At 41.4% G+C, this 144,179-nt stretch overlaps 2 protein-coding genes across 3 annotated transcripts; both read right to left on the bottom strand.

The window, feature by feature from the left end:
* Positions 1-50,625: 50,625 nt before the first annotated feature.
* EFNB2 (ephrin B2) lies at positions 50,626-96,590 on the bottom strand. The gene is made up of 5 exons (XM_033177302.1): positions 95,752-96,590; positions 73,422-73,705; positions 56,638-56,730; positions 55,759-55,872; positions 50,626-54,307 (listed from the first exon to the last, which is right to left on the bottom strand). Exons 1-5 carry the CDS (start codon positions 95,871-95,873, stop codon positions 53,919-53,921), a joined length of 1,002 nt encoding a protein of 333 aa, XP_033033193.1. The 5' UTR covers positions 95,874-96,590; the 3' UTR covers positions 50,626-53,918.
* A 6,889-nt stretch (positions 96,591-103,479) lies between these two features.
* On the bottom strand, positions 103,480-129,684 carry ARGLU1 (arginine and glutamate rich 1). 2 transcript variants are annotated; one of them, XM_033177300.1, is made up of 4 exons: positions 129,095-129,684; positions 121,151-121,376; positions 118,769-118,852; positions 103,480-105,252 (listed from the first exon to the last, which is right to left on the bottom strand). In XM_033177300.1, exons 1-4 carry the CDS (start codon positions 129,439-129,441, stop codon positions 105,088-105,090), a joined length of 822 nt encoding a protein of 273 aa, XP_033033191.1. In that variant the 5' UTR covers positions 129,442-129,684; the 3' UTR covers positions 103,480-105,087. The 2 variants fall into 2 exon arrangements, 1 of the variants encoding a protein (XP_033033191.1); XR_004428970.1 differs by having other exon boundaries at positions 104,415-105,252; positions 119,280-121,376.
* Between the last annotated feature and the right edge of the window lie 14,495 nt (positions 129,685-144,179).

Raw genomic sequence — 144,179 nt, 5'->3', positions numbered from 1 at the left:
GATGAGATTTCTGAGCTCACAGAAAAGCTGATTGCTTCATACCAAGTAACAGAGTTTCACTCAGTTGAAGAGTCTAAAGTGATTGCACTATTAACAGTCTTAAAAATAGAATTGCAAGGATATTCTGAGGTAGACAGTGCTTCTGTGATGTACTAATAACATTATATGTGTCCCAATAAATATAAACTTAAGGAGAGGGAACTATTATAATTGTGGAAGGGACAGTTGAAGAAAAGAGAATATGGAGTTTTGCTCAAAACATTTTAACTGAATACATTTGTTTGTTTGTTTTCATAAAATGTTCATTTCCACTAAAAGTTTGTGGCCTGCCTATCAAAGTTTGTTTCATAAGGGATGGTACAAATTCACTTATCAGGTTTTTTTCAACTTTAAAAACCAATATTTCAAGCAACCCACCAGAGATTTCCACTCTCAATTAAAAAAAAAAAAAAAGTCTTCTCTGAATTACAATAACTTTAATGTTTGCAACGCCTTGATTTAAGATTTTTCAAACTGGCTCATTCACAATATGAAAGTGGCATCCCTATGAGATCATTGACTTTTGCTTGCAATTATCTTAGCAGTTTAAAGAAGTGTAACTGATGCTAGCATAACTGCTTCTTAATGTTTTCAAGGTACTGAAAAGACTAGCTGGAAGTGAAGAGTTGACCCTTTCTGAAAACCTGAATAACCAGAGGTTGCCTAGTCATCAGTCACAGCAACAGCTAGCTCTTCTTTGAAAACGGGTCCATTTTTCAAGCTGTGGTTGGCATTGCTATAGATCCTGGAGGCATGACTGAAAACAAGATCATAATTGAGCCTTAGGAGGTCTGCTTATCTCTCACAGCAATGAGCTGGCAGAGGATGGGGACTCAGGCTGTGTGAGTGCAGGGGAACAATGCCCCTGCTTGGAGACCTAACTGATTGTAAACCTTGTTGGTAAAAAGGTGTGAAGAAATGAGTCTCAGTGTTTTGCTTGCTGCCTCAGGATTCGTGTGGGGGTAGAGGCTGGAAGGTTATACGGAGGAGCAGAAAAGACATAATTAAAACTATTCATTTCACGAAGCAAAAAAAATGTACTCTGGCTTCCCAGCAGGCCTTGATCTCTTTGTTATGCCGTTTACTTGGAAAGCCCTCTTGAAATGTCATTCAGGAAGTGCCACTCCAGCGGCCTCGCAGAAAAAGAAAAAGGATAGTTAGGGAAGAAGGGTGAAAAGATAAAAAGCATCCAATTTTCAAAGAATAATATTGAGTTAGAAGCATCTTAATCTGTGCTTGCTCAATCCTATGAACTTTTACCTAGATTACAATCAAATTATCTCCTATAAGTAAAGAAAGATTTTAAGGAATTGCTCATCTTTTATTTTAAAAATAGTGCTTAATCTTTCTCCTTCTTCACTAACATGTTAAAAACGTGATTTCACCGTATGGAAAGCTAGTCCGTGCCTAAAAGGGAAAAAGGGCAACAATCATAAAATAATAATATCCATAATTAAAATAAGCGCAAACATACATTTGGTAAATATGTCAGCGTAATGAATAAATAGTTGGTGCACTCTGTGATTTGGTTCTCAACTAATTGATGTAAACCTTCAATTTGATTTTCTGATTCCTTTTTATGCCTCTCAATAACCTCCTCCTGCCCCTCAAGATCTCCTGTTGACATCAAAGGGAGTGTAGGGTACATGAGAGGAGACACCAGCAGGAGCACCAAGCAGAAGGAGGGTGACCACTGCAAAGACCGCATTTGTTGGAGCTAATTTTTAAAGAATGAACTCACAGTATGGGTCTATGTTTAATGTAAATACATAATTATCAAGAAGAAACACTGCAACCCTTCTCTCCTTCATCTGTGAAAGCTAGATCTAGAAAAGCTAAGCATTTCAGAGTGTCAGGAGTAATATTAGCATACGCTTATTTAAATTGTGGATTATTTTCATTCTCTGAAACCAGACGAATGTGGAGCAAAAGCAATTTTGGCAATTCAAAAGAACGAGCCAGGTCTTTGGGTTGTTAATTAGAATATGGACAATCTGTTTGTCTTCATTGAAACTTGTTGAGGAGGGACAGGGAGAGATGGGGAAGGGGTGAATAATGAAGAGATCATCGTTTATAATGAATTTCAGATTTATTTTCCAAAGTTTATCTGTGTTCTGCACTCTTGCTGCAAAATGGATTCAAACTCAAAAGTTGGATAAATAACAGCACTTGTAACATTTTCAATTATAACTATAATTAGACACTCCAGTAAATCAAATATCTTGCCTAGAGTTTCTGTATTCCATAAAAAGTATTAAAAATTTCTTTCTCTCAAAGAAAATAATATTCTGTCATATAATCAATGTATTTAATAACTGAGCAAATTGGAATCATTTCCATTCCTAACATCAATAATGTTGTCTGACTCTTAATGAATGTGGCAATGCATAAAAGTTTATTGATTGTTAGAACCAAAAATCGTAAGAAAAATCACTTTTATCCTTTAAAATAATAAACATATGGAGAATTTAAAGACAGTCTTTTTTTTTGAGACGAAGTCTTGCTCTATTACTCAGGCTAGAGTACAGTGGCGCTATCTCGGCTCACTGCAACCTCCACCTCCCGGGTTCAAGCGATTCTCCTGCCTCAGCCTCCTGAGTATCTGGGATTACAGGCACTCACCATCACGTCCAGCTAATTTTTGTAATTTTTAATAGAGATGGAGTTTTAACATTTTGGCCAGGGTAATCTCGAATTCCTGACCTTGTGATCCAGCTGCCCCAGCCTCCCAAAGTGCTGGGATTACAGGCATGAGCCACCATGCCCAGCCGAACACAGACTATTAAAACTTTTGTTAAACATTTTGTGACTAGGAAAGAGCTAGATTCTTATATTTCAAATATTTTAAATATGTTTTTACATTTTTATAATTAATTCACTTTTTAATCTGACAACTAAAGTTTCAAATATGTAAAAATAATTCTACTTGAATTTATATATATGAATGAAATATATATGTATATTCCAACTTTGTCTTATTATAAGAAATAACTATTTAACATTATTTGACCACTTCGAGAGATAATGTTTTCAAATAACATGAAATCTTGTGAACCATCTACTCTTTGTGTTGAAAGACAGTAATATTTTATATGTTTCTTGCATGGGTGCCAAAATTTCACTCTACTGGTGTTAAAAAGTTTAAGCAACTAAAGCATGTTCTGTACTACAGTGTATAAAGCACTACAGTACTTTAAAATGATTTAGTGAGGAAAAAAGAGTGAGAAGTGTTAGGAAAAGAATGGCATTTATGTGCCTCAGAGATGGTCTTAATTTATAACCCGAAGGGTTTTATTATAACAAAATCCAGTTACATAGTCTTCACATTAAAATTAAAACTGGTCTTCAGGATACATATTGTAAACTCATGACATCAAAGACTATGATTTTGAGAAAAAATTATTCTTTACAAAGGAAATACCTTATACTTGTCTAAAAATAAATTTTGCAGAAAGCCACCAAGACAGTGTTCCATTGTAGGCTGTGAATCGTTTCAAAGGGATAGTGTTCTGAATATTAACATCATCTCACATCTCCCCAAGATGCATGCAATTACCCTGGAGAGAAGCGCGGGAATTGGAAGGTCTCAAGGGCTTACTTAGATAATGACATAAAATAAATTGCAACGATTACCCGTGTGCTTTTCCAGGAGACATATTATTTAAAAGCTATCTAGGACTTCAAGAATGAAAGACAGAGGAATGTCCACTTTATGAAATTGCTATTAAAGTGTGACATAGAGTTGAAGACAAGGTTAATTATTGGTTTTTAACCGAAGTATCATTCTCGTTTAATATCAGTGCCCTGTTCTTAAATATTGAAGCAAGTCACATTTTTCAGGGACAATTGCCTTTGAATGAAGAATGACAGAGCTCTGGTCTTCGCTGACCCTTGCAACTCCTGCAGCGTAATCCATGGCAACTCGTTACTATGGCAACCAAGGAACATGCACCAGACCAGGATAAAACCGTGAAATCTGATGTCATATTTTCATAAGACATAATTGCAAATGATATTCTAAAGTAGATTTGTGAAACGTGTGATCTAATTATAAATTAGTTGGAAGTGGTTATGAAACCTTCATTGGGTCTAAGAATTAAGGGTCCGTGTTCATGCACTCAGCGATTTTATTGAACACCTACTATGTGTGGCACACAGAGATAAATAAGACATGGTTTCTCATATCTATTCTTCCCCTCAGCCTCACTCACTTCAGCTAGAAGTTCCAAGTTAGTCCACTGCTCTTTTACAGGCTTCCCGCTCCCCACCCCCACCAAATGAAGTCGGTATTTTGAAGTATTTCCACTGGTTTGATCAATATAAAATCCATAACCAGATCTCACTGGGGGTAGAAATGATACAACTATTTGCCAAATTTCCAAGTTCCTTTCTGTAATAGAGGTTCGCTCTCAGTTTTCCTTTCCCATCTTAGAAAATCGACCTGTATTTTTGGCTCTGGGTCCCACAGCAGAAAAGAAAGCTTCTAATTCATTCTGTTGGTGTTTTGAGTTCCCGAACTATTTGCAGTGACTTTCATCCAAGTATCTCAGGTATTTCTTCGTCACACTTTTCAATGAAGAAGTGAGAAAGGAAACTGTTATTGGTCTTAGTCTATCAGAGTTTTGTAATTACACTATAAAAAGTCAGTTTTATATGTTATGCTTATGACAAAACATGGTACCTAGTATTGAGTTTTGTATTTGGGCTCTGTTAAGGATTCCTTGGTAGACCTGAGGTGAACATGGCAATTGCCATCGTGATGTGTCTTGGCCCTAACCCTGCCACTGGCTATGATCCAATTTGTTTCTAGGTCAAAACCCATAACCAATCTGAAAACAAATGTTATTATCACTCTTTACATTTGCAAACTCTACAGAGGGGAATATCAAGCCACTTGGGAAATAGGAGAGAGCAAAATGACTGCACAGAAACCACCGTTTCTCCATCCTCATTCACAAATTAAAGGTAGATTGTTCTAACCGTTGCATTTCCCAGCAACCCCTGAACCCCAAGTTGTGTGATTAAGACATACCTCCCAGTGCAACCACTCTCTGATAGATATCTACAGACCAAACTGGTCTGCTCCAGCCTGTTTCTAGGTCAGGTAACTGAGCTGCTCTTTCTGTTTCAGATCTGTTTATATTGCAAGGACAACCCTCATGTCACTTTTTTTTTTTTTTTTTTTTTTTGAGACGGAGTCTCGCTCTGTCACCCAGGCTGGAGTGCAGTGGCGCGATCTCAGCTCACTGCAAGCTCCGCCTCCCGGGTTCACGCCATTCTCCTGCCTCAGCCTCCCGAGTAGCTGGGACTACAGGCGCCTGCCACCTCGCCCGGCTAGTTTTTTGCATTTTTTAGTAGAGACGGGGTTTCACCGTGTTAGCCAGGATAGTCTCGATCTCCTGACCTCGTGATCCGCCCGTCTCGGCCTCCCAAAGTGCTGGGATTACAGGCTTGAGCCACCGCGCCCGGCCCATGTCACATATTAAAAGAATATAAAGAAAAGCATATTTGCACTTCGTAAGAGGTTGGATGCAGAAAACAATTCTGCTGTGTGAGAGCTGCAGTCATTCCATTATTCACTGAAAAAAACATTTCTGCAGGACCCGTTGGCCAAGTGCTTTCCATGGCTTGAGGAAATACAGTCCTTGAATAAACTCACAGTTAGTGGAGAGAACCAAATACCAGACATGCTAAATAAGCAACAGTTATCAGACCTGTCATGAAAAGATGTACAGCCTGCCATGGGAAGGAGACACAGGTCTGAGGGGAAGCTCACGTAAGGCTTGCTAGAGGGGAGGCCTTTGTTTCCCTACAGGGAAGGTGTATGAGCGCTCCATACAGAGGGAATGGTACGTGCACTGGTGCAAAACAATGGCACAGCATTGCAAGGAGAGTCAAGAAATTCAGTGTGGTTGGCATTTTTGTTTACCTATAGCAAAGTAAGGCACGGGTGACAGTATGAAGGGCTATGCTTAGGAGTTTGCTCTTCATCTCTCTCAAAAAAAACACAAAACAGGGAACATTTTATAGGATTATTTTCTTCTATCTCCATGCCTGGCCAGCAACCATGAGATCCGAGACAGCTTCAGCTACAGCTGTATATCAGTCATCTATTGTTGCATAACACATTACCCAAAAACGTAGCACCCTATACAGCACAGTTTTTATTTCACAGTTTGTGTAGGTCAGTTGGTTGCCTCTGGCCCAGCTGAAGGGAACACTAGACAGATGGAAGGATGTGCTTTCCTGCTCATCCATGCAGTTGACCTCCCCCAGGATGAGTAATTCAAGGGAGAGCAAGAGGCATGCGCTCAGGATGAAAGACACCCAACACAGAAGTTGCACATTTTTGTAACTCAATCTCAGAAGTGAATTACCATCACTTTGCTGTCTTCTCTTTGTGGGAAGTAGGTCCCTTGGTCCAGCCTACAGTTAAGGGAAGAGTATTACCCAGGCTGTACATCCACAGAAGGCAAGGCACAGGAGTAGTCTGAAGTTCTTGCATGTGGCTGGCAACATGATACCATACCACCAGAGCAGAGAGGGCAGTGATAACACCTTTTAATTACATCAGTAATTTCAGGCAGCATTTATCGTGCATTTACTAGAATCTAGGTACCCTGTTTATTTATTTATTTTCTGTTCTGGTTTGATTTGTGGGTTGAGCTACAGAAGTACAGTATTTAGTTCCTATAACAACCACATGAGATAGAAAGTATTGTCTTCATTTTACAGTTGAGGAAAGTGTAATCAATTTGCCCGAGGAACAACAGCCAGCGAATCTTAAGGTGGTGGTTGGAACTGGGTTTCAGACCTGACTCCACTATGTCTCTCTCTAAAACCTGCTCATTTAACCACTGTGCACACAACCTCCAATATCCCATCTGCTTCTGAGAACCTATTGTCAACTAGAGTCCTCTTTGGACTTTGGAACAAGGAATAACTTTAATGATGCTCAAAAGGGAGAAACATAATATTTCAAAGAAAAATGTCAAACAAGACCTTATGACAGTGATTCCATGCCCTGAAGACCAGAGCTCCTAGCACTAATTGTGTTACTGTTCCTAAATGGTACAGAAAATTGCCCGTGCACAAACGGAATCACAGGCTTGCAGTTCTGAGCCTGCAGTACATGATCTCACCCTGGTTCACAACACCACCCTATTGACTTTCGATGTTCCAAGTGGCATTGTGAAGCCAACCAAACATGCAACTCTAGACAAAACTAGTCTTGTATTAAGGCCAATGCTCTGAAAGGAGGACACATAATACACAGAATTTTCATTCAAAATTCAATACAAAAATCAAAATTTGACACCACAGCAAATAAACATCAAAATATGTAGAATTCCCAAAAAGTGGTCATTGGTGATGAGCTGTAAAAGAAAATCTATTTTTACCAAATGGTTGAGAAGCTAAGAATGCATGGGGTAAGAGAGCAAGGAGACACAGGCTCCACTTGATGCTGTGGTTCAAAGAGGAAACATGTTCAAATGTGTTCTGTAACAGTAGCTCTTGTTTTTATTCATTCCAAGGAACTTAAAGTACATCGTGGAATTACTTTATGACTAAGAGGTAGAAGGGGATGGGTTTTGTTTGTTTGTTTGTTTGTTTGTTTGTTGTTTTCAAGACAAAGTCTCACTCTGTCGCCCAGCCTGGAGTGCAGTGGTGCAATCTTGGCTCACTGCAACCTCTGCCTCCCCGGTTCAAACAATTCTCCCGTCAGCCTCCTGAGTAGCTGGGATTACAAATGTGTGCCACCATGGCTAATTTTTGTATTTTTAGTAGAGACAGGGTTTCACCATGTTGGCCAGGCTGGTATCAAACTCCTGACCTCAAGTGATCCGCCTGCCTCAGCCTCCCTGCATGCTGGGATTACAGGCATGCACCACCGCGTCCAGCCAAGATAGGTATTATTATTACTCTTTTGGGTAGAGAAGCTGACTCTTCCTTCCTATTGGTCCCCACCAGTCATCCAATCTCTGAGCATAGCACAACCACTCCATCCCAGGAGCTTGTTTGGACAGCTGGGGTGAGCTCATGAGGAAGACACGTCTGTGAGACACTCACCCTCTGTGGAGGAGATGAGTCATGATGTGGAAGGGCAGGTGTCGCAAAAAAAACGCTGCAAGAACACAGACACGAGAGGGAAGGATCTTTCCAGGGAGTACTAGAAAAGGTTGACAGGGGAGATGAAATCTAAGCTGGACTCCGAAGGATGGATAGAGGAAAAGGGAAACCAGGAAAAGGGAACAGCATGTGTGAAGCTGTGGGGGAGTAAAGAAGTCTGTGGTCTCTGAGGAGCACTCGGTAAAGACGCGGTCAAACCTCCATCCACACGCTGGTCCCTCTCAAGCCACCATGTCTCACTTCCGTTCAGCACAGCATACACCTTGCTGCATTTGGCCTTTTGTGTTTAGACAATGTTTGTGATCCCCTGAAATGTGTACACTGAAGACTATTCCCCAGTGTGGTGGAGTTAGGAGGTGAGACCTGTGGGAGGTGATGAGGGCACGAAGGTGAATCCCTCTTGAATGGGGTTAGCGCCGTTATACTAGAGACCTCAGAGAGCTCTCTTGCCCTTTCCACCACATGAGAACATAAAAAGGATGAACGGTCTATAAACCAGGAAATGACCCTCCACAGTCCCTGAATTTGTGGGTGCCTTGATCTAGGACTTCCCAACCTCCAAACTGTGAGAAATAAATTTCTATTGTTTCTAAGGCACCCCATTTATGTTATTTTTGTTCCAGCAGCTGATCCGGTTTGGCTGTGTCCCCCCCACCCAAATCTCATCTTGAACGCTGGGTCCCATAACCCCCCTGTGTCATGAGAGGGACTCAGGGGAAAGTGACTGGATCATGTGGGCGATTTCCTCCATGCTGTTCTCGTGAGTGAGTTCTCATGAGATCTGATGGCTTTATAAGCATCTAGTGTTTGCCCTGCTTGCACTCATTCTCTTTCCTGCCGTCCTGTGAAGAGGCGCCTTCCACCATGATGGTAAGTTTGCTGAGGCCTCCCCAGCCATGCAGAACTTTGAGTCAATTAAACCTCTTTGCTTTATAAATTATCCAGTCTCAAGTATTTCTTCACAGTAGCATGAGAACAGACTAATACAGCAGCCCAAACAAAATGAAGACAGTTTGATCACCACCATTGTCTTTTAGTTTAGTTTTTGTTTTGATAAAACTCTTGCCTATTAGAATTACATATTGAGGTCCCATGGGTGGTGTATGCAGGCCTTAAGCCACAGAGAAAACTTTAATTTTTCTCAGAAAAGACATTTTGCAGGGTTGTAATATGTTATTTATTTTGCTTACAGATATCAGCGGTGCTCCATGGCCTTCCCACTACTCCTTTATTAAAATCCCATCCCTAAGAATTTCACTCCTGCTGGGTGAGTGCCAACACATGCACTTACCTGGGGTGCCCATTTCGGGTCAGCCTCCTAGGAACTTCTATAATGACAAACGCATAACACAGAGCAGGTGTCTCTTTAGATTACCCAGTACCAGCAAATGCTTTTTTTCTTTTTAACTTTAATTTCAGTAAATAAGAGAAGGAAAAAGAACAAATCTATGAAATATAAAAATAATTTATCAACAGAAAGTATATTTTCCCTGGAAAATAAACACCAATGGTTTTATTACCAGCCATCCTTCAATTTTGGGTCATTTTGCCACATAAAACATTAAATGATTCCTCCTTTTGAAAACTATTCTTACCATTAACTTAATGTAAAAAAAAAAAAAAACCTGGAGGATAAAATTAGATTTAGTGATATATAATATGTTTTTTTCCCAGTTACTGATCGTCTGCATTTAAAAAAAATCAAATAAAACTGAAAGTACCCAAACAAGATAATAATGCTCTTAACAGAAAACTAGACTTATGTACAGACATGAAAAGTGATGCAAGGAAGTTGGTAAAGAAGGGGAGAAAGAAGGCAGTTGAAAGTTTCCATTCTGGTTTAAAATTATTTATAATATTTATGTGTTCATAAATTAATTATCTTAAATCTGAGGAAAATTATTTAACAGTGGTTATTTCTGGGTGATATGAGAGAATTTCACCTTTTTATATTACAGACTTCTATATTTAAATCTTTGTATATATATTTTAATCTTTTTATAATAAGCACATGCTTCTTTTATAGTCGGAAAAAATCGATCAATAAATAAACAAACACTTTTATCGTCTACCCCTCATAAGTATTGTATGCCTGTCTTATAGTCTGAGACTAGATAAGGTTTCTCCAGCACTTTTAAAAGTCATTTCCTAGGCCAGGTGTGGTGGCTCATGCCTGTAATCCCAGCACTTTGGGAGACTGAGGTAGGTGGATCACTTGAGGCCAGGAATTTGAGACCAGCCTGGCTAACATGGTGAAACGCCAACTCTACAAAAAATACAAAAAATAGCCAGATGTGGTGGTGCACACCTGTAGTCCCAGCCACTGGGGAGGTTAAGGCAGAGAATTACTTGAACCCAGGAAGCAGAGATTGCAGTGAGCCAAGATCATGACACTGCACTCCAGCCTTGGTGACAGAGTGAGACTCTGTCTCAAAAAATAAAAATAAAACAAAAATAAAGTCATTTTCTCACTAGAAAGGGGCACTTTCCTCTGTCTTGTTCCGATGCTTCCTCCTTCTTAGGTGAAATCTTAATAATTCCCTTATCCAGCAGTCCTAGTGCTGCTAGACTGAGAGGGGCAGGCGTTCCCACAGATGTCCGTCAGCTTTAAAAGTAGCAGAAGCACACCCAAACCCAAACCCAAACCCAAACCTAAGGGATCCTACTAAGTCAGAGCCCGATGGAGGAACTCCACCTCCTGAAATCAGCCAGTGCCCAGCCTCTGCCTGGAGCAGGTCTCTCACTATAGACACTAACCGGCCAGGTTGCAGGTTTGGCTGCTAAACTTCAATCATTTTTTCCTTAGCTGGGAAAACAAAATAAAATATGTTTCAAGCTTTTCCCTGATAAATAGTTCCTAAACCTTCAGTACCTACTACTATTTGTCTTTCTCAGATTTTTTTTTAAATAAAAATGGTATCTGCTTTATACTGAATTCTGTATTTATTACGAATTTAACATATAGAATACTCAATGCAGTTTTATAGAACACAGCAGGGCTCTCCTCTGCCTCTCCTGTGCCTCTCCTGTGCTTTGCATCTGAGTGTGTCTGAGAATCACCAGAGCAACGTCCCTGGTCAAGGACTCGGTGTCCGTCTTCTGAACTCTGCTCCGGTCACAAGGGACACCAGAGCTCTGCGAACAAGCCACGCTCACCACCTCCTGCTGTTATGCGTGTGGTTCCCTCACCTGGGTTCCTGCTCTTTCTTCCTTCCTCCTCCCTCCAAGGCACCTGAGACCTCACTGAAGGCTCAGTTCAGGCTTCACCTTCTTCGGGACACTCTTCCTGGTCTTCTCCCCAAAAATTCACCACTTTCCCACCATGCTCCCATAGCATCCTACACAGGTTTCTTTTCTTTTTTTCAACCATTCATACCACAAACACTTTTCCTTATGTCTCTCCCTAAATTACAGGTACTATATTCACTTTTCCTTTTCCCAACACAGTGCCAGCCACAGTGTTCAATGTGTTCAACAAATGATTACTTGAGTAATTAAGAAACAGGAAAGGGTTTGCTGTGGTTTGAATATTTCTGCCCCCTCCAAGTTTCATGTTGGGACTTGAACCTCAGTGAGAGAGAGCGAACAGGTGAGGCCTTTAGGAGGTGATGAAGTTAAGAGGGCAAAGCCCTAACGAATGGGCTTAGCAGCCTGGTGAAAGAGTAGGAGAGAGCTGGCTAGACTTGGCCTTTCTGCCATGGGAGGAACCAGCACAAAGAACCTCACCAGACACCAATGCTGGTGCCTTGATCTGCGACTTCCCAGACCCCAGAACTGTAAACAATAATGGCTATTGTTCATAAATTACCCTCTTTCAGATATTCTGTTAAAGCAGCATAAATGAACTAAGACAATGTTTCACTCTACCCCATCTCTAACCCTAACTCCAGTCCAAAGTCAACCCATCCTGTGTGTCTCTTAACATGAGTACAGAAGGAAAAGAGCAGTGAGGAAGGAAGGAAGGGAAGAAATGAGGAGAGAGGGAGGGAAAAAGAAAAGGAAGTAAAGTGATCTGCCTGCTTCAGCCTCCCGAAGGTCCAGGATTACAGGCATAAGTCACCACGCCCAGTCCTCTCTGTGCTTTTTTATGTGACCTATATTAAATGATCACTAGAATTTAGTTAGTAGCTTGTACAATGATGCTCCTCACCCCTAACATATTAGAGTCTCATTTTGCAAATATTTGTTGAATAGCCATCATTTGCCAAGCAAAATAAGCCAGATAATTTGCTCACTGAATATTTTCTATCTTACTTCTTGTGGTTTTTATGTATGTCCATTTTTCCTGACTGGAATATAAATTTCTTCAGAGCAGAAGCCTTATTTTTAAAACAATGAGCAAAATATCTGGTAGGCCTTAGCCTCATAGATCCCACAGTTTGATGGGGTTAACTGACATTGATTAGCAGTCACACATATATATTTATAAGCCATGGTCATTGCCATGAATATATATATATGAATGTGTGTGTGTGTGTAGAGAGAGAGAGAGGCAGAGAGAGACAGAGAGAGAGAGACACGGAGCTTCACTCTTGTTGCCCAGGCTGGAGTGCAATGGCAAAATTTCAGCTCACTGCAACCTCTGCCTCCTGGGTTCAAATGATTCTCCTGTCTCAGCCTCCCAAGTAGCTGGGATTACAGGTACCCACCACCACACCTGGCTAATTTTTTTGTATTTTTAGTAGAGACAGGGTTTCACCATGTTGGCCAGGCTGGTTCCAAACGCCTGACCTCAGGTGATCCCCCTACCTCAGCCTCCCAAAGTGCTGAGATTACAGGTGTGAGCTACTGCGCCCGGCCAAATAAATTTTAAAATACACGTAAGAGGAGGTATTGACCTGGTCTTGGAGGATTAAGAAGGTTTCCCTATTGATCAAAAAACATGACAAACATGTTGAACAATCTAACCTGAAGGATGAAACGGAGTTAGCCAGGCCAGGGGGCTGGGGTGAGAGTTGGGGTTCTGAGCATCTGGAGCAGGAGGAACGCCAGGCTACAAAGCTTTGGGACAGTGGGTTCCCAGACGTGGTCCATTGGGTCAGTGTGCCTGAGGAGCAAAAACAAAGCGGGGGAGGCAAGGCCAGAGAAGAAGACAGAGGCAGGTGACTGGGAGCCCATCTGGCCATACGTAGGAGATACGGAAACCACAGAGGGCTCTTGGTATGAGAGTGGCTTGATCAGATGGACTCTCTGGTCACAGAGTAAGGATACAAAGAAGGCAAAGTATGTGCAAGGACACCAGGTAGGAGTCCACAGCACCTGTGTAGGCGGCAGAGAATGACGGCATGGAACATCGCAGTGGCAATGGGGAAGGGAGAACGAAACTGCTGAGGGACTTGTTTAGAAGCTAAAATCATGAGGATTTGGTGATAAATTGGATATGGGGAAATGGGGAGAAGAGCACGAGGGTGGCTGAGACTTCTGGAGACTTCTGGATTGTAGGATGAACAATTCACTATTCACTTGTCTAATCCACTGAGATAATAAGCTGTTTTTTAGACGTATTGAATTTGAGGAGTCTTCAAGACAGCCAAGCAGAATGTAAGTGTCCCTCATATTAACATCAGGAATGCAGAAGAGGCAAGTCTTCCATTCCAGCTTTGGAAAACAGACTCTTAGACCAGGAAGGATTTGAGAAGAGAAAAATGCCCTTTTTTTTTTTTAATGCTTCCCGCTTGAGCTATGAAAAGGAATAGTAATTAAAAGTATTTAATAACATTAAAAGCAATGGCAAAACCAAAATTACTTTTGCACCAACCTGATGAAGCTCACTTTAGCCTCGTCTTTGTAAAACTTTTCTTTATGGGATATGCTACAGATACCACGAGTGTCAACTGCCAGAGCACGTTGCCGTGAAGATCCACGATGCTGAAAGCGGCAGAGCTGGTTAAGGCCCCACTAATCAATCCTATGTTTTTCATTTAATAGCTCATTTATTTGTATACATGTAAGTACTCTCTTGTTATACTACATTTTTCAGTTTTGCTTCTTATGGTTTTTATGTATGTCCACTTTTCCTGATTGGGATCTAAGTTTCTTAAGGGCAGGAGGCTTCTTTTTCATCCGCTTATTTCCCCACAAGACCTAGGAAAATGACCCACCTGACAGGCTTTCAGTGAAGATCACTTGAGCCGGTGGAGGTATCATTAGCTAAATGGACTGAACATCCTGGAGAGAGACATGAGAACCGTTTCTGGATGTTGTTCATATGCTGAAATCAGCAGGTCTGCATGTGTCCTTTCTAACTCTGCAGACGGAAATGTTTATGCACTGGGTCACCCATTAATTCAACCAACGAGCATTACACACCATCAGGAGCAAGACAGCAAAGGGGACGCAAAGGTGCCTTCTCTCCTGGGCGTGGCCTGCGAGCACCAGGGGCCAACTGGCAGTCACTGGGGCCCCTCTGGGGTGCTGGGTTGGCCTGGTGATTCTCTCTCTCCAAACCAGACATAAGCCGCTGACTTAGTCTGTCTAGGCTGCTATAACAAAATGCTATAGACTGGGTGACTCGTAAACAACAGGAGCTATTTCTCACCATTCTGGAGGCTGGGATGTCTGAGCTCACCGCACTAGCAGACTCAGTGCCTGCTGAAAACCTCTTCCTCAGGGATAGCTGTCTTCTCGCTCTAAGCGCACAGGGTGGAAGGGGTGAGAGGTCTCTGTTGTGTCACTTTTACAAAGGCACTAATCTCCTTCATGATGACTCCACCCCCAAGACCCGATCCCCTTTCAAAGGCCTCGCCTCCTGATACTGTCACCTTGGGGATGAGGATGGCAACATGTGAATTTGGGGGAACACAAACACACCTGCCACATCCTCTGCTCAGCTAGATGGCTTGTGGAAAGGCATGCATCTCCCCCCAAATCACCCATGGTTGGATGATCCGATGTGTTTTCCAAAGCCAGAATGGCTTGGCTCGGCTGAACTCCCAAGTGTGAGCAACAGAGATATTTCCACTATTTAGAGTAACCACTTTAGAGGAGAGAGCTGGCGGAAAAGTTGAGACAGACGGGAGGTTTCTTGTCCAACATTGCTGGCGAAACAAAGAGAAGCACGCACCCCTCCCTGTTCCCCAGGGCTCTGAGACACGCCACATCCATTTCATCATTTCTCCGCGACGGCCTCCAGAGCACCCTCACTGCCATCAGGGCGGTAGGAAGATCCAGATCCCCTGTGGGGCAGGAGGGGTTCTGGGGATAGGGGCTCCGTGGGAGGCCATCCTGGGCCCTACTGCCAACTGCCTGGGAGAAATCCCTCCCCAATAGCTGGGTAGCGCCCTCCAGGTCTACCAGATGCCCAACTGTAGGGCACACTTCCACCCTGAAATCGGGGCCTGATCCTGCAGAGCCTCTGCTTCCACCAGGACCCTTCCCTGACCGCAGACCCTGAGCACAGGGATGAGTTCCTTTGGGCTCCATTGTCTCAACCCTGCCACAGAGAAGGAGGTTCTGCCCAATGCCAGGAGGCTACTGGGGAAATAACACGAGGCTCTCCAATTCCTTCCAAGTGTAGGAGCGTTTTGTAGTCTCTAATCATTTTAATGGTCATTAAGAGTTTTTAAAAGTCACTTAGGAAGTAGTGGTTTACCAGAATCTCTGAACTTGGGATAATTATGGATTAATTAAGCTATCCTGGCCTAGACACAGGGGCATCAAGGTCAGACACAACTGAAGTACCAGCTTACTCTGTCAGCTTGCTTTTCAAGGTGTAAGAATTGTGTTGCAATAGACTACAGGACTTAACTTCGCGGTGATGAAACAGCCATGCCTCTCTTTCATCAGCTTAACAATTTTTCTTTCATGCTGGATAGTTGTTAAAATCAAAGTCTGTGCTGGCCCAGGAATGTATAATTCTTCTCATATGTGTATTGTTATTTTTATACTTTTGATTATTTTCTTAATCTACTTTCCAGGCTTACTTATTTTATCAGCTGAAAAGCTGGAAAATGTCCTTATGACTAAATACTTTGCTGTTTATTATTTTACTTATTTTTTTAGCCAAACCCTATGATAACATTCTAATTTGATAATGTTCCATTAAACACATTAATAGGAGATGGAAAAGTATAACAATTAAGGAATGTTTTAGCAATTTTTAGTAAAATACACCCTCTAACATAGAAACATTATATTTAGCATTTTGGAGTTTCAGTTAACCTGTAACAAATGATTTGCATTAATAAGCTGTAGGTATATTTACGTGCACATGTTGAGAAGTATAAACTAGAGGCAATATCATATGAATAATGTCCTGGATTAGTAGTACGAAAATAAAAACTCATGTGTCTAATTCTAACACTCTCGTTACAATTAGCAAATCATTTAGCTTGCCTTCATTTCTCCATAAGATGCATAGTGGAAATTATGTTAATACACTATAATAATGCTACCACGAAGAACTAAGAACAGCAGAAGGTACTCCATAAATCCTGCAAAAAGAAGTGCTCAGTTAGAGCTTAGGACTTAAATACATTTTACCTACAAATAAAACCAATTTACATGCCATTTCTAACTCTTAAGATATAGCTAATAATCAAATTTGATCTCATTGTAAGTATATGATGTAATAAATTTCCCCCCAAGAATGAAGACACAAATGTTAGAACTTAGGCTATTATCTTTTTTTTTTTTTCGTTTGTTTTGAGAAGGAGTCTCACTCTGCTGCCCAGGCTGGAGTGCAGTGGCACGATCTCGGCACACTTGCAACCTCTGCCTGCCAGGTTCAAGCAATTCTCCTGCCTCAGCCTCCTGAGTAGCTGTGACTATAGGTGTGTGCCACCAAACACGGTTAATTTTTGTATTTTTAGTAGAGATGGGGTTTCACTACGTTGTCCAGACTGGTCTCCGACTCCTGACCCCAAGTGATCTGCCCACCTTGGCCTCTCAAAGTGCTGGGATTACAGGCGCGAGCCACCACGCCCAGCCTGTTATATTTTTTTATGGCCAAAACTACAACAAAAAAGAGGAATTCAGAATAATTACTTGCAAGTGATATTTATCTGTTTAAAGAAATCTTAGTATGAAAACAACCATGCTAAGCCCTCTTTAATATTTTGACCCCACTGAAGTCAGAATTCCTTTTGTAAATTCGTACTTCCTTCCCATTTTTGTTAGCAGCTAAAACTTCCATGGTACTCAAGTTTTACATTAATTTTTAAAAAGTAGCTATGGAAGCAATGAACATCTGCCCTGGCATCTGAAAATAAATGTTGAGAAAAATGGGGAAAACAGTAAGGTTAATATTTGCATAATCAGTCTAAATTAACCACAGGTACAAATGTCTAAATTAAAGTAGCAAAAATTTGAAACTAGGTGTGTGGATGCTTTAGAAAGCTGAACATTTCTGTGTTTCAGGCGTAGTTTTTCTAAAGTTTTTTCAAAATAATTAGAAAAGGAAACAAATCCTTATTAACTATACATAAACATATATTTAAATTTAGTCACCATCTATTTCTCAGGTGGTATTGTGAAACTGTTACCTTCCACTACAAAAATGTATTTATTGTGAGCAGAGCTTAAAGAAATATTATTGTTTAATATAATACCAACTGTTACAATAATTTCACTTTGCTTTTGGGGTTGGCCTTGCTTCTCTTACTACTTTGCTCAGCGTATTAAAATATACTGAGGCCGGGCGCGGTGGCTCAAGCCTGTAATTCCAGCACTTTGGGAGGCCGAGACGGGCGGATCACGAGGTCAGGAGATCGAGACCATCCTGGCTAACACAGTGAAACCCCGTCTCTACTAAAAAAATGCAAAAAACTAGCCGGGCGAGGTGGCGGGCGCCTGTAGTCCCAGCTACTCGGGAGGTTGAGGCAGGAGAATGGCGTGAACCCGGGAGGCGGAGCTTGCAGTGAGCTGAGATCCGGCCACTGCACTCCAGCCTGGGCGGCAGAGCAAGACTCCATCTCAAAAAGAAATAAAATAAAATATACCGAAAAGGGCAAAGCTATGGAAGCAGTAAAAAAGGTCAGTGGTTGCCAGGGGTTAGTGGAGAGGGTGGGCTGAATCAGCAGAGCACAGAGGATTCTTGGGGCAGTGAAATTACTCTGTGTGACACTGCAGGTATAATGGTGGATATGTGTTACTATGCACTGTCCACGCCCATATGAAATACACCAAGAGTGAACCCTAATGGAAGCTACGGACTCTGAGTGATGCTGATGTGCCAGTGCAGATTTATCCACTGTAGTAAACGGACCACTGTGTCGGAGAGGTTGTTAGTAGGGGCTGTGCATGTGTGGGGGGAGAGGAAATATGGAAAATCTCCGTGCCTCCTGCTCAATTTTACTGTGAACCGACAACTACTCTCTAAGAAGTCTAATTTAAAAAACTTTTTAGAATATTATGTGCATTATATAAGTTAAAATCTTCACAGATAAGCCTTTTAATCTATATTTCTATTTTATGAAGGACTTGAATGCACCTAAAAGTCTGAGAACAGCTGGAAATCTGCTTTTCCTCATGTCTTTCTCTGCTGAACATTTCCAAAAAGTTCTCTTTTGTGAATCCAGACATCTTGAAATACTGAATTTTCCAAGTCCCGTTGTTCCTGCTGACCACACTCTCCTTCTCCGTGGACTTGTTTTGCCATGTTCTGCTATGGAAGGGGTTTGCCCTATCCGTACCTGATGTGCAGGTTTCTCCTTAACCTATTTTTTTCTTTTACTTCCTTCTCACTGTTTCTACTCACCACCATCTTACATTCACAGGAGAAGGTCAAGCAAAGAGAAACAGGATGCACAAAATGCCTGGAGTGTGCTTAACATCCACTGAGAGTATATTTGTTGAATGAATGAATGAATGAATGAATAAATGAAAAAACAAAGTAATATTTTATTTAATTTACACTCAGGCTTCAACTTCACAGTTATTCCTGTATGCAGCTTGTAGGTAAGATTATGAATGAAGGAAAAGCAGGCTTCCTGTCTCCAGCCCTCCCGGGTGCTTTTTGGCGTGTAGACACTCACGCCAGTCTCTGCCTCTCTTGCCCCATGGCCTTCCCCCGGCGTTTTCGTCTCCTCCTCTGACTTTGCAGACCAGTCACATTGGATGAGGATCACCCTAATAACCTCACCCTGACTTGATCATCTCTGCAAAGACCCTATTTCCAAATGAGGTCACATTCCCAGGTAGTGGGAGTTAGGACTTGAACATATCTATTTGAAGGACGTGACTCAACCCATAATACAGACCTTCCCAGACTGGAAGTGCCCCGTGCCTCCAAACTACACCTGAACAAGGGTGACAGCAAAAATGGCAGTGGCAGCAGTAGCAATAAAGGACACTTAAACAAAAAAATGCCCAGTGATGATTGGGAACAGCTTAATGTTTCTTTATTCTAGAAGTGCTCATTCTGAGCAAGCTGACAATAAATACTGAGAAAGGAAAAGAAATCTCTATATGTCGACCTTATGAAAGTCAACAAATTGCTTTTGTGTAAGTTTTCAATGCCTAACTTCAGCTGGTCATTGCAGAGGAGATAATGTAATATGATTTCATATAAAAATTTTGGAAAATTCTTGGTTTTGCCCAATCATGTGAAACCTTTTGGTGAACTAACAGGGTTTTGCAGGAGCAAGACAGGAGGTGTTTAGGGTGTATACCTGTCATTCTGCACGGTGAGCTGCATGGGCCAGCCTCTAACCTACTTGTGATGGGGGTCAGCTTGGTAAGTTCTTGCTGGTTACCGGAATGCATGCAGAGCAATGCTCTAATTCCTTACCACTGGACTCACAAGTCCAAGGTTAAGGAGCAAGTTTAGGAAGGTAGGTAAGATGGCTTTAAGTGTGTCATCCTGCAGGCTTGGAGTAAATGTCATTACCTAGGCTCTCATTCAAAACACAGGCATTCATATTTTATAGCTTTCGATGGCGTCGTCATTTATTTATGGGGTTTGGGGGTGGTTTTTGAGACAAGGTCTTACCCTGTCACCTGGGCTGGAGTGCAGTGGCATGTCACGATCATGGCTTACTGGAGCCTCGAACTCCTGGGCTCAAGCAATTCTCCCACTCAGCCACTTGAGTAGCAGGGATTACAGGCACACGCCATCATGCCCATCTAATTTTTAATTTTTTGTAGAGATGGGGTCATCCTATAGTTGCCCAGGCTGGTCTCGAACTCTTGGGCTCAAATGATTCTCCCGCTCAGATTCCCAAAGTGTTGGGATTACAGGCATAAGCCACTGTTCCCAGCTGGGATATTTATAAGTTGAGAACATAGATAGAAAAAAACAGCATATGAAAAGGAAGATCTCACCTGCCCTCTCTGCTCCGCCCGACAGTCATGGCACACCTCGTAGATGCCGTTCTCAACACCTCTACTGGCCCTCCAGCAGTATACTGAAGGTGAAATCTGTCCAACACCAGTTGGCTTTTTAGCCACACAAAAATTTAGGGAGAAAACATTTTCTGTCCTTTCAAAAAAGTATAAACAAAATTTGGCAGGTTTTTTTTTTTTTAAAGGTGTGAGTCTTAAAGACTGAGAGCATCATAATTCTAATTTCTGATGAGGCAGTTCAGTCCTGCATCTCTGAGGCCCTCAAGCCCACTCTGAGCCTGGGAGAGGCCATTGCCTGACTGGTGTTCCATGTGATTAAGGTGGCATGAGTGAGGAATGCTGGCCTAGGTTCAATTTTAAAGTTCTAGGATTCTGTGCTGTTGCATGGAGCTTAGGTGATAAATGGAGCCCCAAAATTGTGTGATAATCAAAGACAGATAAAGGATGCACATATGTAAGGTGAAGTGTGGGGGGTGGGGGGTTTTGGGGGGTAGTAAATACCAGATAACTACTTCAAAGTTGAAATATCTTATTGTCCCCATGAGCTAACCATAAATGCCAGTAGATTTTAAAGTTTTTTTATTTTGTTTTTATTCATTTTCTCTGCTTAAGGAAAGCACAGGCCAATTACTTTGTGAGAGAACAGTAGTTCTCCATCCATTTAATTCATTCATTTATTGATGCATATTTATGGATCGACTGATTAGAACAGACTGCCAAAGCTCAAGGCAGAGAGGAAGAGACAGGAGCAGTGTCGTGGTGTGCACGTCCTGCAGGCTTCTACACCTGTAATCCCGGCACTTTGGTAGGCCAAGGCAGGCGGATCACTTGAGTCTAGGAGTTCAAGACTAGCCTGGGCAACACGGCGAGATTCCATTTCGACAAAAAATACAATACTTAGTCATGTGTGGTGGCATGTGTCTGTAGTCCCAGCTACTCGGGAGGCTAAGGCAAGAGGAGGATCACTTGAGCCCTGGAGGTCAAAGCTGCAGTGAGCTGAGATCCAGCCACTACATCGCAGCCTAGGCAACAGAACACTTAATTTTTTTTTTTATAAAAGGAAGGAGAAATGTCACTAACCATTGGATTTAGCAACACAAAGGATAGAAAATGTTTGAGAAGTTTTAGTGTGAAGGGACACAAAGACAGTTGAGTCTTATTACAGGAGGACAAAGGAAGAGCCAGGCACCCATGCCCAACCCAGGAGTTTGGTGGGATGTTCTGAAGAAGGTTAGGTCTAAAATCACTGGAAACCTGGAGGGATTTTCATGACCTGTTAAGGACCACACTCTTTAGCCTCTAAACAATGGAGACTCTAGCAAGAATGCTTGCTGTGGACAGATGTTGTCATTAAATTCTATGGTTACCAGAGGTGTATGGAATGGAGCAGCAGTCAAGACAAGAGATGGTGACGCCTGGCCGGGCACGGTAGCTCACACCTGTAATCCCAGCATGCTAGGAGGCCGAGGTGAGTGGATCACTTAAGGCCAGGAGTTCGATATCAGCCTGGCCAACATGGCAAAACCCCATCTCTACTAAAAACACAAAAGTTAGCCGGGCGCAGTGGCACGCAGGACGTGGACACCATGACACTGCTTCTGTCTCTTCCTCTCTGCCTCGAGCCTTGGCCACCTGTTCTAATTAGCCAATCCATAGCTGTAGTCCCAGCTACTTGGGAGGCTGAGGCAGGAGAATCGCTTGCACTCAGGAGGTAGAGGTTGCAGTGAGCTGAGATCGTGCCACTACACTCCAGCCTGGGCAGCAGAGTGAGACTCCGTCTCCAGAAAAAAAACAAGGAAAAACAAAAGGTGATGAGAGCCTGAAGGACACAGAGCTGGAAACATATTTTAGGAAGTAAGATCATCCTGTATTTGCTCTAAGGTAGGAATAAGAGAGAACAAGTCACCAGTTTGAGAGACTGACCAGAAGGAGAGAATACAAAACACAGAGCTAGTTTTGTTCATTTCGCTTTGCTCTTTGTTGGTTGGGTTGGAAAAATGATAAAGTGAATTTTTTGCCTTCTTGAATCTGAGGTGTCTGTGCAACGGTTAGATGAAGATGCTTTGCGAGGTGAGATATGGACATCTGAAGTTGTGGAGAGACAGCTTGGCTCAAGTCATCGGCTTGCACGCTGTGCGTGGTGCCATGGGATCAATGGCATCATTGAGAAGAGCAATGCAGCAAGGACACAGCCCCGGAGACTTCCAGAGTCTCAGATATTCACAGGGAGGTTTTGGATGCTCGAGATGCACACTGTGTGGATTGAAAGTTTGCTCAATGCAGACAGCCCGTGCTGGTTGATAGCAAAGGTAAAGATGGGGAAAATTATTTTGAATGTGCCAACAGCTCACATTTTGAACTCTTTTTTTCCCTCCATACGTGAGCCAACATGTGAAGGAAGCGTCTTTATTATAGTCTTTTTCCCTCTTGTTTTCTTGCTGTGAGTCTTAAGTTACTACCTGCAGGAGTTCCAACTGTAAAGTCAAAGCCAAAAGGCTCAGAAGCCAGCTCTAATGGGTTGATGGGCTGCTAAGAACCATCTATGAGGCTTAGGAAAGTGGATCATCAGGTGACACTCAGTGTGCGTTGTAGAACTAAGAGCAGGCAATGGATTGAAAGCACAAACAGATTTATCAGAGACAGAGTGTTGCTGACTAACCTCAATATAGGGGGAAAATGTGGATTTTTATTAAAGTGGTGAGTAGCACATAAGCCTTCATGCTTATCCTGCTGCATCCCTTAGGCTACCTATAAAACCATATTGAGAAACTGTATTTTTCTAAATCATGAGGTGATTTCTTGGCATGACTCCCAGAATCTTCCTGACCCATGTGCTTGGTGAGGGGGCTGGGAAAGGGGCAAAATTTACATGTTTGGAAGTGTGACGGGCATAAAAGGATTGAAATCGTTTCCTCCCTTGGACCATGGACAAATATATCTGACAACTCTGGATGTTTTTCCCTTCAGTCCCTAAGAGCAGCTTTGAATTTTGGGGTAAACTCCGTGCAAAGTGAGGATGAAATCCGGGTGACTCTGAGCAATGACACGAGGGAATGTTGCTTCCCAGCCCTGACCAGGGGTTGACACTAAAGTTTCAGGCAGTGGGGAAAAAGGGAGGGGTTACGTCCTAGACAATGAATATCAGTGAGTTCACTGATGACACCCAGGTGAAAGACTGAAATCTGTGGCAAAAAATGAGGCTGACCACTTTAAAAACTTCAGGTGGAGGAGGCAGCACAAAAAAACACGATTACTAAAACAAGTGAAACATCTGCAAATCTGATTCTTTGCTTTGTGTGTTTAAGAAAAACTACAGAAAAGAACAGAAAATAACAAAACAAACACCTGTGCAGCTACTACCCAGAATCTACAAATGCCAACATTCTGTTGTATTTAATTCTTTTTAAAGAAAAATGAGAAAACATTTTTAAGAAAGTGAACTATCCTTTCCTTTTCCTGTCTCCAGCCTGGCGCTCATAAACCACTATCATGTATTTCCCAACCACGTTACACACACACACACACAAATTATCTACTGTGGCTTTTCAAAAGGGACTTATATATAATATTGGACTGCACTATATAATTCTGCATCCTGCTGTTTGGGGTTCACAGTACCTTTCTGATGTCTATTCATGGTAATACATGTGTATCCTATTCATTTCAATTATCATGTTCCCATCTCAGCTTTACTGTATGAAGGTACAATATATAGTTATCTCATTTAAACTGTTGTACGTCACTTAAATTCCATGATATCAATATATTACAGCTTTTTATTCATTCACAGCACTGCGATGAATACCCTTGCTCACATGTCTTGCTGCTCACCCCCCATGAATGTGTCTAGGATACATGCCTCGAAGTAGAAATGCATATCCGAAATTTTCACATTCACCAGTTTTCTCCCTAAAGATGTTGAACCAATCTATTTTCCCGACATAATACATCAGTGTTTTTTGGAGGTCCCTAACAAAAAGAGAGTTGGCTATTCAGTTGGCCAAGGCTTATGGATACCTGACAATTTAGACCAGCATTTTAATGAATGATGGGAAAGCCTTACAAAGAACAGAAGACTTTGTGGCTGACTGGATTACTGTTGGCCAATATTCCGGTGGCCCTGCAGGGCCCTTCTTGTGGTAACCCTCACTGTGGGAGAATTGCACATTTCTGACCCTGCATGCTTTTGCCAGCAACATAGCAATAGAAAGTGATATGTGTCATTTCCGAACAGAGGTTTTAGGAACCAGCCTGTGGCTCACCCTATCTGTCTATTTCCTCTACCCACCATTTTTCCAGAAAAAGGTAACTTCTGTGATGGAGATCCCAGAGTGAAGGCCACAGGGAGCAGGGATTCAGTCAATCCAGAAGGAACATATAGTAGGAATGAAACAGAAACTTTTGTCTAGGCACGGCGGCTCATGGCTATAAACCCAGCACTTTGGGAGGCCAAGGTGGGTGGATCCCTTGAGGTCAGGAGTTCAAGACCAGCCAGGGCAACATAGCGAGACCCCCTAGCTCTACTAAAAATACAAAAATTAGCTGGGCATGGTGGTGCGCACCGGTAGTTTCAGCTACTTGGGGGGCTGACGTGGGAGGATCACTTGAGCCCAGGAGGCAGAAGTTGCAGTGAGGCAAGATGGAGCCACTGCACTCTAGCCTGGGCGGCAGAGCAAGACTCTGTCTCAAAAATTTTAAAAAAAGAGAAAAACCTTCGTAGTGGAATCCACATAAATGGTGTGGCCATTTGTTGTTGGACAATTACCTAACCTATCCTGATATAGACACCTCCATACTGAAGAGAGCCAGGAATGGTAGCAGCTGCAGAGAAATTAAAGGAATGACTGAGTACATGCTGTGCGCTAAGGAACATGTTTTTAGGGCTGCACTAATACTGTTTGAGGGTGAGATTGAAATGCTGTGTTTTATTAATTTAGAGCTATGTTATCAGAAATTTAGATGTTTCATAATTCCCCATAATTGCTGTATGTAACAGAGGAAAGCAGGAAAAACCCAGCCTTTTACATCGAGGGAAATAAAAATAAGTAGTCTGCATACTTGAAAAACTTTTTTAAAAAAAATTTTTTGTCTTAACACCTGGGATTTCAGAGACGTTGAACAGTGCTATCATCCCTGAATCTCACAACATATTTTGTTGTGTTCAATTTTGGTGGGTGGGGAGCAATTAAAAAAAAAGATTTTATAATTTAGTATTTTACTTACTATCATTTTTAAAAGGTCAAAATACGTGAGGAGCTTTTTAAATATAGAGATCCTCCATCCTGAATGAGCACCTTTAGGGACGAGGTCTAGAAGCTGTATGAATTTGTGCATACTGTGATGTGTGGTCAGATTTAGGCATTACTGAATGTTCACATCTATGGGTATGATATTTTCAATTGTGTGTTTTTTGGAAAAGAATTGTTTTCTAACTCTGTCATTCTTAATTTTTAGTTTTAAAATATCTTTCATTGATGAAATAGTAATAGTAAGGATATTTTAAATCATTTCTTTTAATGCTGTACTTGGCAAAATAAAGAACTGGAAATCCTAAAAAATATAAATATAATAAAATAAAAAATGATCAAGATGTACATCTTGGAAAGTCATGTAATTTTTACTAAGACATTCAAAATGTGAAAAAATTACAAAGTCTATTTTTTCAGAATTATGAGTTCTGGTACTATAGAGTGGAAAAAGATAAGCTACAAAGGATATGAGAACGAATGCACAATGTTTTCTGGAACTCCAATCAGGTATCATTAAGCAATAGATACTGTTCAGCCTTTATAATATGCTAGTTATAGTGTTGTGTAAAGGGGAGAGACTCAAAGAAATATAAACCACAATTTCTGTCTTCCCAGACCTCAAAGCACATGAGCCAATTGTATATAAACATACAGAAAAACATCCAGTGGTACCGATAAAAACCACAGGACTGGGGCAGATGAAGAGAGTTCAAAAGAAGGAGGAGGCCCCAGGCTTCCAGAGACTTCCATTGCCCTTGCCCAAGGTCAAACGACCAGCAAATGGCAGAGCTCAGATTGGACCTTGTATTCTGTGGACTCAAAAGCACAGCTCTGTAATTTAGAGATTGCGAACTGGTGGTCCAGGAGTTGGATCCAGCCCACAGACAGGTCTTTGCTGTCATTGTTTAGGTCTGCACAGTTTCATAAACTTGAGGCAACATTTAATAACTTGGAACATTCATGTGAAAACTCACATGTCTGGCAACTCTAAGCAACCCCTTCCCGCAGGCCAGAGTTCACTGGTGGTTCGCATAGACGGCGTATGGACTCCCCATCCACCCATTCCTACTGCTCCCATGAGGAATGCATGGGCAGCCACTACAACCCCCCTCTGATCCCCCCTGTCTGCCCCAGTGTCCCCACTCTCTGATCATTCATCATAAAGGTGTTATGCAGATGTGATCTGGCCTAGTCTGGCTCCTGTAAGAAGCTCCCCATCCCCTCCACCTTTTTTTACCCCCCACCAGGAGACAAACTACGGTTTACATAAAAAAGATACCTCTGGGTGCCTAGCATTGAAAGATTTAGTTCCCAAACTGTCAAATGTCACCTACATCGCACCTGGTTCCAGGTTCCATTTCCTCAACCTCCTCTGCTACTGCTGTCTCCGTCTAATCTCTGTTTATACCTTTCCTTGTCATTCCAATTTGATGCATGATCTACCTTCTCTTAGTCTGTGACCTCAGCTCTCCTCCTGCCTCTGGCTTTCATCTCTATCTTCTCTTTGATAAAACAAACCATCTTCCTGTCCACACCTAGCCTGGTCCACTGGCGCCCTGGACCCATCCTCCCATCGGCCACCCCACAGCCAGAAGCCTCACGGGCAGGAGCTAGCATAGCCCAGTTTGTTGCCAAGTTTATTGCTATTTAAGTATTTTATTTATGTATTGGTTTAGTTTGTCTCTTTTTAATTATTTCTTGAAACAAATATTGAGAAGAAATGCCCAGGTATAATAAAATGGTTAAAATAGGAAAACAGGAAAAGCAAGGTAAGAATCATGAATAATTGTACTAAAAACTAAGGTTAGACCGTAGTTGTTGTTACAATGGCCCTTTCAACAGCTCTGAGCTTCAAGCAACCATGGCAAAAACCACTATGGAAAGGGTGGAGTGACTACGAGTTAATAGAGGTTATATGACCTAATTCTCATAGAAAAGAAGCGTATCTGTCCATTTGAAGAAGAGAGAATTCCGCTATTAAACTCTACAAAAAAAAAAGGACTTACTGAGGAAATCATTTTTTGCAACAATGAACTATTTCTCTGAGTATCAAAGATAAACAAAGCCGACTCTTCCCTCAAAGGAGAATCTTAAACCAGTAAGAACGGAACATTTTATGAAAGAAAAAGATGCATTCCGCCTTTCAGTTTAAGAGTGCTCTCCAGTACTGTCAACATCGGCTTGGCTGGAATGTCCCCTTCATGGGAATGAACAGGAATCTTGACCCTTTCTGTTGTCTTTGACATGATCTAATTTCACTGAATGCTACTATAACTTGCTAGCTTTAATTACCACTTAGCACCTGAAAATTGATACTTTGAAGGCCACTAAGAAGAGCTTTCTAAGGGTGCTCTAAAGCAACACTATCTTTCTTGACAGGTCCATTGTGTGAAATAGACTCATCATTTCATTACTCCTGGACATCAAATTGTTGGGAGCCGAAGCTCATTCCGCTCTCAGCGTGTCCCAGCCTGACAGCTCCTTTACAATGTTTTTGAAATTCCATTATCTCCAGTAACCTCTCTGACCTGCCCTCTGCATGGATGGCATCTTCCCTCAGGGGCGGGGGATGGTGGCTACCTTCAACCTTTCCCTTTTAGGGGCTGCTGAAAGCTATTCTTTTAGAAGTCAGATGAGAGTTGGAAGCCAACAAGTCATGTATGGAGAACTTCTTTTAACTTTCCCCTAAATTATATCACTAGATAAACCCAGCTGCCTCAGTAAATGATTCTTTGAAAAGGTAGAGATTACAACCAAAGTGTTTTCCTTGACCCGGGAAGTGATCAGAATAGGATCGTAAGTGAAAATGCCAGATTTGCAGTGGACCCAGGCACATGCCAACCTCCTGGCATTGCAACAAATGCCAGGCCTCTCTTGCCAAAGTGAAGCTGGGGGTTCGCATGTCCCTGGTTCACCAATGTGGGCCACAGCCCTTGTTTGATAACATCGTCAAAAGCACCAGCCATTCCAAGGAGACGACTGAGAGCCTTGGGTGATGAGGGCGCCTTTCAATTAGCACTTTGCTCTGCCGAGCCAGCCGGCCAGCCCGCCAGCTGGCACAGAGCGGATCGTCGGCAACCTCAGCCCGAGCAGCACAGCCAACTCTGTGAAAAAGACACTGCAGTTAACACTGGCAAGTAACAAAAACAAATCAGAGACGGGAACTGGGAGACAGGTGGTGTGGGGGGCCCTGGTGGGGCCAGCCATCCCTAAAACTCCTGCCTCCAAAGACAGGGGAATGTGGCAGGAGCATATGAGAAGTTCAGGAGTTCAGACCTGACCCTTCTATACCAGTTGGAAACTCACCGTCCTGTGTCTCCATCTTCGATACGGTTGTCTCAACTTTTCCTGTAAATCTATGTCTGAAATAATCATGTTGACTCTTTTGTAGTTTGGGATAGAAGACAAAATATGTTTTAGACTAAAAAGTGTAGGTGAGTTGTTTTTAAAAAAGAAAAAAACTCTAACAACTATTGACATGATTCTTAGCAATCTTCCTTTCATGTGTTGCCTGGGAGACACCACCTTGCGCTTCAAAAGCTCCCCCTTTCTTTAGAAAACTGCCGCCTGTGTGAATGGCACTTTTGTGGCTTTTTATTAACGCACAATGGAGGAGGCAGGTCATCCTCACAATTCCATAGAGAGAAACACCAGCTTCTTGCAGGTGTGTGGGCAAGAATCACAGGTGTTTCTGGAAATCTAATCTGGGCACAGGGATTTGTCCTCGTCAGCACATGAAAGACGTCGACGCCTTCCTTGAAATCTGCCTGCAAGGAACAGTTCGGCCCTTGCTTGGCACCAGCCATGGTGAGGGCAGGGCCACAACATGAGATTCCCTTGCTGTCGAGAAATTACGTTGATAGCAACTGCTGCTGTTCATAACAGCATGGTAGCCGGCCCTGGCGTTGCACACACAGAGCTGGTGAAAGCCTCCATTACCTCTCCCAGTGACTCCTGCAGACACACGGCACCCGGGGAGAGGGGAGGTGATGGGGTAATAATTGGGAGTGATAAGGAGCTGCTAGGAGGCACAGCGAGGGCTTGTCCTGTGTCGACTCTGACTGCAATCAAAGCCAGGCCTTGGCTCCTCAGCCCTCCATTTTACTAACAGTCTGAAGAATACAAAGCGAAAAGCAAAAGATGGCAAGAGCAGCATTGCTTTTGAAGGCGAAGGCGTGCTCTCCAACCTGTTTCTCTCGGTGAGTGAAGAGAGGAGCAGCAGCGTCTACGAACGAATAGGGATTTCTCTTCTCTTTTGGAAACCCTGAGCACGCCAAAAATAAATTTCAGTGTGTTGATTGGTTTGACTTCTAGTTTTGTTTTGATCATTTGAAGGGAAGAGCAGGGAGATCGTAGCTGGGCCTTGGGAGATACAGGGAAATTCCAAGAAGGTTCCAGGGGGAAAATGAAGTTCAATTTTGAAAAGTGCCTTTTATACCAGGCCTCCAGAATGACTAGGTGCTTTATTCGGGTTTAAATGAAATATTTTCGACTACAACAGCAGCAATAAAAAGAAACAGAAAATCCCCACGCTGTGTTACCCCCGTTAATGTTATTTATGTTTTTAGATTATTTAATCTCACAAGCATGAGAAAGAAAAAGCGCTAAAATGCAGGGGGCACCGATTTGGTTTCTTCCTTACTCCGTTTTTTCTTTGTTTGTTTGTTTGTTTGTGTTTGTTTTTGTTCTGAGTCAGGGTCTGACTCTCACCCAGGCTGGCGTGCAGTGGCACAATCTCGGCTCACTGCAACTTCCGCTTCCCAGGTTTGAGCAATTCTCCTACCTCAGCCTACCTAGTAGCTGGGACCACAGGCGCATGCCACAATGCCTGGCTAATTTTTGTGTTTGTAGTAGAGACAAGGTTTCACCATGTTGGTCAGGCTAGTCTCGAACTCCTGACCTCAGGCGATCCTCCCGCCTCAGCCTCCCAGAGTGTGGGGATGATTTATTCTCTACGCTTTATGCCCAATTTTTTTTATTTAAAGAAACTCAAAAACACTTTTTGCTTTGAATATATCAAAACGAAAAAGAAAAGAAATAATCAATGCATTATCTTTACCAGCATCCTAATTCTGTTTCCTAATTCTAGAGAAAATATTTTTATGGAAAAGTAAAACTTCTATTCCAGTTATGGCAGTGCTGGCTGCAGTGTCTCCTCCGTTTCGCCGTGTGCTCTGGCCCCAAATGTTTCACCTCTCCTGGGATTCACAGCCAAGCCAGCCCCTACAAGGTCTCTAATATTTAGTGAGGTTCCTTTCCTGCTTTCCATTCCTTCTTGACCTGTATCTCCTGTTTCCTAAGGCCTGTGCTCACCCTAACTGATGCCCCTGGTTAGGGACAGTAACATAGAGTGTGGTTAGGTCCATTTGTGGAAACACCCACACAAAAGTTTTTGAACAGATTAGGATCCCATTGGATTTCTGTTGCTCATTCAAGCCTGTGTATGTTGCATCTAAATAACACAAAATAAAACCGTTGAGACATATTGAGTACTCAGCATGTGCCAAGCACCTCGGAGCATGGTCTCATGTGTGCCTCACGACAGCTCTGTGAGTGGTACTCTTATGATCGAAGAGAAAACTGAGGCTCATAGAAGTAAAGGAACTCAGCTCTGGTTACAGAGCGGTCAGAGGGCAGAGCTAGGATGACAGCAGTCGGCCTGACTCCAGAGCCTCTTCTCTGAACCAAAACAATGCCTCCAAGCCATTTTTAATATCACAGCTCTTTTTTTGTTTTTTGTTTTGGTTTGTTTGTTTGTTTGGTGGAGTCTTGCTCTGTCACCCAAGCTGGAGTGCAATCGTGCAGCGGCATAATCTTGGCTCACTGCAACCTCCGTCTCCTGGGTTCAAGCAATTCTCCTGCCTCAGCCTCCTGAGTAGCTAGGATTACAGGCGCCCGCCACCATGCCTGGCTAATTTTGTATTTTTAGTAGAGATGGGGTTTCACCATGTTGACCAGTCTGGTCTTGAACTCCTGACCTCAAGTGATTCGCCCACCTTGGCCTCCCAAAATGCTGGGATTACAGGCGTGAGCCGCCAGGTCCAGCCAGTATCACAGCTCTGAATTTCAAAAATGGAATGTTTGACTCCCGTAAGTCAACATCAATGAATGCTGCTTTCTAGCGAAACTCCCCCTGTAATCGTCACACTATTGCACAAGATGCAGGAGCCACACTGTTCTTTCTATAAAGGTATAACATGAATGCCCCTTGGTCACCAATAGAAAATGCAAATGTCCCCACAACACATTGCAGTTGTCACAAATGCCTTAAAATGTCATTGCCGTGAGTACTATGGACTTCTGAATTGTACTAGATCTTGTTACTTAAAGAGTTAATCAAGAGGCACACGTAGGACTAGATCACAATTCCTTCAGTATTTTGATAACTGTATTTCAAGATATTTGGTTTCCTTTGATAGCTATTTCAATATAACTGGTTTCCTTGGTGCCCGATGTATTTATGTTATGGATTTTAAAATATTATTGTTAGAAGGGGCCCACAGGCTTCACCAGATTGCCGAAGAGGTTCTGGGCACAGAGGTTGTTTAGAACTCCTTTTATGCTGCCTCTGTGGCATGCCTCCTCAACCATGAAGCCATTTCCTTTAAAACGGGCATTTCTCCTTCACGAAGGAGAGTTGGTTTCACACATGAGGCATACCCTTCACGCTGGGAGGGTGCGGCCCGCAGGATCTGGAGGCCCCGGCCGCCTTTCTCATCGGTTTGGTTTCACCTAGGAGGGCAGCCCCACCCAGTCTCTGAGTCAGCTGTGCACAAAGCAGTCGGAATTGATAAGGTAAAGAACGCCTGACTCCTCTTTACAAACCCCAGGCTCCATTTAAACTCTGGGTTCCGAGTGCGTTTCTCCCTATCTAACTCCGCCCAGTGGGTTCTCAGGCGCTGACTCCCTCATCCTGCAGTTTCAATCCCTGCCTTGACTCACCTTCCTGGGCCTGCCTCTCCCCTCCAGAGTGCCTGTTCCTGCCTGCTCCGTGACTAAGCTCATCTCTCTAGGAATGACCTGTGTGCTGATCAAGCCGACACATCTCTTTGCTTCCCGACGTCCTGATATGGCAGCAAAGGGTGGGAGAATGAAGTCATTGCTGCAGAAGAAGCTGCGAGATGAAATAAAGATGCAGTGGCTGATAGGAAAGTGCTTATGTTCCCAGTGGAGGAAAATGCTAAATCTCAGTTAGAGATTGGAAGAAATAACGATGTGGTCTTTTTACTTTTGTTCTTGCTTTTGTGTGTAGTTTTGCTTCTTTTTTTTTCTTTTTTTTTAATCTGTCTGGGTTTGCAAATCTCTGAATTATATCCACAGAGCCATCAGGGGTTCCAGGTTCCAAACCCTGCCATGTGTGAAGGTAAAAGTGGCTCACATTTCCCAGGTCCTCCTAAACTGCGGGTAAAACTAGCTACACTCATGACTGGAATTTCCCTAACCGGTCTACCTCCCTTTTAAGCACCTTTAAATTCCCCTTAATCAGTGTAAAAGTTCTCCAGGAAGGTCTTACATGTGTTCAACAAATTCCTCTTGACTACAAGGAGGTGGCCACCACTTTCCTCCTCTGCTGCTCCAGCTAACTGGGTATTGTCCAGCTTCCGGTCCGCAGGAGTGACCCAGTGTCCTCTGAGGTCCCCACCCTAGGGACATGCCTACCAAGGGCCAAGCCACTGTGGCTGTGGCCTGAAGTTAGCCCCCAGCATGGAAAGCTGGGCCGAGCCATGCTTTTTGAAGGACACAGGCCCGGCTTGTGGTAGCATGCTGAAATGTTTTCTGAATTGAAATCGTGTGCTCGCTCCGCACAACAGAGACTGCAGTGAGACTGCTCTTCAATGTGTACGTTTCCTCCATTTCAGTACCTTGCTCAGGCCTCTGATGGCTGCATGTGAGGGCTGAGGGCCAGGCCAGAGGGCGGAGTAGCCAGCAGCATATGTGCCCTCATTCGTCAGGTCTGCCTGCTGATCCTGGCATCTGGCTGATAAGCCTTGTCTCCGTCTGGTTTTCCCACAATCCTTTCCCAGGAAGCCTCTTAGGAAAGTCTGCATTCACAGCCTCAGGCACTGGGACACTGGTTTGGGGCGGGCTGACCACCTGGTCCTCCAGCAGCCCTGGGCGGTCATGAATCCTGCGGGGCTGGAGTTGAGGCCCACGCCCAGACCCCATCTCCCCCTCAGGGCTGAGAGAAGCTGCCCCATCCTGGAGTGAGTTTCCCGTGCCTTCTGCTAGAAGACCAGTCCAACAGAACGGAGCCGGCCAGAGCCTGTGTGAAGGTCTTCACGGCAGAAATGGAACTTGCAGTTTCTCTAAAATAAGTGTTTGCCAATATTATTTTTATTGGCATTTTGTACCCATAATAAATTATTTGGAACTGTTGTCAGTTGTAACTCAGTAAAGATTATTAAGACAAACCCCATGGGAGCTGCTAATTTGCTCTTACACATTGGAATGGCAATTTTTTATTTTATTTTCTTTGAGATGGAGTCTGGCTCTTGTGGCCCAGGCTGGAGTGCAGTGGTGTGATCTCGGCTCACTGCAACCTCCACCTCCTGGGGACAAGCAACTCTCCTGTCTTAGTCTCCTGAGTAGCTGGGATTACAGGCACCTGCCACCGCACCCAGGTAATTTTTGTATTTTTAGTAGAGACAGGGTTTCACCATGTTGGCCAGGCTGATCTCCAACTGGTGGCCTCAGGAGATCTGTCTGCCTCAGCCTCCCAAAGTGCTGGGATTACGGTGGCTCACGCCTGGCCTGGAATTGCAATTTTGATTCGTTACCCTGAATAGAGAAGTGAGAGGAAGCAAATGGTATCATCCTTGGTTATGACTTTTTTACAATTAAATAATTGTTAAAAAAGCAAAACTATGTTTACCAATCAGTGAATCTGCTGTATGTAAATGCATCAACAATAACAAATGTAACAAAAGCAAACAATCTTATTTCAGACAGTGCTGTTTTAAGCACTTGACTTATATACAACCATATAACTGTCATGCTGGCACGAGGAGATTGATACTGTTAGTTTCTCCATTTTGCAGATGAGGAAATTGAGGCACAGACTTAGAAACTTGAACTCCTTCTGAGGCAAGATTTTGAGAACTATAATCCTATGGATACAAGAATGTCTTCTCGCTTGTTAACTGCGTCAATGGCCTTAACACCCATAGTACACTGAACTCCTTTTGAGGATCTTAAAATTCCGCTGCCAGTGTTATTCATTCACATTCCGGATTTTGACCTATGGGAACTTGAGGAAAGTGGTGAAATAAATATAATGAGGCAGGTTGTTTTTAAAACTGGACGAGAACAAAAAAGTATACAAGACATCAGATTGCATCAGGTATGATAATAGTGCATTTTTCATGAGACTTTTGCTTTAGTTGGTGTGTGGTGTGTGTGTGTGGGCACGTAGGTGCATGCTAGGTAACCGTGTAACGTAGCTGGGTTGCAGTCTAAAGGATTTGGCAAACACTGTCCCCAGCCTGTGCATGGTCCAGGGCAGGGCTGTGAGGGTTTGAGCACTTGCTGAGTTCACTGAGCCTCTCTGCGAATGTGGAACTGGTTCCTTATCCTTATCTGAGCTAAGGTATCCTACCACTTTGCCTCGGCGGCACAACAACAGCTGTGATTTTCTTTCATGGTGAGAGGGAAAAAATGCATATTATCTTCATGGCATGAGTTAAGCACAGACCCCGAGAAGTGGAGCCCCCTCCCTCAGCATGACTCACTGTGATGCTAATCGCAGAGGAGCCATGGCAAGGATTCCTTGTCCTCCCTCCCTCCCTCTGACTGCCCCTCCTGAGGGCACCTGCAGTGGCATTTCTTCTAGGGTAGCGACTTTCACCAACCTGGCAACTTGCTAGAAGCTGGTGGATGTTATCCCAGGAGTGTCAGCCCTAGTGGAGGCCCCCTCACCCGCCCTGGGTTCTAATTATGGCTATCCTTGCCTACCTCCTCTGAGACGTGAAAAGCACTTCGTGATTGACTAAACCATCTTCATTCTTGTATTTTTCATGCTTCTGGCTTAGTAGCCAGCATAGTCACAGCTCATTGCATATTTGTTGAATTTGTGGGGTTTTGCTTTCGATGTGTGCAAGCATTTTGAGACATAATCTGAATGAACCATTAAAAAAGCAAAATTATTAGCTGAACATGGTGGCATGCTCCTGTAATCCCAGCTACTCGGGAGGCTGAAGCAGGAGTATCCTTGAGTCCAGGAGTTTGAGGCTAGCCTGGGCAACATAGTGAGACCCCCATCTCTAAAACCAATGCATAAATAAATAAAAGTATTTAACAACTTCTTCAGAGAAACGTACAAAAAGTAAGTACTGGACATATAACATGTTTTGAGATTCGCTGCATGTATAGATCTATGCTAGGAAAGATAAAGCAATCCTGAAGAAGACAGAACTCCTGGCCTGTTAGGCTGTTTTTTTTCAGCCTGGTGTTGTCATCTGACCCTTGTACTCAGAAACTTCTCAGGCTGTCTGGACCCAGCAGCAGCACTGTCTCCAATCCTAAACCTTTGTGGGAATAGCTTCATGACTGTGAGTCTTTGTTACTTATTTATCATAAAATTCGGAAATCTGAATCATTGGCAGAAAATGTTCAAGGAAATTGCTGGCTGTTGTTAGGTTGAGAGATATGAAAGAGTTAGAGAGTTATACTCTCAGTCATGGTTCCACTTACTGTTTACCGTTCTCTCTAAGAATGTAATGCTGCCACAGGACAAACTTAAGGATGGAGTGACATTTTTTTCTTTGCCATTTCACATATCCTCTCAGACTTTCTACATGTCATTATTATTGCCTTCATCATAATAACTGCTTACGTTTAATTAGTCAACACATTACCGTGCTCTGAGAATGGGCTGTGGACTGTAAAAATCTTTCGGGTTTATGGTCTCCTTTGATTCCTAGGAGCCCTTGTGATGTATGTACTCCTCTCTCCATTTTGCAGCAGGAACATTTAGGACTGCAAAGTTTATGAGATATGCTCAAGGTCACGAACAATTAAATTACAGGTCTGAAATGCAAATCAAGTATCCTCTGCTATTCTAGGTGACCGCCCAAGTCCTGGGGAGGCACCCATCAGCCCAGGACACAGAAACGGCCTCGCCATTCTAGTTTGCATTCTCAGCCTCAGGCACTGGAACTTCTGCATTTTTGTACCACAATATAGCTAATGTTTTGTTGTTTTGTTTGTTTGTTTCTTTGTTTTTTGAGATGGAGTCTTGCTCTGTTGCCCATGCTGGAATGCAGTGGTATGACATTGGTTCACTGCAACCTCCACCTCCCAGGTTCAAGCAATTCTTCTCTCTCCACCTCCTGAGTAGCTGGGATTACAAGTGTGCACAACCGTGCCCATCTAATTTTTTGTATTTTTAGCAGAGATGGGATTTCACTATGTTGGCCAGGCTGGTCTCAAACTCCTGGCCTCAAGTGATCTGCCTGCCTTGGTCTCCCAAAGTGCTGGAATTACAGGCATGAGCCACCGCACCTGGCCACAATACAGCTAATGTTTTAATCTGCCCAGATAACATAATCCCTTGATCCAGTGTGAGAGGAAAATGTTCCAAAAATAGATAGAATCGTGACTCTTGTACAGATATAACAATGAACACATAGTAAAGATTTTGCTTAACCCATTAACGAGAAAATGGTAAGATGCAACAACCAGTTTCAAGAAGAATACAAAGGACAGACGCAATTTTGCATCAGGAATAAAAAACGAATGTGCAGAGGAAGGAAACCAAATTCCTCCCTGGTTGGGGAGACTAGTCCATTGAATGCTTGCGTCTACCGGGCAGAGTTTATTTTTCATGTCTTCAGACAACATTTTGCATTGCTGTTGGTTATCTATAAATTATAGAGTCATAGAATAGTTCAAAGGCATGGAAAGCTGGGAGCCAGATAACCCAGAATGGCGTGTTCTCCACCAGGTGTCTGCAAATCTGGCCCCCACCTGTTTCTGTGAGTAAAATTTTATTGGAACACTCCCATCTGTTTACTTATGGTCCATGGCTGCCTCTTGTCACCACAACAGAACCAAGTAGTCACAGCAGGGGACCACATGGCACACACGCCTAATATCTTTACTATCTGGCCCTTTTCAGGTGAAGTTTGCCAACTCCTGCTTTATATAATGAATGGTTTTCCGCTGAAGCACACAGTTTTCCTTATATCACCTAAAACACATGGCTTTGTATGCTATGCAAAGCAGGTGGCAAGGATTCTAAGAATTTCTTTAAGAGCAATAATTGATTAAGGGAGATATTTAGTGTGTTTTGTTTTGCTGGGGCTGCCATAACAGCATCATCAACTGCGTGGTTTAAACAGTGGAAATGTATTTTTTCACAGTACATGAGGCTAGAAGTCTAAGATCAAGGTGTCAGCAGGGTTGGGTTCATCCGAAGACTGTGAGGGAAGAAGCTGTTCCAGGCCTCTCTCGTTGGCCTGTAGATGGCCGCTCTCTCCCTGTGCCTTCACACCATCTTTCCTCTATACGTGCCTATGCCCTGACCTCCCGTTCTCATAAGAACATCAGTCATATTGGATTAGGATCCTCTCCAGTGACTTCATTTTCACTGATTACCTCGGTAAAGTCCCTCTCTCCAAATAGTCATTAGAGGTCCTGGGGATCGGGACTTGAACACATGAACTTTGGGTGGCAGGTGCAGCCCCTCACATTTGGTGAGAGGGTAATCTGTGTGTCCACTAAAGACACGGTGAAGATGGTCAGATTCTCTTCCACCCCTGAGAACGACGCTACTGAGGCTCTGCCAGAAGCAGACTCAGCAACACCCCATTTTAATTCTGGAACTTCCCAATGGCTACGTGTGAATGCCTCCGCTCTTGCCCTCCTCTGCATTTGGAAAGTCCTGCTCTCCAGCAGCAACTGGCACGTGTAGAATCCTGACACAGGGACGGGAGCCTTCGCAGGGATACATTCTGTGTATGCTTTTAATATAGCTACCATATAGTTTGTCTTATTGTATAAACCAGGTATAAACCAGGAAAAACTTGATCTCCTTTTAGGTCTGAGTCAGTAGCATTTTAGTATGAAGTATATATTGGTGCTGACTGAAATAATAAAGGCAGGAAAGTCAGGTGCAGAGAATGTTCTGTTCTTACTCTGGGAAAAAAAATGCAGATAGATTTCCTCTTCCCTTAGAGACATCCGAAGATGCTGTACAGTGTGGCTTCCTCTTACCCATGGGAATATGTTCCAAGGCTCCCTGTGGATGCCTGAAACCACAGATAACGCTAGACCCTGTATACACTATGTGTTTTTTTTTTTTTTTTTTGAGACGGAGTCTCGCTCTGTCGCCCGGCCTGGAGTGCAGTGGCCGGATCTCAGCTCACTGCAAGCTCCGCCTCCCGGGTTTACGCCATTCTCCTGCCTCAGCCTCCCAAGTAGCTGGGACTACAGGCGCCCGCCACCTCGCCCGGCTAGTTTTTTGTATTTTTTAGTAGAGACGGGGTTTCACCGTGTTAGCCAGGATGGTCTCGAACTCCTGACCTCGTGATTCGCCCATCTCGGCCTCCCAAAGTGCTGGGATTACAGGCTTGAGCCACCGCCCCCGGCCTACACTATGTTTTTTCTATATGTTCACACCTATGACAAAGTTTAATGTATAAATTAGGCACAGTAAGAGATTAACAAAATAATAAAATAGAATAATTATAACGATATACTGCCGTTAAAGTTAAGTGAATGTGGTCTCTCTCTCTGAACATATCTTGTTGTATGTTACTCACCCTTCTCCTTGTGATGGTGTGAGAATGATATGATGCCCGTGTGATTAGATGAAATGAGGTGAATGATGCAGGCATTGTGACATGAATAAACAATTCCAGAAATAAACATGCATATGTTCTAAATGGCGCTGATCTCAGCAGCAGGATGGAGGCTGGTGCTGTCTGCATTCAGCCTGGATTGCCATTAGCCACTCAGTAGCTGCCTTGGTTCTCAGATCAAGCATTGAGGTGTCACGGTGCTGTGTTCAAGTAACCTTTATTTTAGGTCATAATGGCCCCAGAGCACAAGAGTTAGTGAGGTAACAGTTTCGGAACTTGGTTGACTGAGGGTGACTGAAACTGAGGAAAACAATATACACTGTATACATAATGTATACATAACGTAATGTTGTATACATTACCACTGTATACATAATGTACCACTGTACCTTGTATACATAATGTAATGTTGTATACATAATGTAATGTGTACAACACTGTATACATAATGTAATGTTGACATTAATGTTTGCATGCCTATTAAAAGAGGTGTATTCAAAAAAAAAAAATCAGCACCGTGGGATTATTTGTGGTCAAGAATAAAATCCAGGGCCGGGCGCAGCGGCTCACCCCTGTAATCCCAGCAGCGGCTCACCCCTGTAATCCCAGCAGCGGCTCACCCCTGTAATCCCAGCACTTTGGGAGGCCGAGGTAGGTGGATCACCCCAGATCAGGAGTTCAAGACCAGCCTAACCAATATGATGAAACCACGTCTCCACTAAAAATACAAAAATTAGCCCGGTGTGGTGATGCGCGACTGTAGTCTCAGGTACTAGGGAGGCTGAGGCAGGAGAATCGCTTGAACCCAGGAGGTGGAGGTTGCAGTGAGCTGAGATCCAGCCATTGCACTCCAACCTGGGTGACAGAGCAAGACTCCATCTCAAAACAAACAAACAAACAAACAAACAAACAAACAATAAAACCTATCACAAAACCAAGTCTTGAGGTCAGCTATTTGAAATACAGAGAACTATTCACAGATCGTTACCGAGTGCCTATTATCTTCTAGCTCCTTTTGCGCATGTTGTTCTCACTAATCTCAGGGCGGCTTTCAAGGTGAGTGTTAGTAGACCTCTTTTCACTGATGAAAAAACTGAGGTTCCAGGAGGTCAAGTATCTTCCTCAAGAACTCGTAGCTAACAAGCAGCAGCCTGGGGTTCCCATGGAGCCCATCCGCAGTGGAAATGCACCGCAGCTATCTTTTGGGAACGTGCGAGGATGGCGCTGCATGTTTGAAAGAACCCCCTTCTATATCAGATAGGCCATGACTTGGACTCAGCAGGAAGGCCTCCGCTGGCCGATTTTGCGTGGTGCAGGATGAAGGAGGAGGGGCAGATGAGCATCATTGCCCTGAGTGGCATGCCACTGGATTCCTAGCACAGGGGGAGAGATCTCTGGCGGGCCCAGCCTTCTCCTCCTTGCAATGTGATCTTTTACTAATGTGTTTTTATAATGCTCTGTGGGGCCTCCTGTAGCTCAGATCCACGGAGCGCAAGCCCTGTGAGCTATTTCCTTGTATGTGGAAATTGGCAAAAAGAAAGGGAAAGAGCCCGAAAGAAAACAAACGGACTCCATTTTCTCTCTTCTTGGTTGTGACCGCTCGCTATTGATTGCCTGTGTTTGCTGAAGTAATTAGAAACCTCACCCAGTTTCTCAATTCCTGTAAGAAAAAAATGAGAATGTTCATGATGTGGAAAAAGAGGAAGGAAGAAAAGAATAACAAATTATGCTTATCCTTACTGTTCTAGGGAACCACAGCCAAAGCCAGGCCTGCATCTGGACAGCAAAGGCATAGTTTGAACGTTGCAGAGAAGCTTTCATTGCCAAGAAAAGATTTCTGTATTGACTTGCTCTGAGCTGACGTTTTATTGGGAAAAACAAGAAAAACAGGGGCATTATCTTCAGAAGGCCTGAGTTAAATAAACCATATGTTTCCTGAGCAAGGCCTTCTAACCTTTAGAAACTGTTCATCAGATTAGACAGTTGAAATTTGGGGGTGGAGAAGCTGGGATACTAAGCAGGGAGACCAGTGGATGTGGTTCATGCCAACACAAACTCTGTAGCTGGGTGATGAGATGAGGGAGGAGGAGCCAGGAGGAACCCAAGGATCTCAGAAGGCCCTAGGACACACGGCCTGGGCAGTTGGGGAGGAAGAATGAAGCAGAGGCGCGTTCAACTCATTCAGAAAGAGCCCCGCCATTTCTCTAAGGGCTGATTCTTTTGCCTGTCTTTCTGTTCAAAGTCTCTGATTGTTGGCTTGATCTCTATTTTTGAACCATCTGTATTACGTGCAGACAAGCAAGACCCAGACAGGCACTGACCAGGCGTAGAGGGAGTAAGTGCTGTTTCGTAAGAGGATTCGCTGGAGGCTCAGTCAAGTCTTACCCTAGACAGAGTGGGCATACTTACCCTATGTAGTATGACCGATGGGGTTTGAGATTTCAGCTCGAGTTCTAGATCTAAGTTATTGTCCAAGAAAAAATAAAGTAGGTATGTACAAACACACACATCTCCTTATCCTCATGCTGTCTTCATATCTGATCACTAAAATTATGTGAGACGGTTTAAATCCTCTAATTGAAGAGATTGAGCCTTGTTTATTAAAAAGAAAAGAAAAGGAAGTAAAAAGAAAAGAAACTCCATGACAGGGAACACCTGGAGCTGTTTTCCATCGTTCATACACCAGCAATCTTCTATGCTTGCCGGGAAAAAGATTCTTAGGACTCACCAGCCCTTTAGAATCTGAATCTCTGGCTTCGGGTACGGGAAGTTCTATTTTAAAACGAGGCATCAAAGTTTACAGAACTTCTTTAGTAGGCTGTCATAACTCTCAAAACAATCACTTATTTCCCTAAAATTGTAATTTTAAAAATAAACAATATTTATTATTTTGAAAAGATTATGTTTCTCTTAGAAAACTAAGATTACTACAGTGGGCTGTGATTGCTATTTTCATAGCAGCTCTATCTTAGTTGCTCTTTATGTTTCCTGCAAAGCTTCTGGCACAATTTTAGATAAATGGGGAGACACTTGGGGAGATAGTGAATATTTGGCAAAATAAATGAAGCACATGCCTTTCCATTTCTCTGTATAACTCTTAACATAGCCTCTTACTGGCTCAAAAAGGAGAAAGAAGTAACAAAGTATATCAAATTCATGAGAGAATTACTGCCTAAATCTCATTAGGTGAAACTTCTATTTGATCCGGAATACTCGGTTTTGTTTGTGCTAGCGAGATAGCTGACTGCAATTACATGGCTTACACTTAGGCGTCTTCTCTATTAGAAGCAAAAATACAAGTCTCTCTGCATCATGTTTCCAGGTCCACAGCTCAAGATCACATGCTCTGGTCACACTAGCAGATATCAAGTCCTGTTTTAGTAGCAAATACACAGATGAAAGAACTCTTATGTATCCACAGCTATGAAACAAAAGAAATCTAAGCTCTTACAAGGGGATCTTCAGATTATTTGACATAAATGTATGTATTAGATTTATTTCTAATTTCCACAGCTGGCATATGTAATGTTTCAACAGTTGTTACTTAAAACAGAGATAGTACTTTAAATACAGTAATACACAAACAAATTAAAGGCTCCTTTTAGTATTAATCTGTTTCATCCTATTAGCCTCTTCTAGGTTATAAAGCATATCACAGAGTAAAAATGTAAACAAACCAGAGAAGAGAAGAAATGGAGTGGAACACAAATTATGTCTTTAAACCAGAAGTGAAAGAGGAAGGAAATTGGAAGGCGATCTGGCAGCATCTATCAAAATTTCAAAAGGGTATTTCCTTTCATACAGCCATCTCGCCACCAGGAATTTAGGTGAAGGATGTATTTGGAAAAGTACCTTGAGATGTCAGGTGTGCGTGAGAATAGCCGGGCTTATGCTGTGGTAACAAACGGTTCCCCAAATCTTCCGGTTTAGCGTGTTCGTTTTATTTATTATGCAAACAGCATAGTACCCCAGGTCAGCAGGAGGCTCTACTCCACAAAGTCACTCAGGGACCTAGGCTGACCAAGCTTCTCTCATGTTTGAGCTGTGCTCCTAGAACTTGTGGTATCTATAGTTACCATAGCAGGAAAGGAGGAACACATGAAGATCCAGCACCTGTTCTTTTATGTCACCACATCATTTTAGCTACAGCCTATTGCCCTCGACCTATGTGCAAGTGAGGCTGGGAGAAATAGTGCAGCACCCCAATTATCTGATGAGCCCTTCTGTCTCTCCACAAACCAAAATATGTTCATGAAGCAGTATGCAGAAGAGCTTAAAAACCACATTTTGCCTGTAGATGATGGACAAAATACACAGGCATATTATGTGGCTTTTTTAGTTTTTTAAAGCAGATCTGAATGTGCTGATAAGGAATGGTCTCCCAGACTTATTACTTACCAAAAATACATGGCATAAACCAGTATTTGTGATGCGATCTCTACACTGATCCTTTAGAAACAGTATTTATATGCAAGTGTGTGCATATATCATTTTTCTGAACAGAAAGGCAAGACTGATTATGTCAGTGCTTACTTTGAGGGATGGAGGAGGGGATGGGAAAGGAAACATAATTTTTAATCAGATAAAGTCATAGTGTTATTTTTATCCACTTTTTTTTTTTTTTTTTGAGGCAGAGTCTCTCTCTGTCGCCCAGGCTGGAGTGCGGTGGCGCGATCTCGGCTCACTACAAGCTCCGCCTCCCGGGTTCCCGCCATTCTCCTGCCTCAGCCTCCGAGTAGCTGGGACTACAGGTGCCGCCACCACGCCCGGCTAATTTTTGTATTTTTAGTAGGGGCGGAGTTTCACCATGTTAGCCAGGATGGTCTCGATCTCCTGACCTCGTGATCCGCCCGTCTCGGCCTCCCAAAGTGCTGGGATTACAGGCTTGAGCCACTGCACCCAGCCTTTTATCAATATTTTTTAAAAAAGCTAAAAAGATAAATTTAATAGATTAGATAGTAGATTACATTATGAAATGCTTGTACATTTTCTCAGGAATGATAATGGCATTGTGGTTATACAAGAGGGTTTCATCTTCCGAGATGCTGAAATGTGGGAAGAAAGTATTGTGAGATCTGAAAATTCTTCAGTCAAAGAATGTGTGTACACAATGTGTCCACATCCATATACACACACACACACATACTGATGTACATAGAAACACACACACACACAGCACACGCGTAGATACCAAGTGCTGATTATTGACTCTATATAGAAGATAGCTGGGAGCTCATTGTTCTTTCAACTTTTCTGTGTATCTGAAAATTTCCAAAGTAAAATACTAGGAAAAATAAAAAGAACCAAAGGCAGAAAAAGCACATCACCTGCAAACAGAAAGTGCCCCGGGTCTCCAGTCTCCCTACCTTAGGGCTCTGCAGAGTTCGTAGGTAGACATATTTGAATGTCAGATATCAGATACTGATATCCGAAACCAAGAAACGTGACAGAACACACGGGTGCCGATAGTCTGCAGTAGAAAAGTTTTCCAAAAGGATTTCTGTTTGCTGCTATAAAAAGCTGGGGTGACCTTATAAAGCATTGCCAGACTCTTTAAACTGCCTAACCACTGTCGTAACCGTGGTACCTGCTTGGCTGGCCGTGCTGGTTGAAAAATTCTATTGCCATATTTCAAACACTTTTCTGGAATCTGTTCTTAAAGTTAGCGTAATTGAGAACCAAAAACAAGGCACGGGATGAAAAGCCATGTGGCTTTAATCCATGTTCTCGTGGTCCCTGAGGTGATGGTGACTCAAGGAGAGAGCATGTCCCAGCAGGCCATCTTTAGCAGGTGGGGACTTGGTATGCCACCTCTCCAATGGACAGCTACCTCTCCCCTGTAGTTAACATCCGCAGCACACAAGGCTTTGAGGGCCCCACTCGTTGTGTTCCACACAAACGTTAACGCCTCCCACTTTTTCAGCAACTGTTTGCAGCAAAAAAAATCCCAGTCCCTGCAGCGTGGCCTCAGTGGGAGGTTCAGGGACCGAACTACCAAGGTGTATTTTTCACTGTTTAGCAAAGTACCTGACAGTTTCGGAAATGGAGGGTAGTGCTTCCACCATGCTTAAGGAGACATTTTTTTTTTTTTTTTTTTTTATAAGTCCACGTGTGACTGCTACACAGAATACGAACTTCTGACACAGGCACTCCTGGAAAATGTTTTTCATCTTTTCCTGACACCCAGCCAACAATGTGGAGGAATAAACTGGTGTAAGTTGAAGTGTAATTAATGCAGTCATTATTTTTATCTGAAATATTTAAGGGAGTTGGTAGGAGACCCTTATCTTTTCTCTCCCCTTTTACAAAGAGGGAAGTTAAGAGGCAGGGCCCTGGGTTTATGCAGGAGGAGCCCTGTGTCTGCTGGTCTGAAGTGCTTATGCTGCACGTAGCTTGTAGGTCGCTTTGGCAAACACCCCAGATACTCAGACTTCCTTTTTTCTCATACTGTTTTTGGGTCCAGTACTAACTACTGTTAGCAGACATAAAGTTCTCTGCAATTCTTTCCTCAGAATGAGCTACCAAAAAACTACAAATTATAGCCAAGAAACAGTCTTTCAAACACACATACACGTTGTAATGTGGGCTGGAAACCAATTGGAAACTTTTTGATTTGCCCTTTAAGGCTGGAGGCAGGCACTTGAGGCAAACTCCTAAGACGTTTTGAAGAACAGAACAGCGATTCTAAATTTAGCATCCTAACCAGCCAGTCGGCATATATGTAATGAAAGATTTAAAAGGAAAGAAATTGAACTCCCAGTAACAGAAGATATAGGTGGATGAAAAGGCAGCTACAAATAGACAAACACCTTCCTAAAACCATGCCCCAGGAATTCAGACCTAGAGCGGCTGTAAGCCTTCTTCCTTTCTCACCTGCATCCAAGATGCCTAATTGCTATTCATGAGGTTTTAAAATTGCTAACTGGACCGTGAGTTCCCTCATAGGAGGAATCCTGTCCTTTACGTTATAATCTCTAATATTTAGCACACTGCCTGGTAGATAGTAAGTGCTAAATAAATGATGTTATACGAGTGGACAAATAATGTGTGTGTGTGTGTATGCATGCATGCACGTGTGTGTGTTCATTATATGAAGCTTCTAGACTTATCAATAAGCAAGAATCTTCTTAGGCAAGCTCGTTTTGAGTGTCTCAGGCCTGTCTAATAAAAAGATGCTAGCTGAGGATGACTGAAACCAGTGCTGGCTCTGCCTCTCCCCCACGACTCCCTACTAACCTGTGTGTTCTCTGCTGGAAACAGAGATGAGATTTTTGGATTTGTTGTATTTTATGAACTACACTTCAACATTAGATGCATGTAATTGAGCTAAGTCTTAGGAAGTCTCAATGAGTATCCACATTACAGATGGTTGGCCTACGTCAAGGACCAGCTATGTGGTTTGCCTTGGGTTACATGAAGAAACAGCAGTTCCAGACAGAGGTGCCCCAGATTCCACAGGTTCTGTGCTTTCTTAGTATGTAAGGGAATCTAAGTTATACTAAGTTATTCATGTAAAACAAAAATGTTGGAGTTATGTGTATAGAAACCTCTCGCACATCTTTTTTTGTCATCTTGAACATCACGCAGGTCACTCAGTTGATGAAGAACTAGGAGATCAAATACTTCTAGATCCACTGGGAGATACAGCAAGTTGTGAACTCTTCCTGGAGCATTTTTTTTTTCTCCACTTGCTGAATCCTAGAGCTAGAAATGAATTTCTACTACTTTTTTTCTTCCTTTAATGTTGTGTTAATGAAGGCACTGCACAAAAATGATATACCTGAAGAGCATTCTCGGAGTGTTCAGTGTAAGATTCTAGTTAATTTTAAGCAATTTGCTTTGAGGAAATTTATCTCCCCTACTGTTCTTGGATGTTTTAAGATAAGAGTCATCATGCCTTTTAAAATAACACACACACACACACACACACACACACCACACACACACACACACAACACACACACACACACATACCCGTAATCTCTTTATTAAGCATGAATGGCACTTAGTTAAGAAATAATAGCTCTGTTATCAACTAAAAGATGTTTTTCAATTCTACAGTTCTCTGTCACAGACTACAGAATTAGAAGTGTAAATAATAAAGGAGGGATAACGATGTGCTCCAGATACCAGCATGAAAAATATTCAACAGGAAGTTAAATTAATCTTGAGTCTACAAGGAAGACAAAGTTAAGTTGGGCTAAGTTAACTGGTGGAAGGGGACCTCGTGACCACCCGACATGTTGCCTGACTCGTGGTGGGTCTTTATCAGACATTCACGTAGAAGGGTGTAGCAAATGTGCTCGGACCCTGCCTGCAGTGACCTGAAAATGTTTTTAAATAGAGATCAATGATTCCACTTAACAATTAGAGGGAAGGGCTGGCAACACCAACTCAATCAGTATGAATACATTGCTGGTTCTGAAGTCTTTTTGGATTTTGATTGTAGGGGTGGGTGAAGAGCCACAGAGCCCTGGGTCCCGGGCAGCGGGTTCTTGTTGGCGGCAGTGGGTAGATGGGCATGTGCAGCTAAAAGACAAGGTGGGGCCGTCTGGGCACCACCTCCGCAGACTTCAGAGCTGTGTCTGCAGCACACTAGCACACGGAGAAGCTTGCATGGAGATACTTTTGTACAGCTGAAAATGGTGATGGCTTTTTGCTGCGAATCCTGCAGAAAGCCAAAAGCAACCTTCGGTATCTTAGAGTCCATCCCTCTCACTTTACAGGTGAGGCTGCTGAGGCACAGAACATAGAAGGATGTGCTGAAGGTCACAGCATGAGTCAGTAGCAGAAATACAGCTAGAAGCCAGGTGCCCCATTCATCCATTTAACACATTTGTTAACAACTGGCCAGAAACTGTGCTGCTATAATTAGTATTATTTTCCTTGTGCCGTATGCCTCTGTACCTGGTGTACACCTGGAGGCTTCCTGAGGGGGTTGGTTGTTTTTAAAAATATGGTTGACTTCATATGAAAATTGTTTTAAAGAGATTCCACTAATCAAGTTATCAAAGTATACACATCTTAAGCTGCATGTATCATTAGCTTTTGGGACACATCTAAAAATGGATTAACCTACCTGGTTTGCTATATTTTATTACAAATAAATGCAGCATTTTAGTACCCCCCTCAAATCACTGATGAATGATTCTCTACCTGGATTAATGAATCGGAGGGGGAAATACTCTTTTCCGTGACAACATTGAAAATTGGCCTTCAAGTAAGTGTGTAGTGTAAATATCACAAACAAAATTCAACAATCCATCCAAAGTAAAAACCAAAGCAGTAGCAAATCCAGGCTAGTGTCCTTGGTACTGCAGTAGCTACTGTGTCTCCTGAGCCACCTGAGACCTATTTGCTACCCAATCAAAAAGTAGAGTAATGGTCCTTTTTTTAAATCTACATGAGGAAAGTGAGTTTTACTACTCTGGAGTTTTCTTTTCCTTTTGCTAATTCTTCTCTGGGTTGGGTTCAGAGACTGACACTAAGCTGGACAGCAGTTACCCAGGAAGGAATACTTTATTTTTTCTCATTTCCATTGCGAACCTTTATCCCAGGGTTTGAATGGCTATCTGCTTTGCCAAAAAGGGTGTTGATCACAAAGAGAGCTGGCTGCTGGCTGAGGGACACCTGCCTGTGCAGAGCAGTAATGTGTTCACAGCAGGCTGGGCGCACCTTTCAGACAGAACAAAGGGCATCTGGTTATATGCCTTCTGCAGGGAGCTTCTGCATGTGGTTCCTTCTTCCCAGGTGAAAAGAACAAGTGGACAAATCTTGTTTCTTAGCTGAGCTTGGCTTACTCAGAAAACATGATCTAAAAACAAGGTCCAAACCATGACCTTGTGTATTTGGTAATTTATATTGTAATAGGGACCACAAAGTAAAGGTTGAAAATGCATTACTTCACTTTGGTTCTTTTCTTTTGCCCAGACTAATCAGAAATGACCTTGGTATATAGGGTCGAGGGTTCAGCTTGGCTATAAAATTGCATCCATCAACTTGGATCTGCAACCGAAGGCAGATGGGTGCAGCGGGATAAAATCCTGGAATAGATGAAACTATGACTGTAGCATCAACGAAAACGCTGGGCCTCTGGGGATATTTGTTGCTGTTGATGAAGGGAGGCATTTATTTAACAAACATTTCTCTAGTACAAGTACTATGCTAAGCTGTGTAGATCCCTGTGTCCAAACCAGCCTTTCATCATCACCTGGGGACTTTTGAAACATATGGTTTCTTCCACTGACTGGGGTGTGGTCTGGGGCCAGTCAGTCAGACCTGGGAACTCTTCTGGTTTACTTCCTGACTCCAGGGCTTTTCCCTGTCCTTCCTACCTACAATGTCTCACTCCTATGGCAGGGATTAACCTGAGATACTGTAAAGATCTTAGCACTCAGATCTCAAGGGTGGTCAAGTTCTCTGCTATGGGTGGGACTCTTGGCTGTTTAAAAAGCTACCCAGGAAGGATAATGATCAGTCTTAATATCCAAGACTACAAGAGGCCTGAAAAATAATCACACCCCTCAGCGTAGTTACCTGCCCCAGCAAGGTGACCACTTAAAGTGTGTTTTAAACTCACAGCTGGCCTCTGGCTTGCCTTCAACCAGTATCACAAAATGTGCTTTCATCCATGTTTTTACAAAAACATTTGACTTCTTCCTTCTCCCTAGGATTATTCTGTCAAGAAAAATGAAGCGATGGACAGCTGCTTTGCTTCTATGGAAACTAGATCAATTTGGAATTAAGTGTAAGATAAGAGTACATTTCCCTCTTTTTCCTGAGACAGCTAATTTTGTAGGTTAACTATTCTGACTGTGCGATTCAGGCGCCACTAGAGAGATTTTCTGTTGAGGATTATTAGGATTTTATACAATTTTATATTATTTTTGAAATGTGAGTTCGTGGTTTTATGGGGAATAATGAGCTCATGGCTCTTAGCAAAATTAGTATTTGTGTTATGTGCACATCCCGATTTGAAAAGTGGGCACACAGTGTCCATGGACAGAAGTCTCCGGATTACTGTAATTTTGGGGGAAATAGAGTAAAGGAAGGCAAATTAAAATAATAAACAAAAAAAGAAAGAAAAATGAAAAGAAAAGAAAAGAAAAGAAGTACTTTGAAGGCACTTTTTCCATAGGAAAAAAATATTTTATTTTTTTAAGAACAAATTCAGTTTGAAACAGATGTGGAATGTGACTTCACGGATTTCATTTTCGGGGGCTAACTGCAATGTGAAACTAAAGCAGATTTAAAACCTATGACAGGCTATTAAAATAAAACAAAGAAAGAAAAAAATATTTATAACTCAAGCATAATACTGTGTTACTTACAAATTGGACAACGAAATTTTAAATAAATATTCATGGTACATAATTACGGCACAAATATGCAGCAATTTGGCAACCTTTTATACCATTTTTTCCTCATTACAGTGCAAAGGGGAATGACACTGCCGTTAAACAAGCTGTAGCTAAATACATTGCAAAATTCAGATTTTATACAAAACATCTTGCTTAGACTTTATAAAAAACCAACATTGCTCTATGTACACAATCTGGGTAAGAAAAGCCATTTCTGTCTTGTTTTCATGTGTATTTTTATTAAAAAGGTGAATAAGGCTACTGTAACACCCCAAATCCATAGACAGTAAAATCTGAACCTATTTACAGCATCTTCACTTAAACATGATGGTGCAAATTCCAAAGTCGGGTGACCAGGGATGATCATACAAGCAAGGCATTTACAGTAACTTTCCAAAGCTAAACCAACTTCAAATAAAGGGACAGTTGGTAGATTGTCATATTCTGCACCAGACACAAAACAGACGCACAGAACACTTTTCAATTGGTTGCAGGGCACTCTTTTATCAATTCATCTGATTTTTCACAGTTTAGTATAGAACCAAAACATAGCCAACTGATGATACATACATTTGATTTCATTAAAATCAGACTATTTCCCATTTTTCCCCTTCTTGCCCCTCTCCCCTATCCTAAAAGTAACTTCTGATGGCTTACAAGAAACTCTTGTACTAATGCACAGAAAGGAGAGGTTGGGGTGATGGAAAGAATTACATATGTACTGTGGCTGGTTACCATGGCAACCTTCCACAGAAATATGATATAGATATATATAATATATATTGTAGATATATATTATACATATATGTACACATGTATACCACACACCCACTCACACATACACACACACTTTGGACCAACATCATTTCCAGGTTCAGGAAATAGGGGATCATAATTTCCGTGACAACTCATTTTTGCAGGTACTCACTGGAGGTCTGAGAACCTTCAAATGCTGTCGCTACATTTTTTTCCCTTCCAATTCAGAAAGCAAAGTGTTACCATAGTAACAGGACTATGTTAAAGATGTCTATTTTGCATAGCACATAAAAAGTAGGTTTCCTGTTTACTCTTCTTGTTTCCCAGAAGGGAGGGGGTGCGGGGGAGGACAGGAGCAGGGAGCCAGAGCTAAATCGTCACCTGAAGCCCCCAATGTGACCTGCTGGATTCTAGAGAACACTTCAGCCCACAAGGCAAGGGAAAACCCAACGCAGAAAATAAATGCCGGAACATCTTGTCATTGTTAAATGTATGATGCAATCACATCGACTTCCTGGTGTGTGGGGCTTGTACTTCCTAGTCTACGGTTCCGTGAGATGCCTTTGGAGGACCTGGTTATTTTTGTATTTGCTCTCATTATTGTTCTTTTTGGAATGATGTTGTTTTTCCCAGAAAGTAACTGTCCAATTTGTTTTTTTAAGCACTGAGCATTGGGACCACTTAATTACCACAAATGAATTTCACATCTTCCGGTGTGTACTGTGTGCAACCTTAAAATATATATTAGTAAAAATCTTTCATTTTATATCCCTTGTGTTCTATAGACCTATTATAAATACGTCCTATCTTCCTTCTCCCCCTGGACATCATAATTTATTTCCGTCTTAAGGACCCTAAGAGGCTTGCCGCACGTGCTTCACCTTGACACAGAGCACCTGGCGCTGCAGCCGCCATCAGTACCGGCCCTGCAGCCCTGGCACCCAGACAGCACCGCCATAAACCAAAGTGTCGTAAGGCTCAATCCAGAGGGGAAGGGGGACCCTGGGGGGAGGGGGATCTGACCTACCTTTTATAGATGAGAATTCTTTAATAACGACAATGATGATGGAATTACAGCCTGTTTGACCTTTGGCTTTTCAACTTTTAGGTCAGATTTGGCTCTCTGCTATTCTAAATGCTTTCCCTGTGTTTAATAAAATGTGATAAGTATAGCAGCTGAGTCTGCTTAAAAAAATCATCCAAAGCAGACCGACTCTCCTACAGCTCGGAGCTGTGTATCTTATTGCCAGTACCACAACAGTCCTGCCCGAATATATCACCAGCGGCCTACTTTCTCCCTTCCCTCCAAGCCTGTTCTCTTCCCAACAAGACCCGTCTTTGTTCCCCGGAATGAAGAGGGGCTTTTCTTCCTGCACTTCGCTATTTGATAACAGCGAGCGCCTCCCCATACACTGGAATCCACTGTGTGTGCTGTCGTGTCTCCTACTTGCCTCTTAAATCTCAGCAAAACCAAAGTGCTGTGCTACCTAATTGCTTTTTTCTTTTCTCCTTTCCAACTTTCTGTTTCAGAGGCAGCAGCAGTGAGCTACAATTGCAGCCAGCCCTTTCCCCAGCCCCACCCGCTTCTACGAACTCCTAGCCTTCCTCGCAGACAACCTAGCATCTGGCTAAAGGGCACCTTGTTAGCAAACACAATTTCTATGAACGGATTTACCCATGGACTGAAGCTGTTGTTGCCAACGGCTGGAGGAGGGGACTCCAGACACGAGTGTTCCGTTAGTGATACAGATGTGGAGTGGAGGTCTCAGGTGAGGCGCTGCAGAGCCCTGGGTAACAGAACGAGTGAGAGACAGTGAGGACTAAACGCTAGAGATCTTTGCAAACCTTAACTAGCCCGAGGTCCGTATGACAAGTCCGGTATGCACTGCGGGGGAGATGCACCCCAGGCAGAAGCCGGCCCTTCCAGGCGTGGCGTCCTGGGGCACCTGCCAGGATGCTCACAGCCCTCTCGTCCACAAACCACTGTCTTCCCTTGGCTTCCGCAGAGGCCTGAGTGACCGCAGCACATGGCTTTGAGGAGGAGACGTGGGACGCGGCACAGCAGTCCGAATGGGCGTCTTCTGCACAGTCTTCCAGCTTCCAGGGAGCGTGTGTGTTCACCAAGGCCGAATGCTACAAGACTAGGTAAGCTGTCCAGCGCGACGGGCTCTTCCGAAGAGTGTCCCTCTCCCCCGGTGCTGTGCTTCAGTCAGTTCTCCAGCACGCGGGCTCTCAAACCCTCAAGGGAGGCATCGGGACAGTAGGTGTCCTCTGGGAAAGCACAGGTACCGCCAGGGTCCCTCTCAGACCTTGTAGTATATGTTCGCCGGGCTCTGCGGGGGCATCTCCTGGACGATGTACACCGGGTGCCCGTAGTCCCCGCTGACTTTCTCGTAGTGAGGGCAGAAGACGCTGTCCGCAGTCCTTAGCGGGATGATAATGTCACTGGGCTCCGAGCCGTTGTTGTTGCCGCTGCGCTTGGGCGTGGCCAGCGTGCTGAGCGACAGCGTGGTCGTGTGCTGCGGCGAGTGCTTCCTGTGTCTCCTCCGGTACTTCAGCAAGAGGACCACCAGCGTGATGATGATGACGATGAAGATGATGCATCCTGAAGCAATCCCTGCGAATAAGGCCACTTCGGAACCGAGGATGTTGTTCCCCGAATGTCCGGCGCTGTTGCCGTCTGTGCTAGAACCTGCAGACGCGGAGAGAGAAAAGGTCAGAGAGGGTTACTGCTGCGCCGGTGCTGATGGACTGCTTTTATGACCCTTAAACACGTGAAAAATAAGCCAGGCTTATTACTAACTAGAAGCTGGACTTTGCCTCGCCAATACCCCGTCTAAGAGCTCAGGAAAATGGAAATGAGAGGTCTCTCTCTCTCTAGGGGGGACTTTCCCACCCTCCCAAGCCACAGGGTTTCCTTTGTATCATTATCCAGCAAGAGCACAGACTGTCGGTGCCAGCCAGCCCTTGATCTTGCTTCATCTTCTAACCCGTGCTAGCCAGCCTGGGGCAGCCGCAGGGAAGAAAAAGGGAAGTGGCCAATTCTCCAGGTCAGCGGTGAGCGCTCATGTGGTATTGCTCTTCCGCCTCCTTTGAGAAAGCCTGTTTCATGCGAACCTTCAAAGGTCCTGCCTTCTAAAGAAGAGCCCGGCCTCCTGGCAGAACAGCTCGGGAACGCGGAAGGAGTGAGGGGGCCTGGGAAAATGTTCAGCTCGTAACTCGTCTGTATTATTTGATTTACACTTAAAATATATTTGGAAGGCAGCAGAAACTCTCACACTGAACAGACTGCCAGCCCAAATGGTAAGCACTAAAAAATTGCCTGGCATCATTATATTATCCATTTATCAGTTTGTCACAAGAATTTGACACATCTTGTCATTGAAAGTTAGAAATAACAACTTCCCTCCTTGACTCTTGGAAAGAGATGGAATACTGCTGCAGATGATCAAGTCGCACAACTACCAACCAAGCACACAGATCCCTAATACAAAACTGCTGATGTCTGCTCAACAGCTGCTCTATCAAACGTTCATTAGCAGGGCAACAAATACAGAGCTATTTGTTCCAAGACTGTTAAGAAAACGAAGGTCAATGACGGACAATTTTATCTGGTATTCTACGCTTTTGTCAGGGACCTGTTTAATATTTTCTTTCACATGGCAAATGTGGAACAAAATAACGATAACCACCTGAAAAAATACTATTATGCAATATTTAAAAATGTTACCATTTAAAATTTAGAAGAGGATCAATTAGGCCCTCTGTGGATTAGATATAATTAGAGGAGGGATTAGCACATTAATTACATATACATTAACATCAGCTTTAGGCTGGCATTGACAACCAGCTTGATAAAATGTCAGCCAATGAAACCTTTGGCCTGACAGAGTAGCTCTAATAACTGGCACTTACAGCTCATGAATTCTACTCTTTTGAATGTATGACTTTCACTGGAATGAGTTATTTTGTTCTTATTAAGTGTAATTAATAATGACTCACTGACAGCAAAGATTCCTGATCACTGTAACTACGAGCTAATCCTAACTGGTTAGAAGTCCTTAGACTCTGCTCTACCTTTTAAGATACTACTAAGAATGTGGGACCCACAGACCTCCATATACACAGATCATGCTGTTATACCTGGATTTGGTTTTACAAAGGGACTTGTTGTTGAACTTCTTCCGTTTGTACCAGCTTCTAGTTCTGGACGTCTTGTTGGATCTTTATTCCTGGTTGATCCAGCAGAACTTGCAGCTATATGAAAAACAAATGATTAATTACGGCACAGACATCTGACAATATCTAGCTTGAGGAGCTGCATATATTTTTCAACAGGCATGAATAGCAATGAACATAAGAGTGTTTATGCAAAGTACTGTGAAATACAAGAATATAATTTTTCTTTTAAAACAAAATGGTTATACTAGTTATTTCAGAGGTTTAGATCGTGAGGCCATCTGTGGAAACTATAGGGATTCTTGCATTTGGCAGGCAAAGCATTGCAGATGACATTTCAATTTAACTGAGCAAGTTGATTGACTACTATACCAATTTTTAATTAGAAGAAGAATTATTTCTTTCTGCACAATAGGTTATCTACACTGGAAAAGTCACAATGAACAAAACTCTTCTATAGTCAAGATTCAGAAATGAGCAAAACTGCACAAGCTTTTAGTTTTCATTCTGGATATTTTGATTTTGAACCAAAGTGTATTGCTTTTTAAAAAGAAATATCTATCTATCTATCATCTATCTACCTACCTATCTATCTATCTATCTATCTATCTATCTATGGCAATAGACATTCTACCTTGCTGACCTCAACTCTTAGAGAGATCTCCAATAAAAGCTTAGTACACTGACTTGAGGAAATCTGTCAGTGGCTCAAAGTGCAGTAGGGTTTGCTTTGAAAACTAAAGAGAAGAGCGAATGAAGGTGGGCGTCGGCAACATTAGCACCACACTAGCTGGGGGCTACACCAGGTCACAGTGGCGTCATGAAGCAGCAGATGGTCTTTACCTTGTCCAACTTTCATGAGGATCTTCATGGCTCTTGTCTGGCACACCCCTCCCTCCTGGTTATCCAGGCCCTCCAAAGACCCATTTGATGTAGCTGATTAAAAATAAAATGGACAAAACAAAAAAATAAAGAAAAATCAGGAAATCAATAAGCCAAGTTTACATGAACATGAAATGTCTGAAAACAATTTGAAAAATAAGAATTCACTCTTAGTCACAAGTTTTCTGAAAGTATGGGGATGCTGAAAGCCAAAAAGAAAAAGAAAAAGAAATAAAGAGAAATGGATATCGGAAACACTGCCGCATGTATGCTATCTGACTCCAAATTTATTTAGGCACTTTCTCCTTCCTTCACAAATGACTGATTTAATGTTAGTCTATAAATAAAAGGGATGGCATCTTTCAAAAAGTCTATGGACTCTTTTGGGGCCAAACTCAGAAAAGCAAAATAGTTAATGCAGCCATTTCCAAACGTGGTAATCATCCCCCCACACCTGCTTCCTCCACTGCAGATTTCCTGCTTCAAGAACAATCAGCTTGACGCTCTGTTTGTCAAGCATCCAAGTTCTGTAAACACTAGACCAGGAGCCTCCCACAACCCTTGTCTTCTTTCTTCAGCCTGATACATGCTTAAGAAGTATACCAGAATTCAGGTCTTCAAAATCTCCCTTTTCCTCTATCATTTTGTAAATCAGAAGAACACACGTGTTATTACTGCCAATGTCAACCTCAGTCAACCTCTTCAACCAAACTACGTGTTGCAGGAAAACTCTGGCTGAATAGAGGGTTCACACACATGCCCACCACTCATTCTGGGTCCGGTGCAGCCCTGGAGAGAAAGTGGGGACTTTTATCAGCCACTTGCTGGTGTTCACCAACTGAATTCCCTCTCCACCTCGGCAGTAAGGAGTGGAAGGAAGGACAGAATCATTTCACCATTTTCAGCATTTTCTTTTTCAACAGCCTATGCTCTATTTAAACACATCCATGTTCTGTCTCTTTAGACCAGCGAGGTCTCTGAATAGCTTTGTAACTCAAGCTGTACAGAGAGAGGCTGCCAGGTACTTTAATGAGAAACAGGCTTTGAATTACAGTTCAAGTTCCAGGAGAGAAAAGAAGGTGGAGAGTGCTAGACGTTTTCATTCCCCTAAAGTTCAAGGGGCAAGGAGCAAAAGTGTTTCATATACATTTCTGCAATTTAAATCCATTTTCTACCTGATTATCAAAGTCTTGTAACATTGTACTTTGCAAGGGATTGAAAAAAGGATTGTTTTTCTGGTAAAAATAAATCCCAAAGACATTCTTCTAATGGGATTGTTTGTTTTCCAAACAGTGGGTCAGCAAACAAGTTCTATATGCATTTATAGTAGAAATAGGCATTCCATGGAAATTATATTAACTACAAAAATAAGGCACTTATTTACTTGTCTTTTGGTCTTGAATTAACTTTTACTTTCACTGTTTTCCTCAAAACAAAGGCTGCCCCTTCTGTGCATACATATCACTGTGCTTCTCTGAGTGCTTGCTTAAACTTTACAGTCTCACAATCGCATCTCATTCTTCTGTAACTATGGATAAATTTTTGCTGGGAAACTGAGCAATAATTGCCATAATAATAATGGTCTTGGAAGGGTAGTAAGAAGCAGACGGTATCTGTTTGTAGATACAAACATTGTAGACTATTAAGAAACTGCTCAGCAGACAGCTTAAAAAAAAAACCTAAAAATTTCGTACACTTCTGTGAATCTAAAAAAAGTCTTTTTTTCAGTTCTTTTTTAAAAAAATTATTTAATGTGACTATAAAAATTTTTTTTTATTGTACTTTAAGTTCTAGGGTACATGTGTACAATGTGCAGGTTTGTTACATATGTATACATGTGCCATGTTGGTATGCTGCACCTGTTAATTCATCATTTACATTAGGTGTATCTCCTAATGCTATCCCTCCCCCAGCCCCCCACCCCACGACAGGCCCCAGTGTGATTTTTTTTCAGTTCTTCATTCTGCTCTTTCCCTTTTCCCTCTTCCAAATATGTGCCTAAATTTCAAAGTACCCTTTCCTCCCAAAGGCTTCAAACTATGAGTTTCTATGAGCAGACCCTATTTCTGGACCATTTCAGAGCAGTGCTATAATCTTCAATTAACTGTTGAGAATCTTCCTGTTTGATTTTTCTAACAAATTAGGATGTGTCTGCGTATAGAGAAAAGTGAAAAGCTGATGTCTCTATTTGGCTGATGGTTTAAAATGTTTGGTTTACTTAATTCAAGTGGAATCCCAATGTTTTTAAATGCACATACACATAAATGAACCTACATGCAAAAGTGCACTCAAACTCAAAGTTAAATGACTTACTTTTTTTGCTGAAAGTTTCAACACTAAGCTGAAAAAATGACATAATGAGATCTGAAGGGCAGTGCACAGAAAGAAAGGGGAGGAATATACATTTATTTATTTTAATCTTAAGGGGAAAAGACAGTCAAAGATTCAGATCCAAAAGAAAAACAATTAAATGAATATCAGGAAGAGAAAGACATGCACAGTAGAGCAGAGTTAATTGTAAATAGAATTGAGAACTGCATCTGCAGAGGGAGAAACTACTGATGACTTCTACTTTGTCAAACTGGAAGCACAAGAGGTGAACATTATTTGACTTTTTGTCTTTTAATTTCTAGGTCAATGCCTTTTCTGAATATCAATGCTTTTGTGTGGAGCTCCCTAGGTTTACCCAAAATGGTGTCTTGACAACCACAAATGTAAAATCTCTAGAGTATTAAAATTCAATTGGAATCTATAATTTAACATCCACAGACTATAAGACAGTAGGAGGAAGGCTATGTTGCATAAGAATGAAACTGCTTTGCACCTTTAAGAGTGAAAACTTTTTTATTTCTTGGTTTAAAAAAAAAAGTGTTGGGGGGAAGAGGGAAACTTTCAAGTCTTAGAGTTGGATAAGAAAAAATCTACAGATGCTGCTTTTGTAGGTTCTTCTGAAGCCCCAGGCTACTGCTTGTTTGGGGGAGGGTGCTTGCAGGGTGGTGAGCAAAAGTGGGCTGAACAGTCTGAGAGAGGACAGTTTTTCTGCTATATTCAGGATTTTGCTTCTTTTCCTTTTAAGTCAACTTGTGACCTGCAAAGGTTACTGAAAGATACTGAAAAATTCACTACTAACATTACATTAACATCCCAAATGCTTGGTTGCTTATAAAGGGGCATTGAAAATACTGTTACACATTCCACCAGGGAAGATTTTTGCCATGAGTTAGAAATGATCTAAGTTGTCATGAATAACCCTGTTTTAACCCAGTTAGTACGCTGGTACTCACTGAAACTCCAGGAGGTAAACTTTACAAGTATAACATAATTCAAAATGACTTCAGTCTATTTTATATTTGATGTAAGTATAACTTTCCATAGTGAAAATCACCTTTCTTCTCCCCTGCTATATCCTCATCACGGAATGTCATTCTTATGGCAAGCTTCCAAACCCCCTCCTTGAACAGTGACACAGCTAAAAAAAAGTCTCCTAACCCAATTATACCTCCTTCCTGGCAGCGAACTCTGAAATAAAACCACAAGATTAATATTCTGATTTCTCCTGCAATAGTCACCAAGAAGTTTTGAAAGGCCTAGTGGCTGATTTTGAAAAATAACAAGAAATTGCTAATGCTTGGAAATAAAAAAAAATCTATTTCCATTTCAGGAGACAATTTTGCAATTATTTTCATTGTTCATTTGAATGTACTAGGAATTTTGAACTTAGAGAAAGAGTGCAAATAAATTGTTAGTTCATTATACTTAAGTTTTCTTTGTATCTTTCTATCAGCATGATCTAATGCAGCCACAATCATAGTATTGCTAAATAGATGAAATCACATTTAATCATTCAGAGACAGAAAAAGTAACACTGTTACAACTAAGCTTTTAGTGCCCAGATAGTTTTTTTCCCTTGGCTCAGGAAAAAAACAGACTTTATAAATTTAAAAATTACTAGAAAAGTTTCTCTATCCAGTTGGAAAATAGGCTTAATAAAGATACATGGGCATTTTACAGTCTGCTTTTAAAAGCTTTTGCTTCAGTGGTCTAATTGCATGTAGTAAGTACACAGAAGTCACTACATTGTTCCCCCCAGGGCCTCATTTCCAGTGGGCAGAGATTACTGCTCAGTAAAAACAGTTCCCTGAGTTCACATCGTCTAGAAGTTCCCTGAGTTCACATTGTCTAAAAGTTCAGGAGCACATCTGAAACCACACAGCCGCCATCTGCGGTTTGCCATCTATTTGCACCTACAGTTCTTAGTCACTGGGAAGAGCATACTGGTTATCTGAGTAGGAAAAAAAAGAGAACCAGTGAGTAACTATAAAGCAGACTCGAAGGGCAAGAATATTTCTGGCTGTGCTTTTTAGCCCATCCCCGCGAAGAGGAAGTAGTACTCCATTTTCACATGTCTTCATCTGATGTTCACTGCTCTGCTCCCAGGAGGCTAAGCTCCAGCCCCACATCTTGGCTGTGTTTAGTCCACCACATTGCTAAGAGTGTGCTAATCAGATGGACAGTCAAACTTCTGGATTTGTGCCGATACATGGGTGTCACTGGCACAGAGATTCGAAACGGGAAGCACAAAAATATCCTACAGAATAATGGTATCACAGTTCTTACGGAAAGAATGAAGCACGAAGAAATATAAATCCTACGGAGGGTATTTCAAATTATTTTAAAATGTAGCGTAGTTGGACAGGGCCGGGGTGGGGCAGAGGGCTGATGGACATTTGAAAGCAAGGACTTGTATCAACTCTGTTGAAGAAGTCCACCAGAGAGACATAATAAGCATGCAGGGTCATGAAAACCACAGAGTTGTAAGAATAAAAACGATGCCCTTACATACAGCTGCACTGGACACAACTCACTCTCATGTGACCACGAAATAAGCAGCATTTTATGAACATTCTCTGTCAATATCTATGGGAGCTATTCTTTTCCAGCATGTTCTCACATGCTAGCCTTGCTAATTTGGATTTCTTAGGCTAGTCTTCCTACACATCAGTTTCTGTAAGCTCGACACAGACTTCTGAAGATCGGAAGACTGTTATCCTGGCAAACTGAGGAACTAAAAAAAGCATAATCCAGTAACAACATGGAAAGCAAAGCGGTGACTTTAAAATAAACATAAACACAACAACATACCAAACTGTATTACTGTTTTCTTCTACCACAGGGCTATCAAATCTGAGTGTCCAAAAAAAAAAAAAAAAAAAAAAAGAGGTAAGTTGAAAAATAAGAAGGCTGATTAAAAATAATAATAATTAATGTGACTATACAACCCAGGAAGCTAAGATTTATCTATTTAACACCCTGACATCAATTCGAACTATGTACTCTAGAAACAAGAATTCAGTTTCTGAAACTCAAATTAATGTAGTTGAATGCCTTGAGTTTCACAGTTATCTTTTAAGATGCTAACTTAGAAGAAAAGTTCTAAACATGGAAATGATAATGTTCACTGAATGCCAAAAATAAATGACTGTTTCTTTAAAGGTAATTAATAAAATCTTCTGAAACAGAAACATCTATTTAATTTGCCAAAAGGAAAACCACAATTTCATTCATTTTTTTCTAACTTCTTCCTTTTATGTGTTTTTCACTGTGACTTTAAAATGAGAAAAATGAGAAATATAATCATGTCTTTCCAAGGGCCTCATTATTCTTGTTTAGCTGAATATACTGAAAAAATTCAGCATTACTTCAAATCACATAGCACTTCATCCTATAATACCAAATTTGCCTTATCTTAGAGCAAAAGTTTTATGTGGTATACTTCCCTAAATGGCCTCACTTGAAGAAAGAAAAACACAGAAGAATTTATTGTCAAAAAGAAAATTATATTTAGCAAAGTTAATTTAAACAAAACAAGCCCTCTCTCTACTTGATGAGACAGTTCTCACTGACATTTGATTAACTCTTTATTTTGCATGCAGGGAGCCACAGCTAAAACACTGTATAAACTATCAGTGATGTAGGATGTGTGAGTTTTTCACCCGTGAAAACATTGTTCAATATGATAGGAAGAATCACTTGAATTAATACCACATTGCTATGGTTGTGTTTTGAAAATTTAAAGCAGTAAATCATGCATTAAGAAGTAATAACTGGCTTAGCTTCAGCGACTTTTCTATGCAACACAATTAATTAGTTTTCTGCACTAAACAATAATTTGGAAAAAGTAGATTCTAAAATTGAGTCACAATTTAGACCTCCCCTCCTGTTTGCCAGTGTTGAAATATAACTGAAGACGCTATCAAGTACAAATGGATGCTCTTAAAGAAAATGGTATAGTTTTATTTCCTTTCAAATATTCATGATGAACAATAATAGGATATTCTACCCAGAGTTCAGAAATAAGAGTGTTAAAAATGGAACAACTTTGAAGCAGTTTGGTAAGTTGTTTTTGTTTATATGTGCACTTAAAACGTTTTGATGACATATATTACTTAATTACTTCTACTTGGGAAGAGAAAGGATACCAGCATACAGAACTGAGTTTGCAGGTGCCATCATGCTATGTGAGGCTTGGACACTGAGGGAAGAGGTCAATCTACTGAGAGAACAGTCACAAAATAAAGCAATAAACACCGTATCTAGAACAGGAGAAATTATATCACAGCTTTTGCATAAAGCCTTTCAACCATTAAAAACCGTATGAATGTCAAGTAACAATCAGTGAAGACATTCAGGGCCACAGGTATCTTTGACAATACAGACCTGGAAAGCTACTGGCTACAGACACTCAGAGTGAAAAGACGGAGGAGCAAAAAGCAGTGATGGCTGGTGCACATGTGTGCATGTCCACGTGTGTGCATGCAAGCACGTGTACACATAGGGGGTATAGATCAAGAAAACATATCCTCCAGGCTCAGTGATGTACACTGACACTTTTCTGAGAAAGACCAGACAGTACTGGCAATAAACTTCACTTCCCCCAACCCCTGACTTTTTTTGTTTTGCTAGAGACAGGTCTAACCACATAAGATTATTTATGGAGTTGTTTCCCCTCAAAATATTGCTTGGAACACCTTGGTGTCTTGGTTTTTAATAAATTCTGTTGAGGAAAAACATCACTTTCTAAGTCTAAGATCTTACCGTTAAAAGTTATGACGATTTACGCAGGTGGAATCTCTCAGTTAAAAAAAAAATTTCAAAATAAAAAACGAAAAAAAAGGCTTTTCTTCTAGTATAATTTAAGGGACTGTTTCTTATTGCCACAGTAATTCAGAAAAACTTAACATAGTGGGAACATGAGAGTCAATGGTAAAGAATAAATAACTTCACATAGACGAGCCAGCCTTAGACACACCTGAACATGTGTCTTGAGCTAGGGAATCCGGGGATGGCCAATGTGGAGAGTCAGTCTTTGTCTAGAAGGCACACCTGAGCCCTCGGCCCATCCTGTGGAACATGGGCCGTACAGGGACTCGAGGTCCTAAGTTCTGGATTAAATGAAGGTTGCCAGGTGGAAGTCATTAGCGGGATGGTTTTCAGTGGAAATGCTATAAACTACATGCTGTTTGCAAGCAGTTGCAGTTTTCCTGCCCAGCTCACTGCACAGGGCCATGCGGATATCTTGTCCAGCCCATTGCCACTGGACTCTCTCTCTCTCCTGTATATAAGCCCCCAATAAAACCCCATGTCTTGAAAGAAAAAAAAAAAAAAAAAGGCCGGGCGCAGTGGCTCAAGCCTGTAATCCCAGCACTTTGGGAGGCCGAGACAGGTGGATCACAAGGTCAGGAGATCGAGACCATCCTGGCTAATATGGTGAAACCCCCGTCTCTACTAAAAAAAAAAATACAAAAAACTAGCTGGGCGAGGTGGCGGGCGCCTGTAGTCCCAGCTACTCGGGAGGCTGAGGCAGGAGAATGGCGTGAACCCGGGAGGCGGAGCTTGCAGTGAGCTGAGATCCGGCCACTGCACTCCAGCCTGGGCGACAGAGCGAGACTCCGTCTCAAAAAAAAAAAAAAAAAAAAAAAAAAAAGTCAGTCTTAATATGCTTAATATGGGCCAAAATCCACTAAGATAGAGGAATTGTGTTTTAAAAATAGGTGGCCAGATGGCCACTTCAATAGTAATGACTAAGCTCACATTTTTAAAGAAAAGAATAATGCAAGAGTTCTAAAGATAAAAACATAATTCCCTATTGTCTATATTAGCTATACTTAAGAATCAGATTTTTTAACACGAAACTTCCCAGAGAAGGGACAGTGATAATATCTAATGAAAATATTCAGAACCACGAAGAAGCATGTGTTTGAGTGAATTATTCCAGCACATAATCCAGTGCCTTACTCTCAAGATTTTGACAGTCTCGACCATTAAAATTTCCTTGCCAAAATATGAAAAGGTGGAGCTAGGAAAGGGTCCGAGTAAAAAGTTCATGGTGGGGAGGGTGCACATCCCACAACCCTCTAGCTCATTCTACTGTCACTAATTGCACGCAATGATATTAATGACCCAGTAATTGCAAGACGAGTGGCACTGAAGTGGAAAATACCCATCGGAGGCAGAGTTCATCTCTAGGCGGTGGGACTTCACCAGCGACTGAATTAATATCTGCTGACAGTTTAGAATATAACACTGCAGAGGAGAAAACGCAACACTCTCATGGCATCACAGCTTAGATGGATATGTTGTTTGCTTTGACCATTTAGAGACCAGCAGTAACCCCAATCAGGTGCCCCTGTCTAAATTTGCCCTACACATGAACCTTATTCCGTCCAGGGGACATGTTCTATACTCTAAGAATCCAGAGCAATTTCCCATGTTTGCTTCATCTCCTGTTTAACATCAGGAACAACAAAACAGGCTACTTCACCAATGCAAAAAGCCACTTGCAAAGAAGAACTGTCACCCAGCCTAGCTCCTCTGTAATGAGATCAATTATCCTCCAGCTTGAGGGTCTGCCAATCCATCAGTCCATCTATCCAGCCGGCCAGGCAGTCAACAAAACTGTTGCACTTGTACTTGGCTAAGGCAATTTGAAGTCTCATACCACCTCTACTTGTATGTTTGAGAGATTTTTATTTTTAATAACTATATTATGTAGCAATTTTCTATTGAGGGGCTCAAAGTACTTGCTAACACAAAAACACAAAACAGTATAGACTTATTGAAAAAATGGAATTAAGAGTATGTCTAAAAAGAAAAAGAAAATTCATAAGACCTAACAAATTGCCATCATAACCACCTTTTCCCCATGGCCTTCCTTTCCTAGTACCCTGTAGGATTTGTAGTTGAACTTTGGGGGCAGATGATTGCAAGCTGGTTATATGTTACACAATATATGACAAAGCGTCAGTACCAAAATGTCTGATACAAGCAGACAGTCCATCCTTTACAGTTCATGAGCTTCTCTGCTGTTGCTATGTATGCAGCATGTGTGTACATATACTCTGCTGTCTCTGCATATGTGTTATGTATGCTTGCATACTATCTTTACTATTGCTACATGTTCTGCTGTTGCTATGTATGCAACATGTGTGTACATATACTCTGCTGTCTCTGCATATGTGTTATGTATGCTTGCATACTATCTTTACTATTGCTACATGTGCACTTAGATGTTTGGACCCAGGAGGCTCTGTTGTAAACTAACAATGCTGGCCTAAGGGTCCAGCGGCCCTGGATTGAGTTTTGTTTCTGACATTTGATGGCCAATGGAATTGTACTAAGCTACTCACACTCTCTAAGTTTCAGCTTTCTCACGGTGATAAAAATTGCGCTAAGACCTGTGTCTCTAGACTTCAAAGAGAGACAAGAGTTATGTGAAGGCCATAGCACTTCCCCAAGTGATCAAACACCCAGCCTGAGATTTTGAAACTTCAGGAACAAATGTGACTCTTAAGAACTATGTATGTGTTTGTCTGTGCGTCTTGGCTATTTTCGTGTTTTATTTTGCTTTAAAGTTTTATCTTCTGGATGAATGTTTAAAGGTTACTAAGAAAGAAGCCTGTCCTCTTTCATACTTGTACTAGGTCTCTAGTATTGTCCAATTATTTATAAATCCCAGTGAACCTTGAAAAAGCCATAAACACAGGTGCCAAAGATACCAAGATATATTTTATGAAATAATGAAGGCAGTTTTATTCTGAGCAATTCCTAAATCATTCTTGCTGTCATGATGGCTTAGGTGAGGTCATGTAATGTGAACAGAGGCTCCATCCACAATAGCTTTTTCTTGTTACACACTGAGCCATATGGGACAGACATTCCCATGGTCGTGACTCCATTACACCTGAGAGCCAGAAGTTTCTCAGTGCAATCTCAAGCAGAAGCTGAGACTTTAATCCCTAAGTGTAAAGAATTTATCTTTATTCATATTAAATTCAATAAGGAGCTTCACTGATACACACTGGGAAAACCTTTAATATAGCCAGAAAAGGAGTTCACATGATGTTAAGAAATAACAGAAACAATGCTTCTAATTATCAGACTAATGGACTGATCTACTTTCCCGGCTAGTCTCAGTGATAACGCAACCCTGACACATTTTCTTCTCTGGAAGACGATTTATACCACATTAGGATGCTGCTAAAATTATCAATAAAGATACATTCCTTTCTTTGTGTAACAGGGAACTGAGAAAAAGTCCTGGCAAGGCTGGTGACATGGAAATTGGGAAAAATGATTATATGTATCTGAAGACTCCTCCCATGTCTGTCTCTTTTGGGTCTTACAAAGGATCTGCTAACAAGCTTGGGCAATTCCATGAACAAAAAGATACATAAATGCATGTTTCTTGGTAAAGGAAGCTCAAGGACAAAAGAGCTTTTATAACACTCAAAGAAGACAGAGAGAAGATCTTATAATTAAGTTATGCAGCATGACTGAAATGTGCAAACTCTCTGGAGTTCCATTTTACGGATGGATGTCAAATCAGCCAAGCTTTTGGGGCCCATCCTCTCCAGCCTGCAGCCGAGCACAGCTCTGCCTCTAGCCTGCAGCCTCATACTTCCTCCCCTGCTCCAAAGTTAACTCTTAGTTATATGCATTTGGTGTCAAGGGTGGAAGTAATAAGCATGTTACAGATCCCACTCCATCTGGAGTCCCATCAACCCTGTGAAGCAGGTGCTGTCATTATTCCCACTTTACAGATGAAGAGACTGAGGCAGAGGGGGGTTAAGTTACTTGTCAAAGGGCACTCAGGAACTCAGGTCTTCCAGATCCCAGACTCTCAACCTAAGATGTTGAGCTGTTTCTCTTGGACGCGGGGAGGGTGGTGGTGGTGCTGTATCCCTCAAGAACCCAAATGCACAGTCTCTGGAAGCATTCTGATGAATATTACAAAGATGAGAGCTATAGGTTAAAAATAAAAATGTGTTTAAATGCTTGAACTCAGCCATTGTGCGCAAGGTATCAAACATAAATCCTCACCCCTCAGTCAGAGGACCCAAATGACAGGCTGATGTTGTTGTATCACCAAATGGGATTACATCTAATGATGGAAATGTGGCTTTTGCTACATTTATAGTACATAAATAATTCATCAAATAAAGCACATAATCGCTTTACACAGCCCACACACATTCTATATTCTAAAAGAAATCTATCTGTTAAGAGGACATTTAAAAGCTCCCGTAACTATCTTGCTAAAGAACAGTGCATTCAGTACATTTCAGTGCTACTTGCCAAACCTACACCCCAGAAATAAGTAAATCAAAAGCAGAGAAGAAAACAAATATATGCTCAACAACATAAGCAAGACTCTAAAGTTCCTCTGTTTTGATTCTTTTAAGAATATTGTTTCATTATATTTGTGCAAGCATTTTACTTTGTGATTTTGCTTAGAAGTGGAGTACACGTCTAAAAAAAAAGCAAAGCTGTTTGTGGAGCCTTCCAATTTTACATGCTCTTTATTAAAAAAAAAAAAAAGCTATAGACAACTGAACCAATGAGGGCCCTAAGAAATGGCAGCTTCTCCAGACTCGTTCAGTGTTTCTTAAGGAAGACTTTGCCAAGGCATGGAAAGTGAGGGAGGTCTCCAAGGGGATGCCATGAATACCACAGGGTGGATCTCACAGAACAACCTTTAATCAAACAGTCCTTAGAAAAGATGACTTATGGACTATGCCACAAGATGTGTCTTAGCTATGGATCTGCAGCAAAATAATGCAAAAGCCACATGAAGCTACATTGGGAGGTGCTTCTGTAATACGGTTTTCTTTGTCTAACAGCTCTGCCGTAGCTACTGTCAACTTGAAAAGTATGAACACAGTGGCATTCATTTTTCATCCATCTCTGACTCACATGATTTTGGTAGTGTGACGAAAACCTCTTTGTGGGTTATTTTGCAAGGTTTTATGCGAAGGTAGAACCACCAGCCCACAGAACCTTGGTAAGGACAGCTGTTGCAAAGGGCCAACACACCAAACCTGCTGACTCATTCAGCTTTGGGTGTCACCTCTTAAAAGAAACTAAACCAGGCACAGAAAGTGCTGCAAAGAAAACTCCATGGATAAAGGCTACAAACACAAGAAGGCTTTCCCAGTAACAAATGGAGCATTTAGTAAGTCTAAGACACAGCTTCCCTTGAAAATGGGCAATTTCAAAACAGTTATTTCATGAACATTAAAAAAAACTTTAAAGACAATAATAAAAATAACTATAGGTTATGTAAATTAGCTAATCTGTTTTTAAGGCAATCAAAGATCTGAACATAATAAAGAAAAGGTCTCTTCAGACCACATGGCCATAATATCTCCATCTTTGCATCACTTGAAGATTAGGAGATCTCATTATGCAAATTAGGCCCAGGGCTAATTACTGAAATAGGTCACTTGAAAATGTCAATTCTAAACAGGAATAAAAACCCATATACAGATGCTCCTTGACTTAGGTGGGGCTATGTCTTGATACTTGATAAGCACAAGGTAAGCTGAATATCATTCAATTGAAAATACACTTAATACTCCAATAAACCCATCAGAAAGTTGAAAAATTTAAGTGGAACCATTTTAAGTTGGCGACCCTTCGTATACAATTTTGCCACAAGTTAAAAAGCAAGTAACCATCTATGAGAAGAATGAATGAGGACGCATATCAGTTTGCCACATTATATCCTGAGGGGACTTAGTGAACACTTACTGTGTTTAAACATACAGTTCAAATGAAAAATTCATATTCATGTCTGAAACTCACAAGTGTGATGACTATATTTGAAAGCAGGTAGCACCACAAATCAAATGCAATGTTTTTAAAGAATTTACAGAGGATCCTGTGCATTTGAAACCACGCTAACAAGTGCTCCTACACTGGATTTGTATGCCCAGCCCTCAGATGGCTCGAAACCGGAGGAGACCGCCATCATTAGCCAGAACAATGACAATACTGAAAGTGCTTTTTGGAGAAATAAATTAAAGTTCGAAGAAATAAAGTGACTTTCTCATTAAGCTCAGGAAGCAGGACTAGCAAGTAGGACTCTAGGTTCCTGGTTGAATTCTTCGAAATGCTGTTCATGTAGGGTACTCCGCAGTGCAAGTCAGTCCCTCTGGACTGCTCCTCCCTGGGGGAAGAAAGTCAAGCACTCCTCCAAAGCATCAGATCTCTTTTTCCTCTCCACGGAAAGAAACCAGCACACGAAAACATGGTATTTATTGTAACACTGCTGGTTGTGAAGGCGCTTACCAACTAGACACTCAGATTTGGGGTTAAACCCATTGTAGCATTTATTAAAGCAACTCAAATGCCAATATTATGTACTGTCTCAAAGTGAACCAACGATTTGAAGTGTTAAAAATAGACATGTAAATTTTAATACTTTCCGTCATGCTACCTAGCACTATTCATAAATGTACTGATATAAAAATGACTAACTTCAAACACTTTCCTTCTCAAAAAAGCCAGTACAGAGCTTGACTGTGTGTGTGTGTGTGCATTTGTCTGATACGCAAAGTAGCGACTTTTTAAAATCCATTAATTGTTTTGGTGTCTTGGAACTTTCGCAGAAGCAAAACAAAGTCAATATTAATTTCTAAAACTATTTTAACATTTGTTCTCTGCATTTCCCATTTCCTTTCTAGGGAAATTTGTAGATCAATGAGCTTTGCTGTAGGGTGGGTGAGAAACTGGCTTCTATATTTTCCCAAGTATCTGAAACGCCTTCCTCTGCCTACGCCATCGTGGAAGTCTTTCAACTCTGCTGAAAGTCTCAACTGGACTTCCTGGCAAACTTCTGAGCCCTGAGCCCTGAGTCCTTCACCCAGCCCTTATGACGGTCCCCCAAAGCAACATCCAAATAGCCTCTCGTAGTTTCAGAGTTGAGACCCTCAATTCCATATTAAGAAAGATTCATTTATCCCAGGCTACTATATGCTTTTGCATGGTAAATCCTAACTCTAAGGAGAGCTCTGATGGCCAGAGTAGCTCAGTAACTGCAATAAACCTGTTAGTGCGGTATGAAGAGTTTCCAAAACAAGAAAATAATAGATGCTATAATTGTGTAGATTAATATTATAATTATAAATTAAACTGTGCTTCTAAATACAAATCTCTCATGTATTAATAAAAAGCAATTACTAAATGCCCACTACATTAAGCAAAGAGATGTTGGTAAACAATTCTTTATTTGCATAGCTTGCATATTATTTCACACTAAAGGTTAAACTCTTAATGTTTACTAAAATTCCACTTGTGCCCAGTGGGAACTTAGAATTTGCAAAGCATTCTTCATGAAGTCATAAGCTAAAAGAAGGGGAGAGACTCGGGGTCTGTTGGCATACCAGTGGACTTGGGCTGCATCCACGCCTTAGGGACATGCATTCACTGCCCTAGAGCATCTCATCTTTAGTGTGTCCACTATTCCCGTACCACTACCTTCTTCCTCCTGCCCCACCCAGGGGCATTAACCTCCTTAATAAATGCATCTGATCAGTCTCAGTTCCCTATAAATGTTATGCTAAACAGTAGCTTTCACTGAAAAAGTCTTACTTTAAAAGTCTTTACTAAGGCCAGGTGCGGTGGCTCACGCCTGGAATCCCAGCGCTTTGGGAAGCTGAGGCAGGAGGATCACGAGGTTAAGAGATCCAGACGATCCTAGCCAACATGGTGAAACCCTGTCTCGACTAAAAATACAAAAATTAGCCGGCCACGGTGTCGCATGCCTGTAGTCCCAGCTACTCGGGAGGCTGAGGCAGGAGAATCACTTGAACCTAGGAGGTGGAGGTTGCAATGAGCTGAGATCACGCCACTGCACTCCAGCCTGGCGATAGACAGAGGCTCCATCTCAAAAAAAAAAAAAAAAAAAAAAAAAAAAAAGTCTTCACGAATATAAACACATTGTTAGGCTTCCAAAAGCTTAAAGTTTCCATTTATTTTACCTGGTAACTATTTTACATTTTCAAAGATTTCCCTATTATTCTGCATACTTGACCACCCCATCTACCTGTTTCATTTCAGAATGCTTTTATTTTATAATTATTCCTTACTAAGTATATACTCTACCACTCTCTTTTGTTGTTGCTGTTACTAATTCTCGGTAAGCTACTCTATGTGTCAAGTTGGCTTTAAAAATAGGTTTTCATTCTGTGCTTTAAAGTGTAGCTCTTGAGCTGGGTGCAGTGCTACACGCCTGTAGTCCCAGCTACTTGGAGGCTGAGGTGGGAGGATCACTTGAGCCCTGGAGTTCAAGGCTACAGTGAGCTGTGATCTTGCCACCGCACTCCAGCCTCCGCAACAAAGCTAGACCCCGTGTCTAAAAAAATAAAATAACAATAAAGTGCAGCTCATAGGTCGAGACGCAAGAGTTTCAGTTCGATCACCAAGATTCTCCTACCTAAAGTTTTAGAGTCCACCTTGGGGCAAATAATAACCAATGGCAGATAGCAGTTCCCTAATAAACTGAAGTCTATGGTAACCAAGCCATTGGAAAAGTCAACCCAGTTATGAGTATAATTTTAAATCAAAGAAATTAAGAAAAAAGACTTCATTGCTTGAATGAAGCAAACAGCTGTCTGAGTCGCCTAGACTTTAACAAAACCTGGGGCCCTGGGAATAACGCTGACGAGAGATCTGCACATAGTAGGCATGGGCTCGAAATGTGCTCCTCAGCTGACTTCACGTCCTCGCGAGTTAGCCTCAGATATGACCCAAAGGATACATACCATCTCTTCCTGAAACAGCGTGTCAAATTACATATATATATGCAAAAAACAGTAATTCACTGAGAAAACCAAGTTTTGTCTTTTTCTTCTGAATCTGGTTTTAACGTGACCTTTGCCTGTCATCCCCATCTTTCTAATTTATGAGCTCCACCTTCTCTAGACTGATAACTTCTTGAGGAAAGCATGCTATTTTACCACCTTTCACTGCTGAATCTCTAGCCCTTAAGCACAGTCTCTGGCACAGAATAAATATGAAATGAATGAGTGAATGAATGGATGGATGGGTGAAGAGAAAACGCAATGCACAAGATTTACCTATCAAAATCCACCAATGGTCCTGAACAATGGTTTTGTCAGTAGAGATGCTGAATATATTCATATAACACATTTATTTCAATACTATTAAGGATTCTAGTGGTTTTTTTTTTTCCTCTTTGGGTATGTATACTTAATGAATACTGCTAGCACAGAGACCCAAATTCAATGAAGGTTTCTTTGAAAAAAAAAAGGGGGGGCACAATTTTTCAGCAAAGATTCTCACCAAATTATTTGCCACAATAATTTTAAGGAAACAAAAAATTGATACAAACCTATATAGCTTATCTTAATTTCTATAAAATAAATGAATAAAATTATACTTACATATAATGTAATAATCTTTGTTCTTCTGAAATTCTAGACCCCAGAGGTTAGGGCTGAATTCTTGAAACTTGATGGTGAATTTGATATCTTGGTCTGGTTTGGCACAGTTGAGGAGAGGGGTATTTTCCTTCTTAATAGTGCATCTGTCTGCTTGGTCTTTATCAACCATATAAACTTTATAATATTCATACTGGCCAACAGTTTTAGAGTCCACTTTGGGGCAAATAATATCCAATTTGTCTCCTATCTGTGGGTATAGTACCAGTCCTTGTCCAGGTAGAAATCTAAAAGCATAAGAAAAAAATGCCAATGAGTTGATAAAAAATTAACAGTATTAATGATAGTTACAAGATAGCCAGGCAATGCTGATAATCTCATACTACATATTTTCAGATTCACGCTTTTATGTATCAAAAGTCTCTTACTTCAGATCAATATGGGATGAATGTATTTTGGAATTAAGCTTCGAAAGGAAAAGGAAAGACAGAAAGAAACCACTTTCCTTCCTCTAAGCCACAGGACCAGGCTACCTGCTGACATTTCTTTACCACCCTATCGCTTGTAATATTTCAGTACTCCTTTGTGTAACCTGACAATAACTTTTCCTCCATGGTGAGTCAGATCATCCCACATGTTTGTTATTTTTTAACCACTGGCAGCTTTAGTTTATTGGGCATGCCACAGAGAGATCTCATCAATAGGAGGGAACAGTGGATCCACTAATACTTTGTTGTCCTGTTAGTTTCCATTTGCTGTTGATGTTAATTAACAGACAAGTTTCATCAAGAATGTTTCAAATTACTTATCATAATTAGTTAGTCACTGATCAAACAATGGGTTTTTTATTACACTGAACAAAAGAAATGTCTTACAAATGCATAAAAGATAACCAGAAATAATTAGTTGTAGTATTGATTCAGCTGCAAAATGAAGAGTCCTCCACTTGCAAGGACAACAACTACTGTCCCTGCTCTAGAAATCTTTTTTTCTTCCCTTGAGACGTATTTGCTCCAATTATTTCTCAGAAGCAAATCTTTAGAACTAAGACTACTGATACAATATTCTCTTAATGCTTATCGCTAAAAGCCTCCCTCCTCCCTATCCTCTTTCTTGCTAGCCATGCTCCTGAATGATCTTTCTTAATGGGGAGTTTCTCTGAAAATCTGAAACAAGAACTTCCTAATGAACATCCTTCTACAAGTGCTAACACTAACAACACACTTAGAAATCCCAGCTCGTTCGTAAGCAGCCAAGCCTGCAGGCTCATTAAAATATTAAAGCCTGAGAACAAAGAATCGCCTCTGAATCCTTTCAATTCAACCTTTTTCTTTAACCAGAGATGCCCACCAGCCATGATGACTACAGGGTCATAATTCACTAAGAGAAAAAGCAAGGATGATAGGGCACCCCCAATTTCAAACCCATACCAAGGGAATAGCTTATGATTTATGCTGATGAATGGTATTAATTTTCTGAAAAGTGCATGAGTGTGGTTATGAAGCAGCATAAAACATAACAGAAATTATATTATGGATTCATATTAAAAACCTGCACTCTTTATTGGCAGGAAAAATGTATGTGGCTGTTACCTCTTTCTTGGGAATGTGTTACTGTACAACCCCCAAAAGAGAAGGATGGTCCCCTTTTTTTTTTACCTGAGCTCCTTTAGCAAGGACATAGGACATTTATTCATTCAAAAAAAAAAAAAAACCTTTCTGTGAAACAGAACTAAAAATGAATTTTTATAACAATGATATATTTAAAACAACCATGTGAGTACTGTTGAGAATTCTCTAGAACTTTGGACAAATGCAGATCACAGGGAGCCTCTCTGTGGTATCCCCTCAATCTTGTGAATGCCAATGTGTTCTCTCTAGACAATTTAATCTTCTTTATGGACAAAACATAATTCAGTTTCTCAAGTAATAGACTGAATCAGAATGTCTGTGGATGAGGCTAATTTCATTATCTCCCCCAGCCTCTCCAACATACACACAGTAATTCTGATGGGCTGCTGAGGTTAAAAAAACTCAGGCAAGATGCTGGGCAGCAGGTACAAACTAAATTCCATAAACATTAAATTGATCATCTTCCTGACACTTCCTTTTTCTCCTGTCTTATTCCTTGACCTTTTTTTTAGGACATCTTTAAGGTTTACAAACACCAGGAGTCAATTCCTGCCTAGGGTTTCTCATACCACTCCAAACATTTTCTATCCTAGATCTGCTCCTTTTGTAGCCTGCACAGACAGCCCTATATAAGGGTTAGCTCCTATTAGAGGAAGTATTCCTAAATTACAAGCTCCAGGGGCTTCCCAGGCTTCAGAGATCAGGATCCTTACCAAGCCAGATGTACCCATTTCCTCAACCATTCATTCAGCTCTTTTAAGAAAAAGCATTACACCCCCTTCCAAGCTGTACATCTCTGCAAGTCTTAAAACTCTCCCACGTTACACCCTATGTCTCAAGTTTGGCTCACTAAGCTCTTTCTTCATTCAAAATGCTCCCAAGATCCTGTTTCCTTCATGAGGATTTTTTTTTCCGACTTAACTAAAGATTCACAGGAGGTTTCCTCCCAGGCCATGCAAGTCACTCCTCTTGACTCTCATCACTCAGCATCTCAGTGGCAGCTCTTGCTGGTGCTGACGTGGTGAGGTGGAAAACACGGGATGCAGGGGTTGATGTGGCTTCGGGGATCTTCGTGTTTGAGGCCATATTTTCAGAAGGCATAAGTCACATACAAATTGAATGAGCCTTGTAATTCATTTCACAAACACTCCAGTCCTTTCTTGATGTAAAGTTTTCGTTCAGTGTGTACCGTCCAACTTTGTGAAAAATCTCTAACGGTCAGTGAAGGCAACCCAGGGGGATGCTTATCAAAACGGAAATGTGGCAGGGAGGAAATGTGGCAGGGAGAAACGGAAATGTGGCAGGGAGGCTCACATTTCAATATGCACATGCGATATGCTCGTAAAAAGGAAATCCTGACAAAACTCACTATTCCTGATGATTCCAAACGCATTAATTCACCTTTCAGAACACATTGTGGCAAAACGTGAGGCAAGAATTTGATCCTCGGCTCTTCAAAAGAATTATTTCTAGAGCTTGTTAAAACAATGATGGCTCCTTTAATTAAATCAATACAAAAGGCCCCAATACTTGAGTGCTTTAGCAGCTTTTACTTCTTAAGCATATACATAAACAGCCATAGCACACAGTCACTTTAATTGATGAGATTATGCCTTCTCAGTGGACAGAGGGCAGTTGAGCTGAGAGCTTGAACTACAGCTCTCCTGGCCATGTGTTTGATATGTGCAGTCTGCATTATTGACTCTGCCTCCCGGGAACTCTCACACTTCCTAAAGCACCATGGCAGCAAACAACAGCACTGTGAGTGTAACAACTCAAGTAACCTGTTTTGTGCCAGACGTTGTGAGTGACAGAAAAGTAGAGATCGCTGATCATTCGGAATGTATAGTCTAGCTCCCCGAGGGCAGGCCAGTCCCACATGTGACTAATTCAATATTAAATGCCCAAGGGGCTGACACAGAGTAGATACTCAATAAAGAATGTATTAGTTGAACAAAAACTAGGAATGAACAAATAGAAGCTAACATTTATACAAACTGAAGTCGAATTAAGTACCACTATTTGCAGGTCACAGACATGATAAGAATTCTGAACACAGAACCACTGAGTCGGGACAGGACACACTGAGGAGGAGAGACTGGATTTCCGCAGATGCCTTCCCAGGCACACTGGCGTTTCTGGAGAGCAAGGAGCCCTGCAAATGGAGTTTCTGGCCCTTTCTCTCTGAAAAAAGTTGTAAGTATTGCCAGTCTTCTACAATCCCTCTCTACTTAAAATGCAAGGCAATCAGCCATCTCCAGAACCACTAATAATACAAAACACAGCTGCTTTGGAGCACTTGCTTTTCGCCAGCACCGTCCAAAGCCCCATACATCCCATGTTCTTCATTTCAGCACAACACATGGACCTAACCCACAAAACAGGTGAAGACACACTGGTGCCCAATGAGCATGACAGGAAAAGCCCCCTTTCTCTGCACACTTTTTCGTTTTGACTGCAGCACATTCAATTATAACTCTGGCTTTGGGAAACACATTTATTCCTCCCCAAATCAAGCTGTTCATAGACAAGCCATGAAGTTAAGGGAAATCAAGAGAAAGCCAATACACATGCACATGTGAGCGTCACATGGAGAGCCAGGGAAAGTCCAGCTCCACACCAAGCACACATCAGTGGTTCCTGAAGGGAAGAGGCTTCTTTCGAGGCAGTCATCTGAGACCATGGCTCAGATATGCAACCCTTCCCCAGGAAGCCAGGAACCAAAAGGTGAGGAAGAAACAGACCAGCTACATGACATTTGTGTTTTACATTTAATATTACATATGGACTCCAGACAATTATGCAAATGGCAGAATATATATGAAAAGCAAATGGGGTGAGTTTCCTAATACTATCATTTTTTAACGGAAAACAATTGAGTTCCCTATGTTATAATCAAGTCAGTAAACAGAGTTCCTGTTTTTGAAGTGATGGGGTTTATATTTGAACTCTGTTACTTTTAGATTGCTTAGACACATTAATAAATCAAACTACACAGCACATCTATCTATGCCCTAAATATTTTGGAATATTCAATAATACACTTCTCCTATGCTAACTTTGAAAGTGTTAAAAAGAATTATGATGATGACAACTGGCTAATTTTAAATTACTAAACTGACTTTCCATTATGGATGCCAAATACAGATTTCTTTCTGTGTGTTCAGACAATGTTCATTTTGTAACCAAAAACAGTAGAAGGAAACTGCCACAGTTACAACCCATAGCGCATGAGGGGAGGCTGTTCTTGTTAAACTTCGCCCAGACAGAAAGTGGTTAGAGAGGAGTGTCATTTAATAAAGTCTGCTGATTTTAAGCTCAAATAAAAAGCAAAGACCACCAAGAGTGGTTCATGTCCCACACAGGAGAGAGAACTGAGTCAGACCAGTTCTGTCTCTGAGCAAAGTCAGAGCAGGCTCTCTACTGTCTTCCTGGGAGGGGAAGGCTGCCTCTTCTTTTCCATCAAGAGAACCTCCAGGTTTAGGACTGCTTCCCAGGCCATGGCGTGTGGCTTAGTGCATTCTCACCGGAGGGCTTCCCTGGGAACCATGGGAGGCTGCTCTAAGGGTGAGGCATACTGAGTGGAAATAGGCAACTCCACGGTTTTTCCCAGTGAATCAGTCCTAAGCAAGACAATAGATGCCCTGCCTTTAAATCAAATATAGAGACAATAAAATGTGGAAAAAACTGGAAACACTCAAGTAGGGATTCCAAACTTAACATATCTATGGTGAAATGATCTGATAGTGGAATCTATTTTTCCTCTTGGATTACCTATTGAACTTAATCCAAGCTTTTTCAAGTTTTCCAGCAATTTAGACTCTAATACTTCTACATGGATACTTTGGCTAAGTCTAACAATCTCAATTAGACATAAATATTTAGTAATCTAAACTGGATCTCCGTAATTTAGACATTTCAACTTCACAGTCATAACTGTAAAAACTTTAAAAAATAGTCATTATGTTGCCAGGCGTGGTGGCTCATGCCTATAATCCCAGCACTTTGGGAGGCTGAGGCGGGTGGATCATGAGGTCAGGAGTTCAAGATCAGCCTGGCCAAGATGTTAAAACCCCATCTCTACCAAAAATACAAAACTTAGCTGGGCATGGTGGCAGGTGCCTGTAATCCTAGCTACTCAGAGGCTGAGACAGAGAACTGCTTGAATCCCAGAGGCGGAGGTTGTAGTGAGCTGAGATCACGCTACTGTACTCCAGTCTGGGCGACAGAGCGAGACACCGTCTCCAAAAAAAAAAAAAAGTCATTATGCAACACAATATTCTTTAATCTTAATAGACTGGAACATAGCATAATTAATGAAGACAGTAGACAGTTTTAACCTACACTATGAGCACATGCTTGTTTAAAATAAGGGCCTAATACACTGAAAACATAAACCAGTCACTTAGAGTTCAGAGGTCATGTCACGTGATCTTCATTCACAGACCAGACCATGGCACACTGGGATGTCAAGTCTGGACTTTTCTGCTGACTGGTATTGCATTATCGGGTCTCACAGGGTGCCTGGGAAAAGGAGGGAGGCAGTGGTTGCCTGCTCTATTTCTGCACTTTGCCCAGTGTAATAGGAGGATCTGTGGGAAGCCAGCAGTGGAGAAGTTTATGGAGAGCTGTGTAGTGAACCTGAAATTGCACTCCCTGCTCCCCCTCTCACCCACAGCTACTCCACTTTCCTTGCTTCTTTCTTCCTCTGACCATACTACATGCACCTTAGCACAAACATCTGATGCCTTCTTACAAGTTTTCTCAAGGTTGGCCAAAGAGTGTCGATTCACCGAGAAGAAAACCCGTATCGCTCGGGGACCACGCGATGCTGGTGTAGTCTCTGAAAATACAAATGAAATGTGTGAAAATATACCTGTTGGCTCTCCTGAGGGACGCGAGAGATCCACGGAGGGAAACCATGGAAGAAGATGCCAAAGTTTCCAAACAAGGATGAGTTAATATGTTAGTAACTGACTGCAAGAATACTCAGCTGACAGAATAAAGAGATCAGAACAAAAAGATACAAACAGCAACTACCAGTTTCTATGTCCAGACAGATAACTAGGCCAGGTAAACCCTAAATCGACACAGACATGATGACAGTGCTTGGAAATGCCGTGGGAAAGCTTCTATTTAAAAAGCATCAGATTCAATCCAGAGCCACTTCTACCTAATATTACACATGTAAAAATCTATTTAAATATGTAATATTTATGTGTAATTATGGCAGTTATCATGCACTTGAGAAACAGGGCCATGTTACTCATGTAACAGGACAAGGGAGTCCTGACATGGATGCTGGAGCACGCACGTGCAAGTGGAATAAATGTGTGGGGGGAGGAGGCCCACACATAAAGCTCTTCTACCTCTGGAGCAAACTGCCAAGCAGGACGAGATTCATAAGTCAATTCGCATTACTCTCCACAAAGAATTAATTTTATTTTTCTTTTCATTCAAAAATTATATCATTAGTGTATATGATCATTGTAAGCAGATGGCTGATTTCAGTTGAAAATATACACATCAATGATACATGGTATGTTGTTCTGTTTATTTTGCTGACTGCACGGAGACAACCATAAACAAATGGTCACACACACCGCCTTTACCTGAGAACACTTTGGGCTACTGAATGGTGGACTTAGAATGATTTTTAGCTTTCTGTGTTTTCTTCGCAATAAATAGTCAATGCTTTTGTGATAATATTAAAATATTATTTTTTAATGTAGTTTCAGAAAAATTGTACTATCTTTCATAACTGACTTTAAAAATAAGCAGTTAAAATATTTAATGCCTATAGACTTAAACTTTTGATGAAATTCCCTAGCAAGCAGATAAATAAAATTATCCTAGTTAAAGTTGTGACCTATTTCTCTGAGTCCACAGAAGCTGTAACAAACTTGTTTACTCAAATCAGTGAAAAATAGGGGATATATACAATTTATGCTTAATCATTGAACTGTACAAACATTTCAAAGATTCTAAATCCCAGCTTTACAAAGAGGCTCAGCCTAGCAGCTACAAACCAAAAGTCAGTAATATCACAGGTTTCTTCCCAAGCCAGTGTTCTGTATTAAGTATACTTCAAATTTACCCCATTTTGGAAAACATGTACTTTTTCCATAAAAGGCTTTAATTTTTAATTAAACGCCAAAGCCCACAGTGAAGAAGAGAAGTCAGAGTGCAAACTGGTTCTTCTGCAATTGCGAACGCGGATGAGTCGTCTGCAGTTCTGCTGTAATTGGCTGGTGTTTCCAGTCACCTCCTGACAAAGGATGCACGCTGCTCCGGATAAGCCCAAACCCTTGACCCTTCACCCCACCATGTACTTTGGGCCTGCCACGTCTATATGGAGCTAGAAGAGCATTAACACCAAAGACCAAGGCTCCTTTCCGAAGTGCTCTGTGCACTTGGGGATATGAATACTCCCAAAGAAGGACTTTGCATCATGAGCGTGTGAATGTGATGGCACACTTCATCAACAGGCAGGATCTTCAGTCTTGCGTGACTTCCATTTAATGCTAGATTGCTGCAACAGCTTCATAAGGTATTCTCTCAATGCTCCAAACATAAGAGTTTTGTTATAAAATGAATAAATAAAGGCAGGGCCTAAGAAAGACACAGGCAGTAATAAGAAATACTTGGAAAATGTTTTATCCCTTTTTTGTGGATAGCACTTTACTGCCCCCTTTTGCACTTTAACATCAGAACAAGTTTCTACACAGACTTATTCTGAAATCAGAGAAATACTGGGGTGTAGTGATAGGGTGTCAGGTTTATACGGAATTAGGTTACCAGATACCACGGCTTAGAGTAAAAAGTAATTACCTTAAAACTTCCAGCGAGTGCACCACTATCTTCTCAGTGGCTTTAAACCTCCAAGAAATAAGGTAGTAATTGGAGGTTTTAATTGACATTTTCCACTTTAATTTGAATGTATATGTGTGTTGGAACAATTGCCTGTTTTCACAGGTGCCCCTTCTTTCACACTTCCCTAAAACAAATATCATCTGCAACATGAACCTGATTTATTCAAGGAAAAGAAAAGGGGTCTAAGAGCAGGCTATACAATTTGGAACCATTCAAGTGTTATAAATCTGAGAGCAAAGACTAGGTGGGTAGGGGGTGGGGGCACGATTCACACCAAGGACAAGCAAAATCTTTTCAAGAAAAGGAAAGATGAGAAGCACAGAAATTCAAACACACGGTGAGGTGAGCCGATAGGCACACAAACCAGTTTAGCAACTCTTCAAGGTGAGGTGTATTTGTGTCTCTTCAGCATGCATACCTTTGAAAAAAAGTAATTAAACTACAGTCTAAAGGAAAGTTTCATTTGTCAAACTTGAATCTGCAATAACAGAGCTAGAGGGCCCCCAGTTCCTGGCCCAAAGACCTCAACCTGCATTTGATAGAGGTGCCTGTGATGCTGTGTATCCTTTTATTTAAACATCATCTATTTTCCTCTGTCAGTCTACAATTAGCATACGAGTCAAAATAATATTACATTTCATAGGCCACAGTGCTGCACAAAACTGACTCCTTTTGATGTTAATCTTGTTTTTTATTTGTGATAAAAAAAATCCTGGTGGCTAAAGTTAATTTTATTTTAAAATGCTCCAAGACAGTATTCTCACAGTTTAAGCTTTTTTTTTTTTTCTTCAGGAAAATAACAGAAATATTTATTTAATTTTTATCTGTGCCATGATTTTCACTGTCACAAAGCCTCCAATTCACAGAGGGGCATACCTGTATGTAACAGGCAGAGGCTGAAATATCATCTACTTTTGTATTAATCATCTAGAAGTCTAACTTTAAGTGTGTGATCCCCAAATATCATTGTTGTCTTTTCAAAAGTTAAGAGACTAGTTAATAATCTCGGCCATGAAATTAAAGACAAAACTTAACCACCTATCTCAAAATAAAAATGCAGGTCTTTATTTACCAAACACACACACACACGCACACCAAAGAAACCAGCCCATGAATTTTGCAGCTAGATAAGAAAAAATGTGGAGATTTGAAGAGTAAGGCTGAGTGGGCAAGTGAGAAGGGGTGTGATCTCACAAATGCCAGATTTCATCCTATTGGCTTGACCACGCCGGCTCCATTACTAACAGGAGGATTTCATAACCCTCAGAGACAAGATGCACTGCAGGCTTCTTTCCCAACTGTAATTTGTGTGCACCTGTACGGTCTTGTTCCAAACCACGCTTTTAGCAAGAGTCTATAAAGGAAGGTGGAACTCCTGTTATTTATAGGTGAGGCACCAGAAAGAAAAATGGTTTCATAGAGAAAGAAATTCAAAGGGCATTTCCAGCTGGTTCTCTCTTGTTTTAGACATGAGTGTTCAAATCCATTTGCTCATTTACCTGAGTGGGAAAAATCGCGGAGATGAAAGGCTCACGTAAATCATATAGATATGGAATGCCTTGGCATTAAAAAAACTCGAAGAAATTGAATTAAGATACAGTGAAAAGCACAACAATACAACAATCTAGAGTTAGGGAGAGCATATCTTTTGTTTTAACCCTCTGCCCATCCCTTTCCTTCCTACCATCACATTTTTTTTTAACTACAAAGAATTTTGCCTATTGACAAAAATGATTCACCCATGTATTATTAAAGGGAAACTTCTCCCTTTTGGTGGGGCCAACAGCCCAACAAGGGGCTGCCATTCCTGCTCCTCCAGGATTGAGTCTGTCTTGTTTACCATGGGACCCTCCCTCTGACCCCCGACCAGGTACCTTGCATAAACAGGGCTCTCAATAGGTGTCTGTGTAATTAAAGAATGAACAAATTAATAAGGCATAAGATGAGATAACACTCTCCAAGTTCTCTCTTGCTATAAGAGATTCACCTTGCCAGTCAAGCATAATCAGCCTAGTAACACAGTTTACAAGGCTGTGTGCAATTGCTTTACAAGCAGGCTGCCTCATAGATACCTCCTTCCTGGGCTTCAGAAGAGGGTCAGGGCTAGGTCTGCTGTGGGCGTATGACAGGAGACATTTTCCTGCACGTCTCAGGGCTTTGCCACAGCCCGTGGAGTTAGGGAAGAAAAGGAAGAAAAACAAAGCAGGCTACAAAACAGCCAGGTCTGTAGTGCTAACATCAAAAGGGAGCAAAATCAGACTCGGTTCCTGACTTCCATACGGATCATCCCCACAACTGTGCAACTTAGGAAAACAGAAACAGCGCTCCACTGTAACTTTGTAACTTTGTGAACGACCCATTTATTTCCTGCTTAGTCACCACATCCAGCCTGGAATTACCTTGACCAAAACCCAAAAACACCCCAGAAGTTAAATACTGTAAGTGATTCAAACAAGCAGCTACTGAGAACGGCATGAAAGTAATTGGACGAGGAGGAGGAAGGAGGATGTGCTGGGGGCCCTGAGTTCTAAAAGGCATGAAGATTTGGTTGTTGGAGACCTCTGGCCGGCGGCTGCGTGGTCTCCAGGTAAGCAGATGCTAAGCATGGTGAAAGTGCAAACCAAGGGGCACCACTTGGAGTCAAGAGAACCCCAGGCCCACCAATATTCACCGCCTGGCTTCCTTAAACAAATGGCTCCAAACTTGCAGAACATCAAAAGCCAGATGGGCTGTACTGAATGAATCCACAGGCAAGAAGCCAGAATCCCAGTTTGCTGTAGAAATAAGCCTGGACTTGATTTGAGTCTTCTCAGCTCTGACAAGCTGGAAGCTGGCACAAATCCCAAAATCCAAAATAAAATGGCATTTAATTGTGACTAAACTCTAAAAAAGATGTCATACTATCTCCTTAGCTTGACACACACTCAGCATCTCACCAAATGGATCTCCCCTCAAAAATCTGACCTCTTTTTCTCCCAACAAGGAACAAGTGAATGTTTCAATTTTTAAAAGGAAAATATTACCAGTCAAAGGAATAATACTCAGTATATGCATGACTTATATATTGTAATAACTCTCCAGTCATCCTTTAAATGGGCTGATCATTATTCTGTTTCCATTGGGTATAATCTTATTATACCCAAGATTTGACATAAACTTATTATATCAAAGATTCAAAGGTTCCATTTAAAACTACATGACTATCATAAGAAAGTGACTATAAATCAAAATGGATAATGACAAAATTAAAACAATGATACCACAAACTTTTTGATCCATCATGTATGCACTGTTTTAAGCAAATGCATGCTTAATTTAGTTATATGATAAAGACTACTCCATGCACCAAAATAAGCAGGAGGCAGAGGATTAAAAGAGGGACCCTGGCCCCAGACTAGCTGGGTTTAAATCCACTTATTAGTTCAATATGACTTTGGCTAAGTTAATTAACCAATTTGGCCACAGTCTCCCCACTGGTATTATGGATACAATAAAAGTACTTCCCTCATACAGTTACCATGAAGGTTTTAGGGGTATTTGTCAGGCAGTTAGAACAGCAGCTGGCACGTAGTGAGTGCGATACACAAAACGCTGTTAATAAAACAGCGTCCACCAGTTAAGCAGTTTTCTAAATATCATGTAATATCCATGTAAAGAATATAACACTGCCCATCCCTCCAGGCTGAATTAATGTATTCATTCAACAACCCAACTGTTCACAGTACTCTCTACTAGAATACACAAAATGAATTCAAAGAGCCTCCTCTCAGTCCACAGTTGCACAGTGGAATGAGAAAGTCCAGGGTTAAAAGTGTTATAAAAAAGCACCAAAAGCAGGAAAGCAGAGGAGAGAGAACTTAATTTAGCAGGACAAAAGAAATACAAAGGGTGTTTCAGGTAGCAGAAAGTCATAAGGAATGAGTAGAAGTTTGGCAGGTAAACAAAATAAATTAACATCAAGGAGTTTAAGGTGAAAGTATTATGCTATAGTCTTTATTAACAGATTATTTTAATTTTTTCCTTGTATGCAAAGGCAAATTGAATTATGGCCAGGCACACAGTACACATTCAACTGACTTTTATTAATAACAACTGGTGTTTTTTTGATTGGTTCATTGTGCCAATCACGGAGCTTAGCTCTTTAAATACACTAAATGTTGACCAAAATTGTGTTACTCTTTGATTCAGCACTATTGTTACTGTCCCTATTTTAGAAATGCGACAACTGAGAGGCAGTAAGGCTACTGCTCCTAAAGCTACACAGCTAATAAATGGCTAAACTGGGATTGGACTCACATAGCCCAACTCGAAAGCATGTGCCCTTAATTAAACTACAAGGGCACTTGCCCTACTGTCTTTGCGAAACTGAATTGCCTCACCTTTCCATGATCATACTCATTTTGAAAAGCAGTAGGTACTGATAATTCTCACATGAAAAGGTAGCTGAAAAGTTTAGCTGTTCCTGTGAGGCATCTGTCTTGAGCGATGGCCTGATGTAGGGAATCCTGGGGCATGTTCACAGGTGGACGTGATAGACACACACTGCCCTTGGCTGAAATACTGTTCCTTTGGCTTGCTTACTATTTTCTTTATTTCAGCTGTCTACTGTGACTTTGCTTAGAGATACCCACAGTATTTCAAGACTCAAGCTCCTCCTCCCCTGGGCTGTTTCCAGACCCCTCCAGGGGCAAATGCCATTCCCTTCTTCTGTGTCCCCACCTTGCACCAGGCACCTACTTCTAAATGTGCTTGCTCCCACCTGGGTTTCTCTCTACTGGACTTAGGCTTTAAATCTCGAGGGTACAGGTCACTCTGCCTTGTATTGTTAGAGCCAAGTAACAGGCCTAACACTTAGTAGTTGTTTGTTGAATTAACAACAAATTCTCCACCATCAATGGTTTAGATTCCTGTTGCTTCCCCAGCAAGGCAGGGACCACAGATTTCTTCAGAGATTCCCAAACAGCGTTCATGTTGAGTTTTTCCCAGAAAGATTGGTGTAGGGCGAGGGTTCTCAGCGTGGCCTTGAGGCAGCAGTTGGCCAGCATCACCTGGGAGCTTGTTAAACATGTCCATCTTCAAGCCCCACCCCAGACCTCAGGAATCAGGAACTCTGGGGGTGGGGCCCAGAAACCCGTGTTTTCTCAAGCCCTGCAGGGGATTCTGGTGCCCTAAAGTTCAAGAGCTAGGGACCTCTGAGCAGTCCCATTGACTCAGGTCTCATCCACGTCTTGTAGCAGAAGGATGACAGTTAAGACAGGGTAAGCTGCCATCAACACAAATCTGGGTTGTCTGTCCATTCCACTAAAGCTTACTGAATGCCAATGCTGGACAGAAGTAGGGACTGATGAAATGAAGAAGGTGTGTCCCTGACTTTTAGGACAGGTAGAGTGGTGAAGACTTGCGTATCAATCATGATGTACCGTGTAAATGGTTTTTTCTAAGTACATCACAGTACAAAGTGTTATGGATTACGAAGAAAAGACTTAAAGAGATCACTCTTGATCTATGGCAGAAAGAGACAGAACATGTCTAGGAGAAATCATGAACTTTACTGGACAGTCCATTATAATAATGATTCATTTTCCCATAGAAAGGGCGGATTCAAGGCCTATGAGAACTTGCTTTTTTAAAAAAATATAAAATGTACCTCAAATATATTTCTGGTAGATAAGTAAAAGATGACATTTCCTCACTTCTGCAGCTAGGTACATTCTCAGCTGGTCTTGAACATGATTTGCCCTGCCCCACTCACTCATTAGACAATTCTGATTCTGGGCAAATATTTTAGGCCCTGGTAAGTCCAGGTAAAGGTGTGGAAAGAGCAAGGATTGTAATTCACCACCTATAACCTTAGGCTGGAAGAGATCAATTGAGAAACACTTCTTGCTCTGACGGTCGGAAATTCTTTGCCATGCACCCAGGTTAGGTGCCCTGCGGGGAGCCTGGATTGGGAACAACAGTAGAATGGGCAGACAATAAGGAGCATTACAGGCTTTCCTCACACACAAACATGTTGACTCTACTGGTTTCAAAAGTCTGGGTAGCACTCATAATTATTCTGGGGTGACAGGAGAGTGGTGTACACGGAAAACATGGATGAGGCCGCAGTGGCAATGGGTACGTGGGTAACAAGTATGGGAAGACAGATACAAATATTGTAATTAAAATTGGATGCAATAGGATTTAAATTGAGAAAATATACTAGTGATATAAATACATAATTATAATATATAAAAACAATAAAATAATAATATAAATAAATTAATAAAGTATGGCAGAACAGCAGTGGTTCATTCACGGGGCTCTCACTGCGTGCCCCCCACAGAGCAGTTTGAGCGCTTACCTACTCGGGGTTTAGAGAACGAAAAAAGCACACTATTCATACTCCACTACTACCCACTTTTTCTTCCTATTTTGTTTAGAGAATTACTAAGGGCAGAAACAACTTGTTTAATGGAGCTGTCCCTAGCTATGTTTTCTTATTTGAAATCAGCAAGTACGTACTTCCCAGCCACAGAATGCTTTGGACTAGAATCACATATCTGAATTTATACATGAAAGGAAAACATGTTAATCGTCTAGAGCCACTGCTGATCTCTGCTGGAATAACAGAAATAGGTTTGCCTGGCATTCGATGTGCATGGAAAGCATTTTATAACTGGTCACCTACTCTTTTCACTGGTTTGCTAGATCCTCCTTCCTTACCTCCAATACTTCTGAAATATCTTCTCACAGGTAGACGGCAAAGCTAAATGTTGGATGAAGGTTAGTAAACAAATGGCAGGGCTTTCTTGAATGACTGCTTTAATCACTTTCACCCTGTTTCTGATAGAAAGCTGGAGGCCAGGCAATTCAGCTGTTTCTTTTGTCATTTGCCTGCCATAAATATGCACCAGTCTGCGTTTGAAAAGCTGAAGGAGGCGGCAAGCTTGCTGGACATTTATCATGCTCTGTTCCCTGTTAACAAGCAAATACTTTAGCTGAATGGGCCATTAGCAATCATTGTCAAGTGTAGAATGCAAGGTGCTTGGATGTGACCAGCTTGTAAATTAGGGGGTATCCCTTCTCTGATGAAGCTAGACACATGAAATGGATCTATTAATACAGGCTGCTGAATTAAGTTAGAAAAAGTAACAGGCACTGGATGTGGCCAGCCTATATGCAATACTTTAAAAATGTTTTTGGTCTATGAGAGCTACATAGTAGTGGCTATAGTAATTCCCATAGTAATGAGAAAAACAGGCAACAAAGGCAATATATCTACAGCCCCAAACAGGTGCTCAAGTCAGGTGAGAATTTGGAACAAAATCAGTGAAATGGGTCTAAAATATAATATTTACTATTTAATGACCATTTTCATCAGACACTTAGAGAATCCAACAGTCTAGAAGGGCCCTATGTTGCTGTTAAAAACAAAAACAAAAACAAAAAAACAACAGCACTGAATTCCCCTCTGTAAAACACACCAAGATGCACTCCATCAAGAAAGACACTCAACGTGTTTGCAGCCTTTGGCATTTTCAATGTCTTGAGAGCTCAGACGCTCTCAAAGAAGTGCCAAGACTTTTCTATGATGCCAAATAGGAGGCAATCGAGCAAGTATTTCCTTCTGGCTTGACCCAATTGAGGATGTCACTCTGCATGGAACCCAATCGTGGTTTCAATGACTTATTTTGTTTCATGGCTGAAATGGAAAGTATGGAAGGCAAAAACAAAAGTCTAGCTTATTTACAAGGTTGTTCAGGACAACAACAGCACAGAGATTTGTTTGTTTTTGACTTTAAAGCTGGGCAGCACTAATATTTTTATAATCCTGTAGTTTACACTAAGGTAGCCTACCCCATTCAGCTCAAAGTTTAAGACTCACATTTATGAGTAAAATTACATCTAAGTAGAGCTCACTGCTTCTGGCATCTTGGATTACTACTCATTTGAATTAAAACTGAATTCCCCCCTCCCCTTTTAAAAATTGTATGATATATTTTTTTCCAGGGTGGGAAAGCCAACACTCAGAGAAGAGCTCTGTGGCTGGGGGAGAGGGACAATGCGTCCTGTCTACCTTTGCTTCTCCCATGCAGCGGGAGAGGGAGCTGGGCCTGAAAAGATGGCTGAAATCAAAAGGTCTCTGTTTTCTTTTCAGATAACCCCAGCCCTACCTATCCCCTCTGGTCTCTGTTCCTTCCCAGCATGTCCCTGTCTGAAGCCCAAATAGATTAAGGCAACGACCGCGAAGTGCAGTTAATCCTACAGAACGGCTGCCGCTGTTAGGCCAGGAGTTAAAAAGGAAAATCTCCCAGGCCCTAACAATTGCAGTGATCTGAAGTTTTAATCAGCCTCTATCTCAATCTATAAAAAAGGCAGTCAATGAAATCTACCTTTGCCATATTATCCACCACCAATGAGCAAGAACTGAGCAGCTTTTCTTTACCGCCTCAGCCATCCCAGACCACAAGTAGAGCTTTCATACTTCCTAATCCCAGTTTCCAAGTCTGTGTGGTTCTCACATAATGCCCAACAGCCTGGAGGCAAGGGCCTTCGTCCCGCACCCTTTTCAGAGACGTGTCATTTCTAACATCAAGCTAATCTATATGTTGCCATGGCTTCACCCTTTATCTGCCTTTACATCTTATGAACTGCATGGATTTACCACATTATTTTTATCTGAAAGACAGAAAATGGTGGTTTTATTGCCATACAATCAGATTACTGCTGCTAGTTTCTCTATGCCTTTTTACCATACTTCAATCAAAAGGGATCAGTTTCTTTATACTCTGCCCTTGATTTACATCACATCTGTAAAGACCTAGTCTGAGTTGTAATCCCCTTATTAACTATGACCAGGGTTGATTTGCCTAAAAATAAAAGCAAATTGTGTCAGACCCTTTCACTTTGTTTTTGATTCGGAACTACAAAATGGATTACTAAAGAAATCTTCAGAGTTCACACGGCCAGTATCGTGCTGAATTTAAAATGGGAGTTAAACAAGTTAAACAGGGGAGGCATGTCAACGGCTTCCACCTTCCATCATGGGAGAAGGGCTGAATTACTTACGTCTTTGTATTCTTTGGCTTTATAGAGACAATGAAGCCACAGGAGTTTTTCCAAGCTGTTCGGAACATGTCCCATTTGCTATCCTTCCTTCTTTGCTGTTCTTATATTCCTCCCCCAGCCTCTTTCTAATTCCCCCCCTTAAAAAGAAGGGGGGAGCTCTTCCCTGAAAGAGCTAATTCCTGACTAGAAGCTTATAGTTCTATGGGTTCTGCATATTTTAATCAAAATATTTTAAACAGTTGAGCACTCCTCTTTAAGGCTCTACTCCGCTACACAAAGGGTGAGCTCATAAGCAAATCTATGTAGATGTATATTAAGTGACCTGAAAAACAGGTTCTTTATGTCAGCAGCAAAGGCAGGCAGAGATTAGGCTGATAGGAGGACCAGTTTAATCATCTTCCTTAGAAGAGCACTTCTTTTTTGTCTAATTTGCAATTAAGCATTTGAAGAATGAAGTTTTCATAAAATGTTCAAGAAATACCTTTCCTAAAAATTTTTGTATTAGGGTCTACAATCTGTATTTCCTTTTTCCCTGCCACTCCCATTCCTATGACGCATTACTGCAGTCATGATGGGATCTAATAGTTTCCCATTAGGTGAACGCACTCTAAAACGTCGTCCGAAGTTTGGTGTCATCCTGAAGCTCTCGGGAGCTACCTGGAAGATTTCAGTGGAAGGAAAGACAGCAAGGATTTAGTTGCTCCAGTCACATGTTCATCTGAAGGCAATTATCTCACTGATCCACCAACCGAAGGATGCACCTCAGTAAGTTTACAGACAAGAGGTTTTAATATAAATCTACCAATTGTTCTTCAGCTGACTCTACGTGGAGAAACCATTCAACCGCGTAGTTTTTAGCTGGTCTTCAGGTCAATGGCTAATTCACCTGTCCACATACTTTAGCTTAAGTCAGAAGCCTTTGGAAATGTTGGAGTCATTTGCATTTCTTTGCATCAGTAGAGCAAGCGTCAACAGCTTATGCTTTGTAAAAGATTTAGAACCAAGTGCTTAACAAATCATCTTAACCTCTAGCTCCTGTTTCTGGGGCTTGAAGCTGTAATTGTTGAGGTTAAGATGTGCAGTCCCTAGACACATGATTCTCAAATAAATTCTCATCTGAAAACAAGGCTACCAAGCATGTTGTGAGGTGTCGTTTTTGCTTGGTCTTTGTGCTCTGCCTGGCTCAGTTGTCCTGTAGAACGACGACAGTCCATTACCTACAGTTTATCATCCTGACAAAATGTGAGGAATGTGGATGTGAAAGCACTAACAATTCCACCCCTGGTGCTTTGAGCTTTTTTCTCTCTATATTAAAACCGACAAGATTAACCCAAACGCAAACTGTGGAGCATAGTTCAAGGGGCTATTCAATCAGTGCTGAATGTGCATTTGTTTACCTACAAAAATAAGAATTTCAGACACAATGGAAGGCAGGCTGGCTTATATATGTTATTGAATGGACTGTTTAAACAGCACTATCCATTGTAGTTTATTTTATCAATCTCTGACAGGTCTGTATTTATTCAGAGCCTGATTGTGGTGAAGCCCATGTATTATACGTTATCTGGATATTAGCCAGCCATTCTTTTGTATCAAGTCATTCTATGTACCGGTATTACATAGGGAAAAAATTACATGGGAAAAGCAACATGCTATGTTAACTAACTAGTATGTGATGCATAGGGAATGGCAACCCCAGAAATAAGGCATGAGTACTCGAAATTCTCAACAAAGTCAGTGTAATGCATTGCAAAACACCATACCAATACAGATCTGCTCACATTAAAGCTAAATTAATTTTTTTTTTAAAAAAGAGCCTCCTACTTTACTTAGGCCAAAATTTTTTCCCTCTTGGAAAAAAATGTTTCACTTAAGTGTTAGTTAAAAATGGAAGCTAGGCATTACTGTTCTCTGAATTAAAACAAAACAAAACAAAACAAAACAAAAAAAACTTTAAACAACCAAAATGGCTACAACAGACCCAACTCTACCAGAACATATCAAAGCAATGTGAATAACCTAACAGGGCAGCTACTGTTTCAGCACGCAGGACATCTTTCCATTATTACATACAGTCAGCGGCAGGCCAGCCAACAATGTGATTAAAGTAGTTACGGAGACGCTGAATTTACAAAGGGTTTTCTGGACCCTGTATCCAAACAGCTGCTGCATGCTCCCTGTGTCGACCACCTGCTAAAAAAGCTGACCTCTGAATGAAACAAATCTAATTACTGATGGCGGCTTCATTACAAATGAATTGTTCCACAGTTCCTAGGAACTGATGTGAAACTTCAATGCATTTGACTACCTTCCTGCCACATCGTATTTACCAACTGAAACTTTCCCCTGGAAATAAATATAAAACTTCCCCAAGGAAAGCGACCCCCTGGCATCAGGGGGTTGTATGCATTCTCAAGAACTTAGAGAGGGCTCTTTCCTATGGCTCCCACAGGAAGAAATCTTTCTGATCTCTGGAGCTAGCATTCAGCTGCAAAGGAGACCTTTTCCAGGAGGGACACATTATCCAGTCATCCAGGAAAGCCGTTATCAGGAGAATTTTAAAAGAAATGCTGCCTGTGGAGGACAAGACAGCAGCAGCAACCTCAGCCGCGCAAACCGCAAGCTTCCCGAAACGCTGGGGCCTCGCAGGTCTGGACATAGCTGGGAAAGACAGACTCACCTTTATCATCAGAATGCGGTGGGGGGGCGGGGGGTAAGTACCTGTCACCTCCCCCCGGGACCCCCCACCTCAACACATTACATAAAGAAGTTATTAATGTAGAAACCTTAGGTTGAAATAACTATTGTTCTACCTTTCTTTTTCTCCCAACTAGGTATTTCTAATCCTCTTACCGGATGCACACAAACTAATAATAATAACGCAAAGATAAAGATACACACACACCGAACTAAACGCTGAAGAGGCTAACGGAATTTCTTTCAACTAGATTTAAGCAGAAATATTAAATCCTCATAGGAAAAAAAAATCAACCCTAAAGAAAGCCGGTCAGTGAAAGTGCAGAGTGGCTGGAGCAGGCTGCCTGGGGGAGGGGCGAGGCCTGGCGCTGCGCGATTCCGCATGGAAGAGTGACCTCTGGAGGCACCGGGCGGACAGCGGCGCCGCGGGCTCCCCCCGGCCGCCTCGCCCGCCCGCCCGCCCGCCTGCCCGCCTGCCTCCCCCGGACTCCGGGGCCCGCTGCAGCACGAGGTCCTAGCCCGGCTCCTTCCGGCACCACCTGGCGCCTCCCGTGCCGGCATCGATGCAAAAATTCCGCCGCCAGTACTTCATCAGAAAATACAATAATTTACATTAAAAATACAATCCATGCAAGAGCAGACTACATAGAAGGAGGCTGAGCTAAGTAACTTCTCCGAATGAGCGGTGTTGAAAGTGCCTTCTAGCATCATACAAACATTTGTTTAAACCGATTTGTAACCGACGTTTTTGCCCTTTTCATAAAGGGATTCTTGGTTAACATGTTAGTGAATTTGAAATTTGACACTTTTAAGAGAATGGACACACTCCTTTAATTAAGACGTGATTTCTAAATCAATCCCCCATTTCTTTTCTCCTAAAACCAGGCCCAACTTGCTCAACTTCAATTAGGTCATTGATTTTGCTTCTGATCTCAAACGTTTTCTCCAGAAACCAGCTAATGTCTGCATACTTCTTCAAGTTTCCCGAGACCACAATTCCATGATTCTGTAAAACGTGTTTTGGCTGTGATTCGAAATCAAGGGATATACAGTACTGAATGCCCAGATGACTATGAGTTATGACCACACAGATTTGGGGAAGGATGGCATTTTCTAAATTCTGAATGCACTCTGGTGGCCCAAACTGAAAGTTACTCTCCACAAGGCCTGGCTCGCTCCCGGCTGTAGCGTCCGATAAGAGCAAGTCTGATCCTACACTTGATCTTAGCCAAAGGGCCGAGAAGCGATGAGCAAGTCTGATCCTAAGGATCCCATGCCTACCAGGGTCCCGAGGGAGAAGGCTTCAGGAGCAGTGTCGACTGGGCAGGGCCCTAAGCTTTTACAGAAAGTGCATTACAATCAGGTCGGCTATCGAGACCGCATACTCCGGGGCTACTGGCTTATGAACGAAGCGGGAGGCCGAGGTGCGGCGGGCCCTCAGGGAGAAGCCTAAGGCCCGTCTCCCCGGCGCGGAGGAAAGGGCTCGCCGCCCGAGTTCTCCTGCGAAGCAGGCGAGCTCCCCGCGCACTCTCGGGCTGGCGGCGCGGTACCAAGGCGCCCCGGCTCCAGGGCTCTGCAGACAGCGTAGCGACCCCAGGCTCCCCTCTCCAGGACGCGCTCCGCTGCCCGCGTCCTGCCACCCCGGTCGCCCGCGGGCCCCGGACCCCGCCGCCCGCGCTCCCGGTGAATGCAGCATCTCCGCCTGTCTCCAGAGCCCGCCAGTCCCTGCGCGCCGGCCAGCCTAGACTGTGGCCATGTCCTTCGTCCTCGAAAACGAGAGGGTCAGGTATCGCCATCGGACACCTTCCCGGACGTGACACTCGAGCCGATAGGAGCTTTTAGCGCCCGGGAGGGCTCGGGGGAGGAAAGCTGGGGAGACCGTCCCTTCCAGCGGCGCTCGGGTTGGAAAGCCGAGCGAGGAGTCTCCACCTAATGAAATGGGGCGGGGGTTGGGGGTGGGAGACGGGGAACCGAGGTTCCAGAAACAGGCTCCGAGGCCCCGCGGACTGACCCCTCCTCCCGCCCGGACGGCGCGGCGGACCCCGGGGTGAGGACCTAGGGGGATCGCGGACGCCACTTACTTGGAGTTCGAGGAATTCCAATAGATAGGCTCTAAAACTATCGATTTGGAAATCGCAGTTCTGCATAAAACCATCAAAACTCCCCAGCAGTACTTCCACACCGAGTCCCTCCTCACAGCCATGGCGAAGCCACTCCCAGCTCCACGCACTCCGGGCCAAGAAGGGACGGACGGGACGCAGGCTGGGACCCCCAATCCTCCGGAGCAGACAGGCGGGGAAGACAGCGGGCGCCCGCAGGTAGCTCCGGGGCGCGCTGCGCAGCTCCAGCGGTCGCCGGGCCAGGTGCGCTCGCCCTCCAGGGCCCTCAGGGCGCAGGGCGGGAGCGCACGCGCGGGGCGCGGCGGCGCGGCAGACTCGGGGTTCCGGGGCGCCGCGCCGGACGCAGCTCGGACGGCCGACTCCCGTGTGGCTCCAGGGTGCCGGGCCGGCCGCGGCGAGCGGTTGGGCGCGGGGCGGGTGCGGGCTGGGACACAAAGATCCGGAGCAGACTACCGGCGCGGGCGGCGGGCGCTGCACCCCGAGCGGGGTCGCCTGTGATTATAGATCCAGTGCAGTGGGCAGCGGCCCGAGTGCGCGGGCGCCGCGTCGGCGCGTTTCCATGTCCCGGAGCACGGAGCGGAGTAGAGCGCCTCCGGGCGCGCAGGAGCCTCCTCAGTCCGCGCGGCTCCCGGCCCCCAAGGTAGGCAGGAGGGAGCTGGATCCCCGCCGCGGGCTCCGGACGTGCGCGGGCCTTTGTGTGCGGGGAGGGCGCCGGGACCCGCTGCGTGCGCAGCTCCTCACTTCGGCCGGCGCCGCGGTCCCCGCCGAGGAGAGTCAGCGCGGCCGGCGCGCTGTCAGAGCGCTATAAACGCGGGGCCCCGCCCCGCCGCGCGAAGGCCATTGGCCCACGGCTCAGGAGCAGTGCACTGGTTGGGCGGCCGGTCCGTCCGTCCGCCATCTCCGCCCGACATTGGGCGCCATGAGGCGGGGCTCGGGCTGACAGGTGAGCCCCGCCCCCGAGGCCCTCGGGCGGCGGGAGCCGAGCAGAGGCCGAGAGGGAGAAGCGCTCCGCGCGTGCACAGGGCGCCCCCGGGGCGGCAAGAGGCCTCCTGGGCGCGGTGCAGACGTGGAAACTGCGACGGCAGAGTAGCGGGCCACCTGTCCCCGCGCCCGGGTGCGCCTTCCCCCTCGGCGGAATCAGTGGGCGCGGCTTTACCTCGCGCGGTGCGGAAGGCAACGGGCTCCGCTCCGCGGCTACCCTCCGCAGATGCGGCGCTGCCCCGCATGCAGGACTTGCACTCCGCGCACACCCTTAGAGCTCCCGGCTTCTGCGCGCTTCTCCCGACGCCTCTCGGCGAGGGCTTCCCACTTGATTTTGGTACCAATCGCCTACGGCTCCTCTTCAGTCAGTGGGGCCGGGAATTGCAAGACGATTCCCGCGACGCAGCGCCGGAATTGGCAGCTCTAATCAGGGCCCGAGCGTCGTCGCCTCCCGCCTTCTCCGCGGGCGTCTCCCTTCCCTCCTGGCGCCCCTGGAGCTTTCCCCGCGTGTCGCCGGCACAGGCACGACCGCGGGGACCGTTTCACTAGCCCCTAGGAGACACGCCCGCTTCCCAAAGTGACCAGAGATTTAGAGGGTGTGAGATGGAAAAGTCAAGGCATGTGCTTCTCACACGGCAAGACCCCAGAACAGAGCTGGCAGGAACAACTCACTACTTTTCTCGGTCGAGCGCCGGTGCCGACGCTCGTCCGTGACTTCCACGGAGCCACAGCGCCCACTAGCGGCCAGCTTTGCTTCTCCCGCATCTCGAGAGCTCCGCGGTGCTGCGACCGGATCCAGCATCCTGCAGCATCTAATCAAGTCACAGTTCTAAGGAAAGTCTCTTTGTATGTCCAACAGTAGGAAGAACACGGTAGAAATAAGGCACGGCGCAAATGTACGATTCAATGTGAAAAATTAAAATATACTGTATGCCCACTTTTTTTTTTAAATTTAATGTCGTCCACCCCAGGATTTATGTTTCAAACACAAACTGGGCAGTAATTCTACACATTACGTATTTTTAAAACAAATTATCCACTACGCTAAATTTAAAACAGAAAATGCATATGATAAAAACACCTTGTTTTCTTTCACTCTTCTTTGTAACAATTTCTGAAGATTTTTATGGTACGTTGCTTTTAAGTATCCGTTTTTAAACATTAGTCTAAGTTAACGTATACATCTTAACTGGAGTGGTAAAAGCTTGTGAAGACTAGTTTAAGATCGAAAACACATTAAGGCATACGAAGTACTGAATACACTTACTCTTCCAAACAGATCTTTGAGAGCAGAAAACTTTCATAATTTATTTTAATTTTAAATAAGCCTTCAAACTGAGAAAATACGTATTTTAAAAAGGCCCCACCACGGTATGCCGATTTGAACAGCGGATTCCCAGGAAGCACCAAAAACCCAGGAAGGAGTAGGCACTATGACTCCTAACTTGACAAGGATGAGAAAGGGCTAGTTTTTAATATGCTAAAATACCATTTAAGGAACTCATTGAAATGGAACATAAAGTTAGCTTAAATGATCTTTTAAAAGAACACTGGGTACTCAGTACCTTTTGACAAACTTACATTGTGAAATTTAAATTGTGACCTCTTACCTCACTACATCCTCCTCTCCAAGTAAACTAAATACAGGAAATTTGCATTGTCTGAAAATAAGACAGCTTCCAAAAATAACATTTTCAGTAAATCAGATAGTCTCACATCCAAAGCGTTTTACCTTGGGACAAATGTAAATACACATTTTAAAATCGCTTCCTTTTCAAAACAAAGTGCATATTTGACTGAAAAGGAATCCTACACACACAAAAATCTATGATATAAAGTGTGAGAATACACAGCTTAGTTTCAGTCAACAGAGATTCAAATGCAGACGACGTGAAAACCATCAGCAGTAGCAACTCACTTCCAAGATGTCGACATTCTACTATTTAATGGTAATTTTGGTAGTTAAAAGCATCACCTCAAAGCCATTTGTATTTACTACTGTATAACATGCCAGGCAAAAAGTAGGTCATACTGGCATACACAAGACAAAATAGAATTTCCAAAGCATGCCAAACCAAGAACCAATCCCATCAGTGTCATATCTCTTGGTATTTGGACTTCATTTTACAATTAAATTATTGGGAAAACTTGGTAAAGAAAATTTTTTTATTTACCACACTTTGAATCATGATCAATGTATTTCGAGAAATCTATACTTTTAGCAGATGTATTTAAACTCTCATCAAATGAGATTTTATTTCAACAGAGGAAGTTACTTCACTGTTCTACCGTTAAGTTTTGAAGGCCAGGCACGGTGGCTCACGCTTGTAATCCCAGCACTTTTGGAGGCCGAGGCGGGCAGATCACGTCAGGAGATCGAGACCATCCTGGCTAACACGGTGAAACCCCTCTCTACTAAAAATACAAAAAATTAGCCGGGGGTGTGGCGGGCGCCTGTAGTCCCAGCTACAGGATGAGACAGAATGGCGTGAACCCGGGAGGCGGAGCTTGCAATGAGCTGAGTTCGCGCCACAGAACTCCAGCCTGGGCGACAGAGACTCCGTCTCAAAAAGTAGTTTTGAAAAGTCAAATAAATAAAGATTTGGGAATTTCAAAGAATACCGTAGTGAGTTATAAAGGTTAACACAAAGCTGAATAAATGTAGAATGAGATGACAAATAATCGCAGCTTAAAAAGAGTGGATTCCCCCACCTCCAACAAAAAATGCATCTAAGTAGTTATGTTCCTACCCCTTTGAATTTCTAGGCATGTTTTGGTCTTTAGAACTTATGGTGGTTTCTTGTATATTCCTTATACAGTATTCCATCATTTCTAGGACATATTTCAAAAGATGTAACAGAACTTCTACAAAAACAAAAGCTTATCTAAATATATCATTACACAAAAATAAATTTGATATGTTGACTAAGTGTTGTCCAAGCCATAAATTTTCTATGTAGCTTGTAAGCCTCTCGCAAAATCATACCCTTTGTTTCCTGGCATTGTATGCTGTTTATTTCATACAAGTCACTGACGTTTTCAGCACTCTAGCAAATCACATTTTCCCCCATTTATCCTTGCGGGAAAGATCTGACAGGAGAAAATAAAACCCTTTGTTAACATCAACTTTGCTGGCCGGGTGCGGTGGCTCACCCTTGTAATCCCAGCACTTTGGAAGGCCGAGGCGGGTGGATCACGAGGTCAGGAGATGGAGACCATCCTGGCTAACAGCGTGAAACCCCGTTTCTACTAAAAAATACAAATTAGCCGGGTGCAGTGGCGGGCGCCTGTAGTCCCAGCTAGTCGGGAGGCTGTGGCAGGACAATGGTGTGAACCCGGGAGGCGGAGCTTGCAGTGAGCTGGGTGAGACCGCGCCACTGCATTTTAGCCTGGAGACAGAGTGAAACTGTCTCAAAAAAAAAAAAAAAAAAAAAAAAAAAATTCAACTTTGCTAAACACCCTTTCTGCTTCTGAAATTCAGACTGTTAAAAGACTGAAACATTTTATATTAGAGTCTATTTGATTGGCAGGAAAAATATTACATTAGGCTCTTGGTCAAAAGAGAATCATTCTTCTCTCTGGGAAGTTTAGAGAAAACTCGTACCTTATAGACTATCACATATCCCCTATGGAAGAAAAATACTGTACTTCCCACTAGTATCCATATTAATCTGAAGCTCAACCTCTCATTTCTTTTACAGCACTATTAATGTAAAAACAGCATACATGGAAATACAAATGGCTCCAATAAGCATGCACACGTGGCATGAAACTTCATCTCTTTATTTGCAAACCAAGTGTGGAGGACCAAACTCCACTCCTGATTCCAAGCTGGATTAAGAGGTGTGGTGGACATAAACGAAGGCTAATGGTTAGCTAGCTGTGCACTCTCTTGATTGCATGATGAATTCTATTATTTAACCTCTCTAAACAGGATTTTTCAGACTGATTTGATACAAACATACATGAAAATTTAAAGTTAAATACTCTTATAAGGAAAACTTCTGACAACAATCATTAACAGATCTCCTCTTTTGGGTCCATAAAATAATTTTTTTTTGGCCTCCTCTTTACACTACTTAACAAGTTATTACCGCTACAACAACACTTAAAACCAACTGCAATAATGTATTATTTTGTTAACTCCTTTTCTACTTGTCACTACTTTAATCCAAAGTGAAAACCTAGAAAATGACAATCATCCGAATGCTAAACGAACCCATTTTATTCTAACCCTAATAAGCCTAGGTTTGGTAATCAACAGTTTTAGCAATCTTAGAAATCATACTCCATTAAAAACATACACTTTTGGCCGGGCGCGATGGCTCACACCTGTAATCCTAGCACTTTGGGAGGTCGAGGTGGGTGGATCACGAGGTCAGGAGACTGAGACCATCCCGGCCAACACAGTGAAACCCTCCCTCTACTAAAAATACAGAAATTAGCCAGGCGTGCTGGTGGGTGCCTGTAATCCCAGCTACTCAGGAGGCTGAGGCAGGAGAATCGCTTGAACCTGGGAGGTGGAAGGTTGCACTGAAACAAGACTGCATCATTGCACTCCAGCCTGGGCGACAGAGCAAGACACCATCTCGGCGGGGCCGGGGGAGCGGAAATAAAACAAAATACACCTTTATAGCATTGATGCAAAAACAGTGATGAAACGGCTGGATCACTGGAGTTGTTACTATTCTCTAATGTACTGGCTCTTTAGAGGTAGAGCAAAAAATAAAAAGTATAAAAATAGAACTGTCCCAATATCCTCTGATCAACCATTGGAGGTTCAGAAAAAGATAAATCTTCAAGTATGACATCCAATGAAGTTTTAATTTCTAAACCCAATAATGACTTAGGTATAAAAACACATCATTCCATTTGCGGAACACTTACATAGATGTAAAAGCAACCATTCTGATTTGTATTACTTTGTAAAATCAGAAGAAAGTTCCAAGGAAATACTTAATGGAGTAAGAAGCTAGTTATTTCTCTCTCACACACAAACCCCTTAATTAGGTCTTCTGTATCCCCCACTTCCACTGTTTCCCGGCACTAAATCAGTTACTGTAGAACCAATACTGGATGGGTGGATGGATGATGGATGGAAGAAAGGATGGACGGATGAGTGGATGGATGGAGAAATACATAGATAGATTAGGTAATACAATCCACTCATCTTAAGCATATCTACAAAGTGAACAGTGTAGTTTATCAGCAAACGCAAATCTTCTAGATTACTGCACATTTTCCATCATCACGGACAATGTTAAAAGCCAAAACCAACACAAGAGTAAACAAAAAACATTACAGATAACAAAGACAGTGAAAGAATCAAGACCACTGTTAAATGGCAATTCAACAAATCAAAAAAGTAGGGCCTATTGCCTGGGCTTCCACACTCATTCTAGACTTCTAGGTTGAGGCCTTTTTTTTTTTTTTTTAACTTCAGCAGTCCCTTGAGGTCCTCTGATTAATAACACTAGTACTTGTTCACAAGGCTCTCCTGGAAGGGGAGAGCCTCAAAAATTAAGATAGCCTGTCTTCAGTATTTCTCATGGCCATTAATACAACAAAACAGATGGTTTTGGGTGTAAAGATGCAGAAAATTGAGACAACTGAAAACAGACGCACTAATGGATAGAAATAGCGTTTGAGAAATGTCAGTGAAGTGACAGGCTCCTGGTTATAAAATGGGGCATTGGAAATGATATGTAAAGTCTAATAAGCCAGGATTCTATGCTTACTATACTTAGAAAATTGAGTAAATACAAACCACTGAAAATTCTTAAGATACTGCTAAATCTAGAAAAGGTGGTGATACAAAAAAAAAAAAAAAAAAGGCTATGGATACATACCAGCACAGTAAATGAATACGGAGATTACTGGGGATAGAAATAGTCTGATTTGCTGCGTCTTCATAAGGGTAACTGAAGTAGATAAAAATCTCATACTACAAACCCCTTCCCCAACTTAAAGCATTAAAGAGTCCTCACACCAAGCTAATTTAAAGGTTTAGTTTATACAATTGATAATTCTGCAAACCACAATATGTCAATAACTACATACTGTAATAAAAATAAACAAAGTCATAGTTAATTCTATAATGCATTAAGAATAACCTAAAAAAACAAATTGTGAATAAAGGCATATTTAATAAATTAGGGAACATCTTAACTGCTAATAGATTGGGGGAAATTTTTAAGTTTTTTATGTACACAAAGGCAGTGGGAACAAATGAAAAAAACAAATTACTACATTGTTGCAGCACATTAAAGACTGGATGGTGTATATTATTAACAATTACATCCTCTTTCCCATAGCCTGGCAGAGAATAGTTACCAAGCACAGGAACAGTTTCAACATCTCATCTGAGTCTCCAACAGCAAGCAGATACTGCAGTATGTCATTAAGCAACTTACTGTCATTTCACACCATATGTGGCAGTAAGAAACTTAAAAAAAAAAAATTAAAAGGCACGCATAAGCTGATTTCAAATATTTTAAGTCCAGGCCACTCTCTTTAGATACAATGTTTTGAACACTTGTATAGAACAGTTTTTAAATAAACATTTCCAAAAACTTGAATACAGAACTTAGGAACCATGAATCTGCACCAAAAAAAGTTACATTGGAGAAAAAAAAAAAAAAAAGAATCATGAAATAATTACAGCTAACCTATATTTAGAGATAAAGTGGTTTTAGGCAACCTATATTCTTTAAGAAAATAAAATGTTTGATTTTAGAGTAGGTAGCATGTTTACTAAAAGTTCTCACTATAGTTCATGCCTATTTAAAATTCTACCTTTAAAGATCTTTAAACTGATTTTATATTGTTCCTTACCACAATTAGACTCATTGAAGAGCTCAAAACTAAAGCAATAGCATTTTTTCTTAGCATGCACACACAAAATAATCTACCATTTAGTCATCTCATTAACTTAGGTTTTCAATTTTTAAGAATAATCAAACTGTCTCAAAAATATTGGGCAACATTTTCTCTACTTGATGACATGTTTATGCATCTCAGGTAGCATTTCAGATCAATATCCTTTTCTTGAATGTTTTAATGCCAGTATACTTAAACATATGTAAGAGTAAATGAGGCAGATTCTAGTGTAAAAAATGAAAGCCATCCGTAAGATTCCACATGCAAAAACAAAACAAAAAAACTTCATAAAGTTCGAATGTGTTTGTCCTAAAAGTAAACGTGCAAGTACACTACACAATGAAAATGACTTGACCATCTTAGCCTTTTTTTGACAGTATAAAGCTAAGTTCTTTCTGATGGCCCACTCTAAAATGATCTGATTCCATAATTGAAAAGCATTTTTCTAGCCTTTATTAAGTATAATTTGTGATAATACTTATATCCTAAAACAGAGGCACAGGTTTGAGAATTTAAATCTTCTGGGTGTTGTCAGTCTTTCTTAAAGGTAACACTGATGCCATTTGCTCTATCAGCATAAAGTTGATATTTGTAAAAATAGCCATTAAATACTAATTCACAAGTATATTAGATGTACATATAAACCCTATGTTAAAAGCATAAACAAGAGAAAATATAGTTCTAAGACTTCTAAATGGCTGACCATCAAAAAGTGAACCACCCTCTTTAAGACTTAACATAACTTTAAAAAAAATTGCTTCAACATATGAATTTAAGACTTTACTTTATTCAGCAAAATCATTTATTTACACAATGGGGAATGCTGGTTTGAGTTTGTCAATGAAATAAAAACAAACTGAACAGAGACCAATACTGAACTGTATATGTACTTTGTATCAGAGTTGACCAACTGTTTCCTTACCTGTATCAGGAACATCAAGAGCAACAGTATCACAAGGACACTGGTTTAACAATACACCACATAGGTCCAGTAATACCCTGGGAATTTCCCAATGCAATCACCAACTTTTTCTTTTTTTATAAATATATAAAAAAACAAAAAGTCAGCAAAACCAGCATTATGATGTAGCAGAGTATAACTCTGAAGTCAGTGGGGTCAGTAAAAGCCTTATCAGACCATCCATAGTTTTACAATGTGATCTGCTCTTCCTCAGACCACTAATATAGAATCCAAACAGGTGAAAAATATGTCACTCTTTAGAAGACAACAATGATCTGATAAGGATTTGACTTAGTGGAAGAAAAAAAAAAAAAAAAGGGAGTTGCAGAGCATAGCCCCTATTAGAACAAGCTAAATTTCCAGATTTTACAAATTAAAAAAATGAAAACAAAAACAAAAACAAAAAACCACTTCAACATGAAGCTACCATACAAAGTTTTTCCATTTTTCTTTGTAAAAAGTTCAGAGTTTGCAATTTAATCCTGGGTTTTTAATGAGAAGGACAGTTTTGGCCTGGACTTCCCCTTGCCCAGGATAATTTTTTGTTCTTCTTTTTGTTGACGTTGCCGTTCTTGTTCTAGTTTCATCCTTTCCTCATGAATCTTTCTTTGTTCTTCAACAATTCTCAACTGTTCTTCGGCCTGAAAGTTAAAAGTAAACATTAATTATAGAAATGCATTAAAAATTATCATATGTACCCCCACAACAGGTGTATCTGTTATGTATCTACAAAAAAAATTTTAATGCAAATGCAAAAAAAAAAGGGGGTAAAAACAAGGACTTTCTATGAATTCCATGCCTTTTCAATATTTTAGTTATGAGGTGACAACTTACACACAATGGCATGTGTCATAAAATTTGACTAAGGTCATAGAGTTTAAGTGGTACAGAAAAAAGAATTAAAAGAGAACCCTTTATTAATTACAGCTACATTTTCTTTCATTGTTAATGAAAACAAATGAACAAATTATGGAAAAGCACTTATACATCTGGGAAATAGAAATTAATTTCCACAAATCACATGCTGAGATCGTGACAGATTTTGTTCTATGCCTATTTTTATCTCTAACTTCAGTCTACCAGATTAATAGATGGTTAATTATAAACCAAGGCACAGATTTACTCAAAGAGCAGGTTATCTACCAATTACCATATTTATAGTTAGAAGGACATACACACATACAAAAAAACAAAAACACAGGAAAAAATCTCCACTGGGGCTTTTTGTGTGGTCAAATCATGCTGGAAAAAAAAGGGACTATATTATAGTATCAGTAGACAACCAAGAAACACCACAGACCCAATTACCTGAAGAAAAATATTAGAAAACCTTCTGACCTAACTATAAAGTGCTATCGAATTTCAAAAGGACACTGGTATAACTGATTCCACTCCTGCAGTGCCTTCAACTCCTTCCATGTCAAGCAATTTCTTTCCTGCATTCTTCTACAGATTCCCTTATTTACCGAAGTCAGGCCCTTCTCACGCTTCCTAGAGATACCATACACACACCTTCACTTCTCAACCAAGCACAATTCTAATCCCCTCCCCAAGGGGGCATTAGGCAATGCATGGAGATGATTCTGGCTGCCACAACTGGGAATGGCTCCTGGCATCCAGCAGGTAGAAGACGGGGACAATGCTACACATCCTATAATGCAGAAGACAGCTCCCACAACCAAGAATGATCTAATCAGTGCCAAAGTTGAGAAAGCATGCTCTAACTCTGGAGTTTTTTAGTATCAGTTATCATGATCTATCGTTGTTCCCTTCCTTTTGTGATCTTAAAACATTCACTGCATCCTTTGAGCTGCCTACCTATTCCTCCCATCCAAAGTCAAATTTTAGATCATTGCTTCCATCTCCATTATTCTACTAAAATTATCTTCTGTATGCTCAAAAATCTATCAAATTCAGTGACTTTTCTCTTTATTTAAATAAATTATTTTGTTCACTAAATTCCTTTTAAAATGTTCTCTTTTGATACATTCTCTAATGCCACACACTAAGGTTTTCCACACAATCACTTCTTTTGTCTCCAATGATAAAATTTTTTTTTTTTAAATAAAGTGTAATGTGACTGGATTATAGGCTTTATGGCAGAGGAAGATGAAAAAGGTAACAGGACTCTGCTATGCTACACAAAATGTTTAAATTTTATCTTAAGTAGCAAAAAGAGAAGAACACAAAGAAGTTTAGACAGCAATGTGGCATAGACTACAAGACAAGTGTTGGAACAAATCAACAGCAGTCAAGTAAGGTGGGAGATAACAAAGACCAGAATTACAAGCAGTGAGAGAATCTGGCAGGTGAGCAAGGTGGAAAATCCAACAGAGAGCTACAATGTATCTTTTTTTTTTTTTTTTTTTTTTTTGAGACGGAGTCTCCCTCTGTCGCCCAGGCTGGAGTGCAGTGGCCGGATCTCAGCTCACTGCAAGCTCCGCCTCCCGGGTTTACGCCATTCTCCTGGCTCAGCCTCCGGAGTAGCTGGGACTACAGGCGCCCGCCACTTCGCCCAGCTAGTTCTTTGTATTTTTTAGTAGAGACGGGGTTTCACCGTGTTAGCCAGGATGGTCTCGATCTCCTGACCTCGTGATCCGCCCGTCTCGGCCTCCCAAAGTGCTGGGATGACAGGCTTGAGCCACCGCGCCCGGCCTACAATGTATCTTTAAACACACAGCTCTCTCAAACCGTTTTCCTATGCTACATTCATACCTGGCTGCTGGACACACACCCACCCGGGAGACCTAGGACTTGCTTCAAAATTCAACACGTTTAAGATTGAAATTCTTCCACTTTATCCTTAAAATAAATCTGCCCTTTACATTTTCTCTTCTGCCACTCAAATTCTATAGCTTTGTTTCATCTCTTCCTTCTTCAGTCAAGTTTGTTAATTCTTGTTTTATATTCTCTGACTAGAGTTTATTTTCATTTCTTTTGCCAGCATGCCAGTTTAGGGCCACATAGCTTTTGTGCATCTAAAATGGCGCCCCTGTTTCCAGTGTGTCCTTCAACCCATCCTACACGGTACTGCCAGACACCTTTCTTGACCATTGCTCGCTCACTCGTGTCCTCAAATTTCCAATGATATCCACTGTCCATGGCATACATGGCATACAGCTTAGCTTCCTAAAGTATAATGTTTCTCTAAGACTTAAGATTTTCTATAACCTGGCTCCAGCTTTGTTTCTACTCCTCTTCTAAATTCTCCTTTCTATCTTGTTCCCCGTCTTTTGCTCATGCCATTCTTTCCTTCTATGGAAATCCTACCTGTACATCAGAATCTATTTCAAATAGCCACTCTCTTCCTTAGGCTTTCACTGATATTACAACACAAAGAATTATCTGCTTCCAGACATCATTAGTGAATTCATATGCCAATCACTTTATCCAGTTTTCATAAATCATCACAAATTTGGGATAAGAACTTAGTGTGTGCAACTGAATCAAGATGTAATAAGGGTTCTTTGCATGTGTGCCTGTGCCTAAGAAACATTTTATCAATATAATTACTCAGGTTCACTTTCTTCTAGGGTTCTAACTCAACCCTAGAAAAGCATACTAGAGTCCTGGAGAGTGAGGGTACACAAAGCAGAACATCACAACTTTAATCCATAAGAGAAATCTAATGAACATTACAAATATACCATTTTTTACCCTATAAGACAGAAATTCAAAGTGTGACAGCACATTGCTGTGGTTTCAATGTCACCCAAGTTCACTGCTAGAATTAATGGGCATTGTTAACAGTATTAAGATGTGGGGCATTTAAGCAGTGATTAGGCCATGAGGGGTTCATCCTCATGAATGGATTAATTCTATTATCACCTGAATGGGGTGTGGGTTGGTTACTGTGGGAATGGGCTCCTGATAAAAACATTAGCCTGGCTACCACTTTTCTCTCTCTCTAGGGCCCTATCTAGCTTGCTCGCCACGTGATGCTTTCCACCGTGGGAAGACCTCACGGGATGCCTGTGCCATGTTCTTAGGCTTCCCAGCTTCCAGAACCCTGAGCCAAGTATTTTTATAAACTACCCTGTTATAGCAGCAAAAACTGGACTAACACACATATGCTACCATAAAAACAGCACTCTGACACTATCAAAATTACATCTTCATAATACTTTATGCCAGCAAGTACATTTTCTGGAATTTACATTATATACTTGTACAAAAATGGGCCAGTTTTACACCCATGCGAAACTGATATATTTACAGGGTTACATATTACAACACAGTTTACAGAAAGAATGGGAAAAAACCCAAATATCCACCAATATGGGGTACATTAGATAAATTACTGAAGATATATAAAGCAGAATATTGTATAGCTATTAAAAACAAATAAGAGAGGAAAAAAGGAGGCCCCTATGTTCTGCAATGGAAAAATCTCCAAGTTACACTGTTAAATGAAAAAAATAAGTTCCATGTATACATGCTACCTTTGTGCAATAAAGGGAGAACTAAAATATTATGCATTTGTATCTGCCTGAATATGCATTTACAGACATTCTGTAAAGATTTTAAAAACTCGTAACTGAGCACACCTTTTGGAGATGGGGTTGGGAATGTGGGGATTGGGTTGGGGGGAAGTAAAGGGACTTCACTGTTTCTCTTCCTAAAAAAATAAATTTGAACCATGTGATCGTTTTGCCTAATTAAAAACAAGATTTTTAAAGTAAAGCAACTTCCTTCAGAGAAAATACTAATTCTGCACTTTAGATTGGGTAAAGAATCAAGTTTCTTCATTTAGGTCTACAAATACAGAAGGCAAAAGTGTGTATGTATGTATGTACAGAGGAAGTGATTTTCTCTGGGACTACGGCTCAACAATGTTAATCACCAATGCTAGGCATACAGCGCCTACTAGAAGTATTTAATGTAATTATTTAAAAATGAGGTGAATATACTATCTATACACAAACATTGGTATGTTGTTCTACTATGGCTTTAAATTAAGCATAAATCTTAATTACACTTTGACAAAAACAGAAAAGACTATTCAAACACAAACAGTCCTCTCTCATTTTAATATAGCCTCTCAAGTGTCCTGTTCATCCACCATCTGTAAGTGTGGTATGACCCTATACCTTATTTGCTAGGTTATGTTCCTAAATCCTACCCTCTCTCTGCAGTAACTTGTTCTTTCTTGATGACTTTACTTACCAGAGAATACAACCATTGCTCCTCTCCCCGCTTGTTTCACATTTATGCACAAGAAAGCAGCATTTGCATTGGGAGGTTGGGGAGGGATATATGTATTTATACAGATGAATAACACTAAGCAACTCACTCACAAGGATTATGTAGCGGAAAGCTTGGAGGCCAAGGAGAAAACTAACATCCACAATACCAGAACCATGACACTGGGGCAGACCCTCCTAGCCATTATGCCCATAACCCTGTTCAATATCACAAAGGTGGCTTTCAACCTTGCACCCCAAGCTAAAGAGTGACTGGTGAGAAGAAATACACAAAAATAAAATGTTCCATTATAGTTAAAAGGCCTACCTACCCCTCCCAGTAACCTCTGCCCTATTTATTTATTTATTTTTTTAAGACAGTCTCGTTCTTGTTGCCAAGGCTGGAGTGCAACGGCACGATCTCGGCTCACTGCAACCTCTGCCTCCCGGGTTCAAGTGATTCTCCTGCCTCAGCCTCAGGAGTAGCTGGGACTACAGGCACGTGCCAACACGCCCAGCTAATTTGTTTGTATTTTAGTAGAGACAGAGTTTCATCTTGTTAGCCAGGATGATCTAGATCTCCTGACCTCGTGATCCGCCCACCTTGGACTCCCAAATTGTTAGGATTACAGGCATAAGCCATCGCGCCTGGCCTCTGCCCTACCGTCTTTATCCAGAGGATCTACTGATTTTATAAAGATTATTTTTCTAAGCATTCTCTGTCTTAAACTGTCTATAAATTTAATCAAGGCAGTCCTTAGCAACATTCCCTATAGCAGAGATACTGAAATCTATTCTCTACTTGAAATACACATAACTTTATAAAATTTAAAAAATCCAAACATATAAATATTTCTTATCAAGAGTGATTATAGAAATGGACGAAAAACAGCACAATTAGAAACTATGCCACTATTCAGAAATGTGATTTCTACATTTTAAACCTTCCAAGATAAATAGCCTGATCCACTCTCCTCCACTCTGCCATTTCTAATTTTAATTCCTTTATTCATCTTCCCTTCCATATAACTTTTTAAATGTATATCCCACTTTAGATAACCAATGAATAAAAATGAAAAAAATATATTAGATACGATTAGTTCTGACACTTAGTAAACTATGTCAGTAAATTTTTCTAAGGTATTCCATGTACGACGTTAAACAACAGAAGGTGAAACACAAGGATCCCCTCCATCCCTGTGACAACACATTCATTCTCACGCTTACCTTCGCAGGGTTTCTAATATGACAAACCATCATTACGGGATATCATTAGCTACCATCTAAATTCATATCACCACCTACTCCCTTTACCCCTTTTTATTCTTAATTCCCCTCTTGTGACATTTATAACCTTAAATCATTTTTGAAACTTCAACCTTAGATAATATCTCCATGGATTCCATGTTACCTGAAGTGAAGACAACTGTTTCAAAAGGAGGAAGTGACTGAGGTTGAGCTTGGTATGCAATATTATGAACAAAAAGCACTGCCTGAGAGCTCTGGAGAGACCACTGTATAACTTTGCCAAGGAAAATCTGATGCCTTCGGGATTTTCTTTATACTTTCTGTTCTAAAATTTGACAAATAAAGGTATTATCCAGATGTGGCTCTTTTAATGTTCTGTATCCTACATTCTCTCTTTTCACCAGTTCTTCTGTCTTAGTCATTCACTATTTTGTGCACTAAGTATTCCTTAAATGCCTGGGGATACCTGGCATGAGTTTATTAGGAAAGATTACATCAGGAGAGTCTTTTCTGGTTCCTACAGCAGACTTCTCCCTGCGTCTCCACTTTTTCATACCTCTTCACTCACCAAGTTTATTAGTTCTCCCTTACAGTTTCTAAGAACTGCTACTTTGGTGATTCAAGGCCCCATCTTTTGACTGGCCTTCAGTGACTTCGTGTTTCCAGTTTGTGTCCTACAAACCCATCCTTCACAATGTCAATACACTCACTCGTGTCTAGAAATTTATTTTTAAAATTACTGTCTCAAATACATTAACATAAGGTCTTCAACCAGCTTTTTACATTACCCATCATTAAAAAACCTCTCGCTCTCTGAAAATCCTTATCTGACTTATCCGAAACTTCATTTCAAATTAAAATGTTTGACATTTACATTTGGTGGCTTATTTTTCCTAAGTATTGTGCCATTTCAACTTATAGAAATGATCACTCTACTATAAGATATCCTGTTCTTTTTCCAACTGTGTTAATTTCCTGTGGCCACTGTGACAAATTGCAACTGGATGAAATCTATTATGGAGGCAAGAAGTCCAAAATCAGTATCACTGGAACAAAAATCAAAGTGTTGGCAGGGACACACTTCCACCACAGATTCTAGGGGAGAATCCGTTCCTTGCCTCTTCCAGCTTCTGGTGGCTGCCAAGGTTTCTTGGTATGTGGACACTTAACTCCAAGGTCAATTATCCTCAAATCTCCGTGTTTGTCTTCACATCATCTTTCCTATGTGCGTGGATCCTGTCAGGAGTCTAAACACCTTCCTTCATCGTGTCATGTGTCTTTTTCAGTCCCAGTTGGCAGTTTCTGCTGACACAACATTCTCAGAAACTTTGGAGGTCCCCTACATGTCACATCATTAAACATGGTTCTCCAGATATTTCCTGGATAATCTCATCTATTTCTGGCTTTTACTGAGATAGTATGGGAACCCGAGTTACATGCATAGTTTCTTCAACACAAACAAAAGGTTGTCTAGCAATACCCTTGGCCTTCTTTCCAGAGCCAGTTTTTCTAACAGTGAACATCTTTTGCCATCTGAATAGCCTGAGATTTTCCCAACATCAAGTGCTGGTGGTTCTTTCTATACTTATCAGTTCATTCTTCAATTTAGCTCTTCTTGCCACTTTACTATAAACAGGAAGAAACCAGGCTACACCTTCAACACTTACTTAGAATTCTTCTCAGCTAAATGTGAAAAAGTTTTAAGTTCTGCCTTATACACAAGTGTAGGACACAATTCAGCCAAGCTTTCTATTACTATATAGAAAGGACCTCTTTCCCTCCAGTTTATAATATGTTCCTAATTTGCTTCTGAGCCCTAACCAGAAACACCTTTAAAATCCGTATTTTTGCCAACAGTCTTTAAAGGCCATGTATGCATTTTCTATCATGTGACTCAAAATTGGAGCCTCTACCCACTGTCCAATTCCAAAACCACTTCCACATTTTTAGGTAACATATTACCACAAACTGAATAGCTCAACATAAATTTATTCTGGAGGCCAGCAGTCTGAAATCAGTATCACTGGGTTGAAAGCAAGGTGTCAGCAGGGTGTCCATTCTCCTTTTGGAGTCTTTAGGGGGGAGTCTGCTCCTTGTCTCTTACAGCTTCTGGTGGCTGCCAGATTCCTTGGCTTCAGCCTACATCACTTCAATCTTCAAAGCCAACATTTTCAAATCTCTCTCTTCTGTCTTTACTTAGCTTCCTTCTCCTGTCTGTGTTATATGCTAAAATTTCCCTCTGCCTCTCTAAGAATACATGTGATGGCATTTAAGGCCCACCAGATAATCCAGAATAAACTCCCCATTGCAAGATACTTAATCACATCTGCAAAAGCCCCGCCCTCCTTGTCATATGGGCACATTCAAATTCCAGGCATTAGAATATAGACTCTTTTTCATGGAGAGAGGACAGAAGGGATTTTTCAGCCTACTATACAAACTCGTTTAAAAGAAATCCCTGCTTACATTTTTCAGAGCCATCTCTCCATTGCAAAGCAAACTCTGGTTAATTTTAAACTTATGTATGTGGTACACATTTGATATATAAGCAACTTAAAAACATGGCACTATCTTTTCCTCTCTCAAACTGCTGAGATACCAAACTGGTGAAATACAAAGTGGTACATAACACAATGAACTTGGCAAGGGGTGAGAAGAAAACGATTTCATTAGTAAAGAGATCTGTACATCTAGAATGTATAACTTGCATAGACTTTACAACTCCAAACACCCCCGTCTCCCATCCAAAGTAATTTGTCCTTCCTTTGACCAGTATGTTACCTAAAATTTTATTAAAAACTATCAGTCTATTATCATAGTTCAGGTGCTTACACCAGATTCACTAACCAGGTTGCATGGTTTGTATTTTAACATCTTGACAAGGGTATAGTTTGAGGATTTCTTCCTCCTGCTGACACAACCTTCTGGAAGAGTATTTTATTCTATAGCAAAACCTATCCCCAATTTTTAAGTCTGTTTCCCTCTCCAAAAAAGTAAAGTTCGTATACATTTCGGAACAGTATCTTAAGATTTTCCAAGGCACATCATAAAAACACCATGGAGAAGACTTCAATAAAAATTTAAGCACTATTTTTAACAAAAGAAAATTAGAATTTTCCATTGTATTACCAACCCTTCAAATACCTAAAGATAGTTATGTGTAGCCAACACAACTCAAGAACAAAGAACAATCTGCCAAAAAGCCAAATCAAGTCATATTTGGATGCTTTTACTTTGTAAATAAAGTATGTTTGTCGGTTAATACTTTTTTTTGTCTCTGTTGACAAACCAAATATCTTGGTACACAATGTGGAATTGAAAAAAACAGTAACTAGCCATGGACTAGAGCACTTAACAATGATTTTCATATATGGGTGAGCTCGTGTGGCTAGGCTAACACATCCCTTGTGGCTAGGCTAACACATTCCTTATCAGTCATTACGGGATTCAATCTGTGAACTTTTGTCAAAAGAGGCTACTTAAAAATCAAAAGTATGACTTTAATTTCTTTACTATTATTTGTATGTGATCAAAAAAGTGATATACATTACTTGCAGCATGTAGAAACTGAAGAAAAGTATAAAGTTACACATAAGACTAACAAGGATAACTATTTTTAGCATTTTGGCTTATTTGTGTCTCTTAAAATGTGCAAGTATGTTTCTCAAAATAAAAGGATCATATTGGATATATAAATTTTGTATTTAGCTACCTCCATCCTATTTTGTATTTCCCCTGAATTACCAAATACTTTTTGGCTACAGAAAAATCCATTGTATAATAATAATTAATCCAACAATACTTCTATTTTAAATAATCTGAGAATATCTTTGTATGTAAATTCATTTGTAAATGACTCTATCTCATGAGATAAATTCTTAGACACAGAATTAAAGTTTTTTATATTTACTGATTTACTGTTAATTGTCTTCTGAAACCGTTATACCCATTTAAATTCTCATGATCATCAGGTAAAGAGGTCTCCGTATCATAACCTTGCCAACACAGGACACTGTGAAAAACAATGGCTTTAGGGGATTTCTATTAAGGAAAAAGAAAAGAGGGGGACATTTCTTTGCTTTTCTACTGAGGTTGAGATATATTTTCAGAAATTTGTTGTAGCTGCTTCTCATCCTACCTGCGCACAAATCTCCTTTTTAATTAGGAAATTAGTCTTTACTGATCTGTAACATCATTGTAGTATTTTTTCAGTTAAAATGTTTAAGAAATCTCCTTCCCCACTTCCAGGGTACTTTCATTATCAACTTATCTTTTCTGTAAGCCGCTTGCCACACAAACTTCTTAGCACACCTAAGGTTGGATGGCCGCTACTTTACTACAGCTACTTCTTCCAGTATCTCAAGTTTCCACGCCCTTGCCTTTGTTTTATTCTACTACCCCAAAGGCCTCTGCCCTGTTCCATTTCCTCACACTCTTGTCCGCCTCCTAATAGAATTTCCATCTATATCAGGGCCCAGCTCAAGGCACTACCTCTTCTAGGAAGGTTTCCCAGGCCACCCAGGGCAATGACGTCATTATCTCACACTACCTATACCACTTACCAAGGATTTCCATGGTAACAAACTTTTTTTGAAGTTGTCTTTATTTCCAAAATGCATTAAATTATTTAAAAGCACTTAATGGCTTGTCCACTTTTTCATCAAGTTGCTTTTCTCAATACAGATTTTAGTAGTTACCTTTGATCATCCTTCATCATTCATCACTTTCTAGAGGCCAGAATGTTTCTAATTCTTCTTGCTTTACATGGTATCAAGTACTTTTAATAGGAGTTTGAATATATTTTACATATTTCCCAACAAACACACACAAAGATTAAAGAATAGTGCTCAAAATGGAGAGGAAAGGGAGGGAAAAAGGCAATAAAAGTGTAAGTGGGCCTCAATGTGTACCTTGCCATCTTTATACATTTTTTGTCTCCTCCTACACAAAGAATACCCTACTTTTCCTGCCAGCATATGACTACCAAGAGAACCAAATAAAAAACTTTTCTTGGCCAGGCGTGGTAGCTCACACCTGTAATCCCAGCACTTTGGGAGGAAGATGCGGGCGGATTACAAGGTCAAGAGTTCGAGACCAGCCTGGCCAACGTACTGGAACCCCATCTCTACTAAAAACACAAAACGCAGCTGGGTGTGGTGGCGGGCACCTGTAGTCTCAGCTACTCAGGAGGCTGAGGCAGGAGAACTGCTTGAATCTGGAAGGTGGAGGTTGCAGTGAGCCGAGACTGTGCCACTGCACTCCAGCCTAGGCAACAGACGGAGACTCCATCAAAAAAAAAAACTCCAGTACCAATTTACTATGCTTCCAACTTTATTGAACACTGTAAGCAAACATGTTAAATATGTTTTAATTCTTACTCAACTTTCTCAAATCCAAGCCTCTTTTTCCCTAAGATATGTTTTTTACTGAAGTTTATCACAAGCATGCCATCAGAATAGTTAATTGTCTTCTGAAACCGTTATACCCATTTAAATTATCATGATCATCAGGTAAAGAGGTCTCTGTATCATAACCTTGCCAACACAGGACACTGTGAAAAACAATGGCTTTAGGGGATTTCTATTAAGGAAAAAGAAAAGAGGGGGACATTTCTTTGCTTCTCTACTGAAGCAAAGGAGTGGGCCAGGAGTGGTGGCTCACACCTGTAATCCCAGCACTTTGGGAGGCAGAGATGGGTGGATCACCAGAGGTTAGGAGTTCAAATCCAGCATGATCAACATGGTAAAACTCCATCCCTACTAAAATAGAAAAATTAGCCGGGCATGGTGGCGGGTGCCTGTAATCTCAGCTATTCAGGAGGCTGAGGCAGGAGAGTAGCTTGAACCGAGGAGGTGGAGGCTGCAATGACCCGAGACTGCGCCACTGCACTTCAGCCTGGGCAATAAGAGTGAAACTCCATCTCAAAAACAAAACAAAACGAGAATAGTGTCACTCTGATCAAATCTAAATCTGTGCCATCTGGAAAAGTGCTCATGTTAAGTATGGCCCATAGACCACTTACAATCTACAAACTAATCAATCCCCAACAAGGACAAATCAATATTAAGTGTTTTAGAAGTTTTTACAGCAATATGACCTCATTTTTCTAGTAATTCATCTTAATTGTATTTTGTAAAACAGAGGTCTGAGTCAAACTGGGATTAAAAAACAAAAACTGAACATTTACTACCATTTGAGAAGCATTACGTTATGACTACCAATATTTTTTCCAGTGATCACACACCAAAAGTCGTATTTTTATTTTTCATGTGGGCAAACAGAGGACTGTAAGAATAACGTAAGGAGGCCAAGCCATCCCTAGCTACCCCAGGGTCAGAAGGGATCAAGATCTTGGCAGAGCACACCAAGCTTCCAGGCCACCCACATAATGACCCCAGCACAGGTATCCAATCTCTCTAACACGTCCTAAAAGGAGGTCTAGTTCCACCTGCTCAATAATTTTGCTTCAATGATTTAACTGTCAATTATATTTTTTCCTCTTTTCTGAAACATCCAGAAAAGAGGAAACCAGAGTGTATTTTACCCTTCAAAGCTCAACCTTCTAACCTCAAATTCAGATTGTACACTTTCCCTCTTCTTCCTAACTGCACTGAGGTTCTCTCCTTACATGGAATCCTGGAATCACTAAAAAAAAAAAAAAAAAAAAAAAAAAAAGTAACAAACCTGCACGTTATGCACACGTACCCTAGAACTTAAGGTATTATAATAAAAAATAAAATAAAATAAAATGATTTCTATAAAAGGAAAAAAAAAGTTATCACATACTTATTCATAAGCATGCAGCAATGTAACTTAGAATGACTCATCCATTTCACATTCCTACTGCCTTTTCGACTGTAGCAGATTTTAAGATTTTCTTTGGGAAAGTGGATTATGGCTTTCCAATAGATTCCATTATGGCCTTCACAAATACCAGGTGATATTTATCAAGAATCCATTGTGCCATGCTCACTAAGTTATGTGGAATATTTCTAGCCTTATCTCTTATCCAGAGGACACTATCTTTAAGATGATGATGCTCTAGAAACAACTGCCCCATATTAACTTTTCACATTCTTATTAAGGTTATTTATGGTCCTCCTTCATCCCCACTTTCAATGGGATCCACTGTTAACTAATTAGACCCACCCGGATATTTTTCTGTGCATTTATAACCACAAAATTTCTTTATACCATGTAACTGGAGCTTACAACCTGCTTCCCCTCACCCCATCTTTTTATATTACATAATTACCGAAGACTCTAGTTCTTGTTAAGATTATAAACTAGGAATAGGAAATTACTTTGGTGCACTTACTATCAAATAAATACTATCTACTCCTGGTAACAAGCCAACTAATACAAAGTAAAACGCTGCATATTACAGGTGGTTTAAATATACCCCCAAGCTTTTGTTGTTGTTGCTATTAGTTTTTTAGGCATATGAGAAATGCGAATGAGGTTAGGAAAAATAAAACGGGGGATAGAAAACAAAACAACTTCCCCAGAAAACTTGTTTTTAAAAATCACTGCAAATTTTGGAGTTCTGTCCAGATTGGAAGTAAAAATCTCAATTGTTTCTATCTTTGACTCAAAAAGCCTTTAAAGTTAGTCCAAAGAACCCCCTCGAAAATAAGTCAAATTATAGAGCACAAAAGTCCACAAAATCTGAAAAAAGGAAATAAAGCAAAATACAAAACACTTTTCACATATGCTTTACACTTACCAGTTTGGCTTGTGCTTCTGCAATTTTTCGGTTATTCTCTTCCAGTATTCGCTCTAGCTCCTCACGTTTTGCACGTTCTTCCTCCTAAAGGGGAGGATATGTTAAGATATTAGAAAAACAAAATGTTTATTTTTATTGATAAATATTTACTAATCTTCCTCTGAATTTTTTTGATATGACTTACAGGGTAGCTTTATAGCTACCTTCTGTCTGACAAATGATAAACTGTGCAGTCACTAAAATTGGTTTCTAGCACTAAATTTAAATCATCCCTCCCAGTCCAAACAGCAACCAACTAAACCCTCCCTAATGATACTTTCCTGGCAATTATTACTAATACTTTAATATCACACAAATCAACAAGGACAACTACAAAACTGGATAGTATTTACCAAATTAAAAAAATAATATATAAAATATAAATAAAGTGAATATTTGTCTCACCAATTATGTATACCTACGTATTCTTTACCTATACTCCTTTAATCAGCATTAAAAGTTGAATATTTACTGTCTTGTCCAGTGTCCTGCAGAGTGTGCTCCTCGGCTGCCATACGCGCCAGCTTCCTCTTTAAAATGATTTGTACTGTTAGCTTGGCAATACCTGCATCAGCAGCTCAACCATTTATAAAGAAACAACATACAAGGAAGGCTGAGCTGAGGAATGCAGATGTTTATGGTAAGAAGGAACAAAAAATGTAATTCATCATTCCTAAGGCAAACAATTAATAAGAAAAATACATTTACTGTTAGTGAAAAATACAAATGGTAATCCATACTTCATGGAACTACGGGCTTCTTCCATGGGGAAAATGGACTTAACATTCAGATGTTGACAATTTCGGAAGGCAGCTTATATTGTCATCTACAATCTGAACTGAAACTCAGAAATCCAGGGGATGCATGGTCAGGAAATAAAATTCTTCAACTTATTTTTTCTTGGAGAATTTAATGAGATTTTATAATGCAAACTGTATGAAGACTGCTTGATGGCTTGGGCAGTGTTCAGATCACAGCATACATATTCAAATGATTTTAATATTTGGAAAGACTGTCAGAGAGTTGTGTCCGTGTAAAAAAAAAATTGTTAATATGAAACAAAAAAGCAAATGAAGAGAAAAAAATCTTACTATGATTAATAACTCGCTACAAGACAGCACCATTACTCCAAAAATATCTTCATTATTAAAAGCACTGATATAAATAAAAATTTCATACATTCAATTTTATAGTCTGTGAAACCCACTATAAATATAAGCATGCATATCTAGTTAAAGACAGGACAAGGGAAAATGCATTTTAAAAGCTAAGCTTACCAGAAAGCAAAGAGATTTAATATGTCAACTTGTCCACAATAATGCCAAGATGAAAAATGACAATGAGTCTTAATTATTTTGAGTCAAATATTTCAGTTCAAGAAAACAACTACAGGATTTCCTAGGTCACACACCAATGGGATTCATATTCAGTATGCAAACTATGGTGATAAGACACTCAGGGCTGTAAAGTAATTTGCCTTGAGTGTTTCAGTGACTTTCACCAAGTTTTTGGATCCTGGAGTAATCAGTGCAAACAAGCTATAAAGCTTCAGTAGCAAATTACTGTCTCACAGAAAGACATTTTCAACTTCTGCTCCAGCTGCTGATAAAACAAATCATGTGTTTAGCTTGACTCCAGACAAGGACAACCTGTTCCTTCATAACTCTCTAGAGAAAAAAAGGAGTTGTTAGTAGATACTAAAAAAAGTGGATAAATAATCTGGATATTTTTCCTAAAAAGATTCCTTGAAACACATCAGGAAAATGGAGGGCCTTATGATCGGAATGCTAGAATTAGTCCATTGTGCTGAAGCAGGGTTTAGGGGAGGGAGTGAGGGATACAAGAAGGAAAAAAAGAAGAGTGAGAAAACCTATTTATCAAAGCAGGTGCTATCACTCAATGTTAGGCCCTGCTCTTTTTAATCTGACTGAAGGCAAAAGCCTCTCACAGTCTAGGTAACAGAGTGATAGAATAGAAGAATATACAACCACAGGTGGATTTTTAACCTTTTCCCTTTACCACTCCCTGTCTCCCCACCGTCCTCCCAAAAAAGAATGTAAGTCCTGCAGCCATGGCAAAAGTTTCAAACACTTCTCAAATAGCCAGTTCCATTAAATCAAAAAGTATCCTTGAATATGTTTTATGAAAGCTTCCAACTTTTAAGTTATCAGTCAGCACTTCTGAATAGGCTAAAAAATTAACTTTCGCAGCAATGTTAAGTTTAGACGAGAAAGGAATTAGATAGTCTGTATTCCATCTCTTTCTGAACTGAGCAGGAGGCAGAACCCAACACTGAAAGTTTTGCCATGGACTGTCTCTACTTTCCAAACGACCGAGCGTTACCTCTCTAGCTTTTTGTGCTGCAAGCTCAGCTTGTCTCTGTCGCTCGAGTTCTTCGAGCAACTGCTTTTCCATGATGCGTTTGGCTTCCTCCACCCTTCGGAGAACTTCTCGTTCAATTTCATCCTTCCTTTTCTCCAGTTCTTCCTCCACCCTTTTTGCCACCAATTCTTCCACTCTTCGTGCTGTTTCTTCCTCGATGAGTTTTTCTTCTATTTCCTGCTGTCGACTAGCAAACAAAGCGAAAAAAACGAGTTAGATATTTATTTTTAAAACTGTAAATTTAAACAAAACTAGTTTTAAGTCTATCAAGCCACTGCGCCTGATATTATTCAGTGATTTTTTCAGAACTCATTTTCACGTCACATATAAGGAAATGACAGATGCCAAAATGTTAACTGATACAGAAATTCAAATGAATATAAAATCTTTTTTTCCTTTATCATATTCTACATACAGGTGAACTGGTATATACAAAAAGCCTAATTCATTAGTTTTAATTTAGGAACGATAAATCTGACACAGAAAACTACTTGTTATCGACTTTATAATCAGAGGACAAGTTGCTAAAATATATAGATTTGCTCCTTTGCCAATCCCTTTGTCTGGGGCTGAGCTACAAAGTAGTAAGCAGAAATTATGTAGCAGGCAACTCAGACTGGCTGAATTCATTTCCCGCTAAGCAAAGAGAGAACAAACACAGACTGAAGAGATTCAGACTGTTGGAGTAATAGTGCGTAGTTTTTACTGAAATTATGACCAACTTAAGTTTTGAACTGAAGTTCTTTAGCTTTATAGTTCCTACTGTCTTTTCTTCCTTTTGCTAATTGATTTTCAATTAAAAGCTCCTCTAGAAATATTAAAGTGGGTAAAAATGTATTTTGATTACCAGAAAAAGTTCAATAAAGCATGATACTACAGTTTTAATTACTCCAATCCCATTGTGATATTATAAACCAATTTACTCAAAATAAAATGCTGTGCTGAAATTACTGACATTCATCAAGGCACCACTGTGGAAATTCTGTACATTTTATACCAATGATATTCAGTGATAGCCACTGGTCACATGTGTCTGGTCCGAACTGAAATTTAGTATGAAGAAAAATAATATAAATTATCTCCTATTTTTATTTGATTGTGTGTTAAAAATGATATTTTGGATAAAATATACACTATAATTTCATCGATTTCTTAATGTGACTACTAAAAATTGTTATATTGCATATATTGTTCATACTATTTCTACTTAAAAGCACTCTGAGACAATAATTTGTGCTGAATGAATAAATTCTGAGGCTCTTGCAGTAAATCTAAATCCTCAGAGGCCGATTCACGTTCCAACTTTCTCACAACCCTCAAAATTAAATAAAACCCACAACCTTTATCTTTTGATGACTCAATTGACATACATATATATGAGAGTCATTCAATTTATCTGTTTAGTAAAGACTTTATCGTTTCTAAGTGACCTTTCAATATCCCAATCCACTTCAACTCAACTCGATTCTTCAGGACGATTCAATTCGCATCCAAGGGCTCTCATTTTCAACTCCTGTTACTTATTCACAGTGATAACACACTGACACCAATGTGTCTTCAACAATCGGTTCATTTCCGTTTCTACATTTATCCTCTACATTCTTCTGTCAAGGAGACAGCAGGTACTACAGAAAGTATCTTTAAGGGCCTAGACGTTTGCAACACCCATTCTCAGGACTCTGTTGTTGTTTCTTAAATATTTCCCTTTTCCCTTCCAAAAGTAAGTTTTCTTTAAAAAAGATATGAAAGCCTAAGACTTAACTATGCTCCTTTTCCTTAACTTCCAATTAAATACAGTATTAGAGTGGTTTCAATAAGCCTTTATCTACAGGAGCTCAGTAAGAGAGCAGGTATCTTCCCTAATACTAAAAAAATCAATCACCAGGAGCATATAAAAGGAAACCGGATGGCAACTTCAATAGAAATTAAACCACATTTCAATATAAAATGTTGTTTCTCTACTTATCCCAAGGGAAAGAGAACTAATCAATGAAATAAGGCTGACAACTGCTGAATGTGGATAATGAGTACACAATAATAATAGTAATCTACCTTTGTGTATATGTAAATTTCTCATAATACAGTGTGCACACACACTTTTGCTAGTTGGTTCTTCTGAAATTAGTAAATGTAGAGAAGCCTAAGAAGAAACTTAATATTTAAAATTTCAAAGCCAGTACGATGTGACTTTTAACTAGCAATACTAAGTGGATCATAGTACTATTAAAAAAAAGGATAATGTAACACAGTTCCAATTAAAACTCCACACAAAGTAGAAAGAAGGCCCTAGGAGTAAAACGTTGCCAACTTAAGAATTTGATGAAGGTGGAAGAGAACTGATACACACTCGAGGTTATTTTTGGCAGTCAAGCCATCCCTCAGCAGAAGTGCAGTGGCTAACAGGGCCTCATTTCCATAGCCTTGGCCAGTAAGCAGAAAATGAGCCAAATAAATTTACTTACAGCAAACGCCAAATCAGAATGTTGTCAGTTCCCTGCTTCTATTTCCACTGATGACATCAAACCAGAGGGCCCATATAACAGGCAGTACAGGCAGGCCGTGGGCTGCTATGCTGGTAAGGAGTCAAATCTAACTACAGCTCAGCGACTTTATAGCCCACAGGGAGGGGGCAAGTGGAAAGTCCCATGTTCAACTGAAACACTGGAGGATGAGAAATGAATGACCTAGTGCAGTTTCTCACAAAGCTGCTTATCTCCCTTTGTTCCTGGAGGAACTGCAAGGCATCCGAACATGAAAACTAAGCTTTGCAACGGGCAGGGTTCTGGGTTCTACAGCAAAACTGTTTGCCTTCAAGTGTTAGCAAGAACATAACTTCGCTGTTTTTCTTGGTAAAATTAAAAATGCTACTTCAGTAATCAGAAAAAAAAATTTTAAATCAAATTTTAGAACCAGTGCTGATGGAAAGCTCAATTTTATGCCCTCGCCATACACTGAATTCAGCAAACCAATGAACACATATACAACTGAATAAAGCATGAGTTCATCTTTACTTACAGCAAATGTATCATCATAATCAATGATAAAACCACTATTATGTCTACTCCCATAAGAGGCACTGAACTTTCCTGAGTGTGTCACTAGTGTCTTGCAAAATAGGTATCACCTAACAGCCTATTCACTCCCTAAAACCCTTGCCATAGTTGTCACCCTCATGATGTTCTTTTCTCTAATGTTTTCCTCAGGCTTCTCTGCTGAATATCCATTCTCCTGCCAATAATATGCTATACTGATGAAAGCATTAAATCAAGATCTTCCAGGTTTCCAATGGAAATGGTGTAATACTAAGTTCTACTTTATCTGTGCTCTCAGGTATTTTAAAAAGACTAGTCACAATGAACTTTAAAATGCTAACGATTAAAAACAAAGCAGTAAGGCTACAGCACCTCATCACTGTTAAGAGTATTACTCCATACAGAGTAACTGACACCATTATTTTAAAACATCTTTAAAACGTAGGAACTCAATCCTAGGGGCTTACTTCTAGGAATCGCTTAATAATTATTAGCAAACAGCATTTACTTATTACTTAATAAGTAACATATAATATTGTGCTGAACGCTTTATACACCATATAATCATTTAAATCACATAATTGTTCCTATGCATTGGGTATGTATCTCATTTTTACTGAGGCAACTAAGAATAAGGAGCTTAAGTTTCTGGACTCACGCACACTGGATGTTGCTGAGCTGTTTCTCTGAACCTACGTAGATGCCAAAGCTAATGATCTCAAGCAAGCACTATACTACTACCCTACAATGGTTTCCGCAGGACAAATAAGAGAGGCAAAGACAAGCACACAGATTTAACTACCAAAAAAAGAAAGAAAGAAAGAAAAAAGTATAGGCCAGGCACAGTGGCTTACACCTGTAATCCTAGCACTTCGGAAAGCTGAGGGAGGAGGATTCTTTGAGGCCAGGAGTTCAGGATCAGCCTAGGAAACATAGTGAAACTCTGTCTCTACAAAAATAATAAATAAATAAATACATATTCTTAACATCAACTAGCTTTTATGCCTTAATGCTCTGTCAGAGCCTTAACCTCCAAAAATATGCGGTTTCATATACTCAATTTTCTCCTAAAAGCTCTTCTTTGCTCTCACAATGAACTGTCCAAGTATTCTAAGAATCACTCATATAGATCCCAGTTCAGTGTAGACACTCTAATTTAGAAGGCTCTTTGTCATCCAGTTGAACACAGAGGATATCGGAACCTAGACATCCCAGGCTAGAGTAAGTTACTATGCCATTAACATTTTCCTGATTTGCTGCAAGTCATTTTCAGCTGTCTATTTTTTCAACAGTTAATACAACATGCATGCAGCATCTCAAAAGAGCATTTAAGAAAATGGTGCTACTGGTGTGGGAGAGGGGTGAGAAGAATCACACTGAATGCCTGGGACACAGCGATGAGAGGAAGATCTTTTGAACTGAATTTTGAACCATGTGAACTGCCTATTCAAAATTGATGGCAAAGGTCTTAAAAACTGTAAAGGCCTACCTTTTAAGCATCAAGATTACAACTTGTAAGATCACTTCTTATATTCATCAGGCTTGGTCTGGCTCCATGTAAGTAAGTTACATTAAATAACATTACTTACTGAGAACCAGTATATGCCAAGTATCACCTACTTTAAATACATTATCTCCAATTTTCACAACAAGCAAGACAGATTACCTCCATTTCACAGATTTAAAAACAAGGTTAGAGGTAGGTGATTTATTCAACAACTCAGAATTGTAAGTGGATAAGGTTTCCAATCTTACCAAAGAATTCCTAATTAGCTAAACCCAGTGGTTGATTCTTATTTTACAGTCTCATTCCATCTAAGTAGACTTCTTGACAGGGCACCTGACACTATGCATTCTTACCATATTCCTTTCCGCCTCCACCATGGGCTTTTCTCCCTCTTCCCAATTGCAAATACAGGCATGTCCTCAGGTTCTTTCAGTCCCTTGAATGAACTGCTCTCCTCTCTCCACACTCTCCGTGGGTCATTCCATATACTCCCAAGGTTTCACTGACATTCAGAGAAGCCCGTCCTAGCTAGGCTTCCGTCCCACATGATCAACTCTGGATAAACTCAGTACAGTGTATCCAAAACCAGTGCTCACAGTGGAGGCGCCATTCTCTTATTCCCTTTCCCTTATCCGCTACTCACAAAGTTTCTGACATTTTTACCAGTACCTGCCACACGGTTGTTACTGAAACATTTGGTAGATGAGTTGCAATAGCCACACTATAAACATGAGAATCAACATTCTTTTTCTGAAGTCCCACATTCCATTTAATATACCCTGAATGTTCCTTAAATCTGTCCCTCTTTTCCATTCCAACAACCATCCTCACTACTCCCGTGTCAACTTCTGTACCCACCTCTTACTTTCCATCCTATACAACGATCCAAACAAAAAAGGCACCCTGTCATTCACCTGCTGAAAATCCTTCCTGTTTCTAGGATGAAATCCAAGCTCTTTAACATGACATAAAACAACCCTAACATGATTCCCAGACTCTATTTACCTCTCCAGTCACTCCATGACTTAAATATTTATAGAACTTCGTGCTCTAAGTCAACAGTCACCTGATTATTCCACTTTTGAGACCATTTCCTCTATTTTGGCAGAAGTCGGGGGAGGAGGCTCCTTTCTGTGCTCCACATATGTCCTATACCTTGCCTGTCATTGTCATCTTCTTATCTCCTCCACCCTCACAGGATACTTCCTTTACACAGTTTATATTACTGTCACTAAATTTACTACACTGTATTATTGCCTATTTAATGAACTGTCTTTGAGCTAGATCAAGCTCTTGGAGAAGGGCTAATCATTTTTATATTAACAGCACTTAGCACAGTGCCTGGCACTTATTAAATGCTCAATAAACATCAGTTAAATGAATAAACTAACCAACAGGATACGTAGACTGAAAACTATTTCCTTCCATTCCCAAAGCTCCAACACTTAAGTCTTTCCACTGTTTCATTTGCATTGTTTCCAAGGCATTAGAATATATTAAGTAATGCCTATTGCACAGCACCCAGGAATTTAGGGTACAGGTGGCTGCTGGCCCTGGCCCCTTCTCCCTCCTAAATACTACTGGCAGTTTGTGTCTTCCCTCAAACCAGAGAACCATACAGCCTCTATTTGCCATATTTCATTCCTGAATTTCTTCTCTGCTATCCATGTGAAGCCTGCTAAATGCTTCTATTTATTCTTTGCTTACCAAGTTTCTTTTCATTTTTCCTACAAATCTTAGCTTTCTAATGAAAGGCAAGTCATTACTCTATGGAGGACTCCTTTGTTTTCACATGAAGAAATTATCTCAGCAATGTCTTAGGTAACTTTTTATACATCCATCTATTGATAGCTATATGAGAACTTTACAGCTAAGGGCCTTGTTGCAGACCCAAAAGTGGATCCACCCAAAAGTGGATTCTACAAAATCAAGGTTTAATCTGAAATAATTACTTTACCTTTGTTTTCATATATATCACTGACAGTTCTAAGTACAGGAAAAATATGAGTGTTGCATGTGTTTTAAAGGAATGTTGGAAGCAAAACAGCTCCAGGTACAGCCTCTTCTGTAGTATTAGTGCTCCAGTCCTACCTTCTAGTAACTTTGATTTTTGGAACAAGCTGTTTGTGTGCTGGAAAATCAACTTAACACAAACCCAACTACAGAGAACTACAAACCCTACAGACAATTCAGTACACATAAACTCGCCTCGAGAAAATCATAAACTCAGTACTGTTCTTGCTTCCTGAGCACTTTCTAAATATTCACTGAAGAACTGACCAAACTGACCAAGTATGGCTGGTTAAATAGGGAGTTAGTAGGACTGTTCAAATCTACTTTTCAATGTGGTTTTTGGGAACTGAATACCCACAGCATCAAAGTATGATGATCTTAAAGCAAAACACACAACAAATCCTTAAACTTTAAAACCCAAAAGTTCCTGTAGTTTGGGATTATTTATCCACATCTACTTTCATAGCCAGAAATACTTGAGAGCTGACATTTTCGGAAACACATTGTAACTCTAGTTTTCACTATTCTTCCTGTGAACAACGCCAACTAAAAGCAACTATTCCAGTATCTTCTGAAGAAGCACAGTGCAGGGGAAACAACAAAACTCCACGTGTTTGCTGAGAAATAGAAAGCAAGTTTAAAAAAGGGTAGACTTTGGGATGGTGATTACACAGGTGAATTCAAATGCCAAAAAAACTCATCGCACTGTACACTTAAGGTCTGTGCCCTTTTTTTTTTTTTTTTTAACATCTCAAGAAATGGGTGAGGATGTAGGCTCAAGGGGAAAAAAGCAATCCAGACACCTTAACAATAGGAATACACTAAAGTGAAAATGCATTTTTCTGGCGGACCACCTGAAGTGTATGATTCTCAAGAGTACTTAAGTTCTGTCCCAAATTTGAGCTTCAATAGAAGAATGCTTCTGGCCAGCTGTGATTCGCATCGCAAAGGTTCATTCCCTTCTCTCTTCTTCTCAAGCCGACCAGCAAACGCTCACCACCCTCCACATCTGCAGGCCAGCTCTCTCCCGGCCTCACCAGCCGACGCAGCTCTCCGACCTCACTCCGAACTCCACCCCTACTTCCGGGACACCACTCCTCTCACGCGCCAAAATCGCCCTCTCCTATTTAAGCCCTTTCTCCTCAAGCCCTCGAATTTTCCTTCCTGGACAACTCCTGGGCCTATCCCACCCCAGGCCTTCCAAAAGCCAAGCCTGCCCGCCCCGTCGTCGCCTCTCCGACCCGTTCCCGCGCCCGGTCCCTACCATTCTCCCAGCCCGCGCCGTCCCGCCCCGGCCCCACGCCCTCGCCCCGCTCTCCGCACGCCCCGGTCCATCCCTCCGTGGACACTCACATTTTTCGCTGCCGCTCGAACTCCGCTTTCTTCTCCTCCTCCTCTCGCTTCTGCTTCTCGTCCAGGCTGCTGCGCTTGCTCACCGTGCGCCCGAAGATGTCGATGCGGTCGGGCGGGGACGAGGCGCGCTCCCGGTCCCGCTCGCGCCGGGACACGGCCGTGTTGGTGGAGCGCGAGCGGGACCGCGACTCCCGCCGCCGGTTCCGTTTACTTTCCCGAGATTTGGAACGCTTCCGCACGCGTTCCTTGTCCCGGGATCGCGACCGGGACCGGCTGCGCTTCTTGTTGTGCTTGCTGCTCTTAGTGTGCTTGGAGCGGGACGAGCTCCGGCTCCGAGACCGGCCCATCCTTCCGGGCGACGCTCTAACCGCTGGCCTCAGGCCCCTCACGCGGCCAGTTCCCTTCGCCTCCGCCTTCGGACGCGGGCTGGCGGTCCTGCCGAGGCCGGAGGAAAGAAAGGTGTCGGCCAACGGACTTTCTGCCTTTTCCCGACGTCTACCGCTGCCAAGAAGGCCGCCTCCACCGAGAACGCCGCAGCGCAAGGCGCCCCTAAGATGGCAGCTGCGGCTGCACCGGCCGCCCTTCCCACAATGCTCTGCGCGGAACGTGCCGAAGCGTGGGCCCCGCCTCCTGACGATTTTTACCGAAGGCAGGCGAGCGCTTCCGAGTGGACTCGTTTTTTTCCGTCCGTCTTGGCGGAAGCCTGAGACGCAGTAGATGGAGACTCTCACTTTCGCCTTGGCGTACTCCGTTTTTTTCCTTCCTGGTAAGGTGCCAACGCCATGTTGAATGAATTAAGCACGTTTTAGTGCGATTTAAGTCCTGCCTCGCAGAAATTGATTGATTGCATTATCTTCTAGGAGCTGGTCTTGCGGGGCAGCCCTAAAATGTATATCCAAGTGGCTTGCTCTCATCACTTGCTGTCTTGAGCTTACTTTCCTCGTTCGTAGAATGGAGATACCACACTTTCTGAAGTGCTTCTGAGACTTGCAGGAGGTAAGTATGCAACAGGTTTTGATGAATGTAACCTAATGCTTACTTACTATAGGGTTTAATGTGCCTTCTAAATGCTTTAATGTATTAACAAGTGCTTAATTCTTACAATTCTGAATTAAGTACTACTGTTATTCCCGTTTCAGAGATAGGACCCTGAGGTCCACAGAGGTTAAATAAGGGTCACACAACTAGTAGGTGACAGAGCAGGGACGTGCACCTAGGTCATACTGTGCAAAGCCCTTGCACATAACCAGCAAGCCCTCCTCAACCCTAGCCACGAAAAGCTTCGTCCTTATGTGGTACAACAAACTGTGTCATTGTTGAGCCCTAAAAGGAAAAGGCAACGTTAATATTTGCAGATGACAGGAACCCCTGAAAATCTAGGTGTCTCAATTTTAAAATTGAGTGCAATAATAAAGCTTAACTGAGTAGAAGAAAAACCAGAATTATTTGAATAAGCAAAAACGTATTAAAAAATGAAATAATATTTTCTCTACAATGGCAACAGAAACCATAAAATACTTAGGAATAAACTTTAACAAGTTACACAATCTTTATTATAAACCTTTACTGAAAAGGCAGTAATAAGACCCTAGTAAATGTAAACAATGCTGTTATTCTTACATGAGTAGTCAGTATCACAAATATTGTCAATTCTTCCCAAGTCAAATTACAAAATTAGTGCAATTCTCATGAGAGTCCCAAATTCTCTTGGAGATAGGTGTTTTAGAACTAACTAATTTTAAGTTGTATATGGAAGATCACATAATTATCAAGAAAACTTGGAAACAGAGAAGAGAAGTGTATTAGTCTGTGTGGACTGCTGTAACAAAATACCATAAACTAGGCAGCTTATAAACAACAAATTTATTTCTCACAGTTCTGAAAGTTGGAAATTCTAGATCCAGGTGCCAGCTGATCTGGTCGTTGGTGAGGACCCAGAGATTCACAGATGACTCATAGAAGGCACCTACTCACAGTGGCCTCACGTGATAGAAGGGGCGAGCTAGCTCTCTGGGCTCTCTTTCAGTGGCACTTCTAGGATCTGAAAGTTTGTGTTCCCTCAAATTCATATGTTGAAACCTAATCACCAGTGCAGTAGTATTAAAAGTTGGGGCTTTGGGATATTGATTAGGTCATGAGGGCTCTTAACCTCATAACTGGAATTAGTGCCTATCTCAGTCCATTCCCACTGCTATAACAGAATACTTTAGACTGAGTGATTTATAAATAATAGACATTATTTCTCAGAGTTCTGAAGGCTAGGAAGTCCAAGATAAAGGTACCAGCAGATTCAGTGTCTGATAAGGGCTTGCTATCTGCTTCCAAGACAGTGCCTTGTTGCTGGGTCCACAAAAGGGGACGAACACTGTGTCCTCACATGAGGGAAGAGATGGGAGGCAAAAGGGCAAAAAAAAAAAAAAAGGATGGGGGGGACTAGGACACTCCTGTCAACCTCTTTTATAAGGATACTAATCCCATTCAAGAGGATGGAGCCTTATTTCTTAATCACTTCCAAAATGGCTTCAGCTGTTAATGTTATTATAGTGAATTTTAGCCTCTAACATAGGAATTCTAGAGAGACACATACATTTAAGCCATAGCAATGACCTTATAAAAGAAGCCCAAGGAAGCTTATTCACCCCTTCTTTACCATGTGGAGACATAGAAAGAAGGTGTCACTATGAAGCAGAGAGTGAGGTCTCACCAGACACTGAATCTGCTAGTGCCTTAATCTTGGACTCCCAGCCTCAAGAACTCTTGAGGGATAAATTTCTGCTGTTTGTAAATGACCCAGTCTGAGGTAGCCTTATAGTAGCCTGAATGGACTAAGATAGGAACTAATCCAATTCATGAGGGCAGAGCCAGCAGCCCCACCTCCTAATACCATCATCTCCCAGCAGCCCCACCTTCTAATACCATCATCTCCCAGCAGCCCCACCTCCTAATACCATCACATTGCTGATTAGATTTCAACATCTGGGTTTGGGAGGGAACACAGACATTTAGACCGTAGCAAATAGTACAGGTTTGCCCTATACAAAATTGAATAAACTGAACGACAAGATTTTAGCACAGAAATAGGAAAACAGTGCAATAGAGGGATAGAGCTAATCTTTTACTTCAGATATTCAAGTAAAATCACATTTAATATAGAATCTATAGAATTACCCCATTATAATAGAAATATTTCTGTCAATCTAACCATCTGTCTGTACATATCTGTATCTATCTATCCAGTGGGAATGAGATATGTGGTTTATATATCCATACATGGTATGAATATATGATATATATGGATACATCTGGAATTTTTTTATATATGTACATTACATATATACATATATATATAATCCAGAATGATGTCTAGTGATAAAGATAGTTATTTCCATTGAGTTAGTGTATAAATTTTCTAGAGCTGCCCCTACAAAGTACCACAGACTGATGTCTTAAATGAACAGAAATGTGTTCACTTACAGTTCTGGAGTCCAGCCGTCCAAAATCAAATGTCAGCAAAGTTGGTTCCTTTGGAGGCTCTGGAGAAGAGTCTGTTCGCTGCCTCTCACTTAGGTCCTGGTGCTTGCTGGCATTCCTTGGCTTTTAGTCTCTGTCTCCATCTTTACTGTATGTCTGTCCTCTTCTTGTAAGAGCACTGGAGATTGGATGTAGGTGTATAGGGGATTGTGGAGCTTTTAAAAGAGGATGATATTTATCCTGCTGAGGCTCTGGCCATGTCTTTTGGCTGCCTCCATAAAAAAAAAAAGAAAAAGAAAAAATGTGCATGAAAGCCCCTAATTTACCAGGGATTATCTCTGAGGATGCATTGAAGGAATAAGGAACACACACATTTTATACCTGCATTTTATAGTGTAATTATCAAAATCTTGACATTTCACACTCCCTGAACTCACCTTATTTTCTCATGTCTTTCTTTATTGACTATTTTTTGCCACCAGAATCCAAATTCTAGGCATCTTGACTCTTTTCTGTCCACTGACACCCTATGGCTTAGCTAACCTCGATAAATATATGCCGAATACACCTTGAAAGAAAAGAATTGCATGATTTTTTATACTGAGTATAAGTTTGGCTTCATTTGTTTTGTTTTGTTTTGTTTTGTTTTCAGACTCTTTAAAATTTTTAGTTGCCTCCCTCCTCCATTCCCTTCTCCAATAAAAGTATTTCTTCAGCTCATGTTTGAATAATTAAGGATAGCCAAATATAAATAACACATCATTCAAATCCAGATCATTCCAAAGAACAATCTAAATGTAAAAAATAGGAGATTCATGAATGTATCTTGCCTCCTTAATATGGTTTGGCTGTTTCCCCACCCAAAATCTCATTTTGAATTGTAATCCCCATAAACCCCATGTGTCAAAGGAGAGACTAAGTAGAGGTAATGGAATCATGGGGGTGGTTTTCCCCATGCTGTTCTCATGATAGTGAGTGAGTTCTCATGAGATCTGATGGTTTTGTAAGTGGTATTTTCTCCTGGGTTCATTTCTTCTTCCTGCCGCCTTAAAAAGAAGGTGCCTTGCTTTCCCTTCACCTTGGGCCATGATTGTAAGTTTCCTGAGGCCTTGTCAGCCTGGTGGAAATGTGAGTCAATTAAACCTCTTTCCTTTATAAGTAACCCAGTCTTGGGCAGTTCTTTATAGTAGTGTGAAAATGGACTAATATACTCCTAATTCTTAAATTACCAATCCTCAATTGTTTTTGCCAACTTTTCAAAATTTGAGATGTATTTTGCAACATGCCCACGAAGCATCATAAGTATTGATTGCCTTGTTAATGGACAATACCATCTTGGTTGGTCAGAGAGTTATGTCTGCACTTACAGTGTAGGTGGAGTCTTTGGGCACCATGGTGCCGTTCTCTGTAGTGTTGTTTCTTAGAATCTCACCTACCTAACTTTTCCTGAGCTGTCTGACACCCAGTTTATGCCCATTGCTCCCTATCCAACTGACTCCCAGTCCCCGGCAGGTTGTCTCCTTGGCAGCACTTTATTTGTAAGTTTTAAAAATGACATATAAGTGTGTTCAATAATTTAAAGGAAAATCTCAATACAGTGAAAATAAACTTAAAAAAAAGTTCATTAATTATTTAATATTCATCTCTGTAGCTAAAAAGTGAGCTCCTTTGGTTTAGGGCAGGGGGTGGGTGGAGTGGGCGTCCATGTCTAAGATTGGGGTCATCCATTTCAGGCCTAAGACCTAGAAGCACATGATGGGAGGCGGTCAACAAAACATTCATAATGAGCAAATCCATATGGAATGTGTTATCTGGCTTTCCTTAGCAGCCTATGAAGAGTTTTAGAGAGAATTCAAAATTATAGAATATTACATAATTTGAAGATGAGTAAACCGCTTTCATCACTGCTCTGGCAATAAAATCTGGAAATCTGGAGAACTCTAGCTTCCAAAGACTATTTTATGATTCAATTCAGAATGTGTAGTTCTGCACACATTGTACATTTTTTTCCCTAACCCAAATGATCATCAATTCATCTAAAACCATTGTCAGGAGGCCCTATGCTATGCAACGCTAATTGTGAGTATGACTGTATGCAAAAACAAAGAAATAAACAAGAAGAAAAAAAGCTTGTCAAAAAGGAAATTCTTTACTCAAGAGGCGGGAAAAAATTACCTCCTGACTAGGGAAAGCACATATTGATGATTCCAGCAGCAACAAACCTGGAGATCCCTGTCATTTCTGTTCCAAGTGCCTGAAAAGCAAGGCAGCAAAAGCTCTTGGTGCTGTGAGCACAGGAGGCTCAGGACATACTTCCCAGCAACTTGCTTGGACGGGATGGTGACTGGAGCTGATTCCTGAGGTGGGAGTGTGAGCTTGGCAGGCTCTGACATGGAGCCAGGCCAAAGCGGGAGGCCAAATTTACAGTGTCAAATAAACCATGACTTAGGAGAGATTTTCTTCAGAAGTATCATTGGAAGAGGTTGGATGGTGGTGGGGTGTGGGGAGACTGTTGTAATAAATAGAACACTCTACCCATGAGATCTGCAGGCATCTCAAAGGTTAGGCAAAAAGGGGCTTTCTTTTATAGGAGGAATAAACAAGTTGAGAAAGAACTGGATGTGAGGAAGTGGATGAAGGGGTCCCAGGAGTGGATAGTGGGTCAGGGAACATTCTTCTGGAGGCCAGCCTGTTCTTAGGAGTGGATGAAGACTGGCTTAGGCTGATGGTGGGCCCAGGTTCTGGGACCTGGGGAAAGGAGAGAAACTTAACCAAAGTTCAATAAACAAGCGTTTTATTTCCATTAATTTCAAGGGAAAAATAGTTAAACTAATTTATGAGGCAAAGAATAGGAATTTGGAAGGCCCATGTCTGGCCTGTCATAAGTAAATTGGGGCGGGGAGGGGTAATATGGTTAGGCAAATCTCATCTTGAATTGTAATCCCCATAATCTCCACTTGTCAAGGGAGAGACCAGATGGAAGAAATTGAATCATGGAGGTGGTTTCTCCCATGCTGGTCTCGTGATAATGTGTGAATTATCGTGAGATCTGATGGTTTTATAAGGGGCTCTTCTCCCTTCGTTCAACACTTCTCCTTCCTGCCGCCTTGTGAAGAAGATGCCTTGCTTCCCCTTGGCCTTACGCCAAGATTGTAAGTTCCCTGAGGCCTCCCCAGTCATGCTGAGCTGTGAGTCAGTTAAATCTTTCATTTATGTTAGGGTGGTGCAAAGTAATTGCGTTTTTTGCCATTGAAAATAATAAATTACCCGGTCTTCAGCAGTTCTTTATAACAGTATGAAAACAGACTCATACAGGGAGCTTCCATGAGTCTAATTTAAGTAATACAAGGAAGAGGGATCTTGAAGTTAAGTCATTTCCTCTAACACAAAGGATGGGAGATTTCTTAGCCTCCTCTGTTTTCTAAGAACACAGGTAAAATTCAACACTGTCAGCAGTAAGGGCTTCTAAGCACAACCTAAGAGTCTTCTTTTATTCCTTCCCCAACTCTCTTCCTTTCTTTAGGTAGAGAAGAGTTCTTGACCTATGTCTTTTTCCTTCCCTCTGAAGAACTTCTTTCAACATTTCTTGCAAGGCAGATTTACTGGTGACAAATTCCCTCAGTTTTTGTTGATTTGAGTCTTTATTTCTCCATCACCTTTGAAGGATAATTTTGCAGGATACAAAATTTTACATGGGTTTTTGTTCTTTCAAATCTTTGAATCTTTTACTCCACTCTCTCGCTTGCCTGGAAGTTGTTGGAATGCCCATCTTTGTTCCTCTCTGGGTGCCTGTCCCCTACCATGCCACCCCCACCCCAGGCTTTTTTCAAGAGTTTTCTCTAGTTCTTTGTTTTTCTGTAGACTGAGTATGATATGCTCAGGTGTTGATTTGGGGGTATTTATTGTGCTTGATGTTCTCTGAGATTCTTTAATCTATGGTTTGATTTTTGTAAATAATTTTGGAAAATTCTCAGTCATTATTATAATCTTTAAATATTTATTCTACTCCTTCACTTTCTTTGTTCTCCTTTTGGTATTCATTAATGTGTGTTATGCCTTTTATGTCTCACCATTCTTGCATATTCTATTTCATTTAAAATATTTTTTTTCTTATCCTTGCATTTCAGTTTGGGAAGTTTCTATTTATGTCTCTTCAAGCTCACTGATTCTTTCTTTGGCTGTGTCCAGTCTATTCATGAGCCCATCAGGGTGCATGCTTCATTTTTGTTACAGAATTGGTTTTGGTTTCTAAGATTTCCTTTGCTTCTTTCTTATAATCTTTATCTCTCTGCTTACATTACCCATCTGTTCTTGCATGTTGTCCAATTTTTTCATTAACATTTTAACCACAGTTACTTAGAATTCCTGATGTAATGATTTTGAAGTCTCTGCCATATCTGAGTCTGATTCTGATGCTTGCTTTATCTTTTCAGATGGTTTTTTTCCATGCCTTCTGTCATGTCTTGTAATTTCTTGTGAAAAGCCAGACATGATGTACTGGGTTACGGAAACTCAAGTAGACAGGCCTTTGGTGAGAAGTTTGATGTTTTTCTGGCTAGAAGTTAGGCTGTGCTTACTGTCCCTTGTAGCTGTACGTGTCAGAAGCTTATTTGTCCTCTGTCCTGCTTTTTGGCTCCCCTATTGTCTGTGAGTTTCTTAGGAACTTTTTCTTATGAGTCTGGTCCTTGAAGTTTTATTTTGCTGTAACCCCCTGCTATTAAACAGGAGCCCTGTTGATGTGGGATAAGGTGTGGGATGGGGAACCAGTTCACGATCCTATGACCAGGTCTCAGTGTTTTAGTGAGACTATGTCCCTGGGCTGTGACCTTCAGCAGTGTTTCTCAAATGGTTTTTCTCTTCTCATGCCAGAGAAGGCAGGCTAGAGGGGGCTACAGTTGGGTCATTTCCTTCTCCCCAAATAGGATAAAGCTCTGGCTTGGTGTTTGTGGTGGAGAGTGATCTGGGCATATTTCAGAATGGTTACTTTTCCCTTCTCGCTGGCCACACGTGGGGTATCTTCACCATGAGAACCTGGTGGGGTTCCTGGAGGAAAAACAAAGTGTGTCACACAACACTGCTCTTGTGTCCCCAAGAGTTTTTAACTCTCAAGTTAGTTCACCCTTAGCCCCTGGTGATTTGTTAGCGGCACCCTTCAAATGTTCTCACCAGCTCTAGTGGTCTCTGCTTCCAGCCAGCTGATCTGTGCTCTCCTTCTTCACCCATCTCTTCAGTTTTCAGGGCACCAATTTATCCTCCACCTCAGTTCTGTGATGGATCTAAGAAAAGTTATTGATTTTCAGCTTGTTTTTGTTGTCGTTCAGAGAGGGAAAGAGATGACTTCCAAGCATTTTTATTTGGTTGGTTGTTGTTTTTATATTTTAATATGCATATATATTTAAATTCTCATTAGAATTATACACTAATGATCTCTAAACTCCCCTGGTTTTTTTCTTTCAGTTAACATGACCTTTTACAAAAATTTGTCTGAGCTACCTCCTCTCTCTGAATGGCTTTTTCCCATCTGAGCCTAGCAATCTTTGCTTAAGTAAAAAAAGAAAGCTGAGATATTCAAAAGAGTCCCAAAAGTTAGTGTCTCACCCAGCATGTTGTTTGTTAGTCAGTTTCCTTCTGGAGGAGGAAGTTAGTTTAAACATGGCCTACTTTCCTCCCTTCTCCCTTTTATTGCAGTCCATAGTTATTAAATTAAATGTAAACTCAGCTGTTTTATTGAAGTGCTTTTGTAGTGTTTATAAATAGAAGAGATTAGCATTTATTGGCAAATCATTATGCACCAAGAAGTGTGTTAGGTAGCCTCAAGCTGTAACGTGCACAGAATCATCGAGGGATCTGGTAACATGCAAGCTCTGGCTCAGCTGGCTGGGGTGCAGCCTGGGTGTCGCGTTTCGCAGGAGGATGTGCTCACAGGGCCTGCCCAGGGCCGGTAGTCTCAGTCAGCCTCCACTCACAGGTAAGAACTCTGAGACTGGTGAGGGAAATCACTTTCGCACAGCTTCACAGCCAGTCGGTATTTATACCCAGGTTCTTCAGGCCACATGCAAAGCAGCAGCAGGGGTACCCCGGATTGATCGTCATCTCCTCCCACCACCACAGCCATTTATTTATATTTTTTTGTTTAGGACACTGCTGTGGGTTGAACTGTGTCTCCCTAAAAGGTAGGTTGATGTCTTAACCCCCGGTACTTGTGAACATGACCTTATCTGGAAATAGGGTCTTTTCAGATGTAATTGAGTAAAGATGAGGCCATACATGAGTAGGCGGGCCCGTAATCCAACATGACAGGTACCTATAAGAAGAGGAAAGGAGACATGGACACACACACAGAGGAGAACGCCGTGTAGCAGTGATGGGAGTGGTGTGGCTCCAAGCCATGTCAAGCACTGCCAATCACTACCAGAGGCCGGAAAGGCCAGGAAGGCACCTCCCCTGGAAACTTCAGAGACCTCTACCCTCTTGGCACCTCGATTGAAGATTTCTAGCCTCCATCACCATGAGATAAGACATCTCTGTTGTTTTAAGCTTCCAAGATTGAGGTGATTTGTGATAGCAGCCCTAGGAAAGGAATAAAAATACTGAGTACACTGCCCTGGTTTTCCGCGTTGTCGACTGTGTCTGCCTGCCCTCTAGACTGTCATCAGGCAAACTCAGTGGCTGCCAAAAGCACATCTGACCCACACAAGCCCTCAGCCCACCTTGCTGTTTACTTGGCTTTCAGGCTTTCAGCATTAGGATAAAAAATGATGTTTACATTATAAATCAGCTGTATTGTACTTTAGAGCAGAGGAACCCTTTGTTTACTTACATATTCAGATACTTTTTAAGAGATGTTTAAAGCATGGAAAGTATTTTTAGCATTTAAAGTGTTTGCATTTTTAATAAAAATTTCTCCACAGAAAAATTGTTGTGTATGTGTGATTAATTGCCTGATATTTGCTTGGGAGCTATATGCCAAGCAAACGTTGATCATCTTCTGAAAAATCTCATGACATTTAAAAAAGAAAAGCCTCTTGGGGTTGCCTTCTATTTGTTCCTCAAAGAAGCTGTGCAGCAGAAAGTGAAAACGCAGAGCCCGGTTTTATTTCGTTTCTCTTTTCAAACCAAATACAGTATTCTGGCTTTAGTTGGCCTTGAGTGAAAGTAAAGTAGGCTAGGAATGAATTTTTCTTTTTTGCTTCCCATCCAAAAGTCTATAGTAGAACAAAAATACTGCTCCTGTTCCTGTTTCAACTGCTGGTTAACAAGTCACCGTAAAACGCAGTGGCAAAAAAGTCATCCGTTTTATTATGCTCAAAAATTCTGTGGGTAAGCAGTTCAGAGAAGGACACGGTGAGAATGGCTTGTCTGTGTTCCACAGTGTCTGGGGGCTGAGCTGAGAAGGGTCAACGTTGGAATGGGGAGCATGACCCAATTTGGTGGTTGGTGCTGGCTGTTGCCTGAACTTCACCTGAGGCGATCAGCTGTTTTACCTTCATGTGGCCTCTTCATAAGACCTGGGGTTCCTCACAACATGGTGGTCTTGTGGCAGCTCAGTGATCCCAATGCAGGTGACCCAAGAGAATTAGACAGAAGCAATAGAGGCTTTTATCATAGCTTCAAAATCTGTGCTATATTCTACTGGTTACCAGTGAAGTCCCTACAATTGGCCCAGATTTAATGGAAGGAGAACTAGGCTCAACTTCTGGATGGAAAGAATTAAAAGAATGTGCAGGTGTGTTTTCAAATCATCATAATGCTTTTAACAGATACATGTTTCACATAACATGCAACGAAAATGGCATCAACTTCTAGTTGGAAGATACTGATGGGTTTCTGTTTAATTTTGAGTAAGACGTTGCACCTCTCTAGTCCTTACTTTCCTTAACTGCAAAATGAAAGGTCGCACTGAGTGGACTCCACAGGTCCTTAGCAGAGCTATGATTTGGTTTCTTCCTGTAATTGTACCAATCGAATTTTTAGAGATTTAAGACTGAATTTTATAGCCAACATTTATCTGAGAGGACGTTATTATGCCGCATTTAGCTGTCTAGGGCAGAATGAGGTAGAAACACATCTAATCTCAATGTTTCAATTCTAGTTCTTCCTGTTATTATTCATAACAGATTCACTACCATATATTGCCTAGTGCTGAAAGTCATTTCTTTGCCTCATTTGCTCTCCACACCCACAACAATGCTAGCCTTGGTATTTCTTGTAGACATCTTTTGAAGGGTCTGCGTGGGCCCACCCCATTCACTGTAAAGGTGTCCTTCTCAGCCTCCTTTAGGAATTGTCCAGGATCCAATACAATTATTTATTTATTTATTTTGAGACAGAGTCTCGCTGTGTCACCCAGGCTGGAGTGCAGTGGCCCAGTCTTGGCTCACTGCAATCTCCTCCTCCTGGGTTCAAGTGATTCTTCTTCCTCAGCCTCCCAAGTAACTGCATGCCCCCACACCCGACTAATTTTTGCATTTTTAGTAGAGATGGGGTTTCACCATATTGGCCAGGCTGGTCTTGAACTCCTGACCTCGTGATCCACCTGCCTCGGCCTCCTGAAGTGTTGGGATTACAGGTGTGAGCCACCGCACCAGGCCCCAAGACTATTAATCATCAGAAGCAAAGCTGTTGTATTTATGAAAATAGAAGGCAGTCAGGAGGTGGGAGGAGGTGGAAAATGGAGATGGTATTTCTGGCATGGCTAAAGTGAAGTCCCATGGGAAGGAAGTTGCCAGAAAACTCCAATCAGGCATATTGGCACCCATAAATGACTCAGAATGCAGAAGCTCCTGTAACTAGATGAAAGGTACCTCTCAGGTGGCCAATAACAATACCAGTTTGCCATGTGGCAGATAGAAAGCTCAGCATTTTTCATGGATCCTAACAAGAAGTGAGAGAGAAATAAGTAACATATTAGTTTTCCTCCATTTGACAGAAGAAGAAAACGAAACTGGTTGGGCTTAAATCACTTGTCTAGGAAGGTCACAGGCTGCTGCTGAATAGCACTGTATTTGAATCCAGGCACTCTAATTCTGAGCCCACACCTGTCTTCTGTGTTCTCTCCATAAACGTGTTGAGTTTTGTCAGATTTCCCTATCATCCACCATTGAAACTTCAGCACCATCTTCATTTATCACTCTTTCCCCCTCTACTAGGTACCCATTCCTGTCCAGGACTGGCTGCATAATTTGCAAAACCCCTTGCAAATGAAAACATCGGGGCATTTTCTTCAAAAAGCAGGAAAAATAGTGTTGTTAAAGATACTAAAATACAAAGCTTTTTCATTTCTTCAGTGGTTTCTTTCTCGAGCTGCAATGCTAATGTTTGTTTTTGTTGTTCTTGTAATTTAATGTCTGGTTTCCTCCTGAAAAAGGAATGAGTCCACAGGCAAAGGCAGACCCTCAAAAGCATCTTGCTACCACGCTCACACTCCCTGCCCACCAACTTGGGATTCATGTCCTAGCTGAGAGTGAGGGAACTGAGGCAGGCAGGCACACCTCCTTTCCAAAGGCAATGCCAAATTCATGGCCAATGCATGACCTCCACATTGGGTCAAGCTAACATCTGGGTGGGGGCTCATTCTGTCATTGGCCTTAGATGTGGTGCTGCCAGCTGGGGCAGGGGAAGTGGTGAAGGTAGGTTGCATGTGAGCCAAGGCTGCAAGGTCCCCCACTCCACAGCATGCTTCGTTTATCATCAAACTGCACATAGAAAACACACTCAGAGATAAGATTAAGAATCTCAAGAGAGGAGTAGTGGAGCATTAAGCTGGGTACCAGCCTTTGTGAGCTCAGGGTGCTGCATGACTACAGGGTCAACTGGCCCTGGATCTGGCCCTGGTCCTATTCATTCTATCTCCAAAATGATTTTCTCCTTTATCTTTTTCTCTCTGCTGTTAGTCTCCATCCAAGCTCAGGACTTCATTCCTCATTTCCGAAGGTGTCAATGGCATGTAAGCGCCTGTCACTTGAATCCGAGCTTCTCAACCTAACTTTCAGTGGTGTCTATACTCTGGATGCCTGTATCTGTCCAGACTGCCCCATCCCGTCCAGATTGTCTTCCCCACTGCTCATCAGTGCACACCCTCTGCCCTTCATCCTAGTGCATAGTCTTGTTCTCCATGCATACCCAGCAGCAGGTTCTTACTTACTTCCCCTTGTGCCAGCCCCTGACTCCTCAGGTGCAATGCTTCCCAGCTAAGTTCCACACTGTTTCCCAGCTTCCCCTGCAGGGTTAGGATGCAGCTGCCCACAGCGGCAGTGGCTTGATTATTTACTGTTATTGGCTGCTTTGTCTTCCCTCTCTCACTGCTCTGTTCCTCTACCAGGTTTCTCCAGATCATGAACAGTTGAATCGGTGTCTTAGAGCTCTGTTTTGCTGTAGGCAAAATAAGGATCTGGTGGTTTCAAACCAGATCCAATAGCATCTGCTTTGAGATGAATTTGCCCCAAAACAAATGTTGTTGTGGTTTGAACATTTGTCCCCTCCTAAACTCATGTTGAAATTTAGTCCCCAAAGTGACAGTGTTAAGAGGTAAGGCCTTAAATAGGTCCTACCCTCGTGACTGGACTAATCCATTTATAAATTAATGACTAACGGGTTACTGGATTAATGAGTTCTATGGGTGTGCAACTAGTGGCTTTATAAGAAGAGAAAGAGAGACTTAAGCCAGCATGCTCCATCCTTTCACCATGTCATGTCCTGCACTGCCACAGGACTCTGCAGAGAGTCCCCACCAGCAAGAAGGCCCTCACCAGGATGGCCTTTTGACCTTGGACTTCCCAACCTCCATAACTGTAAGAAATAAATTCCTTTTCTTTATAAAGTATCCACTTTCAGATATTCTGTTATAAGCAACAGAACAGGGACTGAGGCAGGTACATCACTACACTGCAGAAGAGGGATGCGTTGGACAGTCATAATAGAGATGCACCTTACAGCTAGTCTGTGGGCTACTAACCCGTGATCATTGCAGCCAGATAAATAAGGCATTTTTGCCCATGAAGGAGCTGCCCAAGGCTGTGGGAGCCTACTCCTTGTATCAGCATGCCCTGGATGTGAGACATGGAGTCAAAGGAGATTATTTTGGAACTTTAAGATTTAATGACTGCCCTGCTGGATTTTGGACTAGTGTGGCACCTGTAGCCACCTTGTTTTGGTCAATTTCTTCCATTTGGAATGGGAGCATTTATCCAACTCCTGTACCACCATTGTATGTTGGAAGTAATGAAACTTGCTTTTGATTTTACAGACTCCTAGATGGAAGGGACTTGACTTGTTTCAGATAAGACTGTAGACTTGGACTTTTGGGTTAATTTTTGAATAAGTTGAGACTCTGGGGGACTGTTGGGAAGGCATGATTGTCTTCTGAAATGTGAGGACATGATTTGGGAGGGGCCGGGGGCAGAATGATATGGTTTGGCTGTCTCCACCCACCCAAATCTCATCTTGAATTGTAATCCCCATAATCCCGACATGTTATGGGAGGGATGTGGTGAAAAGTGATTGGATCATGGGGGTGGTTCCCCCTGTGCTGTTCTCATGATAGTGAGTGAGTTCTCCTGAGATCTGATGGTTTTATAAATGTTTGACAATTCCTCCTTCACATACTCACCCCATC

The sequence above is a fragment of the Trachypithecus francoisi genome, unplaced genomic scaffold (assembly GCF_009764315.1).
Source record: "Trachypithecus francoisi isolate TF-2019V2 unplaced genomic scaffold, Tfra_2.0 Lachesis_group18, whole genome shotgun sequence".
Taxonomy (NCBI): domain Eukaryota; kingdom Metazoa; phylum Chordata; class Mammalia; order Primates; family Cercopithecidae; genus Trachypithecus; species Trachypithecus francoisi.
This window is presented reverse-complemented; position numbering and strand designations above follow the sequence as displayed.

Bases quoted from the DNA above. Each gene is read 5' to 3' on its own strand.
- ARGLU1 (XM_033177300.1), bottom strand. From the start codon at position 129,441: ATGGGCCGGTCTCGGAGCCGGAGCTCGTCCCGCTCCAAGCACACTAAG. The intron at 118,853-121,150 runs GTAACGCTCGGT...CCTCCCCTTTAG, and splicing joins CAGCACAAAAAGCTAGAGAG to GAGGAAGAACGTGCAAAACG. The intron at 105,253-118,768 runs GTAAGTGTAAAG...TTTAACTTTCAG, and splicing joins CAGAAGCACAAGCCAAACTG to GCCGAAGAACAGTTGAGAAT.
- EFNB2 (XM_033177302.1), bottom strand. From the start codon at position 95,873: ATGGCTGTGAGGAGGGACTCGGTGTGGAAGTACTGCTGGGGAGTTTTG. The intron at 55,873-56,637 runs GTAAAGACCATC...TTTTTCATATAG, and splicing joins CCTCATGAAAGTTGGACAAG to CTGCAAGTTCTGCTGGATCA. The intron at 54,308-55,758 runs GTATAACAGCAT...CCGCGTCTGCAG, and splicing joins CTTTGTAAAACCAAATCCAG to GTTCTAGCACAGACGGCAAC.